Raw genomic sequence first — 144,179 nt, 5'->3', positions numbered from 1 at the left:
AGGGAGACTGAAAATAGAATTTTAGTTACACATGCTGCCACCATGAACTAGCGGGCAGACTCCATGTAGGTGCATCCTGAATGCAATCCACTACTTCATCAGATAGCTGATGAGTCTAAAGAAATAAGTTAAGCCATTGGGTTGAGTTTCATAACTAAAAGTTTTACCCTAGCAAAGCAAACATATAATTATGTTTATCTACGTTAAAGCAAGACACTTTCAGTACAACTTTCATGGTGTCTGTCTGTCTGTCTATCTTAATGAAAGGTCAGTAGAGTTTGTTTTTGATATCCCAAATACCATCTACACCTAAATTCTGAGTTGTTGAGTAGGAGGGTTCCCTTACCTTTTATAAATTGAAGGGGGGTTTTTAAGATGAGAGTTATCCTCCTAACCCAGATACCATTGAAATTGTAGGAGTATGTCTGTTGTATTCATACCTCTTCTAGGCCAATGGTAGTTAGTAAAGGCTCTCACTGCCTTTTGTTCGAGGATCTTTATGACTTCAAGCACTTTACTAAACTTTCCACATTTCTTTTTCATTCATCCCAGGTTCCATCCAAGCTTGTTCCCTCCATGCACTGACTATCCCTCTCTGTACCTTTGTGCACATTGGTTTTGGTTTCTACTTCTCAACCCGCCATTCCCCCATGATCAAAACAAGCACATTCAAGCCCTAGCTCCAATGCTCCTTTCATGAACCCTTACATCATCCCCTCCTAGTCAGATATATCTCCCTCCCCATCTGCGTACCCACAGCACTTAGAGAGGAGGGACTCTGGTGTAGTAGAAATCCTATGCTTTGGGAAAAAGATAGATCTCGATACAAATTCTGGTTCTGCCACTTACTATCCACTTACTATGTGACCCCAGGCAAATTGTTTCACTTCGTCTGAAACATAAGTATAGTGCATACTTGGAGAGTTGTCATGAAAACAAATTAAATACTAAATGTTAAGTCTGACAGTAGTAAACAATGTTTCTTGTCTAAATTAACAAATATAGTATATAGGTTTGTGCTGATTTATATTAATATTATAAATATTTCAAAGCTACCTTAAAAGAGAAGCTGTAGTGATTTCTTCTGTAAGATTTTTATCAGAAGTAAAAATCATAAAAACAAAATACAGTGACATGAGAAAATGACATAGCCACAAGTAGAAAATACTCAAAGCATGTATTTAATTCAAGTAATCTCTTTACAAAAATCTCCAGGTAACCATAGCCTAAAAAATTGTATAAATACACAGATATGTTCATACTAGATGGGGAGGCAGAAATGATGTTTTCAACAACCAATTATATCATTAAATAGTTTTGCTACCATTGGCAATTTGCCAGGATTTTCTTTTCTCAGCTTCCTGATCTATTAAACACAGAGGGGGAAAAACAGGATATTACATACCCTAAACAACTTGAAGATGAACATAATCAAGTCTAAACATTCTGAGGAATAATAAATAACAAAAAATGTTATATATTACTCTAGGTTTTATAATTATGTTACAGTATTACAATAAGACAAATAAGTGGCCAAAAGAAGTGTATCTCCTTTGGCTCTCTTCCTCTGATGAATTTCTTCTTTATTTTCTGATGGCGCAACCTAATCAGCCCCCCAGGACCAACCTATCCACCTAACTTACTTTTTAAAAAATATATATTTTATTGATTTTTTACAGAGAGGAAGGGAGAGGAATAGAGAGCCAGAAACATCAATGAGAGAGAAACATCGGTCAGCTGCCTCCTGCACACCCCCTACTGGGGATGTGCCTGCAACCAAGGTACATGCCCTTGACTAGAATGGAACCTGGGACCTTTGAGTCCACAGGCTGATGCTCTAACCACTGAGCAAAACCAGTTTTGGCCCTACCTTACTTTTTTTTTCCTTTATAATGCAGGATTTATAATTGTCTGAATAAAGCACTTTTGATGTTTCTCTTAAAATTATCATGTTTTCTTTGGATTACAAAATCCGAATTATTAACCGGTTAATAGTTAATCTTCACTATTAACCGGTTAAAAATTAATTTGCATTTTAACCAGCTAATAGTTAATCTGTATTATTAGCTGGTTAGTAGTTAATCCACACTATTAATCAGTTAATAATTAATCCAAATAATTAACCGTTATAATGCAGATTTTGTAATCAAAGACAACACGATGATTTCCAGAGAAACATCAAAAGTGCTTTATTCAAAGTAATGTCCATCGCTAGCTACCCATTTCCCCCATCTTTCAGATAATTTGTAGATACCGTCCCAATAGAATTTTTCTTGTTTTGAGGCAGACCATTCAGAGACCCAATTTTCCACTTCTTCGTACATTTTGAAGTGCTGCTCAGAAAGTGAGTGTGCCATTGATAGGAACAAGTGGTAATCTGAAGGAGCAATACAACAAAATAGTATACACGTCAAATCGCATATATATCAACATATGTGTAACTCCATATATTGAAAAAGATCTGCATTATTAACTGGTACACCAGTATTGGGCTGAGGCCAAAGTGAGGGATTTTCTCCCCACAGAAATGAAGATGGCTGTTGGCTGACTTATCCTGTCACATGTGAGGAGTCTGAGAGCAGGAGAGAGAATAGTGGACAGGGACAAGTGAAACAGGAGAGGATGGTAGGCCATGTCCTCATGGTGGGAAGCACTAAGGAGGTTCTGCTAACATATTGGCTATCCAGCTAAAACATTGGAGCTAGACACACAATCTACTCCATCTGGTGTGGGGGGAAATGTGCATGCAGAATTGCACTTGAGACCTAGCAACCTACCCACCGGTAAATTGTGCTCTAGTAAATGTCAAGCTCTAGCCCATCTGGTCGGCCACTCCTCCTTCCTGAGGCCCAAGAGAGAAAGAGTTCCGATGGAGAGAAGCTGAAGTCTTTTTCTTTATCTTTAGGAGACAAAGAGAAGAGTCTTCTCTTAACTTGTGTAAGATCCCAGAAGATGTAACTGATGGAGGAATAGGGGGATAGGAATGGCATTGGGTGGAAGCATTTCTTAGGAGACTGGAAGTTCAGCATTTACTCTTAGAATCAAGACCTTGCAAAGTTTGGGTTTTGTCATATACCTTGCTGATATACAGCCTGGTAAGTCAAAGGAAAACTGTCATTGCCTTGAAGGCCATATGTTTTGTTCTTAATAGCCCTTTATTTATGAATTTACATTGTAAAAACTACAGGCAAGCAAAAGTAAAAACATTATGTATCCACTATATTTAGTGCAAGTTGTGTAATTTTTCCTGTTCTCTATTTTTATTTTATTTTTTTTTTAAGAAAATGAACTCATACCATGATGAGGCCCACCTATCTATTTTAGGAAATGTTTGTTTTACCTAATGCAGAATATAGTTTTAAAAATTCCTTCATGTGCTTCAAAACTGGTTTGTCTGGGCCCGTCTCTATCCAGGACCACACATTGCATCTCTCTTCACCTAGCACTATACTTTTTAAAAATATATTTTTTATCGATTTTTAGAGAGAGGAAGAGAGAAGAATAGAAAGACAGAATCATAGGTGAGAAAGAAACATCATCCATTGGCTGTCTCCTGCTTACTCCCTACTGGGGATTGAGCCTGCAACCCAGGAATGTGCCCTGACCAGGAATCAAACCAGCGACGTTTTAGTTCATAGGTCAATGCTCAACCTCGGAGCCACATCAGCCAGGCTAGTACTGTACTTTTTAATGACCCAACTTGCTGAAGAAAACAGAACTGTACTAGAGATGGTAACACTTTCTGGTTTATTTAATTGTTTCCTTGTGTTATCATTTGGTTTGTTCCATGATTCCTGGATGTTATATCCAAAGATTTGTTGGATTCAAATTAAGCATTTTTGGCTAGAATACATCATAGGTACATTCTACATGAAATGTTACCTACCATCAGAAGGCACATAATATTACGTTGACTCACAATAAATGATACTGAATTTGGACCCTGGATTAGAGTGATAACAGTTTTTTTCTCCAGAAATCTAGCTCAATAAATTGTGCATGTAAAAACTTAATAACTGTTCAGTAAAATATAGACTTCAGTATTGCTTATGCCTTTAAGAGCTTTATGTGTTTGTTAAGCCTTAACTTTGTTTTAGACCCCATTATTTAACTGTTGAGTTTAGTTTTTATTTTGATGGTAGATTAAGTTTTACCTGTTATGTTATTAAAATTAGTTTTCATAAACCATCTTGAGTAGGAAACTAGCCCAGAAATACACTGTATGGCAGGGCAAATAAATTAGATGTTAAAAATTTTCAACAGATAACTCCACTCATTAAATAATTTATGTTTTGAAATGTGAGACTTATCTGGTCTAAAATAACTCTTTAAATGTCAGACATCCCTTTTTTTTTTTAACTAATACCATCTGCTGATACACCCACACAACAAATTTGTTGAACTTCTACCAGCTGACCTTTAAAGTAATCATTAGTTAAAGATAGTAGGCTCTTTTCTACAACAGCAATAATGTTATTTGTGTTCTTTTTATAATTATACTCCACTTTTTAAGAATTTAGCACTTCTATACTGGTGATGTAATCCCCCCAAATAATCAAGAAAACACAATGTGTCTAATATTTTAAATCATCTATTTTCCTAATTATTTTCTATATGTAATATTACGCTCCTTCTGTATCTATACTGCTGTTTTTTCTAGGGAAATAGGAGTGGTGCGTGGTGCAATAATTTTGCAGGAGAACACTGGAGGTTCAGAATTCACTCATAGAATCCAGACCCGGCAAAACTTGGCTTTTGTCATATTCTCTGTAAATCACAGGGTCACTGTCATTTCCTTGAAGGCGATATGTTTTGTTGTTGTTGTCCTGAACAACCCTTTATGGATGAATTTGCATTGTAAAAAATACAAGCAAGCAAAAATACCTTTCAGATTTAACTATTTTAATTGACTAGACCAACCACACTTATTATTTCTGGACAGAATTTTTAAAATAGAGCAATCTTTTGATGTGAAGAGAATCTCTCACTTTTTAGTTCTAAAATGACTCATGCTCATTACACATTTTAATTTGTGTTCTTTTATTAACCTTTTCAGTTCCTTCTGTCTGTCAACCTGAACTTACAGGTTAGGATTCCACCATAGGATATGATTTAAGAGAATCACTACACAGAACTATTGCTTTAGTTAAAATGCCTGAAAATTAACCATGGGGATTGAGTCCTTTGGAAATAAATGTTTTCTAAAACCTTATCTTCAATGTACATCATCTTAAATTAGTGTGTCCTAACACCTGCTATTGCAGAAAGCTACTTTTGAGATTTTCAGGTGTAGGGAGAGGGGAGATTCTGTGGTCTAACGTATACAGGAATTGCTACCAACTGTACTTCCCTTGAAAACTCACACTACTCAAGGAAATTGAAATGTCTTACCTAAAGAAACATGTTTAACTTCACTTAACCCAGTTTTTTCTTAGATATATTAACCACAGAACCCTAATAATACTCATAAATGACTTATCATTATCAGTGCTCTGTGAAGCATACTTGGGGAAGCATGACTTGAACTTATAATCAGCAAAATCTTGCTTTAAAATCATAGAACCAGAAAGCTGTAAGTCTTTTGTTAATGATAATGTATCTTAAATCTCAGGTTTTTCAGATAAAGAAATAGACTATTAAAAGTAAAATGACCCACTGCTGAGGCAGGTTTGGCTCAGTAGATAGAGCGTCAGCTTGCGGACTCAAGGGTCCCGGGTTCGATTTCGGTCAAGGGCATGTACCTTGGCTATGGGCACATGTGCAAGAGGTGACTGATCAATGTTCTCTCATCAATGTTTCTGCTCTTTATCTCTCTCCTTTCCTCTATGTAAAAAATCAATAAAATACATATTTTTTAAAAAGTAAAATGACTTGTCTAAATAATAAAGCCAAGATTAGAATCTGTATTTCATTTCTCATCTGATTCCTGGGCACTCAAATAATACATTTTTATAATTCTCCAACTGAAATAAGACACAAATTATTTGATTAAAAAGCAGGAGAACTATACAGCACCTAAGAGGAGGCCTTTTCAGTTGGGCTATTGTGATCCCATAAGATATTATGGGGGGAGAAAGTGAGATCCTGAGGTTTTTCTTATTTATTTTAAAAAATGAGATCAATCAGTGATGCTTGAAATTTACCTTTTCCATTGGACCTTATATTGTTAATATATTTTCATGACATTAAACATAATAAGCATGGTTCTCAACCCCATCAGATCCACCACTCCCCTTTATAGCAAATATTTTGTAATACTTTCTTTACCATCCTGACAGGAAATGCATAGGTAATATTATATGTATATAAACAATTATTAAAAAGCAATATAATGCCTTAACTATAATATACAGGACCATTAAAATAAAAATAATTTATAATTAAATAACATATGAACTTTTCGGGCACGACTTTATCAGAGGACAGGGTGAAGAAGTGAGATGCTTGTGGTTTTAATGCAAATACCGGGTCTACAAAAGCAGACTGATTTGCAGATGTGTTGATTTGTCATGGAAGCGACATTGTCATTAGTCAAGGATTTTACCAAAATGATGAAGTACTTTAAGTGAAAATTGAAGCAAAACAAATTTTTTTTCTCTATTTACATAATAGCTGCATTCTTAGGAAATTCATATTGAAACCATGAAAAAATTATGTTTTAAGTAAAATGGAGTTGAGGTCTAGGTTCAGATCATTTTACACAGGTTTTTCTAGACATTCATGTGGGTAAAACCACATGAATTCTAGAGGGACATTTAAAAATCATGTAGAAAGCATGAGCTTGCATTCTTTTATGTGCAGGACTTTCTTGAGAATTCTAGAATTTCTAGCATTCTCAACTTCTGTCTACTACACCCAGAGAGTGCACTTTCCACTCTTTGCTTTACTATGATGTCCAAAACCTTCCCTACTAACTCTCAGAATGCATCCCTATTCATGAACCACTGTTGTAAAATATATTTTAAAGATTATTTACCATTTCACTGAATTAATATGGCACTAGTGGGTTACCAACTATTCACTAAATTCAAGGACACAGTCTTTTTAGATTACTTAATAATCATAATAGCAACCACTTACTAAGAGTTCTCAATGCCCCAATGACATTTTATTTGTATTATCTTATTTAACCTTTACAATCACCATACAGAGGTAAGTAGTAGTATTACTTTTCTCCGTTTTACAGATGAGAAACCTGAGCTCAAAGACATAAAATAGCTTTTTTCCAGGGAATCAGAATCCAAATCCAGATCTTATTAATGTTTAAGTCAATATGCTTAGGCAGAACAATATATTGACAAAGGACGTTTTTATTACTTCTTGGAGCAGTCATTCTCTTTCTGTTCGATTCTTTTCCTACCTTCTGATGCAGCTCCCTTTTATAATTGCCTTTTCTTTGTGATCTTTCTGAAATAATTATTTTCTGGAAACAGGAGGCCTTTCCCCACCCCCTCTTCCCTCTGCCTTTTAAAGTGGAGATCTGTGCTAGATTTAGATCTGCTACAAATGGTTCTAATTAACGTCCCAGGCCTTGGGCTGTCTCTGAATGAATAACTCAATATAACTGAGCAAATTCAATTTTTAAAGGAGCTTGAGAATTTTTAACCTGAACCAACATCTTCAGGGAGTATACTATTGCATGTTTATTACCTCTGTTTCCTCAGAGACATTCACTTTTTAAACCACTGGATGGTTGCCTTCACCTCTACTATAGTCATCTGAAAATATTATTTCAGTGAATATGAATGACCTCCTCATTAGGGGAGTGTTTTCTTCTCCATTACTAGAGTGGAAGTAATTTGTTTCCTCTATGGTATATTGTAATGCTTGTACATAGTAAATTCACAGTAAATATCTGCTAACTACATTAAGCTGAGTTCAATCTAATGCAGCACAATAATTATAAGCTGAACATGAACAGACTTCCTCACTTAGATCCCTCATCTATACAATGAGCTGAATTTATAGGTTCTCGTGAAGACCCACTGAGATATTTGTATATTGCTAGAATTATACTAGCACATGGGAGGCATTTGAAAAGAGGAGCTTCTCTTTCTACTCAATTTCTCCACAATTTCCTTTCCATCACAGAGTGCTTTGAGCCAAAGTGTTGAAGATTCAAATGTTGAACTTGTGTACATAAAGGGTCTCTTCCCTCCATGACATATATATGGAATTTGGTAGGATAGCTGGACACAATTAACGAACTTTATGTTGTTCTGATCATTGTAATAGAGACAGAACCAATTTCCCTAATTAAGAATAAAAGAAGTGCCGGGACTGGTTTGGCTCAGTGGATAGAGCGTCGGCCTGCGTACTGAAAGGTCCCGGGTTCGATTCCGGTCAAAGGCATGTACCTTGGTTGTGGGCACATCCTCGGTGGGGTGTGTGCAAGAGGCAGCTGATCAATGATTCTCTCTCATCGATGTTTCTAACTCTCTATCCCTCTCTCTTCCTCTCTGTGAAAAATCAATAAAATATATTTTTTTAAAAAAAAAGAATAAAAGAAGAAACTAGGGAGTCTAGTACCCTCATGGTATATAGTAAACTAACTTTCTCACCTATTCTGCTACTGTATGTGTGTCTGTATTCAGAGAGCATTTATCTTAAGCAGTCTAAAGGACTAGGTCTTTCTTGTTGATAATTGTCAAGGAAAGAGGCCAGTCCTCACACAGGAAAGTTTTACTGAGTGGGTGGGCCCAAAATAGAAATAAAATGAGATTTGATCTCGAAAGATCAGAATGTTTGAAAATGTACTCTTGAATAATGACTATTAAAGATGACTAGATGACCCCATGATCCACCATATGGTAGCAAATAGGAAGCTAAGAAGGAAAGACATAAATAAGAACTCTTTGGCTTTTAACTTTTTTGTTCCCCTCCAGCACATGAGCTTTGGAGACAAGCTATAATTTCAACCCAGATTATCCAAATGCATGCTATTATTTAGGTTTATTTACCTTTTGTTATCCCCGATCTTATGTGAACTATTTTGGCTGTATTCCAGGAAGCAGGGGCAGTACCAAAAGGAGGATCTGCATCTCCCTCCAGGCCCCTCCACCCCACCCCAGTGTGGTTGTCTCAGTGTCAGTCAGTTTAAATGTAAAGATCCCAACAGCTAGGGAAAGCCAGGGAAAAGGCAGTGCCACGTGATCCAATTGGCTTCCTGATTATCAAGAAAATTTTCTAATGCCAAACTTGGAAGATATGGGTTATATTTTTGTAAAGAAAAAGAGGATCCTAACACATATGATTCATTGCTGTCTCCTCAGAGCCTTCCCAGCACATGGTGCTCACCAAGAATTTGTAGAATGAATAAATAAGACAGTACATATACACTTAATTGATATTTGTCTTGTTTTGTTCTAGCATTGTGTTTTATAGCCTGATGGTATAGTGCAGGTAACTTTTATTGAAGTTCAACTCAGTACACATTGAGTACCTTCTGTGAACAAGGAACTTAGCTAGTTGCTCTGGGAGACCCAAGTATGAGTAAGATATGGCATCTTGCTTTAAAGAGCTAAAAATCTGGTAGTAGAGATAGACACCAACATAAATATCTCTTTAATATGTAACCTCAGGATGTCTGAAGTTCCCTAGCTCATTACCTTTCTCTTTTTGTAAGCATTTTCAATTTCTCTCTCACTTAAGAACGCTTTATCTTGCTTGCCTGATTTACTCCCTTGACACCATTCTTAAAATCTTTCATATCAACAATTCTTATTGTTTTAAGTAGAGGCCTGGTACACGAAATTCAACACTGGGGAGAGGGTTGTCGCTCAGCCCCGCCTGCACCCTCTCCAATCTGGGACCCCTTGGGAGATGTCCAACTGCCGGTTTAGGCACAATCCCTGTGAGATTGGCCCTAAACAGGCAGTCAGACATCCTTCTAAATATCCGTGACTGCTGGCTCCCAAACACTTGCCTGCCTGCCTGCCTGATTGCCCCTAACTGCTTCTGCCTGCCAGCCTGATCACACCCTAACCACTCCCCTCCAGCCTGATTGATGCCTAACTGCTCCCCTGCCTGCCTGATCACCCCATACTTCCCTCTCCTGCTGGCTTAGTCACCCCTAACTGCCCTCCCAGGGCAATAGTTTTGTTTTTAATGTTTTGAGGAATCTCCATATTGTTTCCCTTGTGGCGGCACCAATTTACATTTCCACCAACATTCTTTTCTCCACATCCTCACCAACACTTGTTATTTCTCATCTTTCTGGTAATAAACATTCTAACAGATATGGGGTGACATCTCTTTGTGTATTTGATTTGCATTCCCTTGATGAGTTGTGATGTTGAGCCCCTTTTTTTGTACCTGTTGGCCAGCTGTTATGTTTTCTTTGAGGGGGAAAAGTCTATTTGGATCCTCTGCCCAGTTTTAAATCAAATTGTTGGTTTTTTCTTTTGAGTTTTATGAGTTCTTTATATACTTTGGATATTAATCCCTTATCAGAAAGTTTTTGCTAATAGAAGGATTAGATAGAAATGACAAACTAAAATTGAAAAAAAAATTAAAGACTATAATGTATTTCCTTCAAAAGTCTTCACTAGTGTAACATATGTACAAGTCATATAAGACTAAGTCTCACCCTAGCTGGTTTGGCTTAGTGGATAGAGTGTCCACCTGGGGACTGAAGAGTCTTGGGTTTAGTTCCAATCAAGGACATGTACCTAGGTTGCAGACTCGATCCTCATGTACAGGAGGCAACCAATTGATGTGATTGAAGTTTCTCTCTTTTGGTCTCTCCCTCTACCTTCCACTCTCTCTAAAGATTAATGGGAAAATATCCTTGGGTGAGGATTAACAACAACAAAAAAGACTAAGACTCACATCTCATAAGCCTGCTGTACTGAAAGGCAAACTGAAAATTAAAAAATATATTTTAAAAAATCTTTCTTATGCCTTTCACATAAGACCAGGCACCAACTAACAAAAAAGTAAAATTCTTTCCAAAAGTTTATTTTAAAAATAGTTGTCTAACAATCTATTTTTATATCTTGGGTATTTGTGAATTGAATATTTGTTAACTTAGGGAGTTTGACAATGTAAAAATCAGGTAAGAAAATTCAGTAAGGTCATTTATCATGTGGATTAAAATCTCCATTAGCTCGTGTGTGTGTGTGTGTGTGTGTGTGTGTGTGCGCGCGCTATATTTTTATTGTTTGAAGTATTACAAATAGTAGTACATATGTCTCCTTTTTTCCCCCCATTGACCTTCCCCCTGCCTCCCCTACACCCCCACACATGCCCTCACCACCCACCCCACCCCGTGTCTTGTGTCCATTGGTTATGCTTTATGTATGCTTCATTAGTTCTTCTTCTATGATATTTTTATCCCAAAGATTATGCATTTGCATACTAAGATGTGCCATAAAGAGAGCATTAGAATAGAAATATGTCAGCATAATTTAATCCTTCCTTTATATAAGTGAGAAGAGAGCCTGATCCAAGACGCTTAATAAATGCAGCAGGCCATTCATGTCCCCCTAAGAATTTTGCATTGGGTTTTGTTCTGCCTGTAGGAAAGTCTTTAGATCTAAAACATGATCAGTTTACATGGGCTTATAAGAGGCTCAGGAAGGAGACTAGATTATTAATCCTGCTTTTGGTGTTTTTTTGTATGTTGTTCTATTTTTCTGCTCTCAGTAGTAATTTCTTGGAAGTCATAAAGGATTAAGTACCTAATCATGCTACTTTTTAAAAAAAAATATTTATCTTAAAATGTTGCCCTTTTTTTCCCCCCCAAATGTTGTTCTGTTTTCTTGGGGAGCTTATATCTCCTAGAAGCTCCCTTCCATGTTGTAGTCCCCTAACCTGGATACCGACCCAGCTCCTGAGTTAACGCTTCTGAACCAGTCAACTGTGTAATTTTGAAAAAAATCCTTCACTTCTTGGACCTCAATTTTCTTATCTATGAAATGAGAATTTTGGCCTTGATGTCCTCTCAGGGTATTTCTTCTTAAATGTTCATTGACATAAAGAAGATTTCCAAAAATACTTATTGAAGGAATAAGTATTAGCCTATTTTTTTACATGCATGTTTGGTCAGAGTTATCATAGTCTCTTAAATATCAATAGAATAAGAATACCAGCTGAAAAATGAGGCATGTTGAAGGCCTCTCTGCTGGTAATACCCAACATGTGGTGTCATGAAGTTCCAGGATGTGCTAAAGCCTTGTGAAGAGCAATGACCAAATTTTGATAATGTGATTGTTCTGAAGTTCTCAATTCTTACTTTTTATCAACAGGTCTAGAAAGGGTTGAATAGATTTGTTCTCTGTACCTGGGTACTCTTATACTACTGTGGCAAAGAAGCACAACAGACCACTGATAACAAGAGAGGCATGCAATGTTGCACTGTTGGCAATCTTTGGGTAACTAGAGATTGTCCTGGCTCTCATCAATCAGAGAAGAGGTTTGACAGTCAGATTTCCCAGTACTTTATAAATATCTATTTTCTTTCAACTGTTATAATTTATTGCATAGAAAAAAATCTGGAAGAGTAAACATGGTAATAGTGTTCATACGCCAAAGGAATGAGATAACTGGAGAGTTCCATTTTAACATTACACTCTTTGGAATTATTTATATTACTTTTGCTATTAAAAAAACTTCAGTGTGCCCTTGATGGTTTTGCTCAGTGGTCAGGGCTGAGAGGTTACAGGTTCGATTCATGTTAAGGTCACAGATCTCAGACATCAATGTTTCTCTAGTCTTTACCCATCCCTTCCACTCTCTCTAAAAGTCAATAAAAAATATCCTTAGGTCAGGATTAACAACAATAACAAAAAAACCCACAAACTTTAATGCATTATATTAATAGTCCAAAGTTGAAAATAGGCATTTTAGTAAATGAGTGTGATTCTCTGGCTGAAAAAGAAGTACTCACTACTATCTAAAGCAAATTTTATCAGTATGGTTTACAATTATGGGTGTTTGGCAGAAAATATTTTCATTCACTTCCTTCCCTTCACCAGCACATTGTTTTCATTCCCTTCACATTATTTTATTGTATCCAGAGCAATATGTCTAATTTTTCAAGGGATAGACTATATTCTTGACACATAGTAGGTCATTATTAAATGTTTCCTGAATTAAAGCATTAAATAGCCTTAGTCCTATTCTATTTTGAAATCAGAACAATTTTAAAAATAGGATACCAGTTTGGGCTCTGAAACAGTTTGGTTTTTTTTTCATAGTAACCTAAAAGATTTTTCAATATCTCTAAAAGTTTATTTTTAATTTCCTAGTTATTTTTAAGGAATAGTTTAGATAATTTAAAAAATCTGATTTAACAAGTAAGTTGTATATGATATTTCAATGTTTACAAGAATTATTAAATAAAGCATTTTATGTTATTCATATTATTCATTTTATGTTATTCATTCATATTATTTAGTTTGCTTTTCCTTACAACTACTGTGGTGTCTCCTTTGAGTCCAAAGGACGTGATTAAATGAATGAATGGACGTATAAATAAATGCTTTGCTTAAGATCTCAAAGGCAAGGAATGGCAAAGACAGGTTAGTGTTCATTGACCCTGTCACCCCAAACTACTGTTTGGTCCCCTGAGCCCTGTTGTCTCCCCAGAACAAAGAGGCTCTGCAATGCTTGCTTTCTGTGGCAGTAAATAAGTGGGTCATTTGTTATAGTAAATGCTTGACAGGAAATCATGTAAGACTAAGTCAGATAAGAAATGTCTTCTTGCTAGAGGTACAGTTTAGCATCTTGGTTTATAACCAATCTATAGTAAACATTCTGATTATCATTAACAAGACTTTGTAGTCTTTAAATATGCAAACTCACACTTCTTGTCCAGTGCCAAAAGATAATTTCCCTTTGTTACATGCCTGGGAAAAAGGGGTGGGGAGAGAGGGAGGGAAGGGAAAGATTTTCAGTGTTTTAGTTCTTTTGATAGAAGAAAGCTTCTTTTGTAACTCAATTAGAATCAGTAGCTGGTTAGTAAATCATATAAAAGGATAACTATATACCTTCAACAGTTTTTCGTTTAAAATGTAATAACTCATTGATTTGCTAAACTGTTCTTTGAATATGGATCTAATGATTATTGTTCAGAATTGTCTTTTTAAAGAATAAAACACACATGTAAAGCAATGCCTATATTATCTGTTTTCAGCTATAAGTCAGACTTCTTAGGTTTATAACTGGGCTCCAATATGCAATTATTTAGAACACTTAACCTCTCCGAACTCTCATTTCCTCACCTATAAAAATGAGAGTAATAGTAGTACCCACCTATAAGAGAATACAATTTATACTAATAAAAGGGTAATATGCTAATTAGACCAGAAAGACTGGTCCTCCTTCTGGACAAAGCCAATGTGGCAGGGGCTGAGGCAGAGACAATTAGGGGCAATCAGGCAGGCAGGAAGGCAATGTGGTTAGGGGTGATCAGGCAAGCAGGCAGGTGAGTGGTTAGGAGCCAGCGGTCCCAGATTGCAAGAGGGATGTCCCACTGCCAGTTTAGAATTTAAACTGGCAGTTGGACATTCCCCAAGGAGTCCTGGATTGGAGAGGGTGCAGGCCGAGCTGAGAGCTCCACTTCTTGTGCATGAATTTTGTGCACTAGGCCTCTAGTGAGCTAATATATGTTAATCACTTAGAACACTTGTATGGCACATAGTAAGTATAATATATGTATTTGCATAAAGTGAAACAAGAACTTGAGCAAGAGCAAGCTGAGGAAGAATTCCTCTGGTTTTTTTTATCCTTTTTTTGTCATATTTTTTAAAAATATATTTTATTGATTTTTTACAGAGAGGAAGGGAGAGAGATAGAGAGCTAGAAACATCAATGAGAGAGAAACATTGACCAGCTGCCTCTTGCACACCCCCTACTGGGGATGTGCCCACAACCAAGTACATGCCCCTGACCAGAATCGAACCTGGGACCTTTCAGTCTGCAGACCGACGCTCTACCACTGAGCCAAACCAGTTTCGGCTTTTTTGTCATATTTTTATAGTTGATACCCCAAATTTGGCAGCTATGATTTTTAGCAGCATGACTTTATCAATTCTTTCTGAAATACTCAGGTTAATTTTCATATTTAAAAAACTTTCTTTCTTGTACATATAGTTCATCAACAAACATAAACAGATTTGGGGAAACAGTGAAGTCTTGAGTATAAAACTCTACTCGTGGGAGAATTGCTGGGCAGATTATAGAATAGATTGCTAGCCAAGATTTCAAGGTGCTGTGGGAATCAATCAATGTTTTTACTAAAACACTGAAAAGGTTCAGTTAATTTAGTTAATTGATTACCTGAAAGTTGTTTAATAACGTGTGCACTACAAATGCAACAAGACCACCTTTTCTTTATTGTTGTTTTTAAGCCAGCGCTGAGTGACTAGACCATGGCAAAGTTTAAAGGAGCACTGTGCGATGCACCAGTGCACAAACTAGTCTTACAAGTTTTAGCACCTTCAAAATATAAGTAAAGTTTTCCTTGGCAATGGAGATTCCATTTAGCACATAACAATCTTATTACAATTCCTATCTAATAAATTAAATGAAGTGCCTCATTATATTTTCATATGTAATGCAGGAGGTCAAGTTTAAACCATGAGTTGGAATGGTCGTGGAGGGCTTCAAACAAGAATTCTGGATTTGGGGATAAAATGTCTCAGCTAGCACTATAATGTATTCCACAGCATGTAATTCAAAGTTGAGAAAACACAGGATTCAATTTTAAAAAAAAACCTTTTAGTAATTCATTCATTTAAAAAGCATACTTGAGTGAGTTTAGACTAATTTACTGATAACTAGTTTACCTCAACCAATTTGACTGAAGTTTCTAAGGTGTTCATAAAATGGAAAAGAAAGCATCAGGTTGCAAAACATCCACCCACTTACAAAAACTAGAAAATTTTATAAATACCTATTAAACAGCAAGGTTGAGGTGGAAAGACCTTTGGCGAATTGCCTAAAATATGAAAGGTTTTAGTTGGACACTTACAGATGATAATTGCAAAGCTGTAGCCTCGTGTTTTTTGCTAATGAAACCAACTTTATGAAGTTTGTTCTTCAGCAATAGCCTATTTCTTATTCTGACTGACTCCAGAGGACATCATTTGAAAAGGAGTGAGGGTGGTGTTTGCAAACTCAAGTGTCTGCAGGGTTTAGGCAGACACTATATAAGAGTGATGTGCCTAGAGAGGCATACAAAGTGGTGATGATTGCTGTACATGGGGACTATTTAGATGCTCCATCTGAAAAGTGGGCCATGGCCATGTAGAAATATGGGCCCCATATGGCCTGATCAACCGATTACTCACAAAAGAAGAGGGGTGGGGGAACCTAGATTTTTAGCTTAATTAGTTATCAATTTAATTTAAAAAGAAATATTTGTGGGCCAATACTGTATTAACAAAGTATATCGTCTTTGAGAATTCAATTTCTGCTTAGGAGTTTGTGTGTGTGTGTAATTTAATAGTTACCTGCTAGACCCATGGTCGGCAAACTGCGGCTCACGAGTCACATGCGGCTCTTTGGCCCCTTGAGTGTAGCTCTCCCACAAAATTCCATGGCCTGGGCGCATCTATTTTGAAGAAGTGGCATTAGAATAAGTTTAAGTTTAAAAAATTTGGCTCTCAAAAGAAATTTCAATCGTTTAACTGTTGATATTTGGCTCTGTTAACTAATGAGTTTGCCGATCACTATGCTAGACAATTGAAAGAACAAAGAGGAGCTTTTGCAACTCACTTGAGAGAAACGTTAAAGAGGATCTGACTGCAGTGCCAATGTCATCTGGACACTTCTATAGACCTTTATAGGATGCTAATGTGCCGGGGCTGATCAGCAGACCTGAGCAATGGATGAATAGATTACTCGGATACATATTTCTATGAAAGAGAGGCTAAGGGGCTGGTTGGCTTTAGAAACCAAAGCAGCCTTGATTGCCTGCCTCGTTAGGCTTTTTTTTTTTTTTTTTTTTAATATATTTTATTGATTTTTTTACAGAGAGAAGGGAGAGGGATAGAAAGTTAGAAACACTGATGAGAGAGAAACATCGATCAGCTGCCTCTTGCACACCCCCTACTGGGGATGTGCCCACAACCAAGGTACATGCCCTTGACTGGAATCAAACCCGGGACCCTTCAGTCCACAAGCTGACGCTCTATCCATTGAGCCAAACCGGTTTTGGCCTGGTTAGGCTTTTATTGTAACAACAGCTTGAGCTAAAATTAACCTCTAGATACAATCAGCAGGTTAAGTATCCTTGAGAAAGCTCATGCTTTTCTCTAAGACTAAACATAGAGATTCCAGCAAAACACCTATGCTCAGAATTGTTTGGAAAAGTCAAGGCAGGGCTGCTGCCTTCGGCAAGGTCCTTTAAGAGGCCCCTGACCTTTCAGAGAATCCTCCTTACAGACTTTCCAACCAAGCCCCATGCTTCCCCACACTAAAGGATACAACAAACTGTCTTGTTGGATTCCCGTTTTCTTGACTAAACAGTTCCAAATGCTGGACACATATTGTGTTGAAAAGGTTGTAGATTATGAAGGATTGCCATCCATTTTATGTGTGAAAGGGGTTTCATCAAAGGCTGAAAGTGTAGCATTTTACATAGGAGGTACAATGAAGATAATTTTCTTATTGGAAGACACAGACCCCAGGACAGAGTTAAAAACTAAAGCCAACCATACGAGGACCTGCTGTGAATGGTTTGACCTCTTGCCTACATTTCTTTTAACCTGTGGGAATTGTTATTATTAGCAGAGTATTACATTTTCCCCCCCACCAATTGTTTATTTCACCCCTGCAGTTAAAGTCTGATCTAGCAATATATTGACTAGGTGTCTGCTTTTAGTTACTTCCTGTGTGTAAGAAAGGGGCTAAGTGTGCCACAGGCGACAGCATGTTGCTTTGGAAAGTTTCTCTCATGACCTCCCTCTTTGTTACCTGGTTCCCATAAACAAGACGTCCTGTGCTCACAGGTCCCTCAGAGATTTCAGAGAAGTGTCTCTTTTCCATAATTTTCTTTTGCCTGGCTTGCCCAGCTAGTCACACTTGTCCCTGGAAGGCACTGGGCAGAAGCAGGGCCCTGAGGAACACCCTGCACATTGCCTTCCCTTTCACGCTAGTCCTGGGCCTATCAAATGCTCTCACGTGTCCCTTAAAATAAACTGCTCCTCAGAGCCATGCCAAGACAGCAGGCAGGTCCTCTGTGTGTCCAACGCATATCTGAATCTCAGGCTGCACACAGCTTGGCTGAAGCACAGCCTTCCTATTACGTTGCTGCCACTTCCTGAATCTGGTCTGTGAGCTGTTTAAATAGTGAGTTGTGGTAACACTGTGAAAGTCCCCACCCTCACGGCCAACCACCACAGAAGGCAGATGGCGTCAGGCCTGTTCCTGGAGCAGAGCTTTGGGAACCAGGGCGTCTTACTCGCCCTAATCTTCTGTAGCCTTCCTTCTGGAGAGGGCTTAGGAGAGCAATGCATTCTGTGTTTTCTTGAAGAAGTACATGTTTTTTATGACTGAAATATATTTCTAGGCTCAAGATGGAGCTGCTCCAGCCTGGGATGCCACGTCAGCAAAACGAAGGTTAGATAACTTTCTTGTCCCAGTAAATGCTCACCTGCACTAGAAACGCAGTATGTATACCCAGTCAGCTAATCCCCATCTCTAAGTCAACTCTGGGCCTTCTCGCCCTAAGTAAGGCCCCAGTGAATTAGATATTTTTTATTTTTTCCCTCCTGTTCTCTAATATATTTTTTATTTATTTCAGAGGGGAAGGAAGAGGCAGAGAGAGATAGAAACATCAATGATGAGAGAGAATCATTGATCAACTGCCTCCTGCATGCCCCTCACTGGGATGGAGCTCTCAACCCACAAATGACCTCTTGATTCATAGGTCCATGCTCAACCACGGAGCCATGCAGCCCCTTCCTGTTCTTTATCCTATAAAAGCTTCCGGCCTTTTGTCCCATTTTGCAGTTCTCTGCAGGAGACCGTCACTTCATGTAGTTTTGAAGTTTTTGTTTGTATCACCTCAGTTGTCTTCTTTCATCATTCTTGAAGGATACCATTTACAATGCTTCAAAGGAAAGATAAGCAATTGTAGTACATATTTTAGAACCTTTAGATTATTATAGCTGAATAGAAATTTTAGTTAGTGACCCGTCTGTCTTTATCTCTATGCCTAGCCATTATTATTTTCCTTTGACCCATGGAGAAATCCATTAATTTTCCTAAATACAATCTATTTTTCCTGATGGTTCAGGCTGCTAGATACCCCCTCTTCTTGGGTGCCGGTGTATTCCTTTGATCTTTATTTATTTATTTATTTATTTATTTATTTATTTATTTTCTTTCTTTCTTGGGTTAGAGCTCTGTCATCTCTCCCAGAGGAGCCCAAAAGCAACTTTTATTTCTCTATTAAAAAGTAACCCTAAACAATTCTCCATAGTTGTTTTATCATAAATTACTGTCACTGGAGCTGAGGAACTGCAGTGGAGAATCCTGTGGCACAAAAATGTTGTCATTCCTGTCTTCAGCTGGGAAGCGGAGGCACCACGTGAGGACATAACGCGCCTGGGTTAGCCGTGTGGAAAGCCTGACATGAACCTCCTTGATTGTTAAAGGGTCCTCCACTCTGAGTCTCTTCTCCCCATCTCTCCTCCCCTTCCCTCCAACACTGCAACTGTCCTACCTTTACCACTGGTAACTATGGGAAGCAGAAAAATGCTAACCATAGCAACAATAGGGAAATAATTTATTATAATAAATGGAATAAAATAATTTAGACAAAGATGAGATGCTACTAGACATGGGTGAACATTGGAGTATTTGGACTTAATATTTTCCGGATAAAAATGACTAAGAAACAGTTTCCAAGATTCCCTATCCACCGTAGGTTCCTGTCCTGCAGCAGCCAAGGAGTCTTCTGGAGACAGAGACAGCTTATTAACCCCTCCGGCCCTGGGGCTTGGTGAGGAACTCAGCCTCAGTTTGAGCTCATCTAGAAGAAAGACAGGACCTGCAAGGAGTACAACAACAAAAGGTCAAGTTCCCTTCTAAGTCTACAAAACAAGAAAGCCACACAGTACAAAAGGGAGGAAGGGAGTCACATCCTTTCAGCTGCTAACAGCCTCCTCTTGTGAGCAGTGCACACTCTTATATAAAAATAAAACGCCTTCCTGGGAATTTGCTTTGTGGATATTTTTATTTTTCTCAGACCTATACATTTTAAAAAATGCATTTTCATATTTTAGATAAGCATTTCAAACAAGTTTTACTCCTGCCTGCATTAGAGATTTTTAAAAAAATTAACTCTAATTAGTGTTTTGTTGGTGCTTGTGATTTACATGCTTGGCTTTGAAGATCAAAAAAAAAGTACATGTGCTTCCATGTTATTTACTTTCTCCCACACCCACTGATATTATCTGGCCATTTTCAAATTTAAAACATTGGCATCAAAAATATTGAGTCATCACCGCCAAACCAGTATTATATAAAACGCTGAAGGGTATTCTTTAAGAAGAGGAAGAAGAAGAAAAAGGTAAAGATAAAAATTATGAAGAACAAAGTGACAACAAATACATATCTATCAACAAGTGAATCTAAAAATCAAGTGAATAAAATATCTGGTGAACAGAATAAACTGGTGAATATAATAGAATCAGGGGCATAGAAAGGGAGTGGACTGACAATTCTCAGGGGGAAGTGGGTATGGGGAGTGCGGGAAGAGACTGGACAAAAATCTTACATCTATGGATCAGGACAGTGGGACAGGGTAAGGGCATGGGGTGGGGTGGGAACCAGGTGGAGGGGAGCTATGGGGGGAAAAAAGAGGAACAACTGTAATAATCTGAACAATAAAGATTTATGAAACCCTAAAAAAATAGGGTGGCAGTCAAGCAGGAGGAGGTGCAGTGATGAGATGCACTGCCTCTGCTCTTAGGCTTTGATACTAGGCATGTGGCTTGGGCAAGTGACTATCTCTTTGGATCCTCAGTTTCTTCAATAAAATGAGAATTAAGCAAGATATTATATGTCTAGTGCTTTCACAGCATTCAGCCCGAAATATGTATGTGATACACATATAACAGTGATCAAGAACATAGTTTCTTGCCATAGCCGGTTTGGCTCAGCGGTAGAGCGTCGGTCTGTGGACTGAAAGGTCCCGGGTTTGATTCTGGTCAAGGGCATGTACCTTGGTTGCGGGCACATCCCCAGTAGGGGGTATGCAAGAGGCAGCTGGTCGATGTTCCTCTCTCATCGACGTTTCTAGCTCTCTATCTCTCTCCCTTCCTCTCTAAAAAAATCAACAAAATATATTTAAAAAAAGAAAAAAAGAAAAAAAAAAAAAAAAAAAAAAGAACATAGTTTCTGGCCCTGGCCAGTGTGGCTCAGTTGGTTGGGCATCATTTCGTGCACTGACAAGTTGCCGGTTCAATTCCAGTCAGGGCACATGCCAGAATTGCAGGCTTGATGACCGACAGGAAGCATGCAGGAGTCAGCCAAACAATGTTTCACTCTCACATCAATGTTTTTCTTTCTCTCCCTTCCTCTCTAAAACATCAATTTTTAAAATAGAATAAAAACAAAAAAGAATATAGTTTCCATATCCAGGCATCCTAGGTTCAAATTCCAACTCAACTACTTACTAATTAGGCAAGTTATTTAACCCCTCGGTACTTCTGTTACTTCATCTATAAAATGAAAATAATTACAGTGTTTATCTCATAGTGTTACTGTAAATATTTAAAAATTTTAAATATGCAAGTTTTATAAAAGCATCTGGCATACAGTGTGTCCAATAAGCATTATTGTAAAATTGTGCTGTCTAATATGGTAGCCAAATATGGCTATTGAGCATTGATTCCTAAATGTGACATACTATAAGTGTAAAATACATATCAAATTTCAAAACTTACTATAAAAATATGTAATATAAAAATATGTAATTTTTATATTACATGTTAAACTAATAATAATATAGTGAATATACTAGGTTAATTTATTAAAATTAGATTTACTTGCTTCTCTTTGCTTTTTAAATGTAGCTACTAGACAACTTAAAAGTACATATGTGCCGAAACCAGTTTGGCTCAGTGGATAGAGCATCGGCCTGCAGATTGAAAGTTCCCGGGTTCGATTTTGGTCAAGGGCATGTACCTTGGTTGCGGGCACATCCCCAGTAGGGGGTGTTGCAAGAGGCAGTTGATCGATGTTTCTAACACTCTATCCCTCTCCCTTCCTCTCTATAAAAAAATCAATAATATATATATATATATATATATATATATATATATATATATCTTTTTTTAAAGTACATATGTGATATGCATAGCCCATTAACACAGACAATAGTGTGGTGAAGGCCCTGGGTGTGGGGCTGGGCTCTGTGAAGGTGGACAAAGAAATAGCGTCAACAATAAAAAACAAAAAAACTTTTTTTAAAGTACATATGTAACTTGCATTGTATTTGTATTGGACAGAACTATTCTAGAATATAGAAATCTTAAAGCAAGAAACTTATCAAAAAGAACTTTCCTAGTTCAAAGTTTGGGATACTTTTGGTATGGTGTTCATCATAAATAATATTGCAGAAAAGCAAGGGAATCAAAGTACTAAGGGAAGCCATGGGATTGCCAAAGAAGTTAGTGCAATTTTAGGTTGCATTGATTTTTACCAGGAAAAATTAACTATTCTTTTCTCTTCTGAAGTGTTTTTGTTTGTTCGTTTGCTTTAGGTTCATATTTTAAGAAAGATATAGGCAATCTAGACTGTATCCTTGGTAAGGCTCCTACGAAGATGAAAAGGCCTCATCACCACACCATGGAAGGCAGCAACTATTGGTGGGCAAAGACATAAACATATTCAGCCAAGTGAGGAGACTCAAGAAACATGACCGCTGTTGTCACTAGCAGGAAGTTTGCTCTGTGAAAGTGGAATTGACCCAAAAGCTTCAATTAGGTCCAAGTTACTACAAGAGAAGATGATTCTAGCTTTAATACTCTATGGAACAATTTTAACAATTTGGGTTGTCCAAAAATAGAAGGAACTACCTTACGAGAGTTTGTCACCAATAATTCAAGCAGGGAATTAATTATTCAGAGGGTTATATGTCAGGTAGACAGACTTTCCAAGTTTTTCAAACTGTGAAATTCCATGATTAGGTCTTTATTTACAACTAATTCTGGCAGAGAGCTGCCAATTCATGGATTATGACCAGAAAAACTACAGTTCCATGACTTAAATTCGCTTTTTGTTTAAAATATATAATAATTCACTTGATTAAGTTCAAGGAACCAGGGATTATTGTAGGAAAATGTATGGTAAATACGGATCTCACAAGACACAGGGAGAGGCACAGTGATACAGCAGTCTTGACGGAAACTGTAACAGGAACTGAAGCAGCATCTGCTATCTTCCCCTCAGGCTGGTCCATCTCTTTCTTCTTTATGGTATCTGCCGTTCTCAGCCTTCTCCCGCCATTCTATTCTTGATACTGACTGGCTTCATGTAACTCTACTCAGGCATCATTTCTGCTTGTTAATTCATTTCGGCTTGCCTTTCAAGGCTTCTATGACCTTATAGCATGAGTCTTCCCACAGCAAAGAAAATGGTGTCTTTCTCGTTTTTCTCTAGTCTTCTATTTTCCCAATTTTAGTTTCATGAGAACAATTGGTCCAGCTTTTCTTTTGAAGCCCAGATCACTGGCTACAGAATGGATGGACTTTTCTTGGGTCAGATGGCTTCTACTGACCCAAAGAGCCGGGACTGGGGAATTTTACTTACATAGGAGAAGGAGGTCTCCACCAGAAGCAGATGTGGCCTGGGCAGGAAATTACTGATATTTCTGTAATCTCCACTGTTGGAGATCATGGAGGTTATACTAAAAATTCGTGGATCTACTTAAGTTATTCTCTGTATAGGAAGAGAGAACCTATTAAAAAAGTTCTGGTTTGGAGCTATTGATAAAAATATGAATTTTGCAGTAGGATGTGTTGTAGGATCCTGCTACTCAAAGTGTAGTCCATAGAGCAGCAATGTCAACACCACTTAGAAGCCTGTTGGAAATCAGAATCTAAGGCTCTACCCCAGACCTACTAATTTAAAATCTACATTTTAATAAGATTTCCTGGTGATTTGCATTCACGGTTCAGTTTGAGAAGTGTAGCTCTAAGATGAACTGATTTGATTGATCTATAGACATGTGAGAACCAAGTGTGAAGTTGTCAGAAGTTTTGTGAGTTAGTTGATTTCATGTTTGGTAGCTTGAAATCAACTATTGTGTGAACATTTACACCATGGAGATAGGCAGATGTTACAAACTCATTTCCTTTGTATCAGGAGCCAGTCGTCAAACACTTACCAGCAATTCCACTGGGCAATCTAGGATTTAGTCTCCTAGGGGTTTTTGAAGAGAAGCACCCATTTATGGGGGAGGGAAGACAGAAAAAATGAGTTCCAATTCCTTCCAAACTTTCAACTTTATGGCTAAGAAATCATTATTCGAGATAGTAATTTCTTTATGAAAAAAATTATCTGAGTCTGAAGTAAGCCTAAGGAAGGAAGGGAATCTAGGAGTTGGTAATACTTAAAATCCAAAGAGGCAGATAGGAAAACATTGGACATTTGCCCAGCTGACAGGTGGCTAGTTTAGTAGCAATCAAGTGTGCAGAAGCAGTTTCTGTATAGAGGAGATAGATAAGAGTGGATAGATTCTGGTACTAAAGACACTATGTGGGGGAAATTCATGTTTTTATTGCCTATATTATTTGGAGCATTAAATTATTAAACAAAACAACAACTCCTCCCCAAGATAATGACAGGTAGGATGCAAATGCTTCATAGTATTACAGAGGGAGTGGTACTGGACCAGTACATCAACATCACCTGAATACTTATTATATCCTAGTACATGCAAATTCACAGGCCCACCCTAGGCCTACTGGATCAGAAACTCAGTGGGGTGGAGCCTGGCAATCTGTTTTAACAGGTCTTCTGGGTAACTCAGATGCACACACGGAAGTACGAAGTTTCATGGAGTTCCTTTTTTTTTTTTTTTTTTGGTCCAGTAAGACTTATTTCCCATTTGAACCCCAAATGAGAAGTGACTCTTCTTGCAATGAAGTCTTCAGCTCAACTGGAAGATGGTTGGTTGAGGGAGGCAGAAAACACAGATCAGGAGAATCACAGGGCTAAGCAAATATTTAAAAGCTTTGCTTAGCCAAGCAGGCAGGCAACTGGCATGTTGCCAAGACTCCTAGAGAGTATAAGCCTCTCTAGAAATCAACTGGAAAAGGTTGTTTTAAAGTGAACTTTGAGGAAGTGCATAAACACAGCCTAAAGATTTCCTTCAAATACAAATAAAAGTTCTGATATAAAGAAAGTGACTTCCTAGCACATAGGGATAAGAAGAGGGATAAGAATAGCAGGTATCAGATTAAGAAATAAGCAGATATTGGAAGAAGGGATATTAGAACAGCATATTCATTTTGGCTCTCTGGTTAAGAACACTCACTGGTTCCTTACTAATAACAACATTTAACATTAAATGAGTGTTGATTCTGTGTCAGGTACTGTAGTAAGTACCTCAGTAAATTATCTCATTATTAGTTCCAGATGAGGAATCTGAGCTCAGAGAGATACGTATAGTAACTTGCCCTGGGTCATATGGCTAGTTAGTGGTGATACTGGGATTCAAAACCCAGGAAATTTAGCTTCAGAGCACCACTGCTTAACCAGAATGTTCTACTGCCTCTCTTCAATGAGAATTTCACATGTATTAAACATTTAGAGTCTTAGAGTTCCCCATTTCAGAGTGTGGATTTCTGTAGTTATTATAAGTTTCAAATTAAATAACCTCTTTCTATGGTGTTATATATAGATAACTGGACTCTGAATCCCACCAACTAAAGTCATTTAATTCTAGTGCTCCGAGTGAGTAATTAGGTAAAGAAGCTGCACTTCTATAGGGCATTGTTTTAATAGGGCTTACAAGCATAGTACATGAGTTCCACATTGAATATTTAAATTCTCTTGTTTTGAAAGGAGACACAAAGAAGTACACAGATGGGGGCCGGCTCACTCTGGCTACAGAAAGGGTGGGGTGTCGAGTCTAAGGACCAGCACCTCTAATCTGGGTGTTTGTTTTGTCTGAATGGATTTGGTAAATTTGCTCCTATTCTGGCATTTGTCCACAAGTAAAATTCATTATTATACAGAGGTTAAAAAAATAAACAAGACATGATTTCTGCCCACACTGAGCTCAGATTGATGGGGAAAACAGAAATATTCTGGGGATGGTTGCACGACTCTGTGAATGTTTGATTGTACAATTTAGATTGGTGGGTTGTTTGGTATGTAAATTAAATATCAATAAAACTCTTGAATCTTCTCTAAAATGGACTTACATCTACATCTGGCTTTGTTTGTTTGTAAAGAGTTTTATTGATATTTAATTTAGAAGAGATGGTCATAACTCAGCCTGGGAAGAGAGAAGGGAGGCTTCACCAGTGATTAAAGTCTGCGCTGAAACCTTTAAAAACAGTTACCTGGGTGATATGGTACAAGATATTCCAAACAGAGGGGCCAGAATGAGCAGATTTGCTTTAGATAAACCACACGGTCAGCTGTAATGTAATGGGAAGAATATGGTTTCTTTATCTCCTCCCCTAACCCACGACAGTCTGAATAACCTGTGCTAGGTCTTACATCTTGCCATATTAAAACTAATAGTGTTCTATCAACTTGTTAAGTCTTGTTATTCATTTGATCCTAATTTAATGCCATAGTTAGCCAGCAGGGGCAAAATGGAGAGCTGATAAATATGACCTTTCCCTCTCTGACCTTTCGCTGAGTTAAAAGGTTTGTCAGTGATTGGGGCACCCACCTCGGGTGTAGAGGAAAGCCTCGCGAATTTTTAAAATCTTTACAAGATTGGCAAGGTGGCGGTGGAAGCTGGTGAGATTCTTCAGAGTTTCTATTTTTCATACTTTCCTGGGTTACTCTCACAACCTATTAAAACGATCGTCCCGAGTACACCTGCAGAATCAAACATTAAGATGGTTAGGACATCGCCAGCAGGACCGTGTTCTGCAGGAAGAGCAGATTTCCTTGAACACGGTCACGTTCTCCAGCCGGAACCTTGAAGCTGCGGCGTCCGGGGCAGCACGGAGCGCTGAGGGGAACACCGCCACGGGGCACGCCGTCCAGCGCCCTTCCCACTCGGCACCGGAGCCGGTTGGGTTCCTGCCCCTTTCTTGCTCCTCTTAATCACCTTCCCCCTCGGGCAATCCCGGAAGGGAACCCTTTCAAAATTTCTTCCACGTGGGAGCGTAGGACCAATTTCATCAGCACCATCCGGAATGGCCAATATGGCGGCGGCCGTCAGATGCCTCGGTAGAGGTAAAGCCAGGCGTTGTGTGGGCTTGGGGGAGAAATGACCTGTGGCGCGGGGGTCTCCTGTGGTCCAGGGTGCAAGCCAGACTCCTGCGCACGGGTCTGCGCTGGGGGCTGGAAAAGCCTCCTGCTCTTTTGGGCTCCAAGTTCTTCAGGGGGTCATTACTGTGGAAAAGCCACCTTCTCCGTGGTCTCCCTCCCTCTGGAGCCGTCCACAGAGGGAGTGCAATGGGAGGAGGAGGTACATGGACACCCCTGCGGCCGCTCGTGGCGGCCGAGGCTGTTTCCGATGCCGGTGGGTGCAGGGAGAGAGAGGAGCTGGCTGCGCGAAGGGAGTTGTGATCAGGAAAAGGTTCTGTATATGCAGGTGTGTGGCTCACCCCTGTAAACTTTAATGTTTACAGAATGCTGGGGCGTTCGGGGTACTGCATGGTTGCAGCTGATTTCAGTTCTTAAACTTCCGAAGACCGTTGTCTAATTGGGATCAGCAGTTGTCATCTGATGGCTAATTCAGGCATACTTCTTTAAAAAAAAAAATATATATATATATATACACACACACACACACACACACACACACACACACACATATATATATATATATATATATATATATATATATATATATATATTTTATTGATTTTTTATAGAGAGGAAGAGAGAGGGATAGAGAGTTAGAAACATTGATCAGCTGCCTCCTGCACACCCGCCACTGGGGATGCGCCCGCAACCAAGGTAGATACATACCCCTGACCGGAATCCAACCTGGGACCCCTCAGTCCGCAGGCCGAGGCCCTATCCACTGAGAGGCATCCTTCTTGGTAGCAGCTCTTCCTCAGCATTTCACAAGGTCCAGTGAAGGGCTAGGATGCCAGCCCTTGTTTCGCACATTGCTTTTTAATTTTTGTTCTGTGTTGTGTTTTTGAAGCACAGGAATGTGTATTATTTAGTTACGATGGATCTTTTGGTGGAAGCATCATCTAGCATCACCCCCATTTTATATATGTCCAAGATCCATACGTGCACCTATCTGTTGTTGGGCTGTTTATTGTTTTATTACGTTGTTTTTCTATACCTGTGCCAATACCACAGTCTTAATTACCATAGCTTTATAACAAGTCTTGATCTCTCGATCAGTTCCTTCACTTTTTTTCATATCTTTCAGAAGCAACTCTGGGAATGTATTATCTATTTTTAAAAATGAGTAAAATTTTGCTGAAACCGGTTTGGTTCCGTGGATAGAGCGTCTGCCTGCGGACTGAAGGGTCCCAGGTTCGATTCCCGTCAAGGGCATGTACGTTGGTTGCGGGTGCATCCCCAGTGAGGGGTGTGCAAGAGGCAGCTGATCGATGTTTCTCTCTCATCGATGTTTCTAACTCTCTATCGCTCTCTCTTCCTCTCTGTAAGAAATTAATAAAATATATACTTTTTAAAATGAGTAAAATTTAAATTATTTTATATATTCAGGACAGACATACATATTCTGTAACATACTTTGAGCCTGAACTGGATTAAGTTAAAAATAAGTGAAGGCAAAATTGTTCAGTTAGTTGTGTTTACTTGGCTTTAGTTTTAAGAAGTGGAGTGTCCATTATTATACTTTTTAAAAATATATATATTTTATTGATCTTTTACAGAGAGGAAGGGAGAGATATAGAGAGCTAGAAATGTAGATGAGAGAGAAACATCGACCAGCTGCCCCTTGCACACCCCCTATTGGGGATGTGCCCGCAACTCAGGTACATGCCCTTGACCCGAATCGAACCTGGGACCTTTCAGTCCGCAGACCTACACTCTACCACTGAGCCAAACCGGTTTCGGCCATTATTACACTTTTTAAAGAATGGTTAAGAATCACAAAATATTGAATGTTTTTGTTTTGGAAAAACGGTGATTAAGAATATAAAAATTGTGAATGTAATTATTATTTAATATTAATATTTTACATGTTTTTTTTTTCTTTCAAGTCGTGATACATCAAAGGCATAATCTTTCCAAGACGGCTTATCAGACCCGTCTTTATCCTTGTTCTGCATGTGTTCATGTGCTTAGTAGACATTTCGCTGCTGCTGCTGCTGCTAGGAAGTAAGTATATTTTTTTTAGTTATTTCGTTTGCTGTCATCCTAAATTTCGATTAAAAAAATTATGCTCAGTTCCATAAACAGATATAGGGACATATAGTTGTAAAAGCCTATCATCTCTGCTTTTTTGGCTTTGTAGTACTGAATAAAGTATATAACTTAAAACAATACTTAATATTGACATTCAGTTATTGAGTTTAATCCCTACAGCAACCTTATGTGGAAGCTCTTGTTATTATATTCTCTTTTAGAAACAAAAAGCAAGGCACCGATAGATTATGTAACTTGTGCAACATCACAGAGCTAATACGTGTTGAGGCTAGGATTTTGTGACATAATACGTATTTACTGGTTCATTGGTCTCTGCCCAGTTCCTGACAGAGCTTCTAAAACCCTTGTAAATCTCCTAAGTTATAGGGATGCTAGGAGCATCTGGGTCTTTGACCCATTTCCTGATACGAAGTTTCTAAAACCCTCGTAATCTCCTGGGCGATAGGAGCACCTTTTTACTAACAAAGCAACTCTTGGTGGGCTCCTGGATTGGGGCTGGTCACCAGAGAGACCAAAACATGGTTAGAAGCTAAGAACTTCCAGCCTCACTCTCCATCCTCCAGAGGAAAGGAGAAGGCCTAGAGATTGAATTCATAATTGAGCATGCCTACATGATGAAGCAGCCATTAAAACCTCTGAACTATGGGGTTCAGAGAGATTCTAGATTGGTGCACACAACTCATGTGTCAGAGGGTAGTGCTCCCAACCCAATGGGGACAGACCCTTCTGGATCTCGTCCTATATACCGACTTATCTAGCTGTTCATCTGTAATTCTTTATCATATTCTTTATTATATAAGAAACCAGTAAATATTTAAGGGTTTCTCTGAATTCTCTGAGGCTTTCTAGCAAATGATGAAGTCTGAGGAGGGGATTATACTTCACCCTTATTTATAGCTTGTTGGTCAGAAGTACTGGAGGCCTGGACTTGAGGTTGGCATCTGCAGGGAAGGCAGTCTTGTGAGACTGAGCCTGTAACTTGTGGGATCTAATGCTAATCCAGGTAGCTACCATCAGAATTGTATTGAATTGTGGAACACCTAGCTGATGTCAGAGAATTAGATGGTGTGGGGAAAAAGCCTGTGCATTTGGTATCAATTCTTGTGAGTAGAGGAAAATAGTTTCTATTTAACCAGATACTCTGTTCTGTTCTTCCTTACTTTTAACTTTTAATTTGCTTATTACTTTTAACTTTTAACCATATACTCTGTTCTGTTGTTCTTGCTTGCTTTGAACAATCTCCAGATCTATCTCCACATATCTCGGAGATTGTTTCAGATAGGACTGTGTAGTCATTCTTTTGTTATTGAGTTGTAATGAACATATAACATATAGTTTCAGGTGTACAGCATAATGATTTGGTATTTATATATATTGTGAAATGTTCACCACAATCAGGCTAGTTAACATCTATTATTATAGAATTACAACTTTTTTTTCTTAAAATGAGAACTTTTAAGGTTTTCCTCTGCAATTTTCAAGAATACAGTACAGTATTATTTACTACAGTCACCATGCTGTACATTACATTTCCATTATTTATTGTAAGGTTTATACATTTTGACCATTTTACCTACCCCTCACCTCTGCCTCTGACAACCACTAATCTATTCTCTTTTTCCCCCCCTTATTCCACATATAAGTGAGATCATATAGTACTTGTCTTTCTCTGACTTATTTCACTTAGCATAATATCTTCAAGATCCATCTATGTTGTGAATGACAAGATTTTGTGGCTTAATAATATTCTGTAGTTATGAGAACACGAAACACAGAGTTTATTATCTTATTTTCTTAGATGAGCAACTGTAAGCCAACTTTTGCCCTACCCTGTATATACCACATTTTCTTTGTCCATCCATCCATCAATTGATACTTAGGTTGCTTCCATGTTTTGGCTATTGGAAATAATGCTTCAGTGAACATGAGTATATTTCATTATGTGACTTTAACCATTTTCCTATTGCTCTACATTTGTTGTTTCAATTTTTTGCTATTACAAATGATCCTGCAACACTAGTCATGTACATAGATCTTGTCAAATATTATGAATATGTTTATAGTGTAAATTCTGAGAAAAAGAATTTTTGAGTCTAAAGATGTGTCCTGGTGTTGAACGTTGACATATGAACCAGGGTCATGGTTCGATTTCCAGTCAGGGCACATGCCTCGGATGTGTGCAGGAGGCAGCTGATCAGTGATTCTCATCATTGATGTTTCTATCTCTCTCTCCCTCTCCCTTCCTCTCTGAATTCAATAAAATATAAAAAATGAACAATTTTAATTAAGAACAAAAAAACTCTTCTCTTTGATATACAAAAAAAATGTGTGCATTTATGATTTTGATAGGTAATAACAATTTGCCTTTATAGAGATCTTTTCAGTTTACGTCCTTACCATCAAGTATTATTAGAATGCCTATTTTCCCATATACAGTGTGTAGTTACAATTTTTATTGTTGCCAATTTGATAGGTAATAAATGGTTTCATTATTGTTTTAATTTATATTTATTTTATTATTGAGGTTTGTATATCTTTCATATATTTAAGAACAATTTTAAAAATATATATATTTTATTGATTTTTTCAGAGAGAAAGAAAGAGGGATAGAGAGTTAGAAACATCGATGAGAGAGAAACATCCATCAGCTGCCTCCTGCACCACCACCACCACCACCACCACCACTCCCCGCCCCCCCCCCCCCCCCTCGGGGGATGTGCCCTTGACCAGAATAGAACCTGGGACCTTTCAGTCTGCAGGCCGACGCTCTATCTACTGAGCCAAACCGGTTTCAGCAAGAACAATTTTTTTTACTGTGAATTTTCCGCTCATTTCCTATTCTCATTTTTTTTGCTTGTTGATTAACAGAAGCTCTCTGTATATTATAAATTATCAAATATCTGCACGATAACTCTTAACATATTGTAACTGTTATGGTAGAGGAATGGACCCAGTGCTGTGGGATCTCAGATGGAAGGTCATTTAATTCCACCCGGAGGAAAGTAGTGCAGGGAGTATTGATGTTTGAGCTGGGTCTTGAAAGATAGTTTTGAAGGGGAATTTGAGAATTTGTTTCAGTGGTAAAGAGGCATGAGAGTAAATGATATGGATGTAATACAGTCTGATATGACTTGAATATAGATAAAGAGAGATATGGTGGGGAGTATAGGTGGGCTAGAGGGAGTCGATGGGGGGGGGAAGGAGACATATGTAAAACTTTCAATAATAAAGATTTTTTTAAAAAGAAAGAGATGGTGGAAATATAACTAGAAAGGAGGCTTCCTTTGAGTGTGAATAGTACCTGGATTATCTTTTCATGTTGAGAAGTTTGAGGACTATTGGTTGCGCCAGTTTACAACCCTACCCAGCAGTGAGTGAGCGTGTCCAGTTTTCCATATTCCTAACAACCCTGGATATCATCAATCTTTATGTTTCTTTAGTGTATTTCTAATTTATATATTTTGCCCATGTTTTTATTGGGTTGTTCATTTTTCTGCTTTCTTAAAGTATTTGTTTATTAGGGATAGCAATTATTTTGAGAACATTTTATGTTTAAATGTGTGTTTTTTTGTCCTACAGAAATTTTTCATTTTATATTTTCTTTAAATTTGTATTCTAGTACAACTTTTTTTTTTTTTAATGCATTTTATTGATTTTTTACAGAAAGGAAGGGAAAGAGATAGAGAGCTAGAAATGTCGATGAGAGAGAAACATCTACCAGCTGTCTCTTGCACACCCCCTACTGGGGATGTGCCCACAACCAATGTACATGCCCTTGGCCGGTATCGAACCCGGGACCTTTCAGTCCGCAGACCGACAATCTACCACTGAGCCAAACCAGTTTCGGCATGTATTCTAGTACAACTTTTAAAACAATTTCACTAACCTAAAAAACATAGTATAAGAAGTTTGCATACTTAAAAAAAAATGAAAAATTATTACCAATATTTTTATGCCTGACATTGAGTTATTCAGTAGCTTGAAGAGGATCATAGTATTCATAGTTCTAGTTATGGTTTTAATTTTTAAATATACTGACTTTATAATATACTAAAGATAGTTTTTTCATGGCTATTTTTTTTTTTTTTTAAATCAGGGTCTGAGACAGAGGGGCTTGCTTTTTTTCTCTTATCTCTTATCATTTCTGAATCTCCCTGCTCCTCCATACATATAAACCACGGTTTGCCAGTGGCAGTTTCTGGTAAAAAAAAAAAAAAAAAAAGCCACTGTATCATCTCTGACTCTGGTTCTTTTTCTCTCCTGAGGTTATTTTTTTCTTCAAGTATTTAAAAAATTTTTGTGGACTGCCAGACATTTTGTGTAGCACAGTCGAGATTGAAGTACGTGGTATTTATGCCTGGAAATGTGCATGCCCCTTCTGTCATAGCCTTGAATCAATCCAGTCAGTTGATCTAGGTTTTGGTTTTATTGTTGCTATGGTTACCATTGGCTTCATATTTCTGTACTGTCACTGAGTGCTTTCAGTGAGGGCTGGGCTGTGGAAGGTTTGTCTTCAGTGTTCTGGGTCCTGACCAGTTTTCTGTCTGCAGTTTTGGGGGGAGAGTAGGGAGTACAGCGCAGAGGTTTGGGGGTTCAGGATGGGGGGGGTGTGTCTCTGCATACTCTTATCTCTTCCCTAGACTGCTGTTGCTTATTGCCAGTGCTTGTTAGGCTGGGGATAGGTATGTGAGGGAGTCTGTTTTTTCAAATCCAGCATTTATCCTAAGTAGGCACAGTGTGGCTAGACCTTGGGGATGGGTCGTCTTAATATTTTTGTTCCTTGTCCCCATGGTAGGTATCTGCCACAGACCTTGTGCGAGAATGTCTGGGACCTTTCCCGTCTTTATTGGTAGAGGATACTGCTTGCAGGACTGTTTCCTTCCCTACCCTCAAGGGTAGAAGTTTTAGTACTTTTTTCTTCTTTCTTTTTCCTGCACAGAATGGATGTTTACCTATGCCCTGGGTTTCAGGGTTATGTGCTTTTCTGGCAGCAGTGGCTGATCTCCTCCTTGTCTGCACCCTCAAGGAGGGATTTCTAGTCTCTTGGCCTGCTCTCGTATTTCCTACAGGGGTCTTCAAACTACGGCCCGTGGGCCACATGCGGCCCGCAGAGGAGTCTGATCTGGCCTGCCAGATTTTTTTTGGGCAGTGAGCGCAGCCGAGGTGTTACAGTAGGAATTAGTAGTTCATATAGTCCGGCCCTCCAGCTCTCTGAGGGACCGTGATCTGGCCCCCACTTTAAAAAGTTTGAGGACCCCTGTAAGAGTATCAGTGGAGGTCTGTGGAAAGGCCCTACGAATGGAGTGTCGACTTCCCTTGTGTTTGGATCTTCCACGAGGTTTACACTGACCCTCGCCCTAAAATGTTAGCTGATTTCTTTCCCTTACCTGCTTTCCTTTCTCTCACATCTGCTGGGAGTGAAGCTTGCCCGGGTGGTATGCATGGGGGCGGGGTGAGTGTGGACAGACTCCTTGGATTTCAGGCTACTCATTTGCCCTGTGATCTCAGCTCTGTGATGGATTCAAGAAAAGTGGTGATTTTTATTCCACTCTTTCTTACTGTTAAAGCCTTTTTTTTTTTTTTTTTTTTGTACTTTCATTTATTTGTATTATTAATGACTGGGTTTTATTCTGTCAGCTTTTACATTGTAAGTGGAAGCAGAACTTATGCATTTAGTTTAATGAATAAACCAGCATCAGAAATGTTAGTGGATTCATTTATCTGATGTACACTGAGAAATACAAATTCCAGACATTTGCATTCCATTAGTAATTACATGCCCTAGGCATTTTCTCTTTACTGCTGTTTAATTCAGTTTACTTTGCCAGAAGTTGTATGCTTTCCTCCCTCCTCCCCATCCCAACCCTTCAATTCTTCAATGCCAGAGGTTTCTTTCCTTCAAAGAACTTGGATCTCTGGAGTCATAGATCTTCAAAGGTCTTGTAGCGAGCTTTATTATAGCGCTGATTTTTTTTTTCTTATAATTCTTTATTTGGGTGTAACCATGGAATTATTTTTCCTTTCATGCTTTTGGAATTAGGGGACAGATGAGGCAGGCAGAGAGTTATTACCTGAGCACAGTCCCTTTTACTCATTTAATCTTTGTGGTTTGGTTACCCAGGTAACTGCAGCTGAATTCTGTTCTCTTTGATTCAGGCTGCCAGGTGTTTCTCCCTCATTTTCCAAAAAAAAGCCTTTCTAGTATGATTTATTTTAGGCTCTGAGAATTAGAGTTTTTAAGCTCTCCTGATAGGGCCTTGCATAATTACATGAACATGAACAACAACAAAGTTCTTCTGGACACTTTTTGGAGAGTCATGGAAAATAAGCAGTTGGTCTAAGAAATTATTATTAATGGATTTTGTTCAGTTGCAGGTTTTGTTTTTTGTTTTGGGAAGAAAGTATTTTCCTTAGAGTCCTATTCAGTCTGTGTTATTATAAAATGATTTAAACATTAAAGAAATGTTCCATTTGTAACTTAAAAATATTTTCACTGGCCCTGGCCAGGGTGGCTCAGTTGGTTGGGCATCCCATGCACTGAAAGGTTGCTGATTCGATTCCCTGTCAAGGCACATGCCTCGGTTGCTAGCTCCATCCCCAGTAGGGGTTGTACAGTAGACAGCTGATTGATGTTCTGCTTTCACATCAACATTTCTCTTTCTCTCCCTCTCCCTTCCCCTCGCTCTAAAAAAAAAAAAAAAAAAAAAATCAATGAGTATTTTTAAAAATATATATTCACTGAATCACCTCAAATATGTGTTTTGTGAAACAAGGTTCAAAGCATAAATAAGTAAATTGTTGTATACCCAACTCAGTTTCTTCCTTCCTTTCTTTTTTTCTGTCTTTCTTTACGTTTTGAAAATATTTGTTAATTTAAAAATTATATTTCAGCCCCTGGAAATTTCATATTAATTGCAAATTAATGGTCAGGTTCAGCCATGAATGAAAATTTAGTGGTGAAATCAGCATTTATGTAAAGTAAATCTGTAGGTTACAGCTAGGACTCATTTAAAAAAATTCTTTAAAATATTACATATGAATCCTTTTCTCCCATTGACCTCTCCCTACTCATTCCCACCCCTATCCCGTACATGTCTTTCACCCCCCACTCCTCACCCTCCCACCGCTGACTGTGTCCATGGGTTATGCTTATACGCATGCATACTAGGCCTTTGGTTGATCCCTCCTTCCCCTACACCCCCAATCATTCCCCTTTCCCTCTGAGGTTGGGTGGTCTGTTTGATGCTTCTTTGTCTCTGGATCTATTTTAGTTCACCAGTTTATGTTGTTCATTATAGTCCACATTTGAGTGAGATCATGTGATGTTTATCTTTCTCCTATTGGCTTATTTTGCTTACTATAATGCTCTCCAGTGCCATCCATGCTGTTGCAAATGGTAAGATTTCCTACTTTTATAATACAGCAGCTTAGTGTTCCATTGTGTAGATGTACCACAGTTTGTTAATCCACTCATCTGCTGATGGGCACTTAGGCTGTTTCCAAATCTTAGCTGTGGTGAATTGTACTGCTGTGAACATATGGGTGCATATGTCCTTTCTGTTTGGTATTTCTGGTTTCTTGGGATATATTCCTAGAAGTGGGATTCTGGGTCAAATGGGAGTTCCATTTTTAGTTTTTTGAGGAAACTCCGTACTGTTCTCCACAGTGGCTGCACCGGTCTGCATTCCCACCAGCAGTGCACGGGGGTTCCTTTTCCTCTGCATCCTTGCCAGCAGTTGGCGTTTGTTGATGATAGCCATTCTGAGGTGTGAGCTATGACCTCATTGCCATTTTGACTTGAATCTGATGATTAGTGACTTTGAGATGTTTTTATATGTTTCTTGGCTTTCTGTATGTCCTTTTTCGTAAGGAGTCTATTTAGGTCCTTTGCCCATTCTTTGATTGGGTCATTTATTTTCCTTTTGTTAAATTGTATGAGTTCCCTATAAATTTTGTAGATTAAACCTTTATCGGATATAACATTGGCAAATATGTTCTCCCATGCAGTGGACTTTCTTGTTTTGTTGATGGTTTCTTTTGCTGTGCAAAAGTTTTTTATTTTTTTATTTTGATGTAGTCCCATTTGTTTATTTTCTCTTTACAGCTAGGACTCTTATTCGTTTTTTTTGGTTTTTTTTATTTTAGGTAGAGAGTTTATTACTAAAACAGGTTCTCTAAGCTTCTTCTATTGGCTTCACTACTCTTTTACTAAATGTAAAATAAAAATGGGATTTCTCCAGTTTGGAAGGTTTCAGGGTTTTGTGGGGTACTTCCCAGGGAGCTGAGGCATGTGGCCTCCGTTCACTTGGGCTCCAGTGAGCTTTGGCATTGTCTCCTGTTCTGTTAAATTGCTCATGAGCTGAGAGAATATTATTATTAATTGAGGTAATGAGGTTTCATTGAGTCTAAAAGTGAGAATGGAGTTAACTTTGGAATGGTTTTTGAGGTACTTTTTTAAAAATTTATTTACTGCATCTACGTCTTTCACATAAATTTTATAGATCCTTGTATTAATTTTCTTTTGCTGCTATTACCAATTACCTTATATATTGTGGCTTATTATCCTGCAGTTGTGTAGGTCAGAAAGCTAACATGGATTTCACTAGGCTAAGATCAGGTGTCAGCAGGGCTTCATTCCGTTCTCGAGGCTCTGTGGAGGCATTTGCTTCCTCCCATTCCCAGCGTGGAGAGGCCACCTGCATTCCTCGGGTCCTTGCCCCAGGTTCTCCACCTGAAAGCCAGGAATGGCAAATTGATTCTCTTTTCATGCTGGGATGTCTCTTATCTCTTACCCTCTCCGTCAGATGCAGGTGGGAAAGGGGAAAGTTTCTCTGCTTTTAAGGATTCGGTATGATTAGATTGGGCCCACCTGGATAATTCAGGATACTCTCCCATTTTCAGAAATTTAACCTTAATCACATCTTCAAAGTCCTTTTTGCATGTAGAGATGGGCATTTTTGGGAAGCCATTATTCTGTCTACCACAGAACCCAAACATCTTTATAGAATACTAGAGGCCTGATGCACTAAGATTCATGCAAGAATAGTCCTCCCTTCCCCTGGCTGCCAGCACCAGGTTCCCTCTGGCACCTGGGACCTGGGCCTTTGCTTTGGCTGCTGCCTTCCACCTTCGCTCTGGCCCTGCCACCCTCCTGTAGCTCCCTTGACCTCCCATCCCTTCCCCCCATCATAGCAGCCACCCACCCCGCCCACTTGGAGCAGCAAGGGTGGGGTGGAATGCCTGCACCATAGCCATGGTGACAACACAAGTGTCCCTGCGTGGCCGCCACCATCTTTGTCTTGTTAATTTGCATATTCCCTCCTTATTGGCTCTGGGTGCCACCATCTTTGTCAAGGAATGATGGTCAATTTGCATATTGCCCTTTTATTAAATGGGATTATTTCACTGATTTAATACATTAGCCTCCTGTCAGTCACCGGGGACTGACACTATACTTTCCATCCGGAAGACAAAACAGGCTGGGCGCTTAAGGTGTTTTAAAGTGCTTATGGTTAAGAGATTATAGGTGTGATTTGACTTAATGCTGAGAAAATATATCACCTCTAGTTCTGTCTTTTCTTCTTAGCTTCAAACTCTTACCTGCAATGACCTGTTGAACATATTTTCTTAGATATTTTGTAAGCACCTTGTTAGCTTTTGCTATGTAACAAACCACCCACAATTATTTGTCATTGCCCACATATCTGTGGGTCAGCTGATGTAAGCTGAGTTTGGATGGGTGTCTCTGATGACCTTGGTTGGGCAAGCTGTGCATCTGTGAGTAGGCAGCTCAAGTGAGAATTGTCTAACTTAGCCTGGGGCTCTCTGGGGGCAGCTGTGTTTCACATGTCTCATCTTCCCACCTTTGGGCTAGCCCAGGCATGTTCTTGTGAAAATGGCAGAAATACAAACATGTAAATGGAAACACATGAAGCCTCGTGTAACCTAAGTTTAGAGCAGAGAAACGGTCACTTTTGCTTATTCTATTGTCCAAACTAGTCACATGGCCAAGTCAAGGTGCTGGGAAAGCTACTTTTATCTTTTTAAATAGGAGGAATTTAGCAAAGGAACTTGAATGGATAAAGGGGTGTAAACAATAATATAAACAGAGCCACTTTAAAGAAGAGTTGGAGCTGTCATCCCAGAGGAACTTGCCTTGCAGGTCTACTCCTCAGACCTTTGGAATGTTAAAATAACCTTTAGACTGGCCTACAGCAATCTTATATCCCAAACAATGTTTGCAAAGATAACAGGAAAGCTGTAACTATTTGAGTTTCTGCCTGGGTCAGTTTTTCCAGAATCACTCTTAGTTTGTATCTCAAATAAATGCTTGCTGCCTCTCTCTCACTCTGGTCTTTTATTTTTTAATTAACAGGGGATAAAGAATTGGGGCCAGTGATATAATTTACCCCACATTCACCTCTGTTTTTTTTTCTTAATTACAAATGTTATTTTATTTTTTTTAAATTTCTTTATTGATTAAGGTATCACATATTTGTCCTCAACCCCCCGTTCCTATCCCCCACCCCTCCCCACTCATACCCCCACTCCATTATTGTCCTTGACCACTGGTTAGGCTCATATGTATGCACACAAGTCCTTTGGTTGATTTCTCCCTTTTATTCCTAACCTCCCTCTGAGGTCCAACAGTCTGACCCATGGCTCCTTGTCTCTGGGTCTGTTCTTGTTCATCAGTCTGTGTTGTTCATCATTTCTCCTAGATGAGTGAAATCATGTCCTACTGGAAATATAAGAATAAAAAAATGAGATAATCAATAATGGTTATGCTGAAAGGCAAATTAATCAGTCTGTAGTGAGTTCATCCTCGTGTTTCAGGATGGCCAAGTGGTCTAAGGCCCCAGACTCAAGCTTAGCTTCCCACACTCACCTCTGTACTACTTTCCCGTTTTACTTTATTTCTGGTCTTAGTAATGATACTACTCTATGCCTAGTCATCTAAGCCAGAAACCTAAGAAGTATTTAAAATCTTCTCTTTCCCTTTTTCCTATATTCAGTAGCTACCTTGTAAATATCTTTCTAAACTCTCACCTATTACCCTCACTGTTCTGGTTCAGGGTGTCATGTCTCTTGGAAGAAAGGGAGGGCATAGTCTCTCATGGTCCCTAATCTAGTTTCCTTTGAACCATTCTTTGTATTGCAGCTGGAATACTCTACCTGGAATACATTGCCTCTAGAGTCTAGAGGATGCCCTCTGGGATGAGAGTCACCAACTTTTATCTTCTGTTTCCTGTCTTTTGCTTCACTCTTCAGTTCAAGAGTGAATAAAATAAGGCCAGTGGGTCAAAAAATCTAGTCCACAATCTCTGTTTGTGCGGTTCATGAACTAAAAATGGTTTTACGTTTTTAAATGACTGGAAAAAATGAAAAGAACAGTCATTTAAAAATGTAACATTTTTGTGACACATGAAAATTATGAAATCTAAACCAATAAATAAAATTTTATTGGAATACAACTATGTTCATTCATTTTTGTATATGGAAGCCTTCATATTATAATGGCAAAGTTGAGTCATTGAAACAAGAGACCATAAAATGCTTGCTATCTCATCATTTTCAGAAAAAGGTTGCCCTTGCTCTACTCAAGTAGAACTTTCTGTACTGTTCTATTTCATGCCTCAACATGTTTATTATGTTGTTTCTTTGCCTGGCTAACTATTTTCTTAAATAATAGCTTTATTGAGATACAACTAACATACTATGAAGTTGGTCCATTTAAAATGTACATTTCAGTGGTTTGTAGTATATTAATAGAGTTAATTTTAGAACATTTTCATTACCTTTCAAAAAAACCCCATGTTCATTAGCAGTCACTCCCCATTTCCCTGACCCTCTCCCCCAAGCCTTAGAAATCACTAAATCTACTTTCATCTACATAGATTTGCCCATTCTTGATATTTCATGTAAATGGAGTCATATAATATGTGGGGTTTTGTGACTGTCATCTTCACTTACATAATGTTTTTAAGGTTTATACATATTGTAGCAGATATCAGTATTTCATTCCTTTCCATTGCTGATTAATATACCATTGTATGTACGTAACATGTACCCATTTGTGATATAATGGGCATCCATTTTGTTTTTACTTTTTGACGATAATGAGTAATGCTGTTATGAATATTTGTGTACAAGTTTTTGTGTGGGTCATGAATTTTCATTTCTCTTAGGTATATACTTGAGCAAATTCTTCATTATTCTTCAAGAATTGACTTTGGGATTTTCTCTTGCAGATCCCTTTGCTAGCTTCCTGAGCTGGATTAAATGTTCATTCCCTGTTGCTCAAATAACACTTGTAGTACTTTACACATGATAGTGACATTATCTGTTTGCATGTTTATTCCTCTATTCCTCTAAGTTTTTAGAGAGCAGCATCAATGCCTTTTCTACTTTGTATCAACTGCAAACAGTACAAAAATTCACTTAACCTTTATCGGACAAAAGGGAACTTTAGTTCCCAGCAAGGAGTGGTTAAAAGATAACTTTAATACATTTTCTTTATAAATGTTTTTACTTTTCATAAATAACTCAAAAAATAGATAAGATAGAGGCAAAAAAGTAAATGCCTGCAGCGCTGAATTTAAATGCCCAAAAAGGCTCCAGGCGGGAGACCCCACTACGGGAATTTAATATTTGTTGAACTAGAAAAACTGTAATGCAGTCTATGCTTTTAAATTAAAATAAACTTTATATTTTGTTATTTTTTTTGTCTTATATACATGGGTCTTTTTTTTTTCTTTTCTTTTTTCAGTTTCTTGGAATACATATAGAGATAACTGATCTTGAATTTCTCTTTTTTCAAGGCCTGAAAGGAAAACAAAAAAAGGTACCAAAGAAAAAGCACCAACTGAAAAACAAGAAGACATAGAAAAAATAAAGTCAATCCCCTTTATGGAAGGTGAACCTGAGGATGATGTTTATTTAAAACGCTTATATCCAAGACAGATATATGATGTGGAGAAAGCTATTCATTTACTTAAGAAATTTCAGATTCTGGACTTTACATATCCAAAGCAAGGTGTTTATCTTGATTTGACACTGGACATGTCACAGGGGAAGAAGGTATATAGACCCAAAATAAATTTATTTGTGAACAGTAGTTATATGAATCGACATTTCTTAATGTTTTAATTTTTGCCTTTTATAATAATTTTTAGAAAAACTTATGCTCTTTCTATACTTTAGCATGAAAAATACGTATGTTTGTTTTTTAACTTACAAATATAAAACAGAATGTTAAGCATACTCTCATAGTTGATGAACATATATTGCCTATTCAGCAGAAAATCATCATTGATATAAAGTTCAACAAAAATAATATTAAAATTAATTGAGGTGTTACTATAACTTTGAAAAATTACTTACACTGCCTGTGTGTCCTGTTCCTTCTCTGTAAATGAGAGTTTTGGAATAGATCATTGCCCTTCAGATATTTCCTTACAGTCCTAGATTGAGACCAAGTTTTCATGAGTGGGGTGCTTCAATCAGAACTTCTCTGCTTTATCTGTTTGTATATTGCAGTTCTGTGGAAGACTTTTGTTTATAAAACTCTAAAAGTAGGAAAAACACTTGATTAGAATTGATGTCCATTATAGCTCTAAATTTTGTAAGCTTCTCACTCAAAAAACCTAATTTTCTTGGAAATGATATTTAAATTTTTATTCTCAAGGTCTTTTTGGTCAAACTAGAAGGTGTAAGTTTTTTGAATACAACTGAACAACCTCAATAATAACAATAATGATTGAGCATGTAAGAGGAGGCAGGATAAAGTCAGCTTACAGTACAGGCCAGCATCTTGTTGTTAACTCTTTGAACTTGAGTTACTGGTTTTACCTCTTCAAATCTCACTTTTTTCATCTCTTTAAAAAGGGAGATAAAAAGCTTTGTTCATATGATTATAGCAGATTGAATATGGTCATGCATGTAAGGACTTGGTAGGTGTTTAATAATATCATAACAGTCAACATTTACTGGCAAGTTTTTATGTACCAACCACCATACTAATGCTTTGCATGCATTTTCTCATTTAATCCTTTAATAATTTCAGAAGAAACCAAGACACAAAAAGCACAGTAACTTGCTCAAGGTCAGAGAGTAGGGGTAGAGTTAGAATTTGAATTAAAGTCTGTCTCATTTTTTAGAAACAGTTTATACTAGCCTCGTTATAATTTTATTTTATATCACAGAGTTCTGTTAGTTTGTTTATTTAAAAAATGTTGTGGTGTCCAAGATGATCACTTTCTCAGTCAACTGTTAATATATTTCATAAGGAAGCCACTTGTAAACTAGACACATTGGAAGGATACTGTTTTCTTCCTAAGACATTTTCTTAATCTTGATAGACTGCTTGTAACAGGCTGGTATTCTGCAGGGAATGCTATTATGATTGCTTGCCATTGAAAAATTTACTGGAACCAGTTGTGACATGTTAATGGCAAAGGAATGCCAATGAATAAAATTGAGTTTCATTGTCTCATTGGATGCGTACTTAAGAGTTGGTGCTTTCTTGTCTGAAAAACCCTCAGAAGGTTATCTCAAAATAAACTAAAAACACAGTCTTTCAGTTTTAATTAGGGAACACCCCTTTCCTCTTTTTTCCAGATCTTAAGACTGTATCAAAACTATGGACTTAGAACTTGTTTCCATGTAAAGTTTCCTTAAGAGATCTGAGCCACAAGCCTAGACAGGCAGGATTTTGACCAAATGACTGAACAAATTAGTTCTGAGGCCCTGTGGAATCTCTGTCCATATTAGGGTGACTCAAGTGCATGCTACTCCTTATTTTAGATGTTCCATTTTTCTTTACACAGATGTCTGAAAGTTGGTAGGTGGATTAGGTTGTTTTCAAATAGACCCACTCAGAAGAGCCTTTCAGGCTTGGCATTCTGTCTTGGATTTAAAAGATAATATCACCAGATTGTTTAGAGTCAGTGATGGAGATTAGTGTGTCCTACTGAGCAGATCAGCTGGATATTGTCTATTGCTCAGTATGCACAGTTGCTTTCATGTCCTCTTTGATGGTGTCAAAAGATTACACATTCTTTTAAATTTAATTCAAGGTGGCAAAAATTATTGGCATCCATGTAGAAAGCATTGTACTAGGTGCTGGGGAAGATATGGATATGCAAATACATCTTTCAATATATGAGACACTGATGAATGATGTAGAGATAGAAGCCAAGTACCATGAGAGTATAGAGCTGGGAAGAGGGATTTAGATTTTCATGATGGTTTCTTACAAAAGAAACAAAATTACTTATGCCTTAAATTATAATCAGTGAATAGTTCTGGATTAAGGAGAGGATATGTGGTAGAATTGAAACATTGAAAAACAAAACATGTTAGTTCTGTCTTTTTATAGATGTGAGAGGCACCAAAAAGATGAATGAATTTTTCACAATTATTTTTCCATTGTTGTGTGTTTAGAAAAAAGTGGAGCCATTTTCCAGTGTTGTTAGTTTGCCATACCCATTCGCTTCAGAAATCAATAAAGTTGCTGTATTTACAGGGGTGAGTAACCTTTACCAACTTTTTATATCGTTTAACTTGTTTAATATAACATTGGTAAGTGATTAGAATAACTGAATGAGTAGAGTTAGAGAAAATTCTAGCATTCACCAAATCTTATTTTCTCCATTTGAACCTCAAAGCAGTAAGGTGACTCATTTGAGGTTATGTCATTAAAGTAAGAAAAAGCTAAACTAGAACATTAACTTCATCATTATTTATTCTACCATATTCTGTTACTCACAAAAAAAGCTGAAGGGAAGTACAAAATTTATTCTATTAGCTCCTGCTTCTGACTCAAACTCTTCAAACAATAAAATTATTTTGGCCCCATGCAGTGCTTTGAAGTCACAGAAACCACACTTTAAAAAATATCTAGTGTGGAAAGTGAAGGACATCAAAGCTATAACAAATACAGTAACAACAGTTTTTTTGGTCAAACTTTTTGTGTTTATAAACATCTGTTTATAATGTGTTTATGATTTTATTTTGTAAGGTATTTTGATTCTTCTCCATCTGTCTCACTTTCAAGGAAGAAATTCTTTACTTTTTCCCCCCTAGAAAAGTGGAGCATATAGCTGTTGGAATGCCACAAAACTTGAGTATGAGCATGATACATTTCACAGTAAAACCAAATGGTATAAATGGAGTATAGAGGAAGAAAATAAATAATGCTGTGTATTTTTCTTTGAATTTTCAGACAACAGGCTAAATTTTGGTTCTTTAATTTATTAAAAATATTTTTCTCTTCCTGACCAGTATGGCTCAGTTGGTTGGGCATCATCTCATGCACTGAAGGGTTGCTGCTTAGATTCCTGGTCAGGGCACAAGCCCACATTGTAGGCTTAATCCCTGGTAGGGGGCGTGCACGAGGCAGACAATCTGTGTTTCCCTTTCACATCCATGTTTTTCTCTCCCTCTCCCTTCCTCTCTCTAAAAATCAGTTTTAAAAATATTTAAAAATAAAATTTTCTCTCTATATTGGTTTGATAAAATATCTTCATGTAAGGATCAAAATTAAATATATTTTAATTTTTACTTTTGGAAGATGATATATTTATGGTATGAGAGTCTTAGGCTGAACTACTTGGTAGTTCCTCATGCATTTTTATTTTTATTATTATTATTTTTAAATATATATATTTTATTGATTTTTTACAGAGAGGAAGAGAGAGGGTTAGAGAGCCAGAAACATTGATGAGAGAGAATCACTGATCAGCCGCCTCCTGCACACCCCCCATCAGGGATGCGCCTGCAACCAAGGCATATGCCCTTGACCGGAATCGAACTTGGGACCTTCAAGTCTGCATGCCGACTCTCTATTTCTGACAAAATACTTGAAAGCAGACTGAATTGATGTTTAAACTATTGTGTTTTGGTAGAATGCATCAGAGATTAAAATAGCAGAAGAACATGGAGCTGCGTTTGCAGGAGGAACTAATCTGGTTAAGAAGGTACAGTGTTATTTTTACGTTCATTAGTTATATGAATTATTTTGTTATCTTTGCCATCCATTTATTTATTACATGTTTTAGAACTAGTATTGGAAAGTCTTGGAGTAGAAATTTCTCATACCGTTCTTTGACATTTCAAAATTACTTCTGCTTAATATTTCTAGCGATAAGAGCCCTGGTTCTGGATCCACACTGCCTTTGTTTGAATTCTGGGTCTGTCCCTTACAAGTACACAGACTGACTCATCCTCCCTAAGTCTTCAATTTCTGCATCAGGAATGTGTGGTCAATATTAATACTTGCCTCATAGGATTATTGTTAAGACTGGATTTATTAAACCATGTTAAGTATCGAGCTGAATGCTTGGCATGTGATAAGTGTTTGCTTAATGTAAGTTATTGTTAAGAGGAATACAGAATCTTATTTAGGGAATAAAGAATTTATAAAAATAAAGAATAGTAACAAGAAAATGAAATTTCAGAGTCACAGCTTAATTTTGCCAGGGTTCAAGTCTTTAGGGTTCATTGTAATCCCAAACCACAGCTTTGAATGATATATTGTGGTATGATTGAAGCAAAAGGAGTCATTGGTAAAATATTTGTTTTAGGAAGTATTGTACTATTCTAAAAAGTTGCTTCATTTTATAATCAACTAAATGGAAGAATTAAACCCATTAAATACATATATTTTAAATGGATGTGACTATTTTTAAGAGAAAAGTTCAGAAAATGTTTTGCTTCTAATACTGGTAGTTTTCATAATTTGGTAAATGTGTTCATATGATCCTTGTTTAAAGGAAAACATTGTGTTTAATGTGTGTTTTCTAAATTATAAGGGGAATTACTACATTATATTAAATTTTCAGAATGAAAGTTATCTTTTATCTTGATTTTTAGATTTTGGATGATGAAATTGAACCAGACTTTTATATAGCTGTTCCAGAAATTATGTCTGAGCTTAATCCATTAAAGAAGAAATTGAAAAAAAGATTTCCAAAGCTTAATCGAAGTAAGGGAGAATTCTTTTTCATTATTTCAATGTGCTATGAACAACTTTCTAATTTATATATTTTGTTAGAAAACAAAATTGCTAATATATATGCAGAATAAGTAATATGTCCTGCTATTTGAGTTTTATGTAAGAACATGTAGATTTTTTTTTCCTCTTGACATTGATAATCTATTGTAATTTGCAAACCTAATTACTATATAATACTTAAAATTTAGGCCATATTTTAACTTGAAATTAAGTGAAAGTATTACCAACTAGACATGTTGTTATCATATTGTGTGTGTGTGTGTTTTTTTATCATTGTTTTTGACTTCTTTATCAATATAATAGGTATGCTAATTTATGTCAGCATTCAACTTATATGAATGCTTACAGTGTGCATGGCTCTGCAGATTTTTTCCTTAACATGTTAAGCGCCATATCAGTCACCAGTGACTGACACTATATTTTCCATTTGGATCTCGTCAGTCTGGCCACCAGCATATCCGTGAAATTGGATATTGGGGGCTAAATGGAAAGGAAGACAAAACAGGCTTTGCACTTAATGTGTTAAGGAACTTTTCTCTTATGGATATTTATCCCTTATGAAATCTAGTAAGCAAAGTAACATCCTATATAATAAAAGCCTAATATACAAATTGTTCAACTGGGAGTTCACCACTTGCTATGACGTGCATTGACCACCAGGGGGTGTCATGGAATATGACAGGCATCAGCGACGTGGTGCTGGCAGCGGGCTGCAGTGGAGGTTCTGCCAGCCCTGATGGGCCCTGATGAGAGGGGTACTGTGACGGGATGGCAGAGCAGGTGATTGGGAGGCGCCAGGACAAGGTGGGTGCAAGCAGGGCCCGATTGCCCTGCCAATTGCCTCACAGACAGAGACCATCAGCAGTGGCAGTGGGGGGTGGGGCCAGCGCCTGGCTCCAGGTACTGAGGGAGCCGGTGGGGGCCCGATGACCCAGGTGCTGCCCAGGGCCCAGAGGTCAGCTGGGACTTGCCCTTCCATGCCAGATGCTCGTGCTTCGATTGCCAGCCAGGCCTAGGGATGAATTTCTTGCACCGGGCCTCTAGTTGCTACATAAATAGCTATGTTTTAAAGTCTAACATAAATGATAAACTCACAAGGTGCTGAAGATTTTCAGTAGAAGAATTTACATATAGGTGAGGAAGTTAGCGTTTAAAGTGATCTTGAATAATTGGATGAGTAGATTAAGGGAAATACTTTTTAAGTATGAAAGGAAACTATAGTTCTGCTGCCTGCTGCAATGAAAGCCAAACTTGTGAGACAGGTGCTGGCAAGAAGGAAAGTGGTTTATTCAAATGCCGGCAACTTGTGATGGGGGACTCCTGTCCCAAAGCCCATCTTATTAGTCCTTGTCAAACCAGATAATTACATAAGATAAAAGGGAAGTGGGAATTGAGTTGAGGGGAGTAGAAGGAATTTTTCTGTGGACCAGATGTGCAGTTTGACTCAACTAGTCATCCTGTTCCTGATACTAATTTTGCTCTCTTGTGGTTGGCCAGTGTGTTGCACATCTGGTGGTGACAAGAAACAGGAACAGTGTGCTCTGCTAAGATACTTAGGCAAAAATATGTGATTTTTTTTTAAAGCATATAAATCTTTATTATTAGTTAGCTTTTGCTAGAATTTCAATGTCAGTTTGGCAGTAACAAGAAGAAAATCTATTAATCATAGACATTGAAGTAAGTCAGAAATTATAGTCCATGTATAAGAAATATCAGTTAGTTCTCTTTAGCTGTATTGAAAAATATTCCTACATTGATATGAAAGAGAATGGAAATTGTGTTGGAAAGGTAGATTGATGTCATATTGAGAAGGATCTGGAATAAGATCCTAGTAAGCTTGGACTTTAATTTTTTCTGTATTCAGCAGAATCCCTTAGAAGTTTTTAAGGTGGGGAATTCTTTACAGGTTTAATCTATCAAGAGTTCATAAGATGTATTGGCATCAATCAAAACTAGAAGCAGGGAGACCAGCTTTGACACAATCACCAGAGACTAATAAAGTTAATGTGTAAACTAAAGTCTCATAATGAGGCTGGAATAAAGAGGGCAAATGTCAAATATATTAGGACTGCACTAAGTAATTAAAAATGGATAGGAAAGACAGAAAAAAAAGAGTCAAATGGTGCTGGTATTTTTTTTTTAATTTTTTTTTACTGTATATCTGCTATAGATAGGTATTATTTCAAATAAAATTTCATTTTAATACTGTTTTAGTAGCTTGGTCTTCACATTTTAGCTATACTTGAGCTGAAAATTCCTACCAAAATTCTTCAGACTTGGTAGCCACTAAACCATGGATCATATATTATGTTTTATACTTTAAACAATTTTATATGTACTCTCCAATTCTTTTGTTGTACTAGAGTTTTATTTGTTTATTTTGATAGCCTGCTTTGAATAACACATCCTTATTAGATATTGAACTGAAGTTGGGCACTTTTTTTTAGGGATTTCTAGTACAATAATGTTTGTTGTCATGGAATCAGGTGTAATTTTTCAAAGTAAGACCTGAAATTGAACATTATTTTAAAAATTAAATGTGAATTCCAGTTCAATTTGATGAAAATATTTCTCATACTTTTTTTCTAATTAAATTAAAGCTCAACAAAACCAAACATACTAAATATAGTCAATTAAAACTGAAACTAAATGCTAAATATATCTGTATTTATCTATTTCCTTTCTTTGCATGGTGAACTGGCTTTACACAGAAGTTAATTTTGTCACCTTTGCTACTTTATCTATTTTCTGAACAACCCTTTAGGCCTTTATGGTTTTTAGCCTGAGGGTTGTATTTTTTTTTTTTTTTAATGAGATGTTCATCACAAAATTAGGCACTGTTGTTTTTAGTCTGAAAAGTTTTCAAATAACCTCATTTCAAATAAGAAAAGTTTCCCTTCAAATTGCTAATTTTTGTTAATGGGCTTTATTTTTACTTTCATAATGAGTCATAGTTTCTGTACACCAAGGTCAAGTTACCTAGGTGTTCTCCCCCTTCTCCCCCTCCACCTTTGTTTAACAAAACATCTTGAAAAAACAGAGAGACCTTTCTCCTTCTCTAGCTTTTTCTATTCACCCCTACATGATCTGTGTAACAGCACTGGCAAAACATTCGTGTTCTTTAAACATGAAGACAAATGATTAACCTGTCAAAAATGTTAAAACAAAATACACCAGATGTGCATTAGAACAAATGAAGCTTGTATTATGCATTTTCAGAGCTTGTTCTGATTCTTGTTTAGGAACATTTGATTCTCCTTATAGCCAACAAAAGACTTTAGGGTAAAATAGAAATTACATTTTGAGCAAATGGATGAAATTAAAAAACAAACAAGCCCCTACAGCTAAGCTCATTAGTTTCCCATTTTGTCCTACATTTTGTTTTAGTAATGGGAGTGGGTGTAACCATCTTGGCTGGATTAAATGTTCGCATTTTGCAGCATGGTTAGTGCTGCAGCTTTATTTGTTTTATTTATTATCTTAATTGCTCACATAACTGTAGGCAAGTTCTCTGTTTTTAAATGCACATTTGGCTTGTTTTTTAGTATTTCCTTTTTATTTCAGAAAAAAAATACATTTAAAACTTTTTAAAATTTCTTGGAAGAAACTGGGTTTCCTTATGCTTGTAAACTAGCTCCCCCCTAATGCCATAACATCATTGCCCTCTGAAATTCTTTCATCTCTAATATCGATACGTTTTGTTGATATTTTTGACATTTTTATTCCTAATTTTATATATTATTTAGAATTTACTTAAACAAAAAATAGTAGTATGAAAAATATCTTGATTTAATTGAGTCAGTCTTCTAATAATGCATATTGGACCATGGTAGATGGTATCTGTATATATAAAAGCATAATATGCAAATAGACTGGTCAACTATGATGCACACTGACCACGAGGGGGCAGATGCTCAACACAGGAACTGCCCCCAGCCCACAGGCCCCAATCGCCTAATGGGGAACAGGGGAACCGGGGGTGGGTGGCCGTGGGTGCGGGCGGCACCAGGGCCCCGATCACCCTATTGGCTGCCCCACACATAGAAGGTAACCAGCGGCAGTGGGTGGGGAGCAGGTGGGAACAGTCATCCTCTTGGTTCCTCCCCCTGGCCAGCAGGCTCTGATCGCCCGATGGGGAACCAAGAACTGGGGGTGGGTGGCAGCTGATGTGAGTGGCGCTGGGGCACGAGCACCCCGCTGGTTGCCTCACACACAGGGCGACCAGTGGCAGCGGGCGGGGCCAGCTGCTGGCAGCCAGGGAAGATGGCCCTGATCGCTGGCCAGGCCTGGGGACCCTACCTATGCATGAATTTGTGCACCAGTCCTCTAGTAGTATATGAAAATAGTTGAATTCTTTTAAATCATACTCAGTTATTGATAGGTGGGAATAGGAACATGATTAAAAAATTGGACCCTCTAATATGTATTTCTCTTAATATATAGCTCTTAGAATTGAATGTTAGTACTCTATTTATAGTCTTATCAAAAGGATATTCCTGCAGACTTGTCCAAAGAGTATTCACTTCTGCCTTTTGTAAGGAAGTGGCATTGCGTTGTATTTGAGAGTAATGGATGTAAAATTGTTGAAATCTAATGTGAAATATTTTTAACACATAGACTAAACATGGTATTGCTTGCATTATTTAAACAATTAGAACTCTTCTTGGTTCTATTAAGAAATACTGAAAAGGACCTTTTGCAGAGTAATCTATTTGAAATTTTTCTGTTTTCCCCCACTTGTGCATCAGTTTAAAAAGTATTTATGTGTGAAAGATTCCAATGCTGATTAAGTATGGTTATAATTATTATAGATGAATTATTGATGTATTACAGCTGTTTCTGTTATTCTTTCCTTCATTTCCTGTACTACAGCTGCCCTTCCTCATACACACTAAATGTTCTCTCTTCTCAGGTCTTTGGACTTATTGTCTCATCTGTGTATAATGCTCTTTGCTTATTTTCCTGGCTCACTTTCTCATTCAAATATCACCTAAACAAAAATGCCTTCCATGACCAATTTTTTTTTTTTTTTTTTTTTTTTTTTTTTTAATCTCACCCAAGGACATGCTTGAAAGAGAGAGAGAAATGTCACCGTGAGAGAGAAACATTGATCAGTTGGCTTCCGTCCATGCCCTGACTGGGGATTTAAGCTGCAGCCCAGATATGTGTCTAGGATGATGCTCAACCAACTGAGCCACTCCAGCCAGGCCATAACCACCTCATATGGGATATTACCATCTCTTCCCATTAACACTGGCTCTCTTATTTTATGTTTTTATATTACTTTTAGGACTTACACATAGGCTTTTTACATTCTTTATTTGTGGTTGTGTGTTTGGTTCTTCCCATTAGAGTAAGGGCTTTTTTTTTTTTTTTTTTTTTCTTCCCCACTACTGTATTTCTATGGCCTAGAATAGTACCTGGCACATACAATAGTAGGTACTCAATAAATATTTATACAGTGCATGAACATTTAGTGCAGCATTCAGTTGATAGAAGATATAGATTAAATACTGCAAATGAAGAGTGTATTTATCTATAATGTTTAGTTTGTGTGTTTTTTAAGATTAGGATAATTGTATTTATAGTTATTGAGTATCTACTATGTGCCAAGCCTGGAGTGTAATGGCTGTGAAAAAGACAGACAAGACCCTTGCTGTCTCGGAGCGAAGTGTTTTGTTTTCTGCAGTATATAAACTGACTTAACTGAGCATTTCGCTAAACAAACTGAAAACAAAACACATCTCCCAGCACTTACATTTGATTCAGCTGCCCTTTCTAGCTATAATCTTAATCCTTTCTGTGGTTTCATGCAAGTTTTTCAAATAGTGGTCTTTAGTGCTGTCTCAGTTTCCTTAGCTAGTGTTATTCTTTCTTTTATCCTTCTCTCCCGTATTCAACTAAAATGTGGTTCTTAGTAATAATCACGGGTCTTTCTTTTGCTGCATTTAAAGATTTGTTCTTAGTGTTTTTTCTTTCTTGCAACTTTCTTTTACACTTAGTAATCTTCACTTACCTCCTTTCTCAGTAGCTATTCCTTCTTTGTTTTCCCTAGCTTCTGTTATTTGACTTGCTTCTCCCCTGCAATATTCCCTAGTAAAGAAGAAGAGAGAAAGTACATCTCGACAATATAGTTTCTTACGTTATATTCATTATGGAAATCAAATTGCAGGAAGAGAAAGTAACAAGGAAGAAGGAGAAGAACATAAAAGTACAGAGAAAAAGGAGAGCAATTTCATAGCAATAAGGGGTAGCAAATTCCTAGAAATAAGAGTGAAGATTTAACATTGGATTATACTGAAAAACAGAATAGATTAGTGGTTAACATAGACCTCTCTCAGACAGGTCTTGGCTTTGACACTTACTGTGACCTTGAACAAATTATTTAAAACATTTTTGTGCCTCTGTTTATTCATCTACAAAATGGGTTTTATGCTCCCCATGGTGTTTTTGTTATATAATGTATGCAAGAGCTTTATATAATCTGGGTACATAGCAAGTTTGTAATATACATGTGCCTCGGTTATTATTGACTCCCTACAAGTCCTAAAGTGACTACTCATGCTCCATAATTACCTAGGAACTCATTCTTTTTCATGTCTTCAAATATCATTCTTACCTTCATAATTCATTTATTGACTAAGCATCTAATATTGAGTGCTTACTGTGTTCCAGGCAGTACACTTAGTACTGAGGGTTGAAAGATGAAATGATAGTTCCCATCTTTAAGGAGGTAATGAGAGAAATGAGAACAGAAATGCTATAGTAAAATGCAGAAAGTGTACCAGTGGAAAAGGCACAATGCACTGAGAGGAATGAGGGACTACTTTGTAGAATCAGGTCATATAAAGAAGGTACAGCTATGTTGAACATTTAAGCACACATAGGCATTTTCTTCCCCAACATGCCTTGGGAGAACATTGCATGTGGAGGAAATGGCCAGTATTAATGCACAAAAGTGTGAGTGAGCCAGTTATGCTCAGGAAATTAAAGATAGCTTTCTATCATTTTGTACATAAAGTATTATTAGGTTATGGTGGTCATTGAGGTTAGATAGTGATAGGCAGTGGGCCAGATCATGGAGGGTATTGTGTACCAGGCCATGGAGATTTGATTTGATCCTCTATGTAGGTAGGAAACATTGAAAAATATTGCTCAGAAGGATGATATAAGATTTGCTTATTAGAATGTCTATATATACAAACTATGTAAATGATAGAGTGGTGATTTGAGGACAATGAAACCTTAAGAAAAGAGACAGTGGGGTGGCCAGTGCAGTAGGCTGGGTCAAAGATGGATAAAAACAGAATCTGAACAGTGGCAGTAATGACAGAAAAGAAGAAGGCTGTTGTGGGATATAGAGGAGGTAGGAATAACAGGAGTTATTGATAAGCTGTTGGGGTAAGGGATAGGGAGGAATCTAGAATGATCCCCTAATTTCTATCTTGAGTAGCATACTGAATACTATTTTAAAGGTAGATACACAGGAGATGAAGCAGGTTTGGGTGAGATAGGGAGGATGGAGATAGGCTGGCACAAACTTAATGTTTTCCTGGAAGAAGTCAGTATTAAGATGAAGTAGGTTGTGATAAATAAATGTGCACATTGTAATCTCTAGAGCAAATGAAAAATACATACACAAAAAAGAGACATTTCTTCAAACTAAATAGAGGAATAAAAATGATATACTAAAAACTTTTTGTTTAAGATAAAAGAAGGCAGTAAAGAACGAACAAAGGAATAAATGAGATGAGACAAATAGAAAATACATTAAAATAAAGAACTAAATCCAACCATATCAAAATTTATGTTAACTGGAAAGAGAAAGTACATCTGGGTGAAACACTTCAACCAAAAGGCAGAAATGATAAGACTACAAAAAAGCAATCCAATTATATATGTCTACAGGAGACACACTTGATATTAAAACAGAAACAGGCTGAAAGTATAATGAAAAGTAAAGATACACCATGAAAGCAGTATTAGAGAGTTGGGTTAACTATATTAATATCTGACAAAAATAGACTTTTAAGACAAGGAATTTACTTGAGAAAAAGATGGATGGATATCTTATAATAATAAAAGGACATACTTGTCTAAAACAGAACTACAAAATACATGAAGCAAAAACTGACAGAATTGAAGGAGAAATGGACTAATCATCAAGTACAGTTAGAACTTTTTATATTCTTTTCCCAGTAACTGATAGAATCCTATAAAATAAAAAGCTAATATGCAAATAGTCATCATGCTCTCACACTGTAATGACCAATCAGCATGAGGCTGTGTGTACGGCGAGGCGGGTGTGGGTGAACGGGGCTGCATGCACGACCAGTCACCAGGAGATGCATGGAGCACCTCTTAGTCCTTCCCCATCAGCTCTTGCGGGTGGCGGTGGCTCGCTCCCACCTCCCTCGGCTGATGGCCTTCTGCGCATGATTTCATGCACTGGGCCACTTGTCTTTATATATAAAAGCCTAGGTGACTGTTATGACCAAAGGTCCAGAACAACCAATCGACCAGTTGCTATGATGCACACTGACCACCAAGGGGCAGATGCTTAACATAGGAGCTGCCCCCTGGTGGTCAGTGTGCTCCCAAAGCCAACCTTCCGTGGCCCCTCCCCCTGGATGGCTAACCTCCTGCAATACCACCCCATGGCTGGTTGGTCCCCCAATAGGTTTTGATCACTGCCAGGCTGAGGGACCCCACTCATGCACAAATTCATGCACCAGGCCTTTAGTCTATAGATAAGAAAAACCATAAAGATACAGAAGGCTTGAGTAATACTACCAACAAACATGGCCTAATTTATAGAACATTTTCTCCAACAATAAGAAGTGTTGTTTGGTCTACACTTTTCAAGTGTACATGAAACTTTCACCAGGTTAGACCATTTATTGGGTTGTAAGGCAAGTCTTAATAAGTTTATAAGTATTGAAATCTTACAGACTGTGTTTTCTAATCACAATAGTTATATCAAATTAGGTAACCAAAAGAAGTATGAGAAATCTCCAAATACTTTAAATTAAAAAAAACCTAGATAACTGATAGATCAAAGAAAGATATCCCAAGGTAAATTAGAAAATATTTTGAACTGAATGACAATGAAAACACAACACATCTGAACTTGTGGGGTGCAGCTAAAGCAGTAATGTAATGCGTACATTATAATCTGTAAAGGGAAATTTATAGTTTTAAAGTCTAACAGAAAAGAAAGATTTTGACTTTCTTTGTTCTAAGCTTTAACCTTTAGAACCTAGGAACAAAGAAACAGATTAATAAAAAGAAGAAAATAATAAGTAGAGTGGAAATCAGTGGCATAGCAAAAGGGTAAATAATACAGAAAAGCAATGAAAGGAAAACTGATTCACTGAAAATTTTATTGAAAAGATCAGTAAAATTGGACTGATTTCTTTAAAAGAGAGAATGCAGATTATCAAAATTAGGGATGAAAGGGGGACTTCAATACCGATCCCATAGACATTAAAAGATAATAAGATAATATTATGAACAACTTTATGTCAATAAATGTGACAACTTACATGAAATGGGTAAATTCCATGAAAAATACAAATTTCCAAAAGTATCCAGAAGAAATGAAAATATCTAAATTGATCGGTATCAAGTAAAGAAATTGAATTAGTAAGTTCTATTTTCCACAATGAAAAGTTCAGGCCCACATGACTTCTCACTGGTGAATTCTGTCTAACACTTATGACAGAAATAATATCAATTCTTCACAACCTCTTTTTTAAAATAGTGGGAAAGGAACACTTACCAACTCATTAATGAGCTCAGTATTACCCTGGTATCAAAGCTAGACAAGGACATCACCAGAAAAGAAAACTTCAGATTAATATCCCTCATGAGCAAAAGCAAAAATTGTTAACAAAATAGAATCCTGCAGTAAATATATATGTATATATATGAAGATTAGTAAATCTTAACCAAGGAGATTTAGTCTAGGAATACAGTTAATTTAGCATTTGTTGGACATCAATATAATAGGTCAACAGAATAAAGAATAGAGACTTTAAGATCATCATCTTTCAAATGAAAGAACTTGACAAAATCAAATATCCATTCACAGTAACTAGAATTATCAGAATACTAGAGACCTGGTGCATGAATTTGTGCATGGGTGGGGTCCCTAGGCCTGGCTGGTGATTGGGATCATTTGTCCCTATTTGCGGCCAGGCTGATCGGGGCCACCTGGTGGGGGGAGGGACCGTAGGAGGTTAGCTGGGCAGCTGGGGGGAGGGATTGTAGGAGGTTGGCCAACTAACTAGGGAGAGGGACCACAGGATGTTGGCAGGCCACAGGAGGTTGGCTGTGGCCTGACCACCAGGGGGCAGCTCCTGTGTTGAGCATCTGCCCCCTGGTGGTCAGTGCTTGTCATAACAACTGGTGTTCCGGTTGTAAAGGTCACTTAGGCTTTTATATACGTAGACTAGAGTCCCAGTGCATGAAATTCATGCATGGGGGGGGGGGGTCCCCTTAGCCCAGCTTGCACCCTGTCCAATCTGGGACCCCTCATAATATGGGACTGCTGGCTCTTAACTGCTCAACTGCCTGCCTGCCTGCCCCCTCCCAACCCCCCCAGCCAGCCTGGTCACCCCTAACTGCCTCTGCCTGCCAGCCTGTTTGCCCTCAACTTGCCCCTGCCAGCCTGGTTGCCCCATGCAGCCTTCTGTTCAGTCGTTTGGTCATCCCTCACTAACCCTCCTGCCAGCCTGGTCACACCACACAGCCTGCCCTTGACCCATCAGTCCACAGGCTCTATCCATCGAGCCAAACCGGCCAGGGCTCATTCTGATATTTAAATGGAAAGACAAAGAACCTGGAATAGAAAAATGATTTTTAAACGGAAGAACAAAATTCTTCAAAATTTTATAATCTGGTTTAAGACTTTACTAGAGAACTATAGTAATCAGGAGAGTCTGGTATGGCATAAGGATGGATGTATATAAACTAGAGGCCCAGTGCACGAAATTCTTGCATGGGATGGGGGGGGGGGGGTGCTTCAGCCCTGCCTTCACCCTCTCCAAACCGGGACCCTTCGGGGGATGTCTGACTGCTTCTCGCAATCTGGGACTGCTGGCTCTTAACCACTCGCCTGTCTGCCTGATCGCCCATAACCCCTCTGCCTAAATGCCTGATCGCCACTAATTGCCTCTGTCTCACCCCTCACCTGGGGCCCAGAATTCCCTCCTCCGGCCAGCTGTAGGCACCCAGGACCCTGGCCGGCTTTGCCCTGGCCAGCCTCAGCCATAGGGGACCGCAGGGTGGGTGGCTTATCCCTCTTCCGGGCCGCAGCCTCAGGCACTGGCTTGTCCTTCTCTCAGGCCGCAATCTGGCCAGTCCCCATTCCTCTCTCACAAGCTCATTTGTGCCTGGCTGGTCCCCATTTCTATCTTGTGAGCTCATTTGTGCTTGGCTGGTCCTCATACCTCTCTCCCCAGAGTTGAGTGTCTGCATGAGGGAGTGACAACCATTAGCATATTAGCTCTTATTATATAGGAGGATAACATTGAGAGTTCAGAAATGACCCAACCCTAAAGGTCAACTTGGTCGACATTTTTGTATTCTCACCGTAGGACTTGTATCCATTGATTCTACAGAGAGAGGAAGGAAGAAAGAGAAACATCAAACATCAATCGATTGACTCCCCCACATACCCCTACCGGGAATTAAACCCACAACCTGGGTATGTGCCCTAACTGGGATTCGAACCTGAGACCCTTTGGTACCTGGGAAGACACTCTAACCAAATGAGCCACACCAGCCACGTTAGGGTCAACTAGTGTTTGACAGAGGTACCAAAGTTACATAGAAAAGAATGGGTTTATCAATGAATGATGCTAAAATTACTGGATATCCTTTCTCTCAAATCAAACACATAAATTAATTCAAAATGGATCATAGTCCTAATTGTAAGGGCTATAGCCATGAAATTGTAAAATAAAAATTTCTAAGAGAAAATCTTTATGACCTTGGATTAGGTAAGGATTTATTAGGACACAAAAAGCACAAGCCACAGAAGAAAAAGTTGCTAAATTGGACTTTATCAAACTTAAAGTCTTTACTCATGGAAAGACATCACAAAAAATGGAAAGACAAGGCACAAATTGGGGGGCGGAAATACTTGGCACACACATATCTAACAAAGGACTTGTATACAGAATATGTAAAGAACTCTTATAACTCAGTAAGACTATCTAATCGAATTTTAAAGAGGAGGCTAAAGAATTGAACAGACACTATACAAAAGAATATGTGCAGTTGGCATTAAGAACATGAAATGATGCTCTCAAAATGTTAGTCATTAGGCAAATGGAAATTCACATCAAGAGAAAGAGAGAGATAGAAAAGAAAATATTTTAGGTCAAAGGAAAGTTGTTTGTGTTTGTTTTTGGATAGAACTGGCTTAACAACTCAAATACATATCATTATCCCCAATCTCTCAATTTTTTTCCTAGTTCTTCTAACTGTATACAGTATCCCATCGGCACCTTCACTTCATTATATTTTAATACAGAACTACAGTGGTTCCCTTTCCTCATTAAGCCCTATTTTCCCCTTTTCATTATCACTATAACATCAGTTTGACATTAGACTCAAAATTATGAAGTAATTTATTTGCTCATTCTTTCAGCATACATTTGTCATATTGTATTCCTTTTTCTATATGTATCTATGATAAAATGGAATTTATATATATAGAACAGTTCTAACAATAAGTTGTATTAAAAGTTAGGTAAATGTAGTCTCCCTCTGATGATAGAGACAGTCACTAACTGTCTGACAGGCTGGTAGCATATACAGCGGGGGTGCGCTGGACAAAAGGATCACTCATGTCCCAGTGGGATGATGGTGTGAGGTGTCATCATGCTCCTTAGCACAGCATGCAATTTAAAACAAGAATTTTTTATTTTTGGAATTTTTCATTTAATATTTTTGAACTGCAGTTAACCATGGATAGCTGAAAGCATGGAAAACTAAATGGTTGAAATGGGGGACTACTGCTTTAGCATCTTACTGTTTATTATTATAATATCTATCATACTATTTAGTACTCAATTATATCAGAATGTGATACTAAGAAAACCAATTTTTCAGTAGTTGTTGCTTTTGCACAACCCTTTTCTCCTAATTAGATTTAAAGCTCTTTGTGAGTAAAGTGCTCCTGAGCCATACGGAATAACTCCTTAGAAGTAGTATATGCTGAGTATATATTGTGCTTTCTATAGAATAAGGTTTTTAAAACATTTTTATTGGGGTGGCATTGGTTAATAAAGTTATATAGGTTTCAGGTATTCAATTTTATAATACATCATCTGTATATTGTAGTGTGTGTTTACTACCCGAAGTCAAGTCTCCTTTCATCACCGTTTATCCACCCTTTACCTTCTCCTTCCCTCCCACCCCGTTTTCCTTCGATAATCACCATACTGGTATTTGTGTGTATGAGTTTTGTTTTGTTTTTTTATTTAATCCCTTCTTTTTTCCACCCAGCCCTTCCCCTCTCCCCTCTAACAGTTTATAGTTTGTTTTCTGTATCTGTGAATCTGTTTCTATTTTCTTCATTAGATTCCACATATAAGTGAAATCATATGGTATTTGTCTTTCTCTGACTGGCTTGTTTCAGTTAGCATAATACTCTCCAGGTCCATTCATGCTGTTGCAAAATGTAGAGTTGCTTTTTTTAATGGCCAAGCAGTATTTTATTATGTAAATGTATCACAGCTTTCTTTCTTTTCTTTCTTTCTTTCTTTCTTTTTTTTTTTTAAATATCTTTTTACTGAGGGAGAGAGAGAAACATCAATGATGAGAATCATTGATTGGCTGCTTCTTGCATGCCCCCTACTGGAGGTCCAGCCCGCAACCTGGGCTTGTGCTCTAGGCTGGAATTGAATCCAGGATCCTTCAGTCTTCAGGCCAACACTATCCATTATTACAGCTTTTTTATCCACTCATCTACTGATGGCCACTTGGGCTGCTTCCAAATCTTAGCTATTGTACAATAAATGACACTGCAATGAACATAGAGGTGCATACATTCTTTTGAATCAGTGTTTCAGTTTTCTTTGGATATATTCCCAGAAGTAGAATTGCTGGGCCATAAAGCTATTCCATTTTTAATTTTTTGCTTTCCATAGTGGCTGCACCATCTGTATTCCCACCAACAGTGTACAAGGGTTCCCTCTTCTCTGCATTCTTGCCAACACTTGTTTGTTGATGTATTGATGTTAGCTATTCTAGGTGATATCTCATGATTTTAATTTGCATTTCTCTGATGACTAGTGACATTGCCTGTTGGCCATCAGTATGTCCTCTTTGAAAAAATGTCTATTTAGGTCCTTTGCCCATTTTCTTATAGTAATTGGATTGTTTGGGGTGTTTTTTGGTGTTGAGTTGTGTAAGTTCTTTATAAATTTTAAATATTGACATCATGGGAAGAATTGCTGGAGACAGTGATAGTAGTGTGTCTTTAATAGCACATTCCTTATTTTACTTCTTACCCTTCAAATAATTCCCATTTTCTATGTACAAAATCAAAAAATTTTCAAGTCAATTATAGTATTGTAGAATATTAAAAATTTGTATTTTATTTTATTTTTTAAATTTATTTTATTGATTTTTTACAGAGAAGAAAGGAGAGGGATAGAGAGTTAGAAACATTGATGAGAAACATTGATCAGCTGCCTCCTGCATGCCTCCTACTGGGGATGTGCCCACAACCAACGTACATGCCCTTAACCGGAATCGAACCTGGGACCCTTCAGTCTACAGGCCGATGCTCTATCCACTGAGCCAAACTGGTCAAGGCAAAAATATGTATTTTTATGTATTAAATTCAAGTTAAAATTTTAATGACTAATGATTAGGAAAATTAGCTTATGTTTGGAGTTTCCAATGTGATTCTTTGGAAATTCTTTTTTTTTTCCTTTTCTTTTTTTTTACCTTGATTCTGTTTTTCTTCTTTCTATATTCAATTGCATCTTTTTTTTTTTTTTTTTATGTTGAGGGATGACAAAGTGACATTAGAATCCAATAAATTAAGTTTTAATTCTTAACTTGTTTTTCATGCCAGCTTTGTACAGTAATGAGCTGTATCATTCACTATGATATTATTTCTGCTGCTAAATCTTGCTACTTTTCCTAGTTTCTACCTTTCTTTATGGTAAGGCAGGTCAGGTGAATTTTACACAAAGGTAGGTAAAAACGCCACTGTTACCTTTTATTATGGATTATAGTCCTGGTGCATGAAATTCATGCACGAGTAGGGTTCCTAGGCCTGGCCAGTGATCAGGGACTATTGCAGCCTTCCTTCCCTGGCTGCCGGCTGCCAGCCGGGTTCTTCCTTTTTTCCATGCTACCCCCTGGTGGTCAGTGCACGTCATAGTGAGCGGTTGAACTCTCGGTCAGTCAAACTCCCGAGGAGACACTTTGTATATTAGCCTTTTATTATTATATAGGATTGTTTTAGAGATTTTAATTTGTCATTAGTGTTTCTAAAGTAGATAAGCACCATAATTACACATACTTTTTTATTAGTTATCTATTACTATGTAGCAATATTACCACAAATGTAGTGGCTTATAACAACACACATTTATTATCTCAGCTTCAGGGTCTGAGGCTTCAGTCAGGGAGTAGAGTAGAGCTGTGGTCTCATCTGAGATGTGACTGAGGAAGGATTCACTTCTATATTCATGTGACTTTTTGGGCAGAATTCAGTTCCTTTCTGGCTGCTGGACTGAGGGTCTTAGTTTCTTACCTAGTGGCCATATGCACCTCATAACATTGAAGCTTGCTCTTTCAGAGCCAGTAGGGGGAGAGTCTCCTCTAAGATTGGCATTGTAGTTCTATTTAATGTAATCTGTACACATAATCATCCTGTTGGTGAGAGCAAGTTGCAGGTCCCATCCCCACTCAAAGGGGGATTACACAAGGGCATAAACTCCAGGAACTGGGACCACTCTGGAATATCTCTGCCACAACTTATTTAGTATATCTTAACATGAGATTAATGCTTTTCTTATTCATTCATTTTTGCTATGGAATGATTAACTTTGGATATTTTATTTTTCTAACCAGATTCCATTGGCCGTGACATCCCCAAAATGCTTGAATTATATAAAACTGGAATTGAAATTAAGGTAGATGAAGAAAGGGAGAACTTTCTCTCGACTAAAATAGCAACAGTAAGTTAATGGTGGAAATTATTCAATAACCCTTTTATATTTTTTTGCTTAAGTGATTCATTGATAATTTATAACATATCAGTCCTTTGAACTTGTTCTTGACACTAGCATTAGAAATGGCACATAGATAATTTTTTTATTGATTGAACTCATAAATTTTAATGGTACTGTAGAATTCCTTCTGAGTTAGGTGCTACTCTCTGACATTTACTTGTTACTTTGCTTTATTTCATTATCTATTCTATATGTTATTTCTATCCCCTAATAGAGTAGGGTCTAGATCTTACCTATGCCCTATAAGACTTTGCATAATGCTGAGCCCATAATAGGTATTTAATACTACTTTAATGGAATTGAGTAATTTCCTTTATTTTTATGAATTATTTCTGATTATCTCTGAATAGTTTTAAAACTTTTTTGTCTATTTACAGAAGATGCTAGAAATCAATTTCCAAAGCTACTTTTAGGAAACTACTATAGACCTGTCAAATACTATAGGATTATGTTTTTAAATATACAGTTATTTGCTAATATCTTTTTTAAAAAATATATCTTTATTGTATTCCTAGAAGGAGGGAAAGGGAGAGAAAGATAGAAACATCAATGATGAGAGAGAATCGTTGATTGGCTGCCTCTTGCACACCCCCCACTGGGGATTGAGCTTGCAACCTAGGCATGTGCCCTTGACTGGAATCAAACCCAGGACCCTTCAGTCCGCAGGCTGGCGCTCTGTCCCCTGAGCCAAAACCAGCTATCTTCTTTATAGTAAAGAATTTCTAAAATATCTATGTAATGTAATTTTATTTTGTGCAATAACTATAGGGATAATAGTAATATTGATAGCAAATTTTAAATTGCTTACCAAGTGTCAGGCATCATTCTAAATACTTTTTATATACTGTATCTTTTAATCCTTAAACCTGTGAGAGGTCAATTTTATAGATGAAGGCATGGAAGCCCAGGGAGGTTCAATACCTTTTCCAAGGTCTCATAGCTAGGACAAGGCAGGATAGCTATTTGAATCTTGGCAGTCTCCTCCAGATGTTCTTTACCTCTGTACCATCCAGCCTCATGGCTGGAATTACGTGAATAGCTGTTATATTCCTTCTCCCATCCTGCTCCTAAGAGGAATTATGCATTATAGCCAACAGGTAGTAGTCCAGGCTAATTGAACTGTGCCCACTGTAGATCGTCATCGATGTGGAAAAAGTGCTCAGATAGTTTTAAGGAAAAAAAACTTGCTTTAGAAAGGGGCAAAGCAGGTTTAATTCAGTCAGGGATTAGGAAACTGCTCATTGTCGTCATTACCATCAAAGCTCAGCTCCAGTTCATTTAGCTTTGACCTCTGCTAGAACCTGATGTAGGAATTTCCTTATTCCCCATAGGCTCTTGGCAGTGCTTCTTGTTTCTTAGGGATGACAACATTGTAATGTAAAACCGCCCCCCAAAACCAACCAAACAAACAAACAAACAAAAAATACAAATTTTAAGAAAATATTCTGGAGCTATAGAGACATGGGTTTAAATACCAGTACTGCTACTTAAGGAATGGCAGATTTTAAACAAGTTTCTTAATGTTGTTGTGTCTCACATTTCCTCATTCATAAAACTTATATGGTAATATCTGTTTCACAATGTGGTTTTAAAGATTAAATAAAAGTTTAAAATGGTAGCAGCTATTGTTACTCTTTTGGCTGGACTTTTGGGGATTATAGAATAGCTTTAGAAAACTCTTTACAGCTAGATTTTTTCTTTTTAAGTAATGTTTTCAGTATATCCAATAGTTAGCAGTTTATATAGATTCAGACATAGAATATACTAAGTCATGGCAACTTATTCTTTTCAACAAATACTATAGTGACTAAGACATGGGCTTCAGCTCAGCCAGTGTGGCACAGTGCTTGAGTGTTGACCTATGAACCAGGAAGTCAGTTCAGTTCCTGGTCAGGACACATGCACAGTTGCAGCTGAATACCCAGTATGAGGCATGCAGGAGGCAGCCGATCAATGATTCTCATCATTGATGTTGCTGTCTCTCTTTCCCTCATCCTTTCTCTCTGAAATCAATAAAAATATATTATTTAAAAAAAATAAAATAAAAAAAAAAAGACATGGGCTTCAGATCAGACTCCCTGGATCTTTTAGAGATATAATCCTATATAATAAAATCTAATTATGGAAATCGACCGAACAGTAGAACCACCAGAAGAACGACTGGTTGCTATGATGCACACTGACCACCAGGGGACAGACGCTCAATGCAAGAGCTGCACCCAGCCTGCAGAGGGAGGCGACAGGTGGCGGCGTTGGGGGTTGGGGAGCAGGGGAAGGCCGGTGAGTGGGCAGCACCAGGCCAGCCAAGGTGAGTGGCAGTGGGAGCCCCTTGATCACCCCTCTGGTCTCCCCAACGATCGACCCTGATTGCCGGCCAGGCCTAGGGACCCTACCTGTGCACGAATTTTGTGCACTGGGCCTCTAGTAATTTTTATAATAAAAAACAACTTATTCTGTGTGTTTAAACTGAATCTTTTTGAATACCATTTAAATATTGTAGTATAATAATGGGTTTTAGATTCATACTGTCTGCTTCAAATCCTAGTTCCAGATTAGAACTCTGCCACCTTGCTCTCTGAGTTGCAGTTTCTTCCCATGCCCTGTATATGTAAAATGAAGTTAATAGTGATACAGACTTTCTAGGCTAGGAAGGGATAGATAAAATGACATGGTAACTATCAAAGACTTTCTAGGTTGAATTGGAGTTAATAGGAACAGAAACATCAATGATGAGAATCATTGATCAGCCTCTTGCATGCACCCTACTAGGTATCGATCCCACAACCCAGGCATGTGCCCTTGACCAGAATCAAACCCGGGACACTTCAGTTCACAGGCTGACTATATCCACTGAGCCAAACTGGCTATGGCAAAATATTAACACTTCAAAGATGTGCAGCAGATCCATGGAATACCATTTAGCAATAAATAGGAACAAACTATGGATACATACTATGTTGTGGATGAACCTCAAAAACATTATGCTTAGCGAAAGACACCAGACATGGAAATCACTTACTGTGTGCTACTACTTATATGAAATATCCAAAAAAGATGTTTGTGTGTGTTTTTTTAAGACAAAAAGTAGATTAGTTTTTTTACCAGGGGTGGCAGCAGGAAGAAACAGGCATAACATTAAATGTGCATAAGTCATGTTGGGTTGATGAAGATGTTTTAAAACTGCTTGCTGGTGATGGTTGCCCAACTTGGTAAGCATATTAAAAAATAATATTTTTAAGCTCATTTTCTAAAAAGAAAAAACAGGGTAGGACAACTCATGTGTTTATACCAGATTATGTCAAGACCTGAATTAGCTAATGTTTCTTGTCTGGGTTTCAAATATTCTTGGATCTTTTACATACTTAATATAAAGGCAGTGTCTTTGATGTACTTTTCCCTCACTTGATTTTAACGTAGACATAGTCCATTCATAGGCATGTATCACTATACTTCGCTTGAGTAATAGTGAATTATTTTGTGGCAAGAATATTATCAACCTGGAAGCTGATAAAAGTTGAAGTATATTCTAACAAAAATAAACAAGTTCAGGGAAAGGGGATAAGCATCATAAATCTTGTGTTGAAATCAAAGTCTCTAGTTTCAGCGAACATGTTAGAACAGGAAAAATGAATGTGTTGGAGTTCAGTTAAACAAAATGTGGATAGTATTTAGTGCATGGAAATTGAAGACTTATTTTGAAGCATCTAGGTCCATAAGTTGGAAAACTTTCAAGCAAGGAATATTGCTTAAATCAATTTAGAAGCAATAATTAGCAAAAGGTGGCTGCCCATTGGTTCAGGGATCACTGTTATTTCCCTTCCTTTTCCTCCATTCCTTCTAGTTGATGATTAACTTTTTTTTTGGTTGCATTACTTTGGTGTATGATAGTGTGCTGTGCCATGGATAAGAGGCTTATAAAGAGAAGAAGGTAAATTATAGAATGTAAAAATCAAATTCTATACTTGTTAGCTCTCATTAAAATCAAAGGAAGTAAATTGGCAATAGATCTTAGACCTCCAATAATATGGGACTAAGAACAAGGGGAAACTAAGATTTATTTAAAACTCAATATGTGCCAGCATTTTGCTTGCTGCTTTGTTGTGAAAGATGTATATTTAACTGGGATGAGTAATCCTTGTAGTATTTTAGGTTGCATTCGTTGGATGATTTTTATCAGTATTCTTACCATTAGGAATATTAGAATAAAAAATAGTTTATTATTTCCAGTTTTCTTACCTATACTTTGTGAAATCAGATAATTTCCAAGATTTGGGGGAGTTGAAAGTGTGTGTCTCCCCTTCTTTAGATAAATAATAGCATAAGAAAAACCATAGTATTTGGGAGAACAGCTAACTTTCCTCTTTAATTCATTGCATTCGCTCAACAATGTAGTGACCACCAGTCAGTAGAATAGCACAGATGACAAATATAAAGTGGCATAATGTGTAAAAGGAAAGTGAACTGGCATGCTTTCCTTTCTTTGCTCGTCCATCCTATATAATCCTATATAATAAAGAGGTAATATGCAAATTGACTGTCACACCCTCACACAAATAGCCGCTCCCATGTGGTAACAAGATGACCATCACAAGATGGCTGGCAGAGGAGGGCAGTTGTGAGTGATCAGGCCAGTAAGGGAGGGCAGTTAGGGGCAACCAGGCCAGCAGGGGAGGGCAGTTGGGGGTGACCAGGCCAGCAGGGGAGGGCAGTTGGGGATGACCAGGCCTGCAGGGGAGGGCAGTGGGGCGATCGGGTCGGCAGGGGAGGGCAGTTAGGGGCAGTCGGGCTGACAGGGGAGCAGTTAGGCATTGATCAGGCTGGCAGGGAAGTGGTTAGGGGTGATCAGACTTGCAGGCAGAGTGGTAAGGGGCAACCAGGCAGACAGGCAGGTGAGTGGTTGAGAGTCAGCAGTCCCAGATTGTGAAAGGGATGTTCTTATGGGGGATTGTGTCTAAACTGCCAGTCAGACATCCCCTGAGGGGTCCCAGATTGGAGAGGGTGCAGGTTAGGTTGAGGGACATTTCCGGCTCCCCCAACCGGGCCTCTAGTTTGTTAATAAGTAGTTGTCAGTATCCTGCCCACACAGCTTTCTTTTGTAAACTTTATTAAAAAAAAAAACAAAACAGTGATAACTATAGTAGCTTTTACAGAATTTTGTTTTTAAACAGCTTTATCATAAGCAATGGTGAAAGCTGTTTGTTCCTTTAGATTTTGGTCAATTATTTGTTAAAGTGACATAAAACATAACTCATACCACAACTTGTCTTTGCATGCATTTTTATACATTCGTAGACAAATAGTGTATACTAATACAATAGTTGGCAAATCATGGCTTAATTGTCATTTTTAAAGTCATATTTGAACTTACAATGGCCTTTTAGAGGGTTGTAGAAAAAAAAAAGAATATGCAGCAGAAATTATATGTGGCCCTCAGAGCCTAAAATATTTATATCAAATATAAATATCTGATCCTTTACAGAAAATGTTTGCCAACCCTAAAATATAAATACATAACTCATAAGCTTGGGAAGTTCCATTTCCAGGTGAGGAGATAGAATGACATGACTCCCATCTCTCTCAGAATCCCACTATTATAAACCTGCACAGAATGCATGGAGCAGCTGTTCAAAATGCTGAAAAGTAAATAGTGGCAGGGAAATTAGGGAAGACCAGAATTTGAAGTACCACCAAACTGGCTGTGAGTTTGCCATTTTTCCCTTGTGTTGTCACATGGCCTGGTCTCAACTTAGACTGAAACGAGGCAGCAGACAGCAGTGCAGGCAGAGCGCGGCAGGCTTGAGGAGAGGTATGGGTCCTAGTAGTAGCAGTGGGTGCAGAGGGGGACCCCCGTATGCTGAGGTAGGGAGCCTGCCTTTGTGACTAGAGGATCTGTGGTCACAAGAGGATGGGGCGCACTGCCTTTGCTTTTTTTCTTTTTCTTTTTTTTTCCTTTTCTTTTCTTTTCTCTGTCTGCCTACCAGTTGGCCCCACTGCAGGAACAGTTGCAGATAGTGGCAAAATGGGGGAGGGGGAGGTTAAAATAAAGCTCCAGCTTTCTGGGCAGACTGCCAAAAGGGAGAGCCCCAGGGAACCAGACAGTCCTAGGGAGATCAGGGAGAGATAGGAACTTGGGAAAGGGACCTCATGAAGTTATTTATGTCTTAGGAGACATGAATGATAATATCTTTGTAATGCTTAGAACGGAGCTTGAATAAGAGTAAGACCTAATAAACAGCTAGTTAATAAATCAGTTATTATTTTCCTTAGTGTTATATAGGAAACACAGATTATCTTCCTTTTCTTGGTTTAGATTGTTAGGAGTCATGGGGATTAAGAGTATTGGCCCATCTGCAGCAACCATATGCCAGGCCACATTCATTTCATCTTAGAACATTGCACTTGGAAGGGATTTTGGAGGTCAGATGTTCTAAAACGTAAAAGAGCAGCCCTCTCTGCAGTTCCATTTAGAAATGATCAGCCACGTACAGTGACAGAGTTAGCCACTTCGGGAGGGTCATGTGACTGTCTAACAATCATGTATTCATATGTGCCCTTTTTTTCTAGCCTCTGTAAAATAAAAGAAAATTAAATTGAATCATTTTTTTCACACTGTAGTCCTTAGTCATTCAGAATATTTGAACAGACTTCATTCTGTTTTCATGATTCTCAAAGTGTGGCCCCAAGATCTTGCTTCACTGACAGACTTTTCTCAAGACGCCTACTTTTCTCTTCCCCCTTCTTTTAATCATGAAGATATACCCTGAATTTTTTGTGTGTGCCTGTGTGCATTTTTCTGGAATGAGGTTTGATAACCTGAAGAACATTTAAGAACCACTGCTTTAGACATGCTCACGACTACAATTTGTCCTGCATACATTTGTGTCTCAAAGGGACAGAAGATGTTGTATAATTTTCTCATAACGGTAGAAAGTGATTGAAGACAAAGTTTAGGAGTTTCACAGAAAGGAAAATCTGAGAGTTAAAGCAAAGAGGTAGAGTTCACGTATATTCACTGCACGAACCTCCTGGTTTCTGTGGTCAGTCTTCCATCTAGTCTGCTTAGGGAATTATTTCTGACATAATAAGAAATGTTAAGCAGAAAGTAGGATTCAGTGAAGCAGCCTTTTCTTGAAAACATCTATGCTGCAGATGAGGAATGACTTTTGTCCTGCAGTGGATAATTATTTTAGCTAAAGATAGTTAGTATTGTAACTATTATATATTCAAGTACACACATTATGCATATTGCCAGATATGGTGCTTAACATAGTTCAGTTACCCTTCAAGGTCAACCCAGTCCTGTTTTGTTGTTTTAAGCTGCTGTACTAAGCCTCATGCTCTGCTGCTGAGAATAGAACAGGTATTGTTTCCTCATAATGGTCATCCTTGACTTCCTTCGTAAGACCACAAAATGTAATTGCATGGGAGAGCACCATTGGAAGTGCATAGTAACTGATGTTGCTTTCATGAGTTATCTCTAGATTGTTATCAGCCCAAATAAATTTCTCATGCATGCATTCATTTTATAATTGTACAGAGTTATCATGTCATCAATAGCCAATTAAATAACCACAGTTATGCCCATAAAACATATAACTTTTTAATAAGATTGCAAAGTACCTAAAAGAAAAACATATAATGAAGTATTATGGCTACAAATATAGTTTTAGTTCACTAGAGACATAGTATGCAGTAAAGATAGAGGTAATGTAATTTGCATAAAAGTATTAACTATTTTAAAACTTAATGAAATCATTGAAATCATCCTACTGATGAAAATTCTAAGGGAAGTATTTGTTTTTCATTTCTAAAGCCATGTCATTATTAGTTTACTATAGGATTGGCAATATAGGTCAACAGAAATTATAAAGTAGTTACAAAGATCTGATATATTGTCTATATAGCATAACAAACTATTTAAAAAATTGTGCTGCACATCTTGCTTTTCTTGTGTCAATTGCTGTCCTAAATTTAGGGTAGATCTTGAGCAAAGGGTAAAAGAACTTATTAGATCTGTGGTGATTGCTTCAGTTGATATAGAAGGAAGGCCGATTTGAGGTAAGGTGGAGAATTAAGGGGGAAATGAAAGGAGTTAGTGACACATATTGATACCTTTGGCATTTTGTTTTGTTTTGTTTTCTAACATAACAAATATCAGGTGCCTTGCCTGCCAATGTACTACTTGCTACAATGCAAATTAAAGACTATCAGGTCTGTGGGCTTGGTAAGGTGAACTAAGCATTGCTTGATACTTTTCTTCCCAGATTGACCTAAAAGTGAAAATTCCTCAAGTAATGACCATACCCTCTTATTTAGGGTTTGGTACTGCATCTTGCCTAAGAGAGTGTCGGGTAAATGTTGTCTGAGAGGATGAGGATATATTTTTTCCCTTGAGGTATTATCTTTATGGTTATGGGACTCATTTCTCAGGGTCATTGGAAAATAGAAATCTTGTTTGAACTTGAACTCTTACTATGTGGTTTTTTCTGGTTACACTATTATAAGTTTTAAATGAAATTTTAAAAAATGGATTTATTTTATAAAGTACAAAATCCTCTAAATATTGAAATGTAATATAACTGGTTTTAAGTGGGATATTTAAGAATACCATGCATTGAATATGAATAATAAACATAAGGACTTTCTGAAGGTGTGATTTTTCCCAAGGTTTAGGAGTTTATGAATAGATCTTGTTTCCTGTATTTATTTGCTTGCTGTATTTTTTTTTTTTTTTTTTTTTTTTTTTTTGCTAAATAGCAGGATAATTATTATGGCATAGAGTGTTAGCATAGCATCCTGAAAATGTGTCTGTGTGAGATTTGTGCTTGTCTGAATGTATGTAGTCAAGTCATTTTATTTTGATCTTGTGAAAGCATTAATTTCTAAACATTGTCTTTGTTTTATTCAAAAGTAAGTTAGTAACCTCAAAAGAAAATATTACTTATTTCTTGAGAGTTAGGGGTAAGAGGTGTGCCCGAGGATAAGTTTTGGGGAAATTACTTGGAAATCAAGGAATCTCAAGTGTAATAACTTCAAAACATTTAGCTGTAATATGTTCTGTAAGGTAATTAAGTATTGGCATGTAAAGACATACTATAGATGTAGCATTCTAAAAGAAGAGTTAGAGGCTTTTCTTTTACAGTAGGGACTCTTAATAGGTAATTTACATTAGTTGAATATTTGAAAAATACTGTCTAGAATAAACACTGGTATAGTTACCAAAATTGTATTATTTTTTTCACTTTCACGTCATTAATGCTATAATTTTTTTTAAAGCTGGATATGTCAAGTGACCAGATAACTGCCAATCTGCAAGCTGTTGTCAATGACGTTTGTAGGCACAGACCGTTGAACTTGGGTGAGTGGGTAGCAGGGTTAGACTTCCCTGTAGCCCTGTGATACTTTAAAAATGTAAAATATTAAGACAATTAAGTCATATGCAACTACAATAGCAACAGTATTTCCAGGGATTAAATAAATAGCATTTAATTCTTCAAGGGATTCTCTTTCTTCCTTTCTTTCTTTCTTTCTTTCTTTCTTTCTTTCTTTCTTTCTTTCTTTCTTTTTTTTAAAATATATTTTATTGATTTTTTTACAGAGAGGAAGAGAGAGGAATAGAGAGTTAGAAACATCGATGAGAGAGAATCATTGATCAGCTGCCTTCTGCAGTCCCTACTGGGGATGTGCCCGCACCCAGGTACATGCCCTTGACCGGAATCGAAGCCCGGACCTTTCAGTCCGCAGACCGACGCTCTACCACTGAGCCAAACCGGTTTTGGCTCTTCCAAGGGATTCTTAATTGCCTTATTAACAACTGTAGTTGTTTAGAGAGAAGACCTCTTTAACATTTGTGGGAGTACTCTATATCCCTGAAACCTTTGTAAATTCCCACCTGATTCTTCCATTACATGTAATAAATAAAATTTGAAGGAAAACGGTAACTGATGGCCTTAAACTTACAATGGCATTAAATAGAAAATAAATAAAACATAGAAATAGTATGAAGCCTCACCACTCACTTTGCCACTGGCACTAGCTTTCTAAATCTTATTTATTTCAGAAAAGAGACGAGGTTTTAATCATGTCATGAGAACAGTGAAACGTGATCGGGGCTGTGTAGTAGACTAGGCGCACGTCCAGTGCCCCTGTCATTGCGTACGTGCTACTCATTCCTTCCCGAGGCAAGTTTCACTCGCAGCTGTGTGCAGCCAAGCAAGTGTCCTTATCTTCAATGGACTATCCACTTATATCTCTTTCCTTAGAGGAATCTGTCACTTTGAGTTTCATAACCAAGTGACTAACTAATCACAATATTTCACAATTTTTCACTTTCTTTGAGAGTTAAAACACACTGGTGATAACTACCTTATTTGCTAAGTCTTAGATTTGACCATAGTGCCTAGTAATGGCATATGTATGGATTCTTATATTCCATGGATAACTTTGGTTTGAGTATAGGCTCCTCTGAGACTCTAGCGGAGTAGAATGATAGTAAATCTCTAAAAACAGTGTAGTTATCTGGTTTTTGCCACTTTGAACAAAGTCCCTTAACATTAGTCATAGGGAAAAACCTAATTCTTTTAATTTTTAGTAATTTTATTAAATCTGTGTTGCCTACTTTAAATAAATATTTAGACTATTTTCTTTTTTCTTTTTTTTTTTTTTTTAAATATATTTTATTGATTTTATACAGAGAGGAAGGGAGAGAGATAGAGAGTTAGAAACATCGATGAGAGAGAGTCATCGATCAGCTGCCTCCTGCACACCCCCTACTGGGGATATGCCCACAACAAGGTACATGCCCTTGACTGGAATCGAACCTGGGACCCCCAGTCCCCAAGCCGACGCTCTATCCATTGAGCCAAACTGGTCCCGGCTATTTAGACTATTTTCATCAAATGTAAATATTACCCACCTGCTCTTTCATTGTTGACTTTGCTATAAAATAAATTGTTAAGTGACCATATTCTGGAAGACAGAAATGAATTATTCGTGATTATGTATAGTTTAAAGGATAAATCTCTGATATTCTAGAGTGTAGCTAGTTTGTCTTCTATTCTAGAAGTAAAATGATTTTTTCTTATAGTACTTCAAAATATTAATTCAGTAATGTCAGTACTTACAAGCTATCTCATGAGTTCTATAAGGTATATTGTTTTATGTTTATATTTGCTTATTAGGTATCTCGAATAAAATGAAAGTTGATTATTCTCTTTGTTTCCAGGACCCTTTGTGGTACGAGCTTTCCTTCGTAGTTCGACAAGCGAAGGTTTGTTACTAAAGATGGAGCCATTTTTGCCTAAAGAAGTGGAAACCAAAGAAAGTAGCACAGTCGCTGCCTGAAAGTGTTGTATTGTGAAATTATTCATAGTGGATGAAGAAGCAACAGAAAAATCATAAAACTGTATAATTTTTATGTTTTGTTTCTTGTTATTTATTTATGTACTAGGGGCCCATTGCACGAATTTGTGCACATTGGAAGGAACTGTGGGCTGCAAGGCTGTGGTAGGCACAGGGGTGGGGGTGGGTCTCAGCCCATCCTCCATACTCCCGCCTGGCTCCTTCTGCTGTGGCTCCCAGTCCCCTGTTTGCCAGCAGCCCTGCTCCCGCCTCCTCTCCCTCATGCTGATAGCAGCAGCCCTGCTTGCACTCACTGACAGTGTGGAGTGATGGGAGCCAGCGCCAGCAGTGGGTGCGAGTGACGGCTGCTGCCCCCATCGCCCCTCAGCAGTAGAGGAAGGTGGAGAAGCCCTTGGGTGATCAGGGCTGGCAGCCGCAGCTCACACCCGCTGATGTTACTGAGTGATTGGGACTGTCGCTGGGCACTGGCAGTGGATGCGAGTGGTGGCTCTGGCGCCGGTAACAGGTGCAGGTGTGACCAGTGCCAGCAGAAGGTGTGAGAGCCGCATGGGATTGTGGTGCACGGGAGCAAAGAATTTTCAGTAACCATCAGAGGCTCACTCCGCTAACAGCAACCGGCACCCCAACTTGGTCTGGCGCCCCTGCTCACCTGCTTCACCATCCCGCTGCGGTCGACACCCGCCATGTTATGCACATGCCCCTGGTGGTCAACACACGTCATAGTGACCAGTTGTTTGGTTGTTCCACTGTTCGATCCTTTTATGATATAGGATGTATGTATTTATTTATTTTGTTAATCCTCACCCATTGATTTTTAGAGAGAATGGAAAGGAGGGGAAGAGACAGAGAGAAAAACATAGATGTGAGAGAGAACCATCAGTTGGTTGCCTTCAGCACAGACCCTGACCAGGGCTGGGGATCAACCCTGCAACCCAGGTACAAGCCCTTGACCGGAATTGAACCCATGATCCTTCAGTCTGTGGGCTAATGCTCTATCCACTGAGCAAGACTAGCGCTCTTTTTTAAACTTTTATTTACTCGTATTAATTTCAGAGAGGAAGGGAGAGGGATAGATAGAAACATCAGTGATGAGAGAGAATCTGATATGCCACCTCCTGCACACCCCCTACTGGGGATAGAACAGGAAACCTGGACGTGTGCCCTGACTGGGAATCATGACTTCCTGCTTTGTACTTCGTAGGTGGATGCTCAACCACTGAACGACACTGGCTGGACTAGGCTGTCTTGTTATTTTTTGATCATCTTACTTAGAAGTGGATTTTAACACTGGAAAATCTTACAACACTTTCAAAAATAAGAAAATTAAATTTTCTCTGTGTCTGAGCCTGCCTTTAGATCTTTTAAAATCTTCCTTAGAATTCAGCTTTTACATGCTGAATTATTATGTTATTATAGCAGCAATTTTTAGCTTAATAACTTTGCCTTGAGAACTATAACATCTGAGGGAAAAGAAACATCCTCAATTCCCATAAGAGAGAATGGCAGAGTAGTGAAGTACATCACAAATATGACTATTTTCTAAAGAAAAAATATGGAAAATGTTCATACTAAAAAATTCTGAATGTTATTTGATGTAACATGAATATAGAAAATGACTAAACCATTTAAATGTAGGTATAAAATCTTTTTATTTCCTCTTAGGAATCAATATATAATACTTTTATTTTTATAATAATACTTTTTGTTTTTATGGTGCTTTGCGATATACAAGCACTGTGTATAGTGTTTTCATATACTTAACCTCATTCGATTCTGAATTCCTCTGCTTCATAGGAAGTAATCACTTTGCTTAGTGTTTGTTGAATGAACATCCCAGGAGGGAGCTAGAACAACCTCCTGTGTGGGTGAAGAATCAGGTTAAGAAGTTATATGTCTTTCATCAAGTGCCAGTTTGCAAACTGGTATTGGTCCTCAAGTGTTTACTGATAGAGGACAACCCAGGGGCTGGGGGTAAAGGTAGATAATTTTGTCATACTGTTGCCAACTGTCCTTTCTTGGTAATGATTTCTCATTCTGAGGCTGTCTTTCACATTTTTTAGGATGTTCAAATGCTCTTCATGAAATAACAGTACTGATAAATTTGATGGTGGGTTTTAGTAACAGCCAGTTTGTGAAGAATATTTTGACAGCTCCATGTAAGTCTCCCAAGTTGTTTTTGAAATTTTAGTATTTTGAGAAGTCCAAATAACTGTGCAAGCACTGAACCTCGGTAAGCTTTTTTTCCTACAGAAATTAAAATGTAAAGGCTGTTCACAAAAAGCAGCTAACTACATTAACTATAAAAGGGTAATGGCAGTCGCCTTCCATCTTATGCTTTATCTGCGTGTCTCATTTCATCCTTACAGCAATCCAGGGAAGAGGAGAGTATTGCTCCCATTTTATAGATAAGGAAGTTTAAACTTGTAGGAGGTCCCATACATGGCAAGCTAAGATTCTAAACTAGGTCTGTCTAATTTTGCAGCATGTTCTTTTAATCATTAGGCTATTTTACTTTCTGTTTGTATATTTTAGGTAAATTTAACAGCACTTAAAATTTAAAAATATTGAATAATTACACCTCAGTTTCTTAGTATCTGAGATTATGGGGTAATGATGGCTGATGGGAAGAAAGTAGAAATAAAAGGGGTGGGATGAATAAGAAGAATAATGCAGGATGGATAAAACACTAATTTTCAAAATCACATAATCCTACCACTCATAGGTAACCAGCATTAATATATTTTTAATATATTTTTATTGATTTCAGAGAGAAAGGGAGAGGTAGAGAGGAAGGGAAACATCAATGATGAGAGAGGATCATTGATAGGCTGCCTCCTGCATGCCCTCTATTGGGGACAGAGCCAGTAAACAAGGCATTTGCCCTGATGTGGAGGGAATCCAACCATGACCTTTGGGTTCATAGGTTCATGCTCAGCCACTGAGCTACGCCAGCCAGGAGTATTGAAATTTTGATGCTTTCCATTGTCTTTTTCAACTGACAGAACATTAACACATGTATTGTTATCAAACAATTCTTATTATTATATAAATTTTAAATGAAAAACACCCTTTGAATGGTTAAAAAAGATTCCATCCTGTTGATGCTTTAATTTATGGAGTCATTTCCCAGCTTGGGAGCATGTAATAGCTTGGGTCTTCCTTCCCCTCTTATTTTTAATGCTTTAGAGCACATGTGTCAAACACAAGGCCCGCGGGCCAAATCCAGCCCGCCAGGCCTTGCAATGTGGCCCGCACCGCGCTGTCATCACTGCACTCCGTTGTCAGTTTATGACATTGTCAGTTTATGACTGTTCAGTAAACCATTTGGCCTGCGATTTAGGCTGGATTTTAGATTTTGGCCCCTTCTCTGATTGAGTTCGACACCCCTACTTTAGAGAAACTCTTTGGGCTTCTTACATTTGTTTTCTCTATTTCTAGAAGTGACATTCCTGGGTTAGAAGGTATGACATGGCTTAAGGTCTTATGTTTTTAAAAGATGCCTTTTGATCAGACAAGGGAATATGGTGGGAAAACTTTCTCTGGGCAAGAACATTCCAGGGTCTTACTAACTGGCCTATCCTATCTAATAAAAGAGTAATATGCAAATTGATCATCACTCCAACACACAAGTGCTGCCCCCATGTGGACACAAGATGGCTGCCACAAGATGGCTAGCAGGGGAGGGCAGTTGTGGGGAGACCCAAGCCTGTAGGGGAGAGCAGTTGGGGGACCAGGCTTGCAGGAAAGGAAAGTTGGGGCCTACCAGGCCTGCAGGGGAGGGAATTTGGGGGATGGGGGAACCCAGGCCTTCAGGGTTAGAGCAGTTGGGGGGGGAGGGGGAACCAGGCCTGCGAGAGAAGGCAGTTTGGGGCGATCAAGCCTTCAGGGGAGGGCAGTTTGGGGGGACAGGCCTGCAGGGGAAGGCAGTTAGAGGCAAACTAGGGGAGCAGTTAGGCATCAATCAGGCTGGCAGGGTGTGGTTAGGAGGTGATCAGGCTGGCAGGCAGAAGGGGTTAGGGGCAATCAGGAAAGCAGGCAGGCAGGCAAGCAGTTGGGAGTCAGTAGCCTGGATTGTGAGAGGGATGTCTGACTAGGATGTAAAGTTGTGATAAAAATCAAGATTTTAAAAGACTGAGATAAAAATAAAATAGCACTATATTTAAGAGCCAGGACTAGTTTCTAGCTTTCTAGTTTATCCCTATGTGTAAATAACTAAATTCTGTGTTCCAACCCTCTGGAAAACTATTTAAAATAGGGATTTTCTGTTAAAGAAGGACATCATTCAGTGATCACCAACGTACTTCCTTTTTTTTTTTTTTTTCTGATCCGCTAGGATTTATTTTCTCAAACATTGTGGAAAAACATAAGTAAACTCAGGAATATGTTTTTAAAATTTTTAAAAAGACTAAATGTAGTAAGGCAAACAAGAAGTGACCAGTTTTTGTTTTGTTTTTAATAAATTTTTATTGTTCATATTATTACAAATGTTCCTTTTTTTCCCCCCCCACCACCATTGCTCTCCTCCACCAGGTTCCCACCCCACCCTCTGCCCTTTCCCCACTCCCCATTGTCCTCATCCATAGGTGTACAGTTTATGTTCAGTCTCTTCCCACATCCCCCTCTCCTCTTTTCCCCAAGAATCGTCAGTTCACTCCCCTTCCATACCTCTGATTCTATTATATTCAACAGTTAATATTGTTCATCAAATTTTTTTTTTAATTTCCTTGGTTTTTAAATTCACTTGTTGATAGTTATGTATTTGTTGTTCATAATTTTTTTTTTTTTTTAAAGAAAGTTGTCATTTTTTCTTTTTCTTTTTCTTTTTTTTTTTTTTAAAATATATATTTTATTGATTTTTGTACAGAGAGGGAGAGAGATACAGAGTTAGAAACATCGATGAGAGAGAGTCATCGATCAGCTGCCTCTTGCACACCCCCTACTGGGGATATGCCCGCAACCAAGGTACATGCCCTTGACCGGAATCGAACCCGGGACCCTTCAGTCCCCAAGCCGACGCTCTATCCACTGAGCCAAACCGGTTTCGGCTGTTGTTCATAATTTTTATCTTTATTTACTTTCTCTTCTGAAAGAACCCCCTTCAGCAATTCATATAATTCTGGTTTGGTGTTGATGAACTCCTTTAGCTTTTTTTTATTAGTGAAGCTCTTTATCTGACTTTCGATTCTGAGTGATAGCTTTGCTGGATAGATTATCTTTGGCTGTAGGTTCTTACTATTCATCACCTTCAATATTTCTTGCCATTCCCATCTGGCCTGCATGGTTTCTGTTGAGAAATCAGCTGACAATCGTATAGGTGCTCCTTTATAGGTAACTACCTTCTTTGCTCTTGCTGCTTTTAATATTCTCTCTTTGTCTTTTGCTCTTGGAATTTTAATTATGATTTGTCTTGGTGTGGTCCTCTTTGGATTCCTTTTGTTTGGAGTTCTGTGCGCTTCCTGGACTTGTAAGTCTAATTCTTTCACCAGGTGGGGGAAGTTTTCTGTCACTATTTCTTTCAGTATGTTTTCGATATCTTGCTCTCTCTCTTCTTCTGGGACCCCCATAATTCTGATGTTGGTTCGCTTGAAGTTGTCCCAGAGGTTTCTTACATTATCTTCAATTTTCTGGATTCTCTTGCCTTCTAGCTTCTGCGGAGGAGTGTCTTCTGGCTCTTTATGTTCCAACTCTTTGACTTGATTCTTGCGATCTTCCATTCTGTTTTTAGGACTCTGTATAATATTTTTTATTTCAGTCAATGTATTATTTATTTCTAGTTGATCCCTTATCATTTCTTGTTGATTCCTTATTAATTCTAGTTGATCCCTTTTCATATCCTCATAGGTCTTATCCATCTTTTCAAGGAAATTATTTAAAAACCTTATAAGCGTAGATTTGAACTCTATATCCAGTCGCTTTTTGTCCTCCATTTCTTTCGTTTGTGATCTATTTCGTCTTGGCATTTTCGCAGCTTTCCTGAGTTGGTAGCCTTAAAAGTCTCTGTGTTCTGCTTGGATGGGGCGGGGTTTCAGGGTGGAGCCTACAGCCTTGGCTTCCGTCAGCCCTGCCCTATGCGGTTCCTGGGTCTCAGGGTCCTTCAGTACTGGCTGCAAGCACCTCTGAGAGAAAGGTGCCCTCGATTTTCGCCTGCTACCAAACAGTCTATGCTCTCCCCCAATGAGCCCGGTGTTGGGGTTCAGTTCAGTTGGAAGTGGGATTGGAGGTGGCGTTCAGAGCAGTCTGGAGCCCCAGTTTCCTTCCCACCGGGGCAATCCCGCGGCACAGCCAACCGTCCCTTCTCTGCGCACAATGTGCGCACCGCCAGGACCTCCTTTCGCCGCTCCCCCGGGGTTCCACCTTACAGCCCAGCTACCTCTGTGTGAGCCTGGGTCCCCAGGGTCTGGCCTAGAACTGGGGTTCAGAGCAGTCAGAACTGGGGCCCAACACAGTCGGAGCGTTTATCTCCTTCCCGCTAGGGAACGCTAGCCAGGCACTCAGCCGCCCTCCTCTCCCGCTCCGTCCTCTCCATGCGCTCCGTGTGTCTCCGTACCTTAGGCTTTTACAGCTCCTCCGCGCTTCCTTCTGGTTTTCTCCTTGCTTCTCGTTGTAGAATTTCCAGTCAGTCGACTTTCCTGTAGTTCTGGGTAATGTCCATTTTATATTTTAGTTGTATTTTATTGAAATTGTTGTGTGCGGCTGTGGCTAGGTGTTTACCTGTCAGCCATCTTGGAACGACTCCAAGAAGTGACCAGTTTTATACATGTACCACAACTTTTTTTATCCATTTGTCTTCAGATGAACAATTCCATTTCTTGGCTGTAACAGGTAATGTTGGGTACAGAGTAGGTAATATAATCAGTAATGAACTAACTACTTATTGTTCAGATGGGTACTAAACTTACAGGGGTAAACACTTTTAAGTTATAGAAATGTTTAATAACTATGCTGCACATATACCACTAATATTGTTGTCAAGTGTAATTTAACAAAAAAATAAAATAGAAGTGGCCAATTTTTACTTTATCCTATATGTCTATCTACTGCACCAAAGTATTTTAGTGTATATTTTGTTTACATCTTAAAATACTATCTTGTTCTGGATCACACAACATTTTGAAGGACTTAACAATTTCTATTTTTAAAACTAAACTCTTACTCCTAACTACATAAACAATAATAGATGTGCGATTCATGTCATTCATAAACTTTGATACTTTGTTCTAGATCTAAATAAACATTCTGTCTAAAACAGGGGTACGAAACTTCCAGCCTGTGGGTCACATAACAATCTCAAAATGATTTGGTCTGGCCCTGCCAAGGCATTAGAGTTAATTAAATATTTGACCAAAAGCAGCAGGCTATTTTTTAAGTTGATAATTTTGTATGACTCATGAATAATGTCCTAAATACCCAAACAGCACATGGCAGAAAAAAAGGTTCTCCGCACCTTGTCTAAAAGAACACAACTTGAAAATACAAAACGCCCCCAAAACAAACAAAGATAAGACAAGGTATTTTTCATATTATGAAACTGCCTTTCATCCCAAAACTGAAGACTCCACCTCGAGTTCACTCAGGGTGTGGGCAGCACTTGGACATATTCTCAATCTCAAACCTTAGGAGCCTTAGGCTTTACACTGGAGTCTCCACTGGCCATGGGAGGAGTGGCAGCCATGGGTGCAGCTTGGGCTCTTGCTTGCTTTCTCTCTTCCTCATCTTGCAAAGCCTCTTCATAATGGGGTGGGTAATCACTGGGCAAGGTATCATTGAGATCGGCTAAAAACTCCAGGACTTGCAACTTGCTGGTCTCAGCGTGGGCTCTTGCACCACACAGGAACTCATAGCGTGGAGGATCACTGTTGGGCACTGGCTGGTACACCAGGTATTCTTCCTGCACCATATCTTGGGTGAGAAGCTTCCTGGGCTCCCCAAAAATGAAGTGAGCCTTTCCATCATAGATGCCCAAGTCACCCAGGAATTCCCAGATCTCCTCAGGGGCACAGTTGCCATTCAAGAAGATCACAGCCAGGAGAGGCATCAGAATCCCTTTGTTAGGAAACCTAAAGCCACAGCCTACACTCTCATCGCTGCTGTCATCTTGATTGCTGACAAGGTTGTAGTAGTTACCGTTGGGCTTCACTTCTTTCACTTGCAGGCCAAAGAACCGATCCATGTGCTCAGGCTCTCCTGAGAATCTCAGGGAAGTCCTTCCAGAACCACTTGTGGATGATCTCCAGCATGTCTCTCTGGTGGTGACTGGGGTCTCCTGAGGCGCCTGGAGAGTGCCAGCACCAGTGGAGGTTGAGGCCTGGGCGGCTTTTTTACTTTTCTGAACCTGGCATTTGGCATTTTTTACTTTTCAGAAGGTTGAGACTTCGGAGGCTTTTTTATTTTTCTGAACCTGGCCTTTGACTTTTGTATCAGATATTTCACCCGAAGCACCTGCAGTGGCACTGGTGGTGACAGCTAGAGCATCCTGAGGTGCCTGGATGGTGCCATCACCAGAGGACATTGAGACCTGGGAGGCTTTTTTATTTTTCTGAACCTGGCCTTGGGCTTTTACAGCAGACCCATCACCTGAAGCACCTGCAGCGGCACTGGTGGTGGCTGGGGCATCCTGAGGTGCCTGGACAGTGCCAGCACCAGTGGAGGTTGAGGGACCATCCCCCAAAACGGGAGAGGAGGAGCAAGCAGCCTCTCCTTCCTCTCCTGCAGGGGCCTGAGCACTCATATCACCTTGTTTCTCAGCTCGATTTTGGCGGCGTTTCTCCCGAGCACGGAGCTTACTCTTAGGACCACGAGGCATGATGGCTGCTGTTGACAGCAGACAGGTGATTTGGGCACCTGTGCAAGTTTTCCTCTGAATTTGCCTTAATGAAAGTCGTAAGTGTCACTTTCAAGGCCAGTGCTAGACTTTTTGCCGCCACTTCACTCGAAGCCAGTCCTGCGAAGCCCTCAGGCAGCCGCCACACCCGCACACCTCTCTAACAAAAATTTTGATATATCTTTTGCAGGTGGCATTTCATGCTGTTAGAAATTGTATCATATAACATTTTTAATTAACAGTATGAGTGTAAATACACACACATAAACATAAATTTAATAGTATTGGCATTATCTTAAAGACCAAAGGCTTGGGATAGGATAGGACTGTGGTCGGTACACCGGCTCATGAGCCACATGTGGCTCTTTGGCCCCTTGAGTGTGGCTCTTCCAAAAAATACCACAGCCTGAGCAAGTCTATTTTGAAGAAGTGGCGTCAGAAGAAGTTTAAAAAATTTGGTTCTCAAAAGAAATTTCAATCGTTGTACTGTAGATATTTGCCTCTGTTGTCTAACAAGTTTGCTGACCACTCGATAGGAGAATCTATTCAATAGTGATTTTTAAAATATAAGTAGTTAATCACAATGTCCAGTAGGTGGCATAATAACCTTTCATGCAACTTGAAAATAGTGGATTTAATGGTAAAAGATTTTTTCATTTTATTATACAAATTAAATAGCAAGAATACTTATAGACCTCTTGGCGTTTTGTTTTGGAATGATTTTTTTGTTGTTGTTTATTTTCTATTTTGGGCACTACAGTGGTTGCTTTAAGTTGTTTCTGTAACTGCATAGTAAGGGTTTTATCTGTTTTTGTTTAACTTTTAATGTAGAATCAAATATTTAGAAAATTTAAAAAATAAAATAACACCTATTAAGTCACTACCAAGCTTTCACAAATATCAATATTATGTTGTTCTGGTTACATCTATCCATTTCATCTACCCACCACCCCTCGCTTGTCCTCAGTCCTGCTGGAGTAATTAAAGGAAGTTCTGTATATCATATCCCTTAACCTATGGAGTTCTAAGAATAATCAAACCATAATTACAAGAAGATTTTAGGTCCATTTCGCAGAACATATTGTGCTGGTATTCTCTTCTGGCCTCTGAGAGCATTTTGTTCTTTTGGTTTATATTTTTTATGTAATAATGAAAAAAAATAACATGTTTTTAGTGTTCTGAGAACTTAACGAACATAGTTATACAATTGGTATGAGTGTCAGTACTTAAAAAAAGAAATTAATATTTCCACTTAAATTTTTATTTTTGAATTAAATAGAAGATTGGAAATAAGATTAGAAATTTAACTATGATTATAATTTAAAATATTAAATTTTCATCTGAAGGTATCCAAAAGAATGAAATTTTTACTGTATTTTATTTTTAAAAATTGATGCACATTAAATAAATGTGGCAAGTAGAGAAAGGAAGAACACTGAAGAATCTGCAGAAAACAATGACCTCACAATTCTTTGTGTAATGACATTTTTTTAATACTTCCGTTTTCTCTCTTCCTGTGTGGAGGTCTTTCCCCACATCACAGGCTGAGGCCATGGTGGGTGCCCTGTAGGAGAGAAGACGTCTTGGCTCTGGAGATCAGTCGGATCTCCAGCTCTTTAGTTACTTTCAATTGAGAAAAGCCAACCCAAGTCCTTTCCAAGTAATTACTAATTGAAAGATCTACTTCTTTTTGTATTTCAGTATGTGCTACATAAAGTTTATATTATTCTTTTCTAAGTTGGTGACTGCTTTAATGAAAATTAATTTATGCACATATTTACGTTGAATAGAATATAGCCTAATGTTTCCCAGAGGGCACTATGTATAGAGCATTAGTGGCACGAGAGTTAATTATTTTTTATTTTTAAATATATTTTATTGATTTTTTACAGAGAGGAAGGGAGAGAGAGAGCTAGAAACGTCGATGAGAGAGAAACATCAATCATCTGCCTCTTGCATACCCCCTACCGGGGATGTGCCTGCAACCAATATACATGCCCTTGCCCGGAATCGAACCTGGGACCTTTCAGTCCACAGACCGACGCTCTACCACTGAGCCAAACCGGCTTTGGCGAGAGATTAATTTTAATAGTAAGTGATCCACATTTTAAATTAATAGTTAAGTAATTGTAATAGTAAGTGATCCACTATTTTAAATTAATAGTTAATGTGTATAGAATCATGATTTCATGCATATTACTGCTTAGGATAACATTACAGTAGGTGAGTCTTTGTAGTCCATTTAAAAATATTAATTACATCAATATGTAAATTATATAAACTGTTTTTCAGAAGTGGCTGCCTCATTTTACATTCTCTCCAGCAATGCATAAGAGTTCCACTTTCTCCACATCCTTGTTAACACTTTGAATGGTCTGTCTTTTATACTGTAGGCATTCTAGTGAGAGGGTGGTAGTTGTACATGTTTTAATCGAGAAAACAAATTAATTTACTTTGAGAAAGTATTTAAGGATAAATGAGAGTAGTTTTTAAATACGTGCCATTTGGAAGGTAGAGTACACTTATGTTATGAGCTTCCAGAAATAGAGCTGGGACTGATGTAGACAATAGAGAAGCAAATTCTGGAGCAAAGTTAAACAAAACGCTGTGGACTCTTGTAAGCTAGTGGTGACCTTTTTATTTTATGTATTTACCTGCAGCCCTGTCAGTGTTCTTCAGTTACAATCAACATCAGTGACTGACTGACTAACCCAGAGAGGACTGTATTGTGAGGACATGGGGTAATTCACAGAATTGGAAGCAGCTCAGCTCAAGCAATCTAAATAGAAATCAATTGGCAGTGTCCCCAGAGAGATGCTGTCAAGGCAAATCAGCTGTTTTCTGACCTCCTGTTCCTCCACTCAGGATTCTAAGGGGAGAGAGTCTGCTTGGCATAGTTTAGCTTACATGTCCACTCCTTGGTCAGGAGAAGGCAGAGTTGATAATCTCACCAAAAGTACATGCGGTAGGGTAGAAGAAATCCCAGGGGGTATTGAAGAACCTTTACCAAAAGAAAGGGCTACTGGGTGCTGGGCTGGCAAAACCAATAAATGCCCACTGTAGCAGGCCACCACCTCTGATGAATATTTAGGGAGAATCAGTGACAATGACAGGAGGCTCCACAAACCTCTAAGGCCCATTCATTCATTGAATATTTTTATTCAATGTCTCCTAGGATGTCTGAAATCTATAACTATATTAAGTTTGTTACTCTAAAAGTTTTTACATTCAAAAAATAGAAAATATTTTAATGTAAAAGAAATGTTGCCTTTTTTGGAGGGGAGAAATGTCAATTTCATTTTATTAAACGTACACACATGAACAGATTCCATGGTAAATCAGAGCAACATTTGCGTGATTTCCCCACCCAGCCTCCCTGTGGCTTCATGAGGATCTTCTATACTTGTACAAATTATGTCCCTTGATCTATACAGTTTATTGCCTTTTGGCATATGGAGGGTTTCCATATTTATAAATAGATAGTATTATACCGTATACATCACTTTGCAATTTAATTTTTTAAATTTAATTTTTGAAAAATCTTATTGTTGAAAATATTACATACGTCTCTTCTCCCCCTCCCCCCCAACATTGATCCTTTCTAGCCCACCCCTGCTCATCCCCTTGCCCCCGCACCCTTACTCATGCCCCCTGCCTCCGCCCTGGGCCTTCACCACACTATTGCCTGTGTTCATGGGTTATGCATATATGTATACAAGTTATTTGGTTGATCTCTTCTCACACACCCACCTACCCAGGCCTCTCCTTTGAGATTTGACAGACTGCTCCATGCTTCTATATTTCTGAATCTATGTTTTTCTTCAGTTTATTTTGTTCATTTGATTCCACGTGTGAGTGATATCATGTAATACTTGTCTTTCTCTGATTGGCTTATTTTGCTCAGCATAATAACTCACTAGATCCCTCCATGCTGTCTCAAAGGGTAAGAGATCCTTCATTTTTATTGCTGCATAGTATTCCATGATGTAAATGTACCACAGCTTTTTTATTCACTCATCTACTGATGGGTACTTGGGCTGTTTCCAGATCTTAGCTATTGTAAATAGCGCTGCTATAAACATAGGGGTGCATATGTTCTTTCTGATTGGTGTTTCAGGCTTCTTAGGATATATTCCTAGAAGTGGGATCACTGGTTCAAATGGCAGTTCCATTTTTAATTTTTTTGAGAAAACTCCACACTGATTTCCATAGTGGCTGCACCAGAATGGCTGCCTCTGGCGAGGCTGTTGAGAAAAAGGAGCCCTAGAACACTGCTGATGGGGATGCAATTAATTTTCTTACTCAACATTATATAGAGCAGTATTCCATGACCACTGCATTTTAAAGAATGCTTTGTGGTACTCCATAATATGAACATACCATGGTAGATAGTATATTAGCAGATATGTGTTACAGTCCCTATTGATAGGCATGTCATATTGAAATTGGTGAGAACCAGTGATAAAATGAAACTCAAAGAGCAGTCAGAGAAACAACACACCAGGGTTACTGAGATCAGAATTACTACACATTTCTTGTCAGCAATCATGCAAGCCAAAAGGAATGGAATGATAACTTTAGCATGTTTTTTTTTTTTTAAAGTTAACTTAGGATTCTAAGTGAAAATATCCTTACAAACATTTTTTCCCCCAGCAGACATGAAGTATAAGAAATATTAAAGGAAGTTGTTGGGAAGGAAAATGATGCCAGATATACAATCAGTTCTGTACAAAGGTTGAAGAATGCTAGAAATATGTGGAAAATACAAAAGATGTTTTTCTCATTTTCTCATTTATATTTAAAAAATACCTTTTAAAATAAAATGAAATAACACTAAATAAGTTTAGTGAACATTCATCAACACATAGTTACAATTTTTTTTCTTATGAGGAGAACTTTTAAGATCTACTCACCTAGCAACTTTCAAATGTACAATACAGTATTCTTTTTTAAAATATATATTTTATTGATTTTTTTTTTTTTTTTTTTCCAGAGAGGAAGGGAGAGAGAAAGAGTTAGAAACATCGATGAAAGAAACATTGATCAGCTGCCTTCTGCACACCCCCCACTGGGGATGTGCCTGCAACCAATGTACATGCCTTTGACCAGAATCGAACCTGGAACCCTTCAGTCCCCAGGATGACACTCTAGCCACTGAACCAAAACAGTCAGGGCAGTATTCTTAACTATAGTCACCATGTTGTACATTATATGCCCTGGACGTACTTATTTCATAACTGGAAGTTTTTATCCTTTGACCACCTTCACGTATTTTCTCCACTTCTCATTCCCCAACCCTACCTCTGGCAATCACTAATCTGGTCTTACTATGCTTTTCTGCATGGTTGATACCGTGTTTCCCCGAAAATAAGACATCCTCCGAAAATAAGACCTAGCGCAACTTTGGGAGAAAAAATTAATATAAGACACTGTCTTATTTTCGGGGAAACAAGGTAGTAATGTCTTCTTTTTCATTCCTGGTTTTAGTTACTTTACTCTTTTATTTGCTTGAATAATCTAAAGTTTGAATTTTATTGATCTTTCAAAGAATTAAGTTTTGGTTTTAGTAGTTTCTATTATTTTTCTATTTCTTACTTGATTTATTACCACCCTATTCTATTATGTCCATCATTCCTCTTGTTTTTTCTAATGTCTTCAGGTGAAAGTTTAGGTTATTGATTTGATATCATTTTCTCTTTTAATATAGGCATTTAAAGTTATCAATGTTCCTTTAAGTGCTGATTTAGTTAAATTTCATGAGTTTTGAAATGTTATATTTCATCATCTCAAATTATTTCCCAGTTTCCCTTGTGATTTCTTCTTTGATCCATTGGTTATTTAGTTTTGTATTGATTTCTATATCTTTGTTAATTTTTCAAATTTACTTGTTATTAATTTATAATTTTACTCAATCTGATAGTTGGAGAACATACTTTGCATGATTTCAATCCTTTAAATTTATTAAGTTTTGTTTTATGGCCTGGGATATAGTCTATCCTATAGAATGTTCTGTGTGCACTTGTGAAGACTATATGTTCTAATTGTATTGGATAAAGTGTTTTATAAATATCTGTTGGTTTAAAGTTGTTCAAGTGTGTTATCTTTTTATTAGGTTGTTTTTGTTTGTTTGTTTGTTTGTTTGTTTAGTGTATCAATGACATAGTCTTTGACTATTGTTCTCCTCACCCCATTTCCCCCCTGGCCCCTTTATTTTCTTATTGTGGGAATTTATATAGCACTATTTTTTTTGAAATTTAATAAATCTTTATTGTTCAGATTATTACAGTTGTTCCTCTTTTTCCCCCCCAAAGCTCCCTTTGCCAGGTTCCTACCGCATCCTCTGACCTTACCTCCCCACTCTGTCCTCATCCTTAGGTGTTCGCTTTTTGTCCAGTCTCTTCCCACACCCCCCACTCTCCTTTTCTCCCAAGATTTGTCAGTCCACTCCTTTTCTATGGATTGGACTGATTCTATTATATTCACCAGTTAATACTGTTCATCAGATTTTTTATTCCCTTGGTTTTTAGATTCACTTGTTGATAGATATGTATTTGTTGTTCGTAATTTTTATCTTCATCTTTTTCTTCTTCTCTTCCTCTTCTTAGAGAATACCTTTCAGCATTTCATATAATTCTGGTTTGGTGGTGATGAACTCCTTTAGCTTTTTCTTATCTGTGAAGCTCTTTATCTGACCTTCAATTCTGAATGATAGCTTTGCTGGGTATTGGTTATAGGTTCTTGTTATACATCACTTTGAATATTTCTTGCCATTCCCATCTGGCCTGCATAGTTTCTGTTGAGAAATCAGCTGACAATCGTATGGGTGCTCCCTTGTAAGTAAATAACTGTTTTTCTCTTGCTTCTTTTAAGATTCTCTCTTTGTCTTCTGCTCTTGGCATTTTAATTATGATTTGTCTTGGTGTGGTCTTCTTTGGATTCCTCTTGTTTGGGGTTCTGTGCACTTCCTGGACTTATAAGTCTGTTTCTTTCACCAAGTGAGGGAAGTTTTCTGTCATTATTTCTTCAAATAGGTTTTCAGTATCTTGCTCTCTCTCTTCTTCTGGCACCCCCATAATCTGGATGTTGGTACGCTTGAAGTTGTCCCAGAGGCTCCTTACACTAACTTCATATTTTGTATTCTTTTTTCTTTTTGCCTTTTCGGAGGAGTGTTTTTTGCTTCTTTGTATTTCAATCTTTGACTTGATTCTTGTGATCCTCTAGTTTGCTTTTAGGTCTCTGTATAATATTTTTTATTTTAGTCAGTGTATGCTTAATTTCTAGTTGATCACTTTTAATATCCTAGAGGGTCTCATTAAATTTATCAGCCTTTTCTAGGAAATTCTTGAAAAATCTTATAATCATGGTTTTAAACTCTATATCCTGTTGTTTGTTTTCTTCCATTTCTTTCGTTTGTGATCTGTTTCTTTGTCTCTGCTTCCCTGAGTTGATATAGTGGTTTTGTGTGCTAGGTGTCCTAGCAGGGTCCAGTGGCTCAGCCTCCCCAGTTATCTGAGGTTAACACTCCTGGTGTGCCCCTTTGTGGGCTATGTGTGCAATCTTGTTGTAGTTAAGCCTAGATTGTTGTTAGTATCACTTGGGGGAATTAACCTCCAAGTTAATTCCAGGCCAATTGACTGTGAGGATCAGCTGTGTCTCTGCTGTGAGAGCTTCTGTGCTCAGCTTAGTTGGGATGGAGTCTCAGGGTGGAGCCTTGGTTTCCCATCAGCCCTGCTCTAAAAGCATCTGTGTCTCAGTGTCCCATGGCAATGGCTGCACACACCTCTGAGAGAAGGCTGCTCTTGAGTTTTGCCTGCTGCCAGACAGTCCAGTTTCTCCCCCAATGAGTCTGGGTACCCATAGTCTTGCCCAAAACTGATTTCAGTGCAGTTGGGAGGTTTTGTTTCCCTCCTGAATGAGAAAGCTAGTCGAGTGCTTGCTGCCTGCCTTCTCTGCACACCATGAGTAAGCCAGCAGTATATTCAGCTGCCCGCCCTTTCCTCACACTTGGGTCTCCACACCTCTGTCCTCCATAGCTCCTCTGGGTCTCAGTGCCCTTTTCTCTTTCCTTCTAGTTGTAGAATTTCCACTCAGCCAGCTCTCTGGAGGTTCTGGATGATGTCCGCTCTGTCTTCCAGTTGCAGTTTTGAAATTATTATGCAAGGCAGCAGTGTAGGTGTTTACCTGTGCCGCCATCTTGGTTTCTCCTCTAGCACTAAATTTTTTAGGAATATTTATGCTGAGTTATAGAATAAGTGACCATATGCTTAAAATGGTATATTTTATTTTATATACATTATGCCTTGATATAGTTGATTTTTAAAAGAAACTAATTCTGGGGAAGAGTTATTTAAAACTATAAATTGCAGTTTTTTTTAGAGTAACAAGTTATTGTATTGAACAGAAAGATTTTTGAAAACTTACCCCTTAAAAAAGATTTTTAAAAATCTATCATACCTTTCCTAATGAATATTTAAATCCATTTTTGCTACTTCCACTAATCTTGTCATAAAAAAAATCTATTTTTTTTCACAAAGGCTTGATTATTTTTTCCTCTTAAATTATTTAGTGTAATGCTTCTGCTTTTATTATTTTTTTAAAGTTTTAAAAGACTATTGATAATTAGAAATATCTGACCTTAAAATTTTAGCTGTCAACCATGTCAGGCTAAGAGAGCTATCTACCAACAGTTGCTCTTTAATACAGGATACAATGTTCTCATTCTTTATGTCCATTTAAAAAGAAAGGGTTGATTTCAGCTATTGGTCTTCTCCCAGCATTGCCTGCAAGTTATACAGTAATTTCACATAGATTAAAAGCCTAAATTAACCATTAAAAGCAGGTGGACTTGTCAAGTGATCTCAATGGCTTCATTGAGAATTCAAAGTAATGATAAGTCAGAGCCTTCATTACATATCTTTAGTTTGGAAAAAAATATTTTTTTTAATGAGAAAGCTAATCATTTAACAAATATATGTTCCCATGGGAAACAGAAGTTTGGCTATCCCAGTGGTAACTCTCACCATTCTAAAAGAATATAATTCAACACAACAAAATCCTTTGAGTGCCTACTAAAAGTAGGGCATGGTGTGAGTTTGGTTTAATGACCGTATATGTAATTTTGGAAACAAGTTTTAAAATTTATAGCCAAGTTTTTAATATTAAGGTTAACAAACATAATTGAGCTTATAGTTGTTAGAACAAAAATGCAAGGATGAGTGAATAATGTCATTGTTTTTCCAAATTTTTATTTTAATAGATTTTTCTTGGATGGTTCATTCTAAATGATATTAGTAAGTTTCTCCTGATTGGGTGATATCTAGAAACAGTGACAGTATAAAAATGAATGAGCATTCTCTAAAAATACATGTCTTGTCAAAAGAGTGAGCTTTTTTTGTTGATAAATTTTAGACGCTTAGCCTAGATGTAAATTATGGCACCTTCACTTCCTATTTTCCTTTCATCAGATGCTGTTCTTCATTTATAGCACTTATTAAACTTTGTGTGTTCATTTGTTTAACATACAGCTATGTCCCATATCTTACTATTATGTATCATATACATTTTTACCACTATATATCTACTTCCTAATATTATGACTGGTGTATAGTATGTACACTAAAAATTTGGTGGATAATCAAATAGATAAAATGTCTAGACCTCAAAATGCAGTCTTAACTTCATTCTGACTTAAGAAATAATATAAGCTAATCACTTCCTCTCTTTTGCCATTTCTGCCTTCTGTAGTTTAGTGAATAATAATGAAACATTACATACAATACATTGCATGTCTTTAAAAATGAAATCATTTCATAGCACTCACTGAATGATTATGTATGCCAGATACAATTCTAGGCATTAAGCCAAAACATGAGCCAAAAAAAGACAAAACTGTTTGCCTTTGTGAAGCTTACATTCTAGTGAAGGCTGTTGTTTGGTTTTGGTCTTCACAACAACCCTGTGAAGTGGTAAGACTGATGTTATTAATAATTTACTAATGTGGAAATAAAGACTTGGTACAGTTAAGTATTTACTCAAGATCAATCAGCTAGTGAGTCCAAGAAACAGCTCCTTTAGCCATTGCTTTTCCTTCCTCCCCTAACTCCTCATCTATCAAGTAGGAGTTTCTTGGGGAAAAGTAATATCCAATTTACTCAACATCTCCTATGAAATATACGACATAAATGCAAAGTGATGGCATGATTCAGGTTGTTATTGTTTTTCTAATTGAGGCATAATTGACATACAGGTGTACAATGTAATGATTCTATATTTGTATATATTGTGAAATGAGCACCACACGTCTAGTTAACTTCCAATCATAATTCAGGTTTTTAAAGCTATGGAATTTCAACCTTAAAAACCAAAGAAAATTTAGAATTTAAATCTGAACTCCTTTGTTTAGATGCAGCTGGCTGTTATGTAACATCTGACTCATACCCAGACCCGTGACTACAGGAGCTGGGGCTTCCTATTGTTAAATGTTCTAACACTGCACATTAGTATGGAAATCTAGACAGTGCTTATAGTGGATAAGGTATTAGTTGCCAAGCAGGGGAAATTATTATGCCATCTGCTGCCTCTTATAAGGTGTGTTATTACCCAACTCATTTTCTGAATCAACATTCTGAAAGTACCATAGTAAGTGAAGTAAATTATAGTAGCTTGCACACCTCTCAATTAAATGAGCAGTTTATAAGAAAAAACCCCCACCAATTTTGTGCCTCTTCTCAATTTTAATGGATACCTTGAAAAAAAATCACTTTTGTCCTTCAAACTTTGTTTTCATAAGATAACTTTTATTAGCCATCAGAGATCTCATATTCAAATTTAAATAAGAATTCTTCTTTGTTATGAACTTACAACAGTTCTTTAACTCTGAGAGTAAGATACTCGTGGAAAATTTGGTATTTATTTTGACTTGAGCACTTCAAATTCTAAAAGCATTAAAATGCCCCCAGAATAGCTGTAAACTTACATAGAAGAACCTAGATATAGAAAATATATGTATTTGACAGAAATGACAAAGTAATTTCTTCATAAATCTACCCTAAAAACCTCACCTTTGACATAATTCTATTTGACCTTTTATTCTATTGAAGGATTAGATTACCATAGAAAAACACTTCTCAAAATGTGTTCCTTGGGTGTGTTTTTAAGATAGTAACAATGATTATTGAGGGAGAAGAAAGGTGTCTGTAGCCAAATATAATTAAAATGTTAGGGGTTTCTTCACTCTCAGACTTCTCAGAGCCTTTATGTTGATATGTTATTGTGTACTATTATAATTTCTAGTGGCCAATATTTTTCTCAACATTTTGCCACAGAACAATTTTTTAGGAGTATCTTGTAGGACTAAAATTCCACAAAACGTAATTTGGAGATCACTACCTTAGAGTGTACGTTTGCATAATAGCCTAGGAAGACTGTGTGCTCCTGGTTGCTCCTCAGATTTCTGCTCTCTGGGCACTTCAGTTGTACCAATGGCTTTCAAAGTGATTTGTGGTCTGATGATGCCCAAATATGTAAAGCCACCACCTCTGTCTCCTGAGCTCCACCTCCATATGTACACCTGCCTTTTCCAACTGGATATTGATGTATCCAAGATGGAACTCAAAATTTTCCTCTTAAATCTGCTTCTTTTGTTCATTAAAGACTATGAGTATCCATCCACTCAGTTATCTTGCCACTCATTTTTTCTTTTCATTCAACTATCAACATGACCTAATTATCCTCATCATTCTCTATCATCGTTCATGTTTTTAGCTTTTCCTCTCCCTTCTTCTATCTGATATCAATAAAAACATATTTTTAAAAATATTTCAATCTTTATATCTAATACATTAATTTATAATTTGCATTCATTCATTTATTTGAACATAGAGGACCTATCATGCCAGATTCTGCTAAGCAACAGATGAATTAAATGTAGTTCCCATCTTCAAATAACTTAGTCTTGCATGAAAATAGTCATGGATGGGTAATATGGAGAAATTGGGGTAAGCTTCATAGAAGAGATTGGGCTAGGATAAATATCAATTTACCCATTGGATATGATGGGGAAAAGTTCTAGAATACCAACAGAGGGAATGGCAGAGGAGCAGGTACCAAAACAGAAGAGAGGCATGTAAGTTTAATAACTACATGTAATTCAGAATTTCAAGAATGTTCTGTGTTCTTGTATGTGTTTGTTGGGAGAGATGGGGCAGAAAGAATGATTGGTGATAAGACCAGATAGGCAGGCAGGAGCCAGATCGTGAGGGCTTTGTATACCAGGACCAGGGATTTCAATTTCATCTCGTGTACAATGGGAATTCATGAGGAGTCTCAAGCAAGGGGCTGCAATGGTCAGATTTCCATATTAAAATGAGCAAAGGGACAAAGATGATGGGAACAGCTGGTAGGTGAGTTAAACATAACAGTTTGCTATAAGTAGTTCTTTTGAAGTTTTTTTTTCTCCTCCACCCCAAAGATTTGGGGAATGTTTTTTTCTTTGTGTGCTTGAGATACCTGAATTATGTGACAATTTTGTGAGTTTATTATGAAGTCAGAGGTTAACCATATAGGGGAAAGGAAATCTATTCCCTTCCTTTTTACTAAGATTACAGCGTGAAAGTGGGAACTGGAAGCACACACTCCAGGTTGTACTTCACTAGATAATGTTGAGGCAGGAATTTCATTTTCTTAGAGGGTCCTCCAACTAGCATGAAGTGAATGGCTCCAGGGGATACAGATGAACACGTGAGTCATAAAGTGTCTAGTCCTAGCAATCAATGCGTGAGAAACAGTAACTCACTCTTTGATCTATATAACAACAAGAACCATTCCCTTGAAGAAGTAAAGTGTCAGATTATAGATGAAACTCTCATACCAGTATTGTGACAGTTGGTTCAGAGAGCGATGTGATCCCAAATTGCTGAGCCTTGTTTCTTCAACCAGAGAGAGCATCAGAAATGAAGATGAATAAAAATTGAGCTATAACGTAGGACAGACAATCCAGCCGGAGCAGACTGCCTTCTCAGTGGCAGCACTCCTGCTCTGCTGTGGTTCTGCTGTAAAAGGCAGCCTGCTTGACAGCACCATCAAGTAAGTGTATGATGCCAAGAATCCCACCAGCATCTACTGATCTAACACGGTTCTTTCTTCATCACTCACTTCCTAATAAATAGAAACAAAGCCAGAATGATTGAGTGCCTAGAAAAGGTCAGTGTTTCTAGCTCTGACAACACACCCTGTTTTCCTTCCCCATTTATTTCTCATCAGTGGATTTGTGCCAGCAGTTATCAGGCAGCAGGGAGACCATTATTGCATGAAAATGTTCCATGTCAGTGACATTCATTAATTTCCTAAAACTAAGCGTGGACTCAGGGTCCCTCTGTATAACACAAGCAGCTTACATTTTGAATAGTCATTGGACACTTTTAAAATTTGGAATACTCAAGTTTATTCATATTTAGTAATAGCAATGGTTAATTTTCCCTTTGTAAGACCTGGAGATATCAAAAACAATGAAAGGTCCCTGAAATTTTCAAAACATTATTTGTACTATTGTGTATACCTCAGCATTCTCTTCTAGCAAACCCTTCCATTAGAACTGCTGTGGAGTAGCAATACTGATGTTGACCTCACCTTTCTGCCTCTCTACAAACCCTGGGTGAAAGGAGGAAATGGCAAATAGAGAAGGTACAAGTAGCATGAGGAAGAGAAAAGGGAGGAGGAAAAAATAGGATTCTAGATCACCCACACTGAATTAACTAGCACTGACTTTCCTTAAGGCATTTGTGATTGTAAACCAATCTACCCATTTCAGTCTGTCTTTCTTGAACCAGCATCTTGTATGATGTGGTTTTATCCTGTTATTTGAATAAAGGCACTGATTTTAATCACATGGAGATTGATGTTTACTATGAGCTTTTATGAAGAGTAATTATTGCATTGGAAAAGGATCCAGAGAGTAGTCATTTATCTTTACAGTCTTTTATTTGTCTGTAAACATGTTTGATCTCTAAGGTTTAATACTAAGAATGAATTTGTTCATTACATCCACATTTACATATCTCTTTTTTTTAGTTATCAGATTCTTGGTGCATTTGTAGTTTTTACCTATTCATACATGTTGACATCAAGGCTTTGTTTAAGTTACTTCCTTTTTAATATATTGCTCTCCAAGAATGCTTGGACACATCAGAATTTTTGCTTCCATGACTAGATGTTGCCTTCATCGAGGTCAGAGATCCTATCTTAACCGGCTTTGTGAATCTCCCTATAAAACACAATGCCTAGCTCATAGGAGGCATCATATATATATATATATATATATAAAATAAAAGCTTAATATACTAAGTGTCCAGTCATGCAGTCGTCCATTCAACCAATCAAAGCGTAATGTGGTAATGATATGCTAAAACTGCTCAACTGCTCACTATGACGTGCACTGACCACTGGGGAAGACAGTCAGCTGGTTGACCAGTTGCTATGACATTTACTGACCACTGGGGGGGTGGTGGTGGTGGCAGTCAATCAGTCAAACAATTGCTATGACATGCACTGACCGCCAGGGGAAGATGCTGTAACCAGTAGGTGAGCTTGCTGCTGGGGTCTGGCTGATTAGGATTGAGCAAGATGGGCTGAGCATGCCCTGGAGCCCTCTTGCAGTCCCTCCCAGTGTGGCCAACCTCCCACATCCTCCCCTGCCCCGATCATGCACCAGTGGGATCCCTCAGTCTGACCTGTGCCTTCTTGAAATCCAGGACCCTTTGGGGCAGGGGTCTTCAAACTACGGCCCGCGGGCCACATGCGGCCCGCAGAGGAGTCTGATCCGGCCCGCCAGGTTTTTTGGGCAGTGAGCGCAGCCGAGGTGTTACAGTAGGAATTAGTAGTTCATATAGTCCGGCCCTCCAGCTCTCTGAGGGACCGTGATCTGGCCCCCACTTTAAAAAGTTTGAGGACCCCTGCTTTGGGGGATGTCAGAGAGCCGGTTTTGGACTAATCCCGCAGGCCAGGCTGTGGGACCCCACTGGTGTATGAATTCGTGCACCAAGCCTCTAGTTTAAATATAAGTTGAAGAAAATGAATCTAGCCCAAATGGATGATTTCAGACAAATGAAATAATCTGTTTGACTGCATTGCTTTATCTGAAAAAATAAGCAAATTCAGGGGTCTTCAAACTACGGCCCGCGGGCCACATGCAGCCCCCAGGGGAGTCTGATCCTGCCCGCCAGGTTTTTTGGGCAGTGAGCGCAGCCGAGGTGTTACAGTAGGGATTAGTAGTTCATATAGTCCGGCCCTCCAGCTCTCTGAGGGACCGTGATCTGGCCCCCACTTTAAAAAGTTTGAGGACTCCTGAAATAGCTTGATGTAAATAGCTTGATTTACATCATGGGTATATGTATTTTAAGGTTCAATATATAGTGGTAAGAGAGTAATTGCTCAGAAGATGGTTGTCATACAAAATACAAGGGGAACATTTTTTCCTCTGAGTCTCTGCTTGATATGTCTATATGAAATCCTTCTCTGCTTGTTCTGCTGATGTTGCAAGTACTTGAGCAATTTGCTGTTCCCACCTATCCCTGGATCCATATAGTATTCATGCTTTACAGGGTTCTCAATTCCATTGAATAGCAGCTCTTCAGATTTAGTATAATTTGAGAATTTAATTAAGAATCATAGCCAAGGTCAATTGGAGTCTCACTGTTTGGGCTGAGGGGGGCGGGTGGTTGAAGGTGATTACATTTTTGCCTGGTGTCCATGCTCATTTCAAAGAAAAGTTAAGCCAGCAATAGTGTGAGGCCAGGTGTGTTCCCATCTGCTGTCCCCGGTAGCTGAAGCTACTTCAGCAACATTGATTAATATGCTCTGGCAGGTGCAGGTCTTTGGAAATGAGTTTACATGATTAAACACTTTATCACCAGGGGGTTCCTAGAATGTACATCCCAACTTCACTTTCTGCCCATGGTCAGGGGATCCTGAAGGGGCTGAACCATCCTTTGTGACTCTTCCCAATCCAGTTGGGATTCGGAGTCATTATTTAAAGTTTCAGCCTGCCTTAAACATGCTCTTACCCTTTGACCCAGTAATTCCCCTTCTTAGAATTTAATAGAACAAAATAATCAGAGATCCATGTATCGGTCATTTGTTTTAACATGTTTATAATATAAAAAACCTGGAAACAATCAAAGTGCTTAAGTAGAAGATTGATTAAATGGTATAATCACACAGTAGACTCCTATGTAGCTACTAATAATTATTTATTTAACAAGGTGGGAAAATGCTTATTATATAATATAAAGTGAAAAGAGAAGACTGCAAATGTAGTTAGACATAGCCATAATTGTGTAAAACAAGCTGTACTTGTAAAAATGTATTTATAGTTGGTGAGATTATAGATGTCTGGGAATATTATTCCCATTTAAGTCTATATGTATTTTCCAAGTTTTCTATAATTTTATCAAAACAAGTTAATTTATTAACAATAAATTATTTCAGCTACTTCTTTTGTCCTGAGTGATAACCAAAAGGCAGTGATTCGCATGCAGAAAGTATGGGAACTGTCTACAAAGCAGAAATTTATTAACAATAAATTATTTCAGCTACTTTTTTTTCCTAAGTGATAACCAAAAGGCAGTGATTCGAATGCAGAAAGTATGGAAACTGTCAATAAAGCAGAGACTGCAGAGGTAAGAAACAGGGGTGACAGCTCAGTAAGGTCAAGGTACCAGTGTGAGAGAGGAAGCTCACAGACTGGGGTCACTCTAGCCTGGGAATCTCTGAGGAAAAGGGGAAAATCCCATGTCAAGTCAAATACATACAGAGACACCACCGCTTTCAGATGAACCATGAACATACCACTGATGTTTATAGGGAGACAGCCAAGTCTGGCTCTGCTGGCTGTAGCCGGGGGGTGCAAGAAGGAGGAAACTTAGCAGGCAGCAGCCCGCCGGGCTAAGGAAGAGTTTGGAAGTAGAGATGAAGGGACAGAGGCTGTGATAAGTGGAGAGGCAGAAGGGAGCCAGCCAGCAGAGCAGGAGTAAGATTTCCTCACCAAACTGGCACAGCCAAGCGATGGGAAACACAGTACTGAGGAGTATCTGGAGGCCCGGATGCAGCAGAAGGGGCCTTGGGAAGTTCAGGGTCCTCCGTCATTCCTCTGCTCAGAACCCTTCAGTAGCAACTCGGTTCACTCTGAGGAAAAGCCATAGTCAGAGCAGCTACATTTTAAAAGGTGTCCTTGGATATCGGCTTGAGGCATCACATTGCCTTCCTCTCCGAGGTTCTTGGTCTGGGTGAGGATGGCAGATTCCCGAACCCTCAAAGAGCCTCAACTTCTAAGCCCTGGACCTCCGAGCCCAGAGCACATCTCATCCAGAAGACAGCGCAGAGGGAAACCTTGAGTAATAGATGCAAGTTGGATTCTGGGGCTGGGGCTGGGCCAGGGCATTCAGCGAAACTGGTAATGTGGGTCTGGAGTATCAGTGTCCCCTTTGGGATGTAATTGCTTTAGTGCCGAGGTGGAATTCGAACATTGTCACCAATGTGCTCATCGGCTCCAAGCAGTTTTAAGTCATGGGATTGTGTATTTAAAAAGACTCAGCTGCCTATATTTTATTAATTGGTATCTCCGAGATCTGAAATTATGCCATAGTCATTCTTGCTATTACTGGTTGTACAAGTGGCATTTTAAGCAACCTTGTGGAAATGTAGAGCGAGGGAGGGGAAGGGATGTGGACGAGAATGAAAGGGGAAAGGGACTGGTTAAGATGGTATGTGGCTGCACCCAGATCTGCTCCATCGAAGCAGAGTGAAAAGCACTGCTGTTCAGAGTTTTGAGTGAACGTTCTGACTGTACACCCAGGAGCCCTGGGTCTAAATCTACCCCAACTTTTCTGAGGTCACAGACTGAGTCAGTGAGAGAGCTAAGAATAGAGCCCCTGAGCACCGGTGCCTGCCGGTGACCTATCTGTTAAAGCACACGGAGCAAGGTGTGTGCACACAGAGCATTTTTTATTATTAGTGGTGCGAAACGGCCTTGCCGGATTTAGAAACTTCTTTGAAACCAGAGGTTCAGTCTTGACAACCTGAATACTGACATATACCTGCCCAAAGCATATATTCCTTCTTCTCCTTAGGAAAAAGGGCTGTCTCAAATAATAAGTTATCGAAGATGTTTTCCTAGACATGAATGGTTGTCTTGAAGCAGCACTTTAACAAGTTGAGATGCAAATGAAAGGGCTGGATTTAATGGACAAATGCGTTTCTAAATCACATTGTTTTCCACCCAAGCCTACCCAGAGAAAACCGGCAGTGAAAGCCTGAGCTCAACGCTCCTCATTAACCACTGTAAAAAGCTCACCACACAAGGTGACCACACAAGGCTTCTGGTTCTACCTGTCTGTGTTGGTTGGATCTTTACTTTGAGTCAAATAAGAGAAAAGCCTTGTAACAGCCTGGCATGGGGCAGACCTAAGCCAAGTGGCTAATAATTCTGAGCATCTGCCAACTGTTACTAAATTAATATTTCTTCAACTGAGTGCAGCAAGGAGGGAGAGAACTTTGTGGCCACACCTGATACCTTCTATCCCGTGCTGGCCAGTATGGTAGCGATTAGACATATGTGGCTATTTAATTTTAAATTCAAATTAATTAAACTAAATTAAAATTTTAGTTATTTATTCACTCTAGGCATGTTTCAAAGGCTCAATATCCATCTGTGGGTAGTGGCTATTGTACTGATGGCACAGAATCTTTGCGTCACTGCATGTAGGAAAGTGCTCTGGGCACCATTGTTATGTTCAAGTTATTTAGGTTCCAGATGTGTGTGCCCCTCACAGCATAGCAAGAGCCCTACCGTTTGTCTACTGACAGGGCAGTTTAGTGGCATTCTGTTATACTCGAACATTCACTCATTCAAAAAATGTTTATTGAGCACCTGTTACATTTTCTGGCTTTGCTTGCCTCTGGGCCACCTGGATCCAGGTTTCGATGAAGGACCTTGAATAGGAAATGGGGAGACTGGTCGTGGTGTTGTGAGACTGTCAATGGTCACTGGTGATCAGGAGGGGGCTGAAGGGATGTGACCATAGAGATCAAAAGTACCTGCTATCAACACTTTGCAGCTGCAACATTTTGCCTTGATTTTAGCATTTGCGGATATAACTTAAAATGCTTTTAGTACCCAATAGAAATGCCATCAAGGCGCTCCAGTAAATGTGCTGAAAAACTAGGCCTGAAAAATCAATGTCTTTGGAATGGAAGTTAGATGTGCTGAAATAAGATGAAACACCCTAATGCACTAGGCTATTACCTTTGGAGAAAGCACATTATGATATATTAGGGTAATCTTGAGAAAACTTAAGGCAAAAATAGGCAACAATGATGATAGATGCATATGCTGTGAGATTTCATTTCTTGCTAGTTTGTTTCTTCCCCTTTGGAAATATTAGTCTGAATTATGAATGGGAGGCTTAAGGAGCATGGTGACTCTCACATGGGATAGCCCTGAACAACTTTCTCGGTCTAGACACATTTCCAGTGAAGGCTCCCTATAGAGTGGCCCCCTTGGCAACTGCCCAGCTAGCTCACCCTATTGCTCAGCTTCAGTCTGGTAGTAAAACCTGGTGATAAAAACCTTTGGTTTCCTCTGTAATATCCATTTCACCCTCTTGCTTGGGTTAGAAACCATGGGGCTGGGCATAATCAGCTGCTTCAGTAGCTCTAGAGGTGGGATGTCATTAGATTAGTCTAGCTCTGGCCTGAAATTAGTATGGTGCACGACTTCCCTGGCCACGGTGATTTTTTTCAGAGGTGGGAAAGTCCAGATGGTGTAAAGTCCAAGAATTTGGTTTTATGATTGGAAGGAAGGATAGCCCCTCATAACTACTCCCCTCCCTTCGCACCCCCCCCCCCCCCCGCATGTAAATGATGAGAAAGCAGTTAGTTCTGGGAGCTGCTGGCTTTCACTTTGCTACCATAAGGAGCACCAGTCTAAGAAGCTAATACAAGAAGAATTGCAAAAATTGAAAAGCACTGGCCCTGATGATGTTACAAACCTTTGGCTCAAACTGACCCTGAAGTTTGCTCTCTATCTCTCTGGTTCTGAGTCAATAGATGCCCCTATTCTCAGCCAGTTTAAATGGTATTTGTGCTACAGAAAGCTTCCAAAACTGATAGCAGACACTTAGAAATAACTGTCCCATCCTCTCCCTTCCACCAGCGGTGTCTTCAAAGCAACCAGGACTTCAAACCAGAAAGTTATACTTGAAGCCTGTTGGAAGACTGTGTTTTTTTCATGACCCAAATCAAATGTTCTGATCTTTTTCCACTCAAACTTTTTTTTGTTTGTATAACTTTATTATTTTATTATCAGTCCCTAATCACTGGCAATCCACTTCTAAATTGGTTTACGTTGCTTATAAAGTGAAACATCATCCGATACTCAGTTTAATTATTGAATTCTGATTGCTGACATAAATAAGCAACTCTCTGCATGTGACAGCCCAGGCACTGCTGACCTCAGATTGGTTCCCATGGTGATCAATGATGTGCATGGGTTGGACTTCTGATTGTAATAATGCTCTGGTGCAACAAAGGAATGCTGCATAGTTTCATATTTTACAAAGAACATAATTGCTTCCATTTGTCCTGGTTATACAGCTAACAATGTTTATTTCAACAGATTCTGCAAATTATCTCCCAATAGAAATGACTGAAAATATGAATGCATTTTTATGTTATAGTTCATGCAAAGCCATTTGAGTAAATGTAATGCATATCCACTTGGACTCTTTCTGTTGCCAGTAATGAAGGACCCAACTTTAGTTGGTTTAATAAGAAGGGGGATTGGTGGGCCCCGGGGGCTTTCGGGAGGGAAGGATTTGTGGTTCAAATGGTGCTCTCAGAACTCAGCTTTTCTCTGTCTCCATCTCTTCTCTCAGCTGCTTTGGCTCTATCCTGAGGCTCTACTCGGTGTCCTCTGGCAGCTCCAGTTTCCCTCAGATCTCTTAGCCCAACAGAAGTGATAATATTCTCCCCACAAAACTTAGAGAGGCCCCAGAATTTAAGGTTGTAGGCATTGATTGGCCTGAACCAATTACAGTAAGTGACCAAGAGATAGAACTCATGGATTGGCTTAAAATAGTGCATGTTCTCAACCTCTGCATTCAATGGAAGAGGCAGTTCACTTGAGCCATATTCACACCTACTGAAAGTAAGGAGAATCCTAACTATGTATATATTGTATGTTCTTATCTCAAAAGAGGGTGGAAAGTGAAATGAATATGAACCATCACAAAGTGAGGCCGTATCCCATTCTCATCTGCCCTGCAGGCAACTTACGGAGGTCTAGCTGAAGCCCTGAACACTTACTAAGGCCTTTTCACGTCAGGTTCCCAGAAAGTAACCATGCGGCCTTTTGGTGGCACTTCTTTGCCTTTCCTTCTGGCCCAATTTGGGTCCCATCTGAGCACTAATTTCTGGGTGAGGTCAATTCTTACTCTGTCACACAAAGTTCATGGTTATAAAGGAACTGCTAAATCCATTGGCTCTTTGCCCTTTCCTTTAAAGCTATTTGTGTTAGCCTCACAGTATGATTGATGGGTACCCATAGTGGTTAGGAAGAGAAGGGATATTCTGCCTGATAGGTTCTGAGGCTGCTGGCTAATCTTAATTAATAGAAAACAATTAACCTCAGAGGTCAGGGAGAGTACATTGGAACTATCCAACATGATGCATAGGTTTGTGTCCCTCCATCTACCCCATCCCCAATATGGTTAAATAGGTTCTGAGAAATTTGCAGGTCTGAGGCTGCTGCTGGCTGATCTGCTTCGGATCAGTGTCCTGAAGAGGGGTTGTTTTCATTTTTAAATAGGGTAGTGGACATGCAAGGGCATTTCTAAATCTGGAAAGTTAAAATTACTCCCTTAGAAATGTGCTAAGCTTTTAATTTGGCCATTTAATAAAATAATCTAAAAATAAGGACTGCTTTAAATAAAAGACCAAAATAAATCACCCAAGGGAAACTCCCATATCTGTTCCTATCAAGCAGTCCAATTACACCATTTAATCATTTATTTCCCACTAAAGCTAACATAGTTGCATTTGTTCTTTTCACATAACTGTGTGAACCCCCCTTTTAAAGTTATGTGCAAAAAAATGATATCCCTCTGTTGCCTATTAAGAGAGCATATTTTGTTAATATTTTTTTGCCAAGGGAGATGTTACTTAGAGTGAATTCAAGGAGTCCCAGAGAAGAAGCTGAAATAATATAAGCAACTGGGAGCTGTCGAGACAACACAATGAATTCAGAGTGAAAAATTGAAATTTTAATTTTGTTCACTCATTACTGTGTTACCTTGACCAGTTTACCTAATCTCTCTGAGCTTCAGTTTTTGAAGAAAACAGAGAACAAGCAACAGAGTATCTAAAACAACATGGTAATTTGAACTTCCTGGAAAGAACTGGAGTCTGAGGTGGCCTTTACATCCTATCTCTGCAGACTTAAATCATTGTGGGTAGATGGATATTTACTCTATTTTAAGATATAACAATAATATCTTTGGTTTATGTAAACTTTGCCCTCAAAAAACTTTTCTGAAAATGGAATAACATTCTAATATCTTTAATACGAAGGAATAAATGACATCTTAAAACTGTCAGCGCTTTGTTGTCATATTGTTATAATGATAAGCATGAAGTCCTGAGAACTAGATATAAGCCAAGTCCCACTAAGATCATAGTTTTCTCTGGATCGTATCCAGGCATTGCTGAACCTTGCATCCAGCCTGAGCATGAAGATGGAGAAAATAACTTGATGGGCTTGGGAGGAGACGGCATCCAAATGCCCTGGTGAGATGTTTTGCATTCCAGGTCCCAAACTCAGCATTTTAAAAGTAGCCTCTTTATATGAAAGGAAGGCAGGGTTTTTCTGGCTCCATTTTATTGCTCAGAACTTACTTTTTTAAAAAAAACAAAAAAACCTAGCTTAAAAAAACATTTCTTCAGGTTTGGTTTTGTTCTTTTCCTTTCCACATCACTTTTTTTGGATATTATCTTCTCCCGGTGACCAGATTAGAACAATAGTTTCTAAGCCATTTGAAGTGGTTATAACCAATCATGGTTAATTTTGAAATAATTTCGTCCTCCATATTTCCTTCATAATTCTATACTTTAAAAAAATCTCACATTACATACGTACTACATTATTTAGCTAATACTTTTATTCTTTTGAAAAATCTTTATTGTTGAGATTATTACAGATGTCCCTCTTTCCCCCCTCTGTTGCTCTCCTCCACCAGGTTACTGCTCTACCCCAGGCCTTCACCACCCTATTGTCTGTGTCCATAGGTAATGCAAATATATGTATATGATGTTTGTTTAATCTCTTCTTGTCCTCCTACCCCCCCTTACCTCTGAGAATTGTCAGTCTGTTCCATTTCCATGACTCTGATTCTATTTTATTCACCAGTTTATTCTGATCATTAGATTTCTTATTCATTTACTTTTATTTTTATATTCAATTGTTGATAGAAAATGTATTTGGGGTAATTTGTTGTTTATATTTTTGACCTTTTTTTTCTTCCTCTTCTTAAAGAATACCCATCAACATTTCATATAATACTGGTTTGGTGGTGATAAACTCCTTTAGCTTTTTTTTTTTTTGTCTGTGGAGTTCTTTATTTGATCTTCAATTCTGAATGATAGCTTTGCTGGGTAGAGTATTGTTGGTTATAGGTTCTTTGTATTCATCACTTTGAATATTTCTTGCCACTCCCTCTGGCCTGCATAGTTTTGATTGAGAAATCAGTTGACACTCGTATGGGCATTCCCTTTTCTCTAGCTTCTTTTAAGATTTTCTCTTTGTCTTTAGCCCATGGCATTTTAATTATGATGTGTCTTGGTTCCTCTTGTTTGGGGTCCCCTGTGCTTCCTAAACTTGTAAGTTTTTTCTTTCATCAAAGGAAGTTTTCTGTCATTTCTTAAATAGGTTTTCAATATCTTGCTCTCTCTCTTCTTCTGGCACCCCCACAATGGGAATTTTGGTATGCTTGAAGTTGACCCAGAGATTACTTACACTATCTTCATATTTTTGGATTCTTTTTCCTTTTTGTTCTTCAGGCTGGGTGTTTCTGCTTCCCTGTATATTATTCTTTATTTTAGTCAGTGTGTACTTAATTTCTGACTGGTCCTTTTCAATTTTTCAGATGTTTCTAAAAGATTCTTGAGTAACCTTATAACCGTAGTTTTGAACTCTATATTTAGTAGTAACATTAAGAGATATTACCACACTTTAGTTTCTTTTTATTTTATCAACTATAGGTGTTGTTGACCACCCATCTTATCAGGTGAAAACACTAGGGCCTCCATCCTTCCATTTAGTGTTTCTCCACTCCTTCCCTTTCCTAACTTCTAACATCTATACTTTTTCATTTGCATTGTTAAAGTTGTAACATTTATAGTCTATTCTGTAACCAAAATTTAGTCTTTCATATGTTACCTATAAGTTGAGCCAAAAGTTGAAAAGCAACAAAATGTTATTATTTTGACTTTAGAGGTAAAATCTAAATTGCTACATAATACTATGATTAATACAATATTTTTCTTGTATAGCATTTCTTACTGTGATGTTTTAAAAGTCCCCCTTTTCTTGCACTTTTTCTTTATAATAGTCTTGTTATCTCCAAATTCTATATAACATTAGATATGTTATTGAGTGCATACTTTCCCTGGAGCCTCCTTCCCACCTTTCCCAACTAATATGTTCTATCGTTATATTTAACTAGAGGCCCAGTGCATGAATTAGTGCATGGGTAGGGTTGGCTGGTCTGCCTTAATCAGGGCAGATTGGGCCAGGCAGGCCGGGAGGAGGGGCTTCGGGCGGTTAGCGGGCTGGCCTCGCCCCCTGGTGGAACTCCCAGTTGAAGTACCCATCGAGGGGACAATTTGCACATTAACCTTTGATTATATAGGATTTGAACTCCTCTCAAGTCATTACAGGAGGGACTTCCTTTCACTTTAATGAGTTATTCTCATGTTTTAATGGAACACACCCTCATGAAATTTTCTAAGAAATGGTGTGGAATATAAATTTTCTCAGCTGTTGCACATTTGAAAGTGGGTTTATTCTACCTCTTACTTGATTGACAGTTTGGGTGGGTATAGAATTCCAGTTTCAAAATCCTTTCCCACTAGAATTATAAAAACATTATTCCACTATTTTCATGCAACCCTCACTGTCATTGAGAAGCTGAACACTATTCTGAGTAACACTTCTTTATTTCAGGGAAAATTTTATGATCTTAACTTTATTCTTTGTATTCACAATTATCTATATGGATATGGTTCTTTTTTCATTCATTGTGCTGGGCAGGTGAGGACTTCTTTAATATGCAGACTTATATTCTTTTTCTCTAGCAAATTTTCTTATTTATTTGAAAATGCCCTTATTTCTGTATTTTTTCTGTTCTAGGACTCCTAATAGTTGATGTTGAATCTCTTGTATTGATCATGTTCAATTTCTCTAGAAAAGAACACTTTATGTTTTCTTTAAGCTAGACACTACAAAAGAATTTGAGAGTTGGAGAGGTAAACTTTTCTGAAAACACACTTTAATTAACCCCTCTGTTTTTACCCCTGTAAGTCAATGCCACCATTTGTTGTACCTGGTACATCTGTGTCCTATGCCACTCTTGTATTCTTCAGATTATTTTTCTCTTTGTTTGTGTTCCCTGCCCCATCCCCAATACCTGCATGTGTACACCCTCTCCACTCCCTTTAGATTGAGGCTTCTTCCTTCTTGCTTCACCAGTAAACACTTCTCTGTCAGCACTCATTCTTCCAGAAATTGGCCTTAACTATTGCTCACCAATGGAGCCCTTCCTCTGTGTTATTTTTTTTTTTCGGGGGGGGGCATTAAAAATTATTCTCTTTATAGTCTGTTTCTGTCATTTGAATAGCACCTCAACAGGAAGAGGAGATAAATGTATGTGATTGTTTCCCCATATTGACCCTCTAACAAATCAAGCTCTCCATTTGACACCGTCTGCAATTGCTCTGCCCAGATCCTTATCGTTAATTGCTTCTTCTTCCTTCAGATCACATGATTTGGCTCTACATGATCCATTGTCTTGACTTAATTGCTCATTATTCTTCTTGGTACAGAGAATTTCCTTGATATATTACAAAACAGGTCTGAAAATCACTGTCTAATGTTGAAGACTACTGATTTTCATGTTGTGAATTATAACCCAAGTGTAGAAAGATTACCTCCTTTATTTCCTTTCAGAGAAATGAAAGTGTTGGAGCAAATAGCTGTGTGTTGGGGGTGGGGCCCAGGGGTGTGAGAAGGGAAGAGGAAGACTGGGCCATAATTTTCTTCAAGCACAGCATCTGCAAGATCACTAAATAGAGTGATACACTGTTCTCCATCCCCAGTAAAGACGGCAAGGAGAAACAGGCTGAAGTTGCAACATGAGAGGTTTTTAGGAACCCTAGGAAACATTTCTGAGTGAACCAGAGTTCCCGTAGGGAAATCATATACTTTCTTTTTCTTAACTACCCTTAAAAATAGGAGAGGGACTCATTTTGTTTTCAGTAAGTATTTAAATGTGATCCAAATTAGAAACAGAGGGATGGGCCAGAAGACTTATCTAGTGCTCCTTCTCCTGCTAGGATGATGCTGAGAAATAACAACAAATATGATAATAGCTATCATGTATTGAGTGCTTACAATATGCCAACTTCTGGGCTAAGAACTTCATATGCCAATCTCATTTCATTTCTACTATAAGCCTGCAAGGTGGGAAATAATAACATTTCCACTACGCAAAGGAAGAAGTCTTTGTCCCAGATCCCTAAAGTAACACAGACTCGGATCTGGGTCTGTTCCGCCATAAGATTCTTGCTTCGACTCGCCACACTAATTTCTCTCTTCTGGGATACCATGATTTCCATTTTCAAAACAATGCCTTTCCTGAGGACCACCCACTCCGCTTCACTGTTCTGAGAGAGATGTGTAATTGTAGGTGCTTCAAGGGGATTTGTTTTTTGTTCTGCATTTTACCATCCTGTCAGAGTGCAATGATGCCTCCTTATTTCTGGGACTTGCACTAGTTTTCCAGTCTTATAAAAATGTGCCACCTGCAAGCTGTCTTTCACGTCAGATAACTTTTCACTGTCTACACAGAAGATTAGCAAAACCCCTCCTCCCGTGTGGAGCTTAGCCTCTGCCCTGAATGGACTGGTTCAGGAAATGGCTTCCTGCCCCACCCCAGGGCAGTCCCACCCCAGGGCAGCCCCAATCCCAGGGCAGCCTGCCAACACTTAACAGGCCCGGAGTGCTGGCAGATTGCCAACCAGAGCAGGTGAGCATTTCTTCCTGATGAGGACACTCTTCCCATTCGTCTTTTCCCGTGTGGCTGCCTCATGTAGGGTAAAAGATTGCTGGTTAAAGAAAAACCTTCACCCCACAGACTCTTCACTTGGATTCTATTGTACTCTACCAGCTCAGTTGTATGTTTATTCTTTTTTTTTTTTTTTTTTTTAATATATTTTATTGATTTTTTACAGAGAGGAAGGGAGAGAGATAGAGAGCTAAAAACATCAATGAGAGAGAATCATCGATCAGCTGCCTCTTGCACACCCCCTACTGAGGATGTGCCCGCAACCAAGGTACATGCCCCTGACCAGAATTGAACCCGGGACCTTTCAGTCCACAGACTGACGTTCTACCACTGAGCCAAACCGGTTTCGGCAACAAGTGTAATTAAAAAGAGACAAATAAACACAGGTAATAGGAAAAGAACCAGCATGTATAAAATCTTAATAAATGATATTGGAAGGCATGACAAATCAATCAAAGAGGGTAAAATTGTCCACTAAATGATCTTGAAAGGCAAGGTTTGATAGTCAGAAAAAAAAGATCAATTTCACTTTACACTGTGTGTGAAAATTTATTCCAGGCTGACTAAATATAAGTTATTAATAAGTAGGGAGAAATTATAAGTGACTGATGTCTGGAAGGGAATGTGTTCTCTTGGCATTAGACCAAAGATAAAAATTATAAAGTAATTTATACATTTGACTAGATGACAATGTAGAACTTCTGTACAGCAAAAACCAATTATGACACAAAGGGCTAATATCTTTTCTCAAGGAAAACACTTAGACCCCAAGAGGAAAATTGGACAAAGAACATGAATAGCAAGTTCACAAAAGAGGCGATGTAAAAGTCTAATAAAGATAAATATTCACTCAAATCTGTAATCAAAGAAATGCAACTAAATGAATGAAATCTCTTTTATGCGCCCACCAATTAGCAAAGTTTCTATGTGGTTGGGTCCTCTGACAAGCAGATGCAAGGTGGGGTTAGGAATACAAAGGTTTGCGAGTCAGTTCTCTGAAAGACAAAAGTAGGAGGAATCAGGAGTATAAATATTCCACCACACTACATGATGATCTATCAGGAAAAATAGAGGCAATTAGTGCTAATAACACTCAAATATAAATGCATTCAATATTCTCTTGAATGTAGTCTATAAGGCACATCCTTTTGAGATCCAGACCAGTGTATTAGAGATGAAAAAGCTAATGCACAGAGAGAATAAGTAAAATGCCCAAGGCAGAGTTGGAACTTGAATCCAGGTAATCTGGCTCCGGAATCTTTGGTTTTGGTTTTATATTGCACTGCCTGTTCAATATTAAATAGTTTTTAAAATGATGTTAAGAAAAAAAAAAAAAAAGTTAGTCATGTGGGAAAATGCGTATGATATAAAATTAATTGCAAAGAGTGAAATTCTAAATTAGCTACATAATGAAATCTCTATTAATTATAATATGCATGAAGTACTGGGTGAAAATAGCATACATTATTAGTAGTGACTACTGAGTGAGAGATGAGGTATGGGGTAACCAACTCATGCTTGATTTTCTGGGGGTTTTTTTCCCTATGTCCTGGGAATTTCTTCTCCTCTTGGACAAACTAGAATCTTAGTGATTTTAATTATCTTTTTATATGACTTAGGTTTTCCACCCATATTTTCTAAAATGAACATCTATTAACTAGGTAATTAGGAAAAATAAATACATTATTGAGAGAAGAAGAGAAAGCATGTTGGCTGTATTTTGGCTAAGAAGAGATCAGGAATAGAGGAGAAGCATCCAATAAAATGACCCAGATCAGAAGGACTGAAAACGAGTAGCAGGAGCTATTAGTTCATTTTCTCATTCATTCGATCCACTGCTAGGCCCTGGGGAGACAGGAATGGAGATGGTGACAAGTCACTTGCTCTCAGGAATTTACACTCTAGTAGGCTCAGGCATTCAATGAACAATGGCAATACTTACACACTGTGATGAATCCCAGGAAAAAACGAACTGGGGTGATGTAATAGAGAGCAATGGGATGGCAACACTCTAGAGAGGAGGGTTAGGGAAGGCCTCTGTAGATTGGTGACATTTGATTTGGGACTGAATGAGAAGTGCCATGATAAACATTATTAATTCAAGTGTAAAATGAAACCCTGGGGAAAGAAAAAAATTCCTGGCAATGTATTTCTTCCCAGACCTGAGATTAAGACATTCCATTTCTGGAATTCCTTGGCATCATGCTTCCAACTCACATGAATGATAACACAGAGTATGTTCACATTTTTGAAGTCTGGAAGAAACTGGGCAAGTTTGCAAAAATGGAGATTTTTTAGAGAGGAAAATAGATGAAACGTCAGTTTTCAGAGACCTTTTTCCTAAATATGTAAAGCAGTAATAAAACACCTTGCATGTATAATTATTCACCAAAATAAGGGTTTTTGAAAACATTTTCATGTGTTTGAGTGATCTCATTTTTAGCATGATACTGCTTAGAAGCATTACAAATCTTGAATGGCTGAAGAAGAGCATAAAGGAAGCTGCAGGCTGAAACCAGTTTGGCTCAGTGGATAGAGCATCAGCCTGCAGACTGAAAGGTCCCAGGTTCGATTCCGGTCAAGGGCATGTACCTTGGTTGTGGGCCCATCCCCAGTAGGGAGTGTGTAGGGGGCAGCTAATCGATGTTTCCCTCTCATCAATATTTCTAGCTCTCTATCCTTCTCCTTTCTTCTCTGTAAAAAAATCAATAAAATATATTTTTTTAAAAAGAAAAGGAAGCTGCAATCTCCCTTTCTTCACTTAGCAAAAGTACATCCCTTACAATGAAGACTGAGCGTGCAGTTTCCAGGGGGGAAAATAAAACATGCAAGTCTTGTCCAAGTCAGCAGAGCTTCTCTGGGGTCATCAGAAGTAACGTCTTCACCCAAACTCCTCTTAAACCTTGAGAGCCTGTTTTGTAAACAGTGACAAGGGGTTACAGCACCTCCCTGCCTTCTCCTCAAGGTGAGTGACAATTAGCAAAATAAATTATTCAATAGGAAACACAGAAGGGCCACACTGGAGCGGGAAAGGAGGGTTTTTTTTGTTTTTGTTTTTGTTTTTTAAATAGATTCGAAGAGGCTGATATGTTCCTAAAGTCTAGCCTGGTAATAAATTAGGACCAGAGTGTCAACAGTCTATTTTAGATGATCATGCTCGTAAGAGAATCCATCCTAAAAAGACTGTCGTATTTGTTCTTCCACATTCCTCCCCTGTTGCTACTCCTCTCTTTTCTGAAAATACTCGTTAGGAAAAAAATTGTTAAAATGCTTATTAAACAATTTTTTTTTGCTTTAAGCTGATTATGAGTTTGGACTTTTAAAAAGGAAAACAGCAGGATGGTTTTTTTTAAATCCTCTGAAAAATGTCTATGGAAGGGACTCCTTTTTGGGGGGTAGGAATTCAGGTTGGATATCAGTGTCTGTTGGTAGGCTTATCGTAACTGAGAACACTGAGCCTTTTCTTAAAAAAAAAAAAATTCCTTGGCTGGAATGAATAATTGAAAATGCTGATCCATTAAAACTTCAAAGATTAATCTTCTCCATTAATGGCACAAGGTGATAGAGAGAAACAATTAGGCTAAAGAAGAATAATCAGACTAACCCACGTGGGACATTTCATCTGATATTCAAAGTTGCTGGGCCAAAAAACTTTGATCTCCTTCAGTTTGGTTCGAGGGAGTTTTAGGTCATTTAAACCCGCAGAAACCTTCTGTCTTTGTAACTCAGAACTGTGTTCTGATGTATGATTTTCTTTTAATCCCTTCAGGTAATAGGATACAAAGTGCTATTTCTGGGCACTGTGAGCTGCAGGATGGGTATTTAATGACCAGCCTCAGATATTCCCAAACGGCCTTGGCTATATTTTTAATGTGCTTACTTGATAACCACAAGTCCATTCCGTTATATTAAACTTGGAGACAGACCATCTCACTTAGCTAAAGAAAGAACAATGATGCAACAGGAAGTCAGATGGCAAAGACAAGACTCCTGTGTTCTAAGAAAAACCAAATAAGGCAGAACAACTATAACTTGTGTTTGAATAACAGTTGGGATGGGTAGATTTAACTTAAAGCTTTTCTTGTTAGCAGCCAATTCTCCCAGGCATGGTTAAGGCTTATAACCAAGAATATAGAGGATAGCTTCTTTTACTATCAGGTGGATTATATTCCCTCTGTCAGCGAATTTTCATACTGTGTAAGTCTAATAAAAATGTGTCATAAGTGCTTATCAGGATTATTTTATAGTTATGGAAACTTTCTGTTTCAGAAATTGTAAATCAGATCATTATAATGATTGTTGTCATTAATATTGGCAAAATCAATGGCATAATAGAGTTATTTATATATTATATAGAGTTTCTGCCTATTTTATTTAGTTACTGTTATGTCAGAGGCACTGTTTTGGGCCTATTTAAAAATCTCTATTTCTAACAATAATCCTGCAAAGTAAAGAAGTATAGTTAGTTTCATTTAATACTTGAGGAAATAGAGTTTAAATCATTTGCCCAAGGATTACAAATGGATGCACAGTAGGTTTCAAGAGTCCAGTAGGAGCTTCTTGGGTTCCCAAAAACAAATTCCATCACAATCACTCTCTCTCCAGTTTTTATGCTGCTTTTCCTTCAGAATTAATGGTTGGAGTGGTTTTCCTTGTCAATGTCACTTGGGAGCGAATGTTCTTTCTTTGCAGCAGACTGAATCTACTGAATATTCACAAGTTCTTTAGTGCCATGCTATCTAACTGGTGGGAGCAAAAGAGACAGATCAGGGTGGAGAACTCCAAAGCATCTTCATTATCATCAGAGTCAAATCCAGCACACACATTACTTTTAACCCTAGTACTTGGAACTCTGGTGGGAAATGCACACTTCCATTTGAGTTTTTTTACACAATGGGCTGCAGAACTTAATCTCCAACTCTGAGTCCTTTCCAGGTCTGAGGCATTTTGCATAGACAATCTTATCAGTCAACACCTCTAGAGTTCAGTACTATTGTCATTATCATCATCATATTACAAATAAGGTTAAGGTCATTCACAAAGAGTAGAATTGTTCATAATTTGATAATTCTTTAGTGTTTTCAAGTATCTTGACACTCTAATGTATTGTAATTTTCAAACAATCTGAGTAATTTATAATCAAAATAGATACAATACTAAAATTTGCAAATAGTTGACCTTTCTCTTTGTAAACTAGAGAAAATTTAAGGATTTCTCTTGAATACCATCATCTGCTACTGTTTGCATTCAAATATATTTCCTTTTGTATGAGAGAAATATGTGTAATTGCAGCAATATTCAGGAAATTAAACATAACCCTCTCTGTTATCCATTGTGCTGCTGTATCTATTTCCTGTCTTGGTTCTTTGAAAGCTGTGTGAGGACTTTCTGCCACTTAAAGGGCTTGACACAAGTCCTTCCTGACATGTAGCAAGTGCAGTAAGTTCTTGAGTAAGGAACTGGGTGGTTAAAAGCACGGATTGCAGGGCTGAGCCAGCCTGCGAGCACTTACCACCTCTGTGATAGTAGGCCGTTATTTACCCTCTCCAAGCCTCCGTTTCCTCATTAAAGAAATGGGGGTAATAGTAGTACCTAAGTCATGGGGTTGTTGTGAGGATTAAAGAAAATAATGTAAATAGAAGTGTTTAGCACTGTGTCTGACTGACAGTAAATGCTCAATAATATCAGCACATATTATCTGCTATTCTAAAAGGTTTCCTTTCCCCCGCCCTTAAAGTCTACTTACATCATAACCACACAAAATAAGGGGCTATATTTTTGCCTTTGGGTTGAGCTAAGGAAGTCTGGGACATATTACTAGAAATAAATATATATTATTTTATTTATTTTATAAGAAATGCCATGCATTGTGAGGGGAGGAAGGACATGTAGTCAACAAGTAATTGGAAAGTTTAATAAAATATTTACTCTTTGCCTCCCAATCTTGTAAACTGGTGGGGGAAAAACCCAATTTTTAAGTCTTGTTAATAGTTACGGTGCACTGAAGATGATAAATCTGTGTGTGGGCAGGCCTTTAATCATTTCTTGAAAGTTATTGATTAAAAAAAACCTAATTATCAACATAATGGAAATTAGTGCACTTTGAATTCTTAAGGAATTTTTTTTCCTTCTCTTTATAAGAGACTTGAAAATAGCTAGCGCAATCTGCACAGAAAACTAAGAAAAAAGATCCACACAGTTGCAGAGGCACTTGGTGTAATAACCAATAGAAGGAACTGGGGAGTCTGTTAACAATACACACGGTAGGAAACATCACTCAGAGGGGAACTTCCACAAAGGTGTTGTCAGATATCACTTGCTGTAATGTGGCAGTCAGCACAATGGCTCTCATTTTCCTGATCTGTAGCATGAAAACATAGCTCGCATGTCTAGGTAAGCTCTATCTTCAACAAGTGCCACACAGATTTCTCATCTTCAATAATATTCTACTAATATTTTTTTGTCTCAGCATCACATACCTTACACATACTACAGGACAGCAGCAAAGATTTCTGGCTTCAGAGACGAAGAGTAGAGCTTCTATGGGTAGCCTTATCTTTCCAGTCTCTTTAGTATCTACCTCTCTGCCACCTGAATGTCCAGCACAGCCTTTCCTGTCTTGGTCTTGACTGAATGCCTTCTTACTGCCTGTAGTTAGTTATTCTTTCCAGCAGGAGGAGTATGATGATTATGCTGGTGTCAGGTTTCCTTCTTTGACTTATAAAACACAAAAGGCACTTTAACAACAATAAAATGATGTCAGAAGTTGTAAATGACTAAAAATTGGAGAAAGCAATTTTGCTTTTATTGATATAATCTTATTAAGCAAATGAATTGAATAGGAAACTTTATTATACAAACTCCACTTCTGGTGAGGAAGGCAGAGTGATGAAGTAAAAGAAACATACACATAAACACACACAAAACAAAAACTGAATCAAGACAGGGAAATATGAGTTCTGGCCCTAATCTGGCCAACCACAAGTTAGGAAATTTTGGGTTAGTTACTGAGCTTTCCTAGAACATAATTTCCTTATGAGTAAAGCTAGAATATTGGGACAGATGTTCTGAAAGACCTCTTTAACCCTATCATTTGGTGTTCTAAGATAAACAAAGCCATCATCTCTAGTGGACAATTTTCCAAGAGATGATCATGAACCTATCACTGTAAATCAATGTTATAGTTTTTTTTTTTTTTAATGGCTTAATTCTACCCAGAGGATTTTAAGATAAATAGAAGTGAAATAAACAGAGATATTTCAGACCAGAGATAAGAAACAGTGGATTCTCAGTGATTATAAAAAATCTCCATAACTAAACAAAGTAACTTAGCAAGAAAAGCAAGCAAAAAAAAAAATCTTTTTTTTTCAATGTTCAGATCCCAAAGAATTATTAACAAAATTTTACATAGAACAGACTGTCAAACTATAGTAGGAAGGTTGTGGAGGGTCGGGGAAATGGAGGAGTAAGAGATCAACAGGACTTGTAGGCATGCAAATAAGCATAGCCAATGGATGCAAGACACTGATGGTGGTGGTGGTGGTGTGAGTGTGTGTGTGGGGTTTTTGAGGGCATGTGCGAGGGGGATGGGTAGGGGAGGTCAGGGGGAGGTCAATGGGGAAAAAAAGGAGACATGTGTACTATTATTTATAATACTTTAAGCAATAAAATAACATTAAAAAAACAGAAAAGTTTATTTATATTCCTTTTAAACACTGGAAGTGTTCCTTTATAAAAACAAATATAGACTTCCATTTCTGGACTTGGGGGAGGAACTGGTACCAGACTTTTCTTCCTGCTAAGAAGAGCTAAAAATCTCAACAAAACAAATGGAATAGCTGTTATATATATTGGGCAACAGGCAGTGCAAGACTATGATTCCTGAGAGAAGGGGCAAACAAAATGAGTCCCAAATCACCCCGAGTTTCAGTTGGAAGCATTTTCTAGATCATGATGTAGGGAGGGAGAACCCATGTAGAGCATGCATGAGCCTTCCACTGAATTGAAGGGATAGAGTTTGAAGTTTGGGGAACACGGAAGTGGCTGAGACTTGTGGGGAGAATAGTAGAAGAAAGAAAGTTATCTAACAAAAAACAAACAAACAAAAAAACAAAACAAAACAAAAAACTCCAACAAATATGAATAGGACCCCCAGTGAGTTGGTTGCTGAATACTAGACTATGCATTTTGGTAAACCCTCATTAGTTAAAGTAAAGAACAAGAAGGGTGCTATACATGCAACAATTTCCAGAATTAACATTGGGAGAAGAAATTTAAATTCTCATCATCCAGAATGAAGAGACTTTGAATTCCTGGGACATTCATAGAGAACCCAGAGGATCATGCATTATTAGTATGGCTAAGCCAGCTCTAGAATAAAGGTTACTCTAGACCTACAAAGTTTAAAGAGAGGACTTAAAATGATCTAGTTGATCTTCAAGTAACTTAATTTGCAATAATGTAAATAATTTAATGAAATGACATAACAAATTTCAACACTAGATAAAAAAGTTGAGACAATTAATATAATATTCAGAGTCCCAAATCCAATAAAAGTAGTTACACATACAAGGAAACAATGAAATGTAACCTATAACCAGAAGAAAAATCAATCAATAGTAATAGGAGAAAAAGTGATAGAGATAATGGAGTTCTAACAGATAAGAGCTTTAACATACATAAACATTAACAATACATTCAAGGTTTTAAAGGAAAGTATTAATATAATGAGGAAGGAAGTCAAATTTATATGTATATATAAAGATTGAATGGAAATCTGTAAGGTAAAAAATTAACAAAGCCTCATTGAAAGAAGGCTGAAACAAAAATCTGATCTGCTCCCTCCCATGCCTCTCCCCCCATTATAAGCCAGATACTTACCTTGGGTAGAAGGCCAAAGGCTACAAGGGGAAGGGCATGCCAAATGGGTATTTACAGGTAATGGGACTGGAGATTTGCAATGGGCCTGCAGGTGTGCAAAGGCTGGAGATCTTCAAAGGGCTAGCAATGTGCAAAGGGCTGGGATCTTAAAAGGGCTAGCAGTATGCAAAGGCCGGATCTTCAAAGGGCTGGGGGCTCTGATTTCTGGCTTTGGTTTCTGCAATAAGATTGCTAAGCTTTCCACAATAGTGGGCAGTTCCCTGATGGTGAGGATGGGCTGTGTTTCCACTTGAGCTCCCAGGTCCTGGTGCCAGCCAGGTTAAAATGTGCCTTCTTTAATCAGGATAGAGCAACCATGGTTAACAAAGCATGATTAATATTTCTTACATTATAGTTGGACTCCAATATTCTATTTCTGCCCCTATCAACTATAAGAGGAGTCTATATTGCCGTAGTGAAATCTATGTGTCCACCTCTCTACCATTACAGAAAAGAGCAGGTGACTCTAGCTGGCTAGTCAGAGCAACTCATTTGTCTAGACATAAAAATTGAATCAAGAATGAACTCATCTCTGATAAAAATCTACCCTGGAATAAAAATGACTATAACCTCCTTCTTCTTTCATTAAAGTGACCTGTTTTGTTGAAATCATTTTAGATTTTAATATATTTTTGAGGTTTTTATATTATAGCTATTTCATTTTCATGATATTTAAACAATTCTTTATCAAGATCTATATCCATAATAACACTTCTTTTACCTTTCTATAAGTTTATTAGTTTCTTTGCTCAATGCTATTTCTTTTTTTATGTCTTCTTACCTCTTTAGATAATTTATTTGTAGAAATGTGTCTTGAAGTTTTTCAGAAAGATTGCGTGAACAGGAACTATTTAGTAGTTGAGTAAAAATTTCTCATTTGTTTTCACATGTCAATAATGACTTATTTGCCTTTGTATGAAATTTTTTATAAAATTTTAGGTTCAAAGTCCCTTTCTTTTACAACTCCACAAAAATTATTCCATTGTCTCTTTGCACTCCCGTGTAAAAGATGAAAGTATAAATCCTTCTGAGTCTTAATTATGTAGGGCTATTTTTCAAAAAATAAGTTTATTCCTAAAGCTGAGAAGTCTTACTTGAATGATCTTAAGTGTTTCCTTTTTCAGTATTCCTGCTTGGGACTAAATCTAAACATTCTCTGTTTCCCTGAGTCAAAGAAAATTTCTTTGAATATTATTTTAGAAAGTATTTTAAAATAATTCAAATTACATATGAATGCAGATTTAACGTGTTCAATTATAGTACCCTGTTTCCCCAAAAATAAGACAGTGTCTTATATTAATTTTTGCTCCCAAAGATGGGCTAGGTCTTATTTTCAGGGGATGTCTTATTTTTCCATGAAGAAGAATACAGTACACATTTATTGTTAAATGAAAATAAAGGAAATTTATTACCTGTATACGGTACAGTAGTACTGTAGTTGTCAACACAAACCAGACAAACTGTGAATCCTACAGTATCAAGAATTTACTCATTTATTCAATGACAATCATGTCATCATCTTCTGGAACATCATCATAACAATCCAATTCCTGAATTTCCGGGTGAATTTCTTGTGACTCCATTTCTTTCAGAATCAGTGGACCAAATCTCTCATGTTTAGCCTGGGGGGGGGGGCTTATTTTCGGGGGGATGCCCTATATTTCACTCAGAAGGAAACCTGTAAGTAGGTCTTATTTTCGGAGGATGTCTTATTTTGGGGGAAACATGGTAGTACGCAGAGTAAAAGCTTTGAGTCCTTCATAATCCCTTTACTTTCCCTGTGGTCATCTGGACCCGTGCCACCTTTATCCCCCTGCAGGAAGAGCTTCTTGTCCAAGCAGTCAACAAACAGCTTCTTGCTTCGAGGTCTGGCTCAGTGGCAGAGCGCATGGCCTCCTAAGATGACTTACATTCAATGAGTTGTTAAGTCGGGGGTATTATATAAGGGCCCAGCAAAGTCTGCCCAGTGTGATTTGTCATGCCTGGAAGTCTATATTCTGCAGAAGTTCCGATGGCATTGGCCAAGGCTTTGTCTGGCCCTCATCATCGTAAAACTTCTGCCCAGTCCTGTTTTCTCTCTCTGAGATGATGCCTAAAGCATATCATGTCTATCAAACTCGGGCTTAGCATCTGCTGGAAGAGAGCCTAACTTAGAAGAATTGGCGGCAGAAGTTTTATGAGAAAGCAGGTGATATGCCAGCGTTTTAGAAATGGATAATTTATTGGTCACCTGGCAGTGAAGACCCCATTATTAGTGGGAGGTGGAGCACAGCCCTTGGCACAAGGTACAATTCTAAAACTCTCACTGATGGGAAATTGTAATGGTATATTGGTGAAAGGGGATATACTAGATCAGTGTTTCCCAAAGTTCTCTCATGATGGGAATCACCTGGTGGAGTTGTTAAAACACAGATTCCTGAATCCCAACTAAGAAGTGCTAAACTAGAATTTTTGGGAACATATAGGTAAAATTGTATACTTAACTAGTGCTCTAAGACAGATTTTATATACAGAGCACTAAGTTAGGTATGCAATTTTACCTATATGTTCTCAAAAATTCTAGTTTAGCACTTCTTAGTTGGGATTCAGGAATCTGTGTTTTAACAACTCCACCAGGTGATTCTCATCATGAGAGAAGTTTGGGAAACACTGTACTAGATGGTATAATTTATCAGGTATTTCAGTAGCGTATGAGAAATAGTAACTCTAAAGGCAATGGGATTGGATGCTAAAAGCTCATGATTAACCTTTGATTAATGCTTCCCAAAGTATCTACTGGGAACTTGTGTAAACTACAAATTGTTGGGCCCCATCACAGACATACGGAATCAGAAACTGTATAGATTGGGGCCAACAATCTGAGTTTTAACAAGCCTCCCATGTTAAAGTTTTATAACCACTCTCATAAAAAAAAAAAAGATAAGGAAAAGCTGCTGGCATTAGCAGGCAATTGGAAGCCAAGCGTGAAAGTCAGAAGGTCCCCCCCCCCCCCTTTCTCTCTCTCTCTCTCTCTCTCAGTTTACAAAGAGGCTCCCATCTCTTGCAGAGTACGCTGTGGACTGGACCCAGGGAGTGATAAGAGGCTGAGCTCCAGAGAATGTATAACTCCCAACTAAGGCAGGTCTATTATGCCGAGGTCAGAGCCTTGGGATAGGGACCTCTGAACAGATTTTGAGCCCCTAGAATTATCTGATTTTGCAGTAGATTACTCCACCATATTAAAAGTTAGCATTTCCCTCTTGCCTGAAGAAAATTCAGATGTCTCTTCCAGGCAAGACAACACGGGGTTCCCTCAGAATCTACTTCCACATCCTTCCTTAGACACAAGGTCTGTATCCTGAGTGACATACATCATGCACAGTTGGGCCTGATAAGGGAGGAAGGAGAATATATCCCAGAGGAGCTATAAATCTAGCCAGAAGCTGCTAGTCTGAATTGTGGGTGCTTGATTAGAGGGCAGAGACATAAAATTAAACAGTAGAGAGTTTACTGTATTGAGAGTATGCACCTGAGACTTAGAATCTGATGCCCTGGCACAGTCCCCAGGAATGGTATGGACTTGCCACGAGGATGCTTCTAGAAGCATGAACAAAAATGATGGCTAATACATATGAACTTGAAGAGCCAGAATTTCTGTGGGCGACAATAGAGGAAGGGTGCTAAAGACCCAAGGAAGTGGGCATGTTGAAGTAGGTGTAACATGTGAAGACCCACTGGAGTATCATATTCCACAGGTGCCCTCAGGGGATATACCACCCATCAAGGTCATAGAGAACGTTCTGGAGGCAGAGTACCAGTTTCACTAAAAATATTCAGTGCTGCAATCTACAATAGCCAGAATTTGGAAACAGCCCACGTGCCCATCAGCAGATCAAAAAACTATGGTACATCTACACAATGGAATACTATGCTGCCATAAAAAAGAAGAATTCTCATCATTTGCAGCAACCTGGATGGAATTGGAGAACATCATGCTGAGTGAAATAAGCCAATCAATGAAAGAGAAACAACACCACATGACCTCACTCATTTATGGATGATAAAGAACATTATAAACTGATGAACCAAAAGATAGATATAGACAGTAAAGCAACAAGCAGACTGTCAAATTACAGCAGGGAGGGGAGGGAGATCTGGGGGAGATAAGAGATCAACCGAAGGACTTGTATACATGCATATAAGTACAACCAATGGACATAAAACTCTGGGGAGGGAGGGTATGTATGGGAGGGAGGGAGGGGGGCAAAAAAAATCAATAAAATATATTAAAAAAAAAATGTTCAGTGCTGTTTCCCAGGACTGATGGGAGGAGACTATTCTAGAACTAGGCTGATAGGAACCCCAAACAATAGAAGTCAGGTGGATGCAATTATTGTAATCATCCTTAGGAATGATAGCCAAAGGAATACGACCAGAAGAGGGTTGTAGACTAGTAGATGATTAATCAAACATGTGACCCTAAGGGCAAAATAGATTAGAGCCAACATAGATAGTATTCAGGTGTATCATCATAAAAAATTTGAGGACAAAGGACCAGAAGGCTGAGAGCAATTGGCAAAATAAAAAGCCATGATACTTTGCCTGAATCCAGATCTGAACCGGTGTTTAAATCTGGAGCATATTGACTAGAGAGGAGGCTGGATCCACAGGAAGAAGAACCTGGCAACACCACTGACAGTTATGACTTGTAATAATTCTCCCAGTTCTTCTCCAAAGGATGTGGCCACATATTCAAGTAACTGCACTCTCGGGAAAGAGTTCTTGTGGTCATAATAATAGTCTCCCCAAGGATGTCCAGGTCCTGATCCCTGGAACCTGTGATGAGTTATGTAATGTGCCAGGGAGAATTAAGGTTGCAGATGGAATTAAGGTTGCTAATCAGTTCACTCCGAATGAGTAACAGTGATAAGAGACAGGGCGTTTGGATGGGTGATGCAATGTGAGAAGGACTGAACCTGCTGTTGCTAGCTTTGAAGATGGAGGGAGACCATGAGCCAGGAGAGTATGGGCAAAGCTGGAAAAGACAAAGAAATGGATGTTAGGAGAAATGCTAACCTTGATTTTAGTCCAGTGAGATTCATTTTAGATTTCAACTTCCAGAAATGTATGATAATCAGTTTTTGTTGTTTAAGCCACCAAGTTTGTAGTAATTTGTTACAGAGGCAATAGGAAACAAACAAGCAATAGAATACATACACTAATACTCATCCATTTTATTTACAAGTCTGGCCACAAAAGGAGCCCAATGAATCATAGAAAATCCCTGCAGACCAAAAACTCAACCAAGCAGCTGCTGTTTCAAATGTAAATTTGCTAGCAGATTAACATGGCCTCAGGTACATGGAATGTAGTCCCTGAGTTGGCAAACACATTCTTTTCTATTCCAATCAGAAAAAACATTCACATGAAATGGGCAATAAGACATATTTGCAGTTTTCCCCAGGGCTATGTTAACTCTATCTTTTATTGTAATACTAGAGGCTCGATGCACAAAATTTGTGCATGGGCGGGGGAGGTCTCCTCAGCCTAGCCTGCACGCTTTCCAATACAGGACCCCTTGGTGGACAGCCCTCTTACAATCCTGCCTGCCTTGTCATTCCTAACTGCCCCTCCCACCCACCAGCCTAGTCACCCCCAACTGCAGCCCCCCAGTTGCCACTCACTGCCCCCCCCCACCAGTCTAATTGCCCTCAACTGCTCCCCCTACTGACCTGGTTGCCCTCAACTGCACTCCCCCCCCCCCCACTAGACTGGTCATCCCTAACTGCCCCCCCTCGTTGGCCTGGTCACCTCTTACTGGTCCCCCCTGCCTGCCTGGTCACCCCTAGCTGACCCCCCCTGCCAGCTGGTCAACCCCAACTGCCCCTCTCCTCCTCCCCCCATTGGCCTGGTTGCCCCACTCACCCACTCAGCCTGCTTGTTCAGTCATTTTGTCATCCCTCATTAGGCCCCCTGCCGGTCATGGCAGCCATCTTGTGAGGGCGTGAGGATTAATTTGAATATTACCTCTTTATTATATAGGATAGTCTGAAGAGATCTGGACCATGTGGACACTCCCCCAGAAACTGATCTGAAACATCAAAGATATTATTCTAATAGGGTCAGAGGTGCAAAAAGTGGTAAGCATACTAGAGGCCTTGGAAAGCCACCTCTGTGCCTGATAATGGGAGATAAACCCTACAAAGATTCAAGAGTCATAGGTGTGCCCACATATCCCTTTAAAATGAAAGACAAATTGCCAAGACCAGTTTGGCTCAATGGATAGAGCGTTGGCTTGCAGACTGAGGGGTCCCAGGTTCAATTCCAGTCAAGGGCATGTACCTTGGTTGTGGGCACATCCTCAGTGGGCGGTGTGCAAAAAGCAGCTAATCGATGATTCTCTCTCATCGGTGTTTCTAACTCTCTATCCCTCTCTCTTCCTCTCTGTAAAAAATCAATAAAATATATGTTTTTTAAAAAATGGAAGAAATTATTGCATCTTGCAACTCCACCATGAAGACGGGAATACAATGCCTGGTAGGCCTCTTTGGAGTTTGGAAGCAGCAGCATATTCTGCACCTGGGAATCCTGCTCCAACTTCTATCCTGGACAATACCGAAGACTGCCATCATAAAGTAGGGTGCGGAGCAAGAGAGAGTTCTACAGCAGGACCTGCGGTGATGTAAGCAGCCCAGCTGCATGGCCCAAAGGACCCAGCAGACCATTAGATTGAAGCATAAGTGGTGGGAATGATGCTGCATGGTGTTCATGACAAACTGCTGTAGGCCCTCAGCATTCGATAACTAGACTATGCCCTCACGGAAGATGCTGGTGTTTTTTTTTTAAACAACTCCAGCTGAACCACTGGATTCTGATGGAGACATTCACTCCTGAGAGGGCCACACTATGTTCCAAGGCCCAACGCCCTCTCCACATCAGCTGTCTCCCTCACTATTGGTCAGGAGAGAGGGAGATATGTGTTCAGCCTTCCACTGTCTTTGCATGAATAACTACTGTCCTTTTACTGCTATCTTCCTTATGTTATCTCTGTTTCCTCCAGTGAGAACTCTTATTAGATAGTTACAGTGTCTCCTGGAGCTATATTATGTTTTATAGCTCCAAGTTTATAAAATATCCTGTTTTAATCCTTCAGGCTGATTGAAGTTTGCAGCTATGTATGTTTTATTATACAGAACTTCTATTAAGTTGTTCTTACTTTGGAAATTATATCTTTGTTTTCCAGAAACTTTTTTGTGTTATTTTGCATAGTGACTAGTGGTAGTATTTCAGTAATACTGTCCTTTCCAATAACTATGAGAATATAAATCCATTTGTGTGTGTGTGTGTGTGTGTGTGTGTGTGTGTGTGAAAGTTTTCTTGTGTTTCTTGCATGATGTTTTTTTTTTTTACTCAGGGAACAGTTCTTCTTATTTTTGTTTCATTTTTATATTCCTACTTCAAGCTGTGGCTCCTTTCTCAGAGGTGTTTTGATTTTGGTTGTTTTTTTCTATTTACAGCAGGACTAGCACAGGTAGCTGATAAGTATTTCTTCAGCAAACCTTAGTTGCTTTCTTCCTGAATGAGCATGCATGTTTGGGGATGCCAGAAGGTAGGTTAGTTAGGAGCTCTAACTAATAATTGCCCACAGGTAAGATTCCTTTCAATCACATAGGCCCTAGCAGGCAGGCTAGCTGGGAACCTCTATAACTGTTCACGTTGAGAGGCTTCTATTTTCCTGGTGGACTCTATGCCATGAATAATACTAATTGATTTGTCTATTCACTGGAGCGGCATTTTATTTCTAATTGATGTAGGTAGACACTTATGGAATCCCCACATTTATAATGAAAATTAAAATGACTGAAGTTATTTTTCATGATGTATGTAAAATACCATCATGTTGACAACTTTGCAGTTCAATTCAAAGCTTATTGTAAGTCTTTTAATATATTCATATTAAAAGAGGATTTATGAAGACAATTTTGGATGAAAACAATTGCCCTATTTTTCAAATTAATTAGAGAAAATCAGAGAAGAAAACTTTTATTTGTAATTTTTTTCTATGAAGGGAAGAGCACACAAAATATCATGATATTCTGGCCATGCTAGGTCACCTAAGTACATATAGGTATAAACTTTTCTGTTCTCAGATATCTAGGAAATTAATTGCATTGTTTGCAATTCTTCCCCTTTACTTATTAGAGTGACATCTCTTTATAGCATCTTATATAAAGTAAGACAATATATATTTTAAATAAAAAGCTTTGGCCATATTCATTGCAAGTTAGATTTTCTATGCCAACACTGCATTTGATGCATCATTGATTCAGATCCATGTTGATATGATTTGATGAGAAGAAGCATAATGGTGGTTCTGAGGATCATGATGGAGTTGATAAGAAGGGGCCATCTAGGGGAGATACAAACATTTCTCCCATCTCCGAGGCATTTTCAAATTCTGTATACCTTTTGGTTCTAAGCCAGGTGTGAAGGGACACAGGGACATGGCTCTTCACTATTTGCTTTCCCACCTTCTTCTTGTTCTGTACCCACAAGGGAAATATTTCTCAACTCTGTAACCTCCTAAAAATGACAGCAGGTCCAGGACTGCCTGTCTGCCAGGGGACTCCCCTGAGAACCCATGGCCAGCTCTTCTGGTCTTTTCAAAATCCACCATCATTTTAAGACTGAATCACTCCAGAGGCATCAAAGCCAGACATATAGCAGCTCAGCTGCTACTAGGTACTCACAGGATAAAGGAGAAAAACAGCAAAATTAAAAGCCAATGGATTAGTATGAGCAAACATATTAGACTCCCTTTGCTAGTAAAAGTTGCAGCTCTGATTATATCATTACTGAAAATCTATTAAAAAGTAAAGATGCTAAAAGGTACTTAGTCTTTTTCCATGGATCAAGGTGTGAGATCATTATCTTTGCTCCCTGCCTCTCATTCACGATTAGAGAAATATCATCATGTCATCATCAACATCATCATCATCAGTTTTGATTTATCTGAATAGCCTGCTGAAATAGACCTCTGAGAGCATTTACATATCCAATTACCACAGAATGATTATTCACAGCCTTAAAACTGCCTTGCACATAAAAATGCCTGACCTAGCTGAAAGTTCTCAATAATAATTCTTTACACTGTGTAGTGCTCTTAATATTTCAAAAGATTTTCATATCCATTTTCTTAATTCGAGCCTACAAAACAACCCAGTTGAATAAGTGGGTTCCAAGTATTATTATCTCCCTTCTAGAGATGAGGACTTAGAAGGACATCTCATCTAGTAAGGGTTTGCCTAAAGTCAGTCAACCAGTTAGTCTTAGAACTTAGACTGCATCATGGGTGCCACTTCCCGGGCTCAGTGAGACGATCCAGTCTCTTGTTCCTCGAATTGTGGAGGCCAATATCTTTGGGTTGCAGTGAAAATGATCTCAAAGCCATGATTCTTTACTTCTGAGAAGGTGTTGTTCTTTGTCATTTCTACACTGAAGTCGTTAAAAAGTCTCGGGGAGCCCAGGACACATCAGCAGGCGTGAGCTCACTAATACGGATTTCCTTACGTTACCTTGGAAAGAATTTCTTGAAAGCAGGTTGGATTCAGAAGCAAGCTTTGCAGTTTGCTGAATTTTCTCTCATAGAGAGTATATGGTAATTATGACCTCAGGGACTCTTTGTTTTCTTTGTAGGTGTTATGGACTGAATGCTTATATCTTCCAATCCCTCCAAAAATTCATATGTTTAAACCTAATCCCCAATGTGATGGCATTTGGAGGTGAAGCCTTTGTGAGGTAATTAAATCATGAGGTTGAAGCCCTCATGAATGGGATTAGTGCCCTTATAAAAGAGACCCTAGAGCCCTCCCTCACCCTTCTTGCCTTGGGAGGACATAGCAAAAAGGCAGCCATCTATGATCAGGAAGCATGTTCTCACCACATACTGAATCTGCCCATCTCAGATTTCTCTGTCTCCAGAACTGAGAACAATTTTTGTTGTTTATAAGTCACTCAGTCTGCGGTATTTCAGTATAGCAGCCTGAGTGGACTAAGACAAATAGGTATGGATGTGGTTTAAAATAATTTTTTAAATGGCCATTGTGATTATCTCTCCAATATCCAATCCACTTTCTCTTACTAGATACCCACTTTTCATTCAGGTACCCACATCTTCCTTAGGAAGCCGTATACTTTGGTAGTCCTGGTTTGCTAGTATGATTATTAATACACTAGAGGCCCGGTGCACAGGCCTCTAGTGCATTAATTTGTGCACTCTGGCGGGGTCCCTCAGCCCACTCTGCATCCTCTCGCAGTCCAGGAGCCCTTGGGGGATGTCCACCTGCCAGCTTCGGCTCGCTCCCAGGGGATCAGGCCTAAGCTGACAGTCAGATATCCCTCTGGCAGCCAAGGAGTCCTTGAGAAATGTTTAACTGATGGCTTAGGCGTGCTCCCTGAGAACTTCCTTAGTGTTGCCGCAGAGGCGGGAAAGGCTCCAGTCACTACTGCTGCACTCACAGCCATCAGCCCCTGTGGGAGCAAACTGACCACCAGGGGCAGCTCCTGCATTGAGCGTCTTCCCCCTGGTGGTCAGTGTGCGTCATAGCGACCAGTCATTCCCGGTAATTTGCATATTTCCCTTTTATTATATAGGATTATCTATTACCTTCTAAAGCACATGTGTCAAACACAAGGCCCGCGGGCCAAATCCAGCCCGCCAGGCCTTGCAATGTGGCCCGCAACGCGCTGTCATCACTGCACTCCGCTGTCAGTTTATGACATTGTCAGTTTATGACTGTTCAGTAAACCATTCGGCCCACGATTTAGGCTGGATTTTAGATTTTGGCCCCTTCTCTGATTGAGTTCGACACCCCTATTCTAAAGCATCTTTGTTTGGCTAACTAACCACCTTAATGTGGGGGGCAGGAAGTTAACTTTACTTCTGACTGTAGGGGTGGGGCATTTTTGATGACTCAGGTCTTAGCTAGTTCATGAAATTTCATACTCTGTCCAATGTGTTGAATCAGGGATGAGCATGGGAAAGAATGTGGGCCAATGAAGCAAAGAAATGTTTGCTGCGTGTGCGCAAGAAAACAGGTTCCTTGCTTTTCTTAGATAACTTGCCATCAACCTCTCTAAAGATTGGTCAAATAAATGCATGCTGCTCTGAGAATTACTGGCAGTTATGTTTATTTTTAGATTTTATTTTTAAAAATTAATCTTTATTGGAAAGTGTTACAGATGTGCCCTTTTCCCCCACATTGATCCCCCCCCCCCCCCCCGCCTTATCCCTGCCCACTCTCCTTCCCAGGCCTAAGGGGAATCCCAGTGGAAGGTGCAGCATTCTTCAGGATGGGCTAGGGCATGCGGAAGTAACAAACAACCCCCAAATCTTTGTTACTTAACAAAATAAAGTTTATTTCTCACATTATCTGTCCAATGAATGTTGGCAGGGGCCTTTTTTCAAATAATCACTCAGGGACTTGGGCTTATTGAGGGTTCACCATCTTACGATGCTGCCATCATAAACTTTGGACTTCACTGAGGCAGGGGAGGGGAGTTTTGCTGTAATTGTTTTGGCCTCAAAGTGCCAAAGCCCATTACATAAAACAGTGCTCTCTAATAAAAATAAAATGTGATCCATATGTGCAAGTATTTTGGCTAACTCTATTATTGCTGTTCTTTTTACCAAATTTGGAAGTAATGCTTGTTTGCTGAGATTTGCTTGTTTTCCATGCTTTTAAATTAGGGTTTGATTTATAGATAGTAAAGTTTACAACTTTGTAGTGTACAGTTCTGGGGGTTTCAACAAACATACAGTCAGGTAATTACCATTTCAAGCATGTTTTTGAACAGTTCCATCTCTCTCCAAAATTACCCTGTGCCCTTTGTAGTCAACTCCCCCCTTTCCCTCTGCCTCTGGGACCTCTGATCTGTTTTCTGACCCTATGGTTTTACCATTCAAGGATGCCACTTAAGTGGAACCAGAGTATCTAGTTTTTTGAGTCTGGCTTCTTTCATTTATCATAATGTATTTGAGACTCATCTGTGCTGTGGTGTGTATCAGTAGTTTGTTCTTTTTTGTTGCTGACTAGTATTCCATTGTATATGTATACCACTGTTTGTTTATTCATTTTCCAGATGAGGTTGTTTCTAGTTTTGGTGACTGATAAAGCCAAAGTAAACATTCATAAATAGGTTTTTGTGGAAACACAAGTCTTCATTTCTCTACGGTAAATATTTAGATGTGGGATGGCTATGCCATATGGTAACTTCATAAGAAACTGCCAAACTTTTCTAATGTGTCTGCTCCATTTTGCATTAACATACGAGAGTTCCAATTGTTCTATATTCTTGTCAGTTTTTAATATATATATATATTTTATTGATTTCAGAGAGGAAGGAAGATATATATATATATATGTGTGTGTGTGTGTGTGTGTGTGTGTGTGTGTGTATGTGTGTGTGTGTATATATATATATATATATATATATATATATATATATATATACATCAATGATGAGAGAGAATCACTGATTGTCTGCCTCCCGCACGCCTCACACTGAGGAATGAGCCCTCAACCCGGGCATGTGCCCTGACCGGGAATTGAACTGTGACCTCCTGGTTCATAGGTCAACACTAAGCCACTGATCCACGCTGGCTGGGCTCAGTATTTTTTTTCTTCTAATTGCCATGGCTATGTTGTATTTATTACCTGTGTGGATTAGCTAGTTAGGTTATTCAAGGTGATTGAGGTGTAACTAGAGGATAATTGGTGATACAGAGAACAACAAAGTTTTTTTTTTTTTTTTTTTTTTTTTTTAAAGTTAGAAGTTAATATGCAATGGTGAAGTTCAGGATTAATCAGGCCCAGACCTATAGGACTTTTATTTGTAAAACAAAGCCAGTGTAACCTATGCAGAAAAAAGTTGATTAAATGTGCTGAGATGACCTAGCAACTTCCCTTTATTGGCTGCTGTGACTATTTGTCATTTTCAGTGGCTTCTGATGTTTGGCTTTCTGCTATGCTGTTGTGGTAGGCAAGGGGTTATATTAAAATTATTAACCACTGATAAAGCGGGGTATTGACCAGTGGAAAAGACTGAACCAGTGTGTAAGGATTGGGTGGCTGATCTAAATGGGATTTTGTTTATTTTATCCTAGGAAGAAAGTTTTAGATAAAAAGCTTTTTTCCCCTCTCTCTTGGTTTTGGTCTTACATGTCCTTCCAGTAACACTACTGGGGGACCTATCATTTTCCACAAAAATAAATGGTCAGTGGCCACCCCCCTTCTGCAAAGCAATGTCCATATTCATAAAAAAGGATTAGTATTCTGAATATGTATTTAAAAAAACCCTTATAATTCTACATAAAGTAAAAAACCCTATTTACACACACACAAAGAAATACAGTAAGTATAAGAAAAAGTTCTACCTTACTAAAGAGCAAAGAGATGCAAATTTAAAAAATACCCGTATTTCACTTGTCCAACATCTGTTAAGTGGCTAACTTGTGTCAGGTATGGTGCTTTTATCTTATTTAATGCAAAAAAAAGTCCTGTAAAGTTGGCACTATTACAAAGTCTATTTCATAGACAGGGAATCAGAGGTTCAGGGAGGTTAATATGTCTGAGGTAACAAAGTGGTATTAAGCAAAGTGGTATTAAGCAAAATGCTATTTTACCTTTTGAATTTGCAACGATTAAATGACTGTATGAAAATGGAAAATATGCCTGTTTCTCACCCAGCAATTTCACCTACAAAGTTTATCCCAGGGAGATAATTAGGTAAGTGCATAAAGAACTTTTATAAAGATGTGTTAGTGCTGTATAATTTATAACAGCAAAAAATTGGAAACAACCTAAATGTTCTTCAAAAGCGGTTGGCTAAATAGGTAAAGACATATCTGTACAGTGTAAACCCAAATGACACTTAAGAATGAGGTAGAGAAATATGATTAGGCTTAGAAACGTGTGGCCTAGCTATTTTGTTCAGTGGGAGAAAAAAGGCAAGTTACAAAATAGCATGTAAACCCTGAGTCTATTTTTATAAAAAAAAAATAATTACATTAGTCAACACAGAAAAGTGCCAGAATGTATTTTCTGCAGCTATCGTGTGTGTGTGTGTGTGTGTGTGTGTGTGTGTGTGTGTGAAGAGAGAGGGGAGGAGAAGTATTTTAGATTATAGCAGAGCCTATTAGTTTATACTCTGCATTATTTGACTATTCTTTTTTGATGTAACTATTTGAAGCAGAAAAAAAGGCAACAAATATTGTCACATGCTGAAAGTGACAAGCCAGGACAAATGCACTAATACTTCAGGAACACTGCCGGAGCAGGTGGAAGGAATTCAGAGAAGGCACATCTAGGAGAAAGATACAAGACTTAATCCTTCAAGTGGGGTTGTACAGAAAAAAAGAAAGTGAGACACAGAGGAAAGGGGGATGGAGGGAAGAGGGGAAAGGAGAGCAAAGTGGAAGGGTTGCAAAGTGGAGTAAAGACAGGTTGGAGAAACAGTAGAGCATCTGCAATGAAGGTCAGCAAAGCTGAGTGTTCGTTGAGAAGGTTCGGTGAGCATGAGCTGGTGTAGCTGCAGAGAGTTAAGAGGGTGAGAGCGTGGGCTCTGGAGAGGAGCAGTACAGTAGTGCTCACTAAACATCCCTGTGCTCCCCTCTGGGCCCCAGCCCTTCTTGCAGTCAGGTTGGGGTCATGTGACTTATTCTTGTCACAGGATGCTTGAGAGAAAGACTTAGGTACTGCAATGCCTCTATCACTCTCTTGCCCAGATGCAGAAGCAGTGCCTGTGTTCCATGATGGCCTTGCAACAAGAGGTCACCAATATCAGTGGCCAGCTATGGGCAGCGGCCAGGATGTAATAGAGAAATAAACTTTTGTTGTTTCAAGACACTGCCGTGTGGGGGTTTGTCTGTTATTGCAGCTAGAGTTGCTTGCTCTAATATGCTTTGTCATTTACTAGCTGTCTACTAGTAACTTTGGACAGATTATTTAATCCTCTGAACATTCATGATTTCTCCCGTAAATGGAAAAAAATAATAGTTCTTAAATCACAAGGCTACTGGAGGATCAAGTGGGAAAGTGTGCAGTGTTAGGAACAACGTATTCAATATGTGTTAGCTGTTCTTGCTGTTATCACTATCATGCACGGCAGGAATTGATAAATCAATCCCCCAAGACCAGGGCAATGTCAGTTGATGATAGCAGGGCTGAGCCAAGAAGATAGATATTGTGGGACATATGAACAGAAGTTGTGGAATCCAGACGTGTGAATGAAGAGCACTGGAGATATAGATCCAAGTATCTGGCTAGTGAATTGCCAACTCCCTGTCACTGGAAGCGTTGGTTGCTGAAAGAAAGCACTCATAAGTAGAGGTTAGCTTATAGAGATGAGCTAGTTCTGAGCAGCTGCATATCTATAAAAAATGCTTACTAGCCTTGACCGGTTTGGCTCAGTGGATAGAGCATTGGCCTTCAGACTCAAGGGTCCCAAGTTCGATTCTGGTGAAGGGCATGTACCTTGGTTACAGGCACATCCCCAGGAGAGGGTGTGCAGGAGGCAGCTGATCGATGTTTCTCTCCCATCAATGTTTCTAACTCTCTATTCCTTTCCCTTCCTCTTTGTAAAAAAAAAAAAAATCAATAAAAATATTTTAAAAAAATGCTTACTAAACGTCCATCATAATGAAATAGGTTGTGCTAATATAATTCTTTTTCCAACATCTCAATTTAAATGGACACCCGATATGCCTAATATTACTAAATTATTAGTTGATCCTTTTAACCATTGGTCATTCAAGGATCTTGGTGCAGGGACTCTGGGGCCACCAACTAGCTCTGTCTAATTAGGGTAGAGGGAGGATGATTCCAATGAGCCAGTGTGTGCCCCTGCGCCAGGCTGATGGTGGAAGGGGGATGCTATTTATAACTATAGCATATGATGAATTCCGGGAAACTTGGTGATGCCATTCTCCCCCCTCCCTTCCCTCCTCCTTTCATTTCCTTTCCCTTTTTAAAAAGCAGCACATTTGCATTTGACATGAAAATAACAGATGTCTTATTGAGACTAATTCGAGTGTCATGATTGTATGATTTTTTTTTTCTATAATAAAATCAAATTGACTCTTCAAAGAGCAAATTGTCTAAGTTACTCTTAGTCAGTGGTGGCTTCAAAACTTCTATGAGGGGTAGGGGTAGGAAGACTGTTTGAAGCGGAGTTTTCATAGCACTTTACAAGGGAGTGAGAAAATGTCAACTTTCTAAAGAAAAGAGGGAGTGGATCCTTTTTTGGGGAGGGGGGCGGTTAAGACACCCAACTTCACTTGATATGGCCACTGCTCTCAGGGACTTACTGTTTTTCTCAGTCCATTCTGTCAACAGACTTTTAATGAACATCTACTATGTGCTTCAGATATACAAAGCTGAAAAACAGCCTCAGTCCCTGAGACCACCACAACCCAGGAGGGCCAGAGAGCCAGCTGCACAATACCCGGGACCTCTCAGTACTCACAAACCAGTGCCAGGTTGTCAGAGGTTTCCTCTTAGTTCAGGGATCCGCCAGTTACAAGTTAATGAGGTTTCCTCTTGGCGTTCAATGCTTGGACACACTCTACTCCTTGGACAAACTCCTTCCCACAGGCTCGTCCATCTCAGGTCAGCGGAGCGGCCCAGAATGTCTCTTCTCGGGGCCAATCAGAAGCCAGCCAGCCAGCCAGCCAGCCAGCATCTCCTAGATGCAAACATTCTCATCTTAAAGAATGCTTATTTAACCTTAGCTCAGCTATTTTTATTTTGTTAAAAAAAAACACACCAAAAAAACCTAAAAACAACAATAAAAAAAATACAAACAGCTTCGGTTACTCAGTGCTGACCGGGAATCAAGGCCTCCGCGCTGTGAGTGTGAGCTGGAGTCTGCCTTGCCCTGACATTTACTTCCCAGTCGGGGGCGTTTGGGGGCGCGGCTGCAGCCGGCGCGCAGAGCCCGCATCCCGGGGAGGTGGAGGTGCTCTCTCGGTGGGAGGCCCCGCCAGGACACTCACGCCCAGAGCCTCCCAGGCTGCTGGGTAAACCCGCGACGCGGCGATGGAGGGTCCCAGAGCGAAGAAGATGGATCTGTTCTGCCTCTCGCACTTAGTCCTGCAGGAGTGGCGGTGTGTGTGTGTGTGTGTGTGTGTGTGTGTGTGTGTGTAGGGTGTGTGTGTGTGTGTGTGTAGTGTGTGTGTGTGTGTGTGTGTGTGGTGAGGGGAGCGCCAGGGCCTTTGAATGGGGGTGCACCCTACTCCGTTCGTGGGTCTCTCCCTGCGTGAGGGGTGTGGACCCGGCTCGCACAACCCTCCTCTGCGCCTGAGCAAGGACCATGCCACCTCCCCTCCCACCCCTCCCCGGTGGTGTGACCACTTCTGATCCCGTCCAGACAAAGGCCATCTGAACTCCTGCAGAACGCAGGAGGGGATCAGGTTGCTCTCTAGGTTTCCCCTCACCACCACCACCCCTCCCCGCGCCCCCCTTCCCCACGTGACTCTCTGGAATCTTTGCCAAAGCCCCGCGTCCCTGAGTCCGTTTTCACGCCCCGCACTGGAGGGAGGAGAGCGGGGAGGGAGGCGGAGCGTGCCTTTCGCACACCGGCATCCAAAGGGGGCCTTATTCTGTGCGTCTCCGCGCTCTCGGGTGTGAGTGGCATCGAGTTTGGGGGTCCTTTCCAGCCCCTGTACCTCTTTCCCTCCGTGCATTGACCATGATGGCTCCTCCCCCTCTCCCGTGAGCACACCTCGACCCCGCAGACCCGCTCCGCGGCGCTCAGTGCGGAGGCAGCTGTGGGCGTGGAGTGAGCCGCGCCGCCACAGCCCCGCTCACCGCGGCAGCGGGGGTCGGGGGCGAGCCCAGTAGCTGCAGCGCCCCCCGCGCCGCCGGCGCCCGGGTCTTTCCTCGGAAGCTCCGGGACCTCCTGCTGCAGGGAGCGCAGCCCGAGGCGGCGCCCCGCGGCTGCAGCGCCCGCGACTCCAACACCCGCGCGTCCCCGGAGCTGCCCGCAGCGCCGCGCAAAGTTTCTTGCGAGCGGCCCCCTGCGGCCAAGGTCCGCCGAGCCCCGCGGCCCGCGGAAGGGTGGGTGGGTCCTTCCGGGCTCCTGGCGACCCCCTCTGCCGACGCAGCGCCGACGTCAGGTGCCCAGCGAACTTTCCAAAGCCGCTGCTGCAGGCGCACCGGCGCGGGGAGCTCCGCGGCCGGGGGACCCCGGAGCGCAAGGCGCCGGCCTCAGGGAAATAGACGCTGGGCGAGCCCATCAGCCGGTGACCCGCAACTTTCCTGCGAGACCAGCGCCGGAGAACTGCGCTCTGCCTCCTCCCGAGCTCAGCCCGCGCGTTGGCGCCCTGCTTGGCTGGGGAGCTGGGCGGAGAGGGGATCGGATCCCCCGCCCACCCCGGCGGCGCCTCCGGGGCTGGAGTGAGCGAGCTCTCCATCCAGCGCCTCGTTTCCCAGGAGGGGCCGCCCGCCCCCTCGCCCCGCCTGGAGCCGGCGTGTTGGCCGCCCGCGGGCTCTCGGATGCTGAGGGCTGGGCGCCGCCAGCGCGGGTGCCGAGGCGGCGATGGGTGCCTGGAAAGTGTGGCTCGGGGTGGCCCTCGCGCTGGCGGAATTGGCAGGATTGCCTCATCCCTCTGAAGGTGAGAGCGCGGCGGTATGTGTGTGTATCCGTGCTGTTTAACAAACCAGCGGCTTTATGGGATGGTGGGCCAGGTGAAAGTTTTTTTTGGGGGGATGGGTGGGTGGGAATAGAACAGGAGGGGGCTTTTTCTGAGACTTCCACTCCTGATGGTTTTGCATTCGGCTCACCAGCCCATCTCAATCTCTCTCTCTCTCTCTCTCTCTCTCTCTCTCTCTCTCTCTCTCTCTCTCCCTCTTTCCCTCCCCCCTAAGTGCGTTTGGGGGGGTGGGTGCCGGGTTGAGGTGGCGTCTCTGAAACTGGATTCTCTATCTTCCCACTTCCCCGCTGCCCCCATGGGAAAGCAACTACATGGAGCGTAGGTGCCGAGCGAGCAAGCGCTCTCACCTGTGTGAAAACACGTTTTGCTGCTCCCAGGAAACATGCAATGGGCACCCAAAGCCCCCGTGGCTCCCCCGCCCTCCTCGTCCCAAAACGTCTCCCCTTCCAGCCCAGGGGAGATTTTACACCGAGCTGCTGGGAGCGTGTTCTGGACGGAGGCAATTCCATGGCACGGAAAGGAGTCTTCCCGGTACAGGGAAGCAGGAGGCTTCCTGCCCGGAGAAGAAGCGGTTAATAAGTTTCGCCTAATTCTCTTACTTAGCCCCCCTCCTGCCTCCTACTTTTCTTCCCAAACACCCCGGGGCTCGGGGAGAGAGAGGAGGCGGTGGGGATTGTTGTCGCCATGATAGCCAAAGCCATCTGGGCGCGGGGAACTAAATGAATCAATAAGTAAATCAATTGATCTGGGCGGGGGGGGGGGGGATCGTGGGATGGCGTCCCCTGCGCCCACCTGCTCGGAGCAGCCGGGAAGTCGCCCCGCTAGCGCGCAGGGAGGGGGCAGGGGCCGGCGGGCTGGAAGGAAGGCGGCTTATTCCCGGGCAGTCGGCTTCCCCCTGGGCTCCATTCATTATTCATCCAGCTGCGGAGGGAGAGCTCACCTGCCCCGCCGCGATCAGAGCCGCAGCCTCGGCGGGTGCGCGGGGCGGGGCGGGGCGCGGCGCCTTCCCGGTCCCGGCGCCGCGTGGGGGCGGCTCGCGGGTGCTGAGCCTCCGGCGCGGGACTGGGGACGGCGGCTGGCTCCCCGCCGCCCAGGTCCCCTCGCCCCTCGGGAGGACAAAGCCCTGCCTCGGGTCGACCTCCAGCCGCCAGGGCAGGTGCCTTTTCCTTGCTAGTTTCCTAGTTTCCCGGGACCAAGTGGCATAGCCTGGGAAGTCCATGCAGAGCTGTGAGGACTTTTCCATGGATCAAGGGACTGCCTGGAAGTGTGTCAAACGTGTTCTTTCCCCCGCGAAAAGCACGTCTGAGGCCTGGGCAGCCTTCCTTCAAAACAGGGCAAACCTGTACAAACATGTCTGTATTCTATATGTGTGTGTGTATGTGAACACTTAAAAAAAAACGTATAGGGCTTAATTATGACAATAAACCCAGATGGAAGAATCGATCCAGGCCACCCGAATCAGAACTGGAGACTTAGAAAAATGACGTTTTCCTTTGGTGGTGACAGTGTCTGATTCAGAATCACATCCCAGCAGCGCAGGAAAAAACGTGCTACCTTTCCCCAGATAGCTCACCAGGGGGCAGTTGGAATGAGTCAGTTTTACAAAACCAAATCTTTTGAATTGCAAAAGCCATTATTATTAAGAGCCTGCAGGGTTCACTCTCTGGAAGACTGGTTGATATACTGGGCAAAGTTCAAGAAACTTTTGAAGGGGGAGGAGGAGTACAGGGCACAAGGGGGCTATTCTTCCAAAGCCCAAAGCCAGCAGGCGGATATCCCCTGAGGGTCCCAGACTGCCAGGGGGTACAGACGAGACACCTCCCCACCCCCACCCCACCACTGTATGAATTTTGTGCACGGGCCTTTAGCTATTGATAAAGGCCTGGTTTCCATCTTTCTCACTTAACTGAGGGCTTAATTAGGATGGGTCCTAATTATTCTTATATATCTAACTCAGCTCCAACTCTATAGTAGGTGCTTAAAAATATTGGTTAGAAGTATTGCCAAATCATATTCTTTTGAACTAAGATGGACTGGCTTCCCCCATAAGCTTCTCTATGACTTTGAATGAATCTCCTAACTTCTTTGGGTTGTGGTTACCTGTCTTACCAAATGCAGAGTTGGACGAGTGATAGTTCTAAAATACTTTTGCTAATCATCCAGCCTAGGGGGGGGGGGGGGGGATCAATATTTGCTGTCTTATTCTGTGGTCAGTTGCAACTTCTTCAATCTGAATTTTATTTTAATTATTAAGAGAAACATGAATTATTGGCACAGATAATTTACGTTGTCTTATATTGCCTTCTGACAAAGTACTATGGTTTGAGAACTATATAAAATTAAGATGTTACAGAGACACTTCTAGCAAATATGGCTGCTTTTTGAATCTGACTAGTTCTGCCATGGAATTTTCTGGAGAAGTGCATCTTGAGTTATATTGATGGGGAAGCCCTGTGAACTTTCACGATAGAACCTGTTGGCTTGGGGATAGGAAAAGACTACTTAATTGGCGGTTAAGAGAACTGAATTCTAGCCTGTGTCCCATTACTCCCCATGTGACTTCCACCAGTTCCACAATCTTCCAGGCTTCCCCTTAAATGTCATTAACAGAATGCAATGAAAAGGATCAGTTGATCGTGTGTTTTGTTCAAGGGTGTACCCACATCTTTGCTTCTACTCTTGGCTGGAGAGTTTCTTCTGTGTAAGATTCAATGCTCAAAACCAATATTAAGAAAGAAAACGTTGGCTGAGAAAAATAGCCTCTCTTCATTTTTTTTTTTTTTTCATTCTACAAATCTTTATTGAGAGCTTATGTGTGAAGTTATTTCTGTTAGGGGGATACAAACATAAAATAATAAACCTGTCCTTAGGAATTTAAATATCCAGAAATCATCAATTCCATAAAGTAGCAGTAGGGGTATGTGAATATTAGTCCTTGGTGGGTTTCCCAATATTGAATAATGGCAACTTTGCCTCTTTTCGCTTTCAAATTTTGGGTGTTGCGCACCAAATATTCCTTATTCAGTGAGGGCTCAGCCATTGCATTCACTGTTGTGGACCTGAGTGGCAATATCACTCCATTTTGCTCAGGCACAAACAATCATAAAGCTTCCAGGAGAGGGGAGGGGACTTCCCACTGGCAAAGTTAGAGCCCTGTGCCAAGTCTTGGAATAGTTCAAGAACAGTTGCTCCATTTTCATTTTAACTACTTTATTAATTGATCTGAATCCCGATTGATAATAAACAGGATGTGGATAGTCCTGTCAGTCTAGAAAATGGATCTGCTTTAACGCTTCCACAGTGTACAAGCCATATGTTGAACTGTAACATGACATAAAGCTCAAACATTTAAATGGCAACGTGTGGCTGCTTGTTCCTAAGGAGTCATGCTTTTGTGATACCATGCTCTCCAAGTCTCTTTATATCTTACGGTCATATCTGTTCTTTGAACTAATGGGTCTGACTTTTGTTTGAATTTGACTTCTCTAACTTACTTAGTTTACCAGGTTCAGTTTCTATAGTGAATAATACTGGTGCAAATTATATTATAGCTCAAATTTTATCTGTAAACTTTAGATTCTATAGAGGAGTACATTGTAATGTGCAAAAGGGCTTAAAAGCAGACACTTATTTGTTTAAATGATATGAAGTAACATTTTGCCTATGAAACTTGCAAGAAAGGAGCCAACCACCTGGGAGAAAGACCTTCCTTCTTGGTGCATATGATCACTTCACTCTGCAAAACTTCATGTGCTTTCTCACAGGGTGCTAGAAATTAAATCAGTTAGCATCTCAGCTGTATTCGATGCCCTGACACTTGCAAAGATTTTGGTCAGAGAACTCCAGGTCTCGTTGTCTGATTTTTCTTGTTTTCCCTTGAAGAAGGTTTGTTTCTAGATAAACACCATCTGTCAGAAGTCACCTTGAAGAGTTTAAAGTTCAAGAACTATCTAATAAAGAGTGAATATGCAGATTGACCATCACACCGTCACAAAGACAGTGGCACCCATAGCCACAAGATGGTGGTGCCCAGTCCCCTCAGCCTGGTTGGAGTCCTTTCTGCCCTGCTGAGTGTGGGGGGGGTGGGGGGGCAGCAGGCATACAGTGTGGCCAGACCTGCCCTCAGCCCCCTAGCCACTCAGGGCGAGCCTTAGGTGCAGGCAAACCTTGGATGGTGGCTGGTCAGCCACCCAGGGACACTCAAGCTCAGGTAACCTGGGCTGGCTGAGGCTTGTGCTGCCGGCAGTGGCAGCAGCAGAGGTGTGATGGGGGCATCACCTTCCCCTGATTGCTGGGTTGCTTCCCGCCCCTGAAGGCATCCAAACTGTAAGAGGGGGCAGGCTGGGCTGCGGGGCCCCCCTCCAGTGCATGAATTTTCATGCACCAGGCCTCTAGTGAAGTCACAAATGTAAACCTCAGATAGAGCTGCAATCATTCCAGTACTCCTTACTATGAAAGAAAGTGATGAGTGGAGTAATTTTGTTTTCTGCATTATATGAATTGATCGATGATGGAAAAGGCCTGTGTGCTAGGTCAGAACCTGAAGCTGCCCCCAGCAGCCAATGCCAGCAAGCCTCCCAACTTCATCTGCTGCTGGGTGTGAAGCATGTGCCAGTGTGGGGGAAATAAGCTTGCTTGGAGGACTGCATCTGGCCATGGGTGGTGATAAATGTTTGATAGGACTGGGCAGCACTGGAATGCTTTATTTTCTCTAGAGAGTAGAAATGAGGTTTTGGAAGCTGTGTTAATGGAGACTCATTTGTGCAGCTGCCTTCCGGGGAAAGCTGTTCTGGTTTAGGAAAGCCCTCAGAGGGCAAAGCTTATTCTTTTGGAATTGTATATCATGGAACGACCCACATTGAGTTGTTTCCCTTTCCTAATGATGGGATTTACCAGCACTTACACACCATTTTTGACTTAAGTCTCTAGCAGATGTTTGGCTTAACCAAATGTGTATGTGGTGGCACACGTTCAATGCTGCTTGATTTATTTATTTATTTATTTATTTATTTATTTATTTATTTATTTATTTATGTTATAGTGAGTTTATAGCATCCACCTAAAACTTCCAGAAGTGGACTTTGATTTGGGTACTTGAATACTTCTTCCGACACTTGATTCCTCTTGGAGCTTTGAAAAGATATTGGCTTGTGTAAAGCAATGCAATGAAATTATTTGAGGATAGTCTCATTCTAATGGTTAAATT

The 144,179-nt window shown here is 39.2% G+C and overlaps 3 protein-coding genes across 3 annotated transcripts in view; 2 read left to right on the top strand and 1 right to left on the bottom strand.

The window, feature by feature from the left end:
- Positions 1-27,140: 27,140 nt before the first annotated feature.
- On the top strand, positions 27,141-75,208 carry MRPL1 (mitochondrial ribosomal protein L1). Its single transcript, XM_084884492.1, has 9 exons — positions 27,141-27,384; positions 29,346-29,463; positions 42,333-42,591; positions 44,956-45,039; positions 46,419-46,490; positions 47,386-47,497; positions 63,632-63,738; positions 73,069-73,150; positions 75,017-75,208. Exons 1-9 carry the CDS (start codon positions 27,345-27,347, stop codon positions 75,133-75,135), a joined length of 993 nt encoding a protein of 330 aa, XP_084740618.1. The 5' UTR covers positions 27,141-27,344; the 3' UTR covers positions 75,136-75,208.
- Positions 75,209-82,757: 7,549 nt separating this feature from the next.
- On the bottom strand, positions 82,758-83,390 carry LOC311612629 (melanoma-associated antigen B4-like; the record flags this gene model as incomplete). The annotated part of the gene is given in 2 exon segments (XM_084865702.1): positions 82,758-83,330; positions 83,332-83,390. Coding segments are annotated over 2 exon segments (630 nt in total). The 3' UTR covers positions 82,758-82,759.
- A 55,365-nt stretch (positions 83,391-138,755) lies between these two features.
- The window catches only part of FRAS1 (Fraser extracellular matrix complex subunit 1), a 438,553-nt gene continuing 433,129 nt past the window's right edge, over positions 138,756-144,179 (top strand). The window contains exon 1 of the mRNA XM_084880389.1: positions 138,756-138,934. Within this exon, the coding sequence (XP_084736515.1) occupies positions 138,859-138,934 (76 nt within the window). The 5' untranslated portion in view covers positions 138,756-138,858. The remainder of the gene's footprint in view (positions 138,935-144,179) is intronic.

The sequence above is a fragment of the Pipistrellus hanaki genome (assembly GCF_964339955.1).
Source record: "Pipistrellus hanaki genome assembly, chromosome: 1".
Classification (NCBI taxonomy): domain Eukaryota; kingdom Metazoa; phylum Chordata; class Mammalia; order Chiroptera; family Vespertilionidae; genus Pipistrellus; species Pipistrellus hanaki.
The sequence above is the reverse complement of the archived record's forward strand: the minus strand, read 5'-3'. Positions and strand labels throughout refer to the sequence as shown.

Coding starts and splice junctions, on each gene's coding strand:
- MRPL1 (XM_084884492.1), top strand. CDS start 27,345: ATGGCCAATATGGCGGCGGCCGTCAGATGCCTCGGTAGAG. Junction 29,464..42,332: donor GCTGCTGCTGCTGCTAGGAA/GTAAGTATATTT, acceptor TCTTTTTTCAAG/GCCTGAAAGGAAAACAAAAA. Junction 73,151..75,016: donor GCACAGACCGTTGAACTTGG/GTGAGTGGGTAG, acceptor CTTTGTTTCCAG/GACCCTTTGTGGTACGAGCT.